The 140084-nt window shown below is 40.3% G+C and overlaps 1 long non-coding RNA gene across 5 annotated transcripts; it reads right to left on the reverse strand.

Annotated features, from left to right (window-relative positions):
• Positions 1-27866: 27866 nt before the first annotated feature.
• On the reverse strand, positions 27867-96743 carry LOC146766999 (uncharacterized). Of its 5 annotated transcripts, none has more exons than XR_014956392.1 (7): positions 95332-96743; positions 63820-64043; positions 61381-61425; positions 60617-60741; positions 59724-59768; positions 49228-49301; positions 27867-48456 (listed from the first exon to the last, which is right to left on the reverse strand). It is a non-coding gene; the product is annotated as an uncharacterized LOC146766999 (long non-coding RNA). The 5 variants fall into 5 exon arrangements; XR_014956393.1 differs by having other exon boundaries at positions 60617-61284; XR_014956395.1 differs by lacking the exon at positions 63820-64043.
• Between the last annotated feature and the right edge of the window lie 43341 nt (positions 96744-140084).

Genomic DNA, 140084 nt, shown 5'->3' on the forward strand with positions numbered 1-140084 from the left:
ACTTCTTCAAAGCTTCCAAAGTATCTGTGTTTTCTCCTACATGTTCTTTCATAGTTTGGAAGATCTCTTGGATTTGAAAATATATATTAAAAATGTTTCAGGGAAACATACAGCTTCATTTTGTGTATGGGAGACTTCTTAAATAAAAAACATCTTTTCACCTTAAAAAAATCTAGCACTTTGTGTACAGATCCTCCACATTCATTGCTATGCTTTTCTTTAGTCTTTTTGGGTTATATTGTAGTAGTGCAGAGATTTGCAAAAGCACATAATGATCCTACATTTGACCATTTCATTTCACTCCTTCACTGTAGCAGAGGCTCTGCAAGGCCTCCCTGGTGGTCACTCACCTAAGGTAAGAAATGTCTAGTCACAGTGATTGGACCAAAGAAGCCCCTCTTGCGCATTCAGACCCTTCTTATCTCTCTGTAAGGCTATAGGTCGTATTCTCCTCAACCCTGGCCACTGGACAATTTCCAACACCCATGCACCCTATATCAACCCCCATCTTTGTCCATTTCAGCAGAAGAGCTGTCACTGCCACCTTCACATTGCTCACATCCTATCTCCTGTTCAGAACCTATTTTCAGATGCAATCATCTACCACTATATGGATGATATCTTGGTCTGTGCATCATAAAAAAATTTACTTTGATAAAGCAGTTAAAGGGACAATTTAAACTATAGAAAAAGCAGGGTTCGAGATCCGTGAGGACAAAATACAATTCACCAACCCAAGGACTTATCTTGGATTCCAGATCTGGGAAAGGACCATTGTACCCCAGCAGCTCACTATTTGATATGACCCAAAAACCCTGAGAGACTTACACAGCCTGTGTGGATCCATCAGCTGGGTACATCCCCTGCTAGGAATTACAACAGAAGACCTTGCTCAACCTTCTCCATGGAATGAGGACCTAGACTCTCCATGCATGCTCACAACAGAAGCCCAAGATGCCATCACCAGTGTCCAAGAAGCCCTGTCTGCATGCCAAGCCCATGGCTTCGAGCCCAAGCTGTCTTTCCACTTTGTCATTCTCGGAAAAGCACCCCATTTTTATGGACTGATTTTCCAATGGGATCTTCAACTCCGAGACCCTCTATTGATACTGGAATGGATCACTACAAACAACCGACCTTCAAAGACAATTACCACCTTCCAGGGAATCATGGGACATTTAATTAAAAATCCCAGAACTCACCTCTGCTCCCTTGCTGGGTGTGAGTTCACAGGCATATACTTGCCACTGACCACTGGGGACCTGGAACATTTTCTCCAGGCCAATTAAAACCTCCAATTTGCCCCAGACAGCTATACAGGCCAAATTTCCATCCATATCCCAAAACACAAACTTTTTAATGCAGTCTTCAATCTGACCCCAAAATTAGTCCAAAGTAAAACACCTCTCAAAGCTCTAACAATTTTTATAGATGGCTTAGGGTCATCCCACAAGTCTGTAATGACTTGGAAGGAGCCTAAGACCCAAAATTGGGAATCTGACATCCAAATAGTAGAGGGATCTCCACAAATTGCACAGTTAGCAGCTGTTGTCAGAGCCTTTGAGAAATTCAGACAAATCCTTTACTTTGGTCACAGATTCTGTGTATGTTGCAGGTATAGCTATGAGAGCAGAACATGCTCTTCTCAAAGAGGTTTCCAATCCAAAATTACACCAATTGATTTCGGCACTAACACATTTAATCTCGCACTGAAAGAAACCTTACCATATAATGGATGTGAGGTCACACACTGATCTCCTAGGCTTCATCACAGAAGGGAACAGGAAAGCAGATGCATTGGCCATGGCAATAGAAACTGCTAACGTTCTTGACGTCTTTGCCCAGTCAAAGTTGTCACATGCATTTTACCAGCAAAATGTACCTGTCCTCATCAGAATGTTTAAGCTTTCAAAAGATCAAGCAAAAGCTATTGTCGCCACATGCCCAAACTGTCAAAATTACCAGATACCATCTATAGGGACAAGAGTCAATCCTTGAGGCCTGAACAGCTGCCAGCTGAGGCTGACCGATGTAACTCACTTCCCACATTTTGGAAGGTCAAAATATGTATATGTATCAGTCAACACGTTTTCAGGAGCAATATTTGCATCAGCTCATCCAGGAGAAACTACACAGCACACTTCCTCCTTGCATTTGCTACTCTGGGAGTAACAAATTTTGTTTTGGAAACAAATCAAAGCAGACAATGGACCTGCCTATACCTCTCGAAAGTTAAGAGAGTTCTTCAGTGAATGGGGAATAGAACTCAAAAAAGGCATACCAGCAAATTCCACAGGACAATCAATCATAGAAAGGACACATCAAACCCTCAAAAGAGTCCTCAACCAGCAGCAAAGAGAAAAATACTATCTCCAGCTGAAAGATTTTGCAAAGCTCTCCACATCATCAATTTCCCAAATTATACAATATCAGAGCCTGACCCCCTAATACTTTGCCTCTTTGCAAACACCACCCAAGCAAAGCTCACTGAGAAACCACCAGTGCTAGTGAAAGACCCAGAAACACATCAAATTTCTGGGCCTTTCCAATTGATTACTTGGGGTGGAGGGTATGCATGTGTTCTACTACCATCTGGTCCAAGATGGTACCCAGGAAAAAACATAAAACCATACCTAGGCAATGCAAACTTTACTCCCACAAACAGTGGAAAGAACTCCCCTGAGTCAAACACAAGACCTCCTCAAAATCAGACAAGTTCTGCCTGGAGATGAAGATGTTGACGAATGTCCACACATAGAAGAAAAGACTGTTCCATCACGCGACAGCAGACAAAACAGAAAGTGGAACAACATTCTCCTGTAGGCAGTCAAGCCATAAGCTAGACACAGCCTGAACACAAATTGTTCTCTGAATGACATGTTATTACCCTTTGTTTACCCTAAAAAACCCTATTGCTTTCCTTTCTTAACCCTTACCAAAAACCCCTAACCTTATACCCACTCCCCCATTCTTAGCTTGTATATAGGAAAAAAAAAAAGGGGGGGTGGGGAGAAAAGGAGGAAGGGAATAAGGGAGAAAACCCTCCCCTCTCAGCATAAAGATAACAAATTTTGCTTATATTCCCTATCAGAAGCCCCATCCTTGTCCAAAGATGAAAATTATCTCCATTGGTGCTGTCCTCACTGCTGTCTGGATGCTCTTCACCATACCAACATGCCTTTGGCTGGATTAGCCACAGCCTAGCCACAATGTTTGGGTAACCCTAGCAAAAACATTAAAACAGGATAACATGTGCTTATCCATGGGAAGCCTTGAAAACCCACTTTCCACATGTTTAGTAGGGATTCCATTTGTAGCAGATGACTGGCCCATCCATAACTCAGAGCTCCTCTGCACCACAGGTAAGAGAACCAGCATGGTAGATACTTGGGACAAGTGGACAGAAATGTTGCCCAATGCCCAAGAGGAACCCCAAGAACTGGACCTGTTGGGGTCCTCCAAGGCAACATACTGTGTCAAATTTTACTTTAGACATCCAAAGAACAATTGGCCAGAAACTGACCAGACAAAAAACACATACAGAAAAGACAGATCACCCATTAACAAAGCCTATAACTATCTGGATTGGTGCAATTACACCTCTCGGGTGATCTCTGTATCCTCTCTCCACCCCAAAGTCTTACCCAAGGGAACGTTTCTCATCTGTGGTGACAAGAGTATGGGCTGGGATCCCCTCCTCCCTTCAGGGAGGTCCCTGTAGCCTTGGAAAACTTTCTACCCTCACTCCAAATATTACCTTGTTACATAATTGGAAAAAAGAAAGGGAATTAAAACGCCACAAAAGATCCTACACAGAATTTGATTAAAATTGCAATCCGAAATTATACGATTGGAACAAACCAAAAAAGATTGCAGTCTCCATATTCCTACCCTGGGTAGCTGTAGTTAAAGCCCTTGGTGAAAGAAATCACTTAGGGTGCTGGCTCAGTAAGCAAGCCAACGCTACTTCTGCCAGCCTAAACGATCTTTTAAAGGAAGAAGAAACCACAAGACATGCATCACTCCAAAATTGAGCAGTGATCAACTTCCTACAGCTAGCCCATGGACATGGCTGTGAAGATTTTGAAGGGATGTGTTGTTTCAATCTCTCTTCATGCTCTGAATCCATCCATGCAAACATCCAGAAACTGAAGGAACTTGTGAAGGACTTAAAAGTAGAAAGCAACGCAGACTGGGTCAATGACCTTTTAAGTCAATGGGGATTAATGGGATGGGCTGCACCTTTGGTTAAGGGAATTTTGTGGATTTTCATTGTAATTGTCATTGTGTTAGCAATGTTCTCATGCCTTGTCCACTGTTTCAAAAGAACTATAGGGCACGCCTTTTTACTAAATACAGAAAGTGGAGTTGCAGCAGTCAGAGGCCCTGCAAGGCCTCCCTGGTGGTCACTCACCTAAGGTCAGAAATGCCTAGTCACTGTGACTGGACCAAAGAAGCCCCTCTTCCACATTCAGACCCTTCTTATCTCTCTGTAAGGCTATAGGTCATATTCTCCTCAACCCTGGCCACTGGACAATTTCCAACACCCCTGTACCCTATATCAACCCCCATCTCTGCCCATTTCAGCAGAAGAGCTGTCACTGCCACCTTCACAGGAGCTGAAATTAAAGGACACTGCTGTGGAACTACATACAGACTTCTCTCTCCATCTCCCTGCGTCTGCCTAAGGAACTGGTGAGCACAGAGCTGAAATCACTAAAAGCTGAATTTACCAGAGCTGAAATCACTCTAGAGGTGCTCGCTAAGTTGCCTGTGGCTGGAACTGGCCTGAGGGACTCAGATAGGCTGAGCCTGACAGCCCAGCAGTATCCGAACACCTGCAGCAGCAGCAGCCAGGGGTCAGACATCCCCTGAGCCCCAGGCTGCTTTACTTCACTTTTAAGAACTCCTTTGTGTCTGCTAATATTTAGCCTTTTTAAGTAGTTGTAGATTTTTCTAATTCTTCCTGTAAATGTTCATATTTCTTTACCCACTCATAAAGACTTCTAAAAGTGCTAAAAAAATATTGGCAATTGAAAGTTTATGCTATAAGCAGGATTTTCAACACATTTTATCTAGCATTCTCTTATTATCTGAAGTAGTCATTATATCTGCCAGAAATGTCTTGATGTCTCTGTAAAATAAATCAGTTTCAAATCATATTCTTTACTCCTTTTATAAGAAGCTAGAATTCAACTAGATATAAATGTATGCATTCACTTTTCTAAAACCTTCCAAACAACCCAACTTATCTTTAAAGTGTTTAAAAATGCATACTGGAATATGTATAAGAGCTTATATACTGTCATTCAGAAATGGAAAGTCCACTTTTTTCCTCATACTCACAAGAATATAATCATGGTCCTTAAATGAAGAAAAATAATTTAATGATAGTCCCAGCAACCTTTACATCAAGCAGTGCCTAGTCTTGAGCTGAGCTCCCAAATTAATTGCGAGAAAATGGCCCTTATTCTTAGCCTTGGTTGATTTGTCTTTGCAAATCATGTTACACCTGTATCATACAAAATCAACATTTCCATTTTTATTTTTAATGTCCTTTCTGCCTTCAAATGTTTTCCTCAGGTTTTTGTTTTCTTGTCAATTGGGTGTTTTCATTCCACTTAAGCACTTTAAATATTTTCACAGACTATGTATTTATTTATCTGAAGGTGAATTTTCTTCTAAGACTGCTTTGCTTTTCTGAATAGATAATTTTCTATGTTTTTCTATAAAGTAGAACAGTATTAATCTGGACAAGAGAATCAATTCCTTTACTACCATAGAAGTGTTGCTCATATAAAAGAGGCAATAAAGTTTGGTGTGGTGTCTAAGTGCATTCCACACTTCATTTAATAGACATCAGCTATGGGCGTAGAATTTAAGAGAGTGCTACTATGGTCTGAACTGAACCTGAAAGCCAGCTTCAAAGTGTTCAGCAAGCTAAACACAAGACCAATTTCAGGTTTCATTGACTGTCTTTATTGAAACCATCTTCCCTGCATAAAGTATATCATATGAAGATATCTATTTGGTTATTTACTGTCAATATATACCACAATAATTTCCCAGGTCAAAGCATTTTGAAAAGCCCTTTAAAAATCCCTCAGTGTACATTCTAACTGGCTTAGCAGAACCAAAATGGTCTAATCAAATGGCAGAATGTTCAACATGAATATTTTTACAGAATGCAGATTACACAAAATAGCATACACCCTCACAAAAGGCTCATGTGCCCTCAAACAATCTGGCTCTCTTACAGAAACACTTGGAAGACATGTAATTAGAACAAAAATAGATAGACATTGATGTTATAACTATCACTTCCTTCTAAAGTTCTCTGAAATTATCTTCCCACACACACCAATCCTAAAAAGTGTGAATAATGTATTCCATCAATTATTATCTGACTGTGAAAACACCCTTTTGCCTCAGCAGCAAGACAGATTCACCTCAGTAAAACCTGAGTACAGCCCCACAGGTGGTGCTTACTATCTACATGTCATGAACAGTGGTGGCATTGTATCATCATAAATCATTTTAGCCACATTACTATAGTAAAAAGTGAAGAGAAGATATTTTGTAATGCCTCAGCCTTATTTCCTGTTGTGTTTGTTGCCGCTTGATTGGAACAATTTGCTTCCAGCCTCAGAGAGATTTTACCCTCCAAATAATGTAAGTGGCACAAAATGAATACTACAGCAGAATTACATAAAAGTAGTCCTCGTGATATGACTGCTGGAAAGGGTTATCTTACTAGATTGGGCTTTTCTTACTTGCTATTTTTCATTAGTTACTTCAGAGTCTGTTCTCAAAATTTGTTTACTGTAGCCAATCTGTGAGCATCTCCCCTCCCAGAACAAGCCTTCAACTTTCAAGAGTTTAGGTTTATGATAACATGCATAACAGAAAATTCCAATGTAGGTAGATGCTGTAGATGTAAACCATTAATGTTTTACAGATCTGTCAGCACCAAATATTTAACAGCAATGCCTGTCAGATATTTTGTTTTAGGAATGCAATTAGTATTTGTAAAATGGTATTATATACAAACATGAAAATATTTCTCAAAAGCTTTTCTCAGTGGTGATGAATTACCAAACAGAACACTGCTTAAATACAGGAAGCAAGTTCAATTGCAAAATATGCCTGCAGCATAACTTTACAAGGTATTAATTTAAAATTAAAAAAAAATCCAGACACCTTCTAAAGTTTATGATTCAACCTCCTTCAACAAAAAGCCTGAAAAGAGAGCTGTCCCACTTCCTTAAGTCAGTTAAGAAAACTGGGGTTTCCATGCAGACAAGTCTTGATTTCAGCTATGATGACATATTACTTGCTATGGCACCACTGCACTTCTGGTAACAATTCAGGTCTCCTTGAAGTCCCTGTTGATGACTATGCTGCCAGGAAGGACCTAGGTACCCCTAACAGAGAAAGCCTGGAAAGAGCTCCCCTTCCTGAAGAGAGGACATACTAATTTCAAACAAAATATCCATATCACATTTCACATCACTAACTCTTCAGCATTCTCAGTGGATACACTTGCTTCTTACATTTTGTCAAACAAAAAAAAAAACGTTTTCTGTAATTTTTTTAACAGTCAAGTCAAATTAATTTATAGAGTTCTACACATCAATATTTTATGATAGAAACTGTTACACTTGTTGATTTGATAGGGTTTTTTGAAATATCATTAGGGTTTTTTAAATATCATTAGGTTTTTATTCAATATATATGAGAGAAGACTTCTGTGAATCAGGACTGAATATCAACTCCCCATCTGACCATCCCCAGAAATAAATATTCTGCTCTACAGTAAATGCTGCTCAGGTCTGGCCTGAGATCTACTGTGTGCAAATATCCAAGAGATGTTTGTACGTAAGCAAGGTCCAGCACATCCAGCTCTTTGCAAGATGAGTGCTTGTGTTAACATGACAATTCCTACAAGTCCTTGTAGGAATGGCACATTCAGAGATGATTTATTACAAAAGTTAAAAAACACACAGGTGTAGTCTCAGTGATCTCTACTTTGAGAGAATTTGAGCTCAAGTACTGGAAACAGTTCCCAAGACTGAATACTCTATTTTCTCTTCACCCTTTATTTTTTCCCCTCAACTATTTTCTTGCAGATTTTCAGAAGAGCAGCAAGAAGCTGCATCAGTTGAGACATATATCATTACAACCGTCTTGATTTTGTACTCTGAGTTTAATTTCTTCTGCTGCTTACCTTCTTTAAATGTATCAACAGAACTGTTTCTCATATATATTTATAGAGCAAAAGAAAATAATGGTGTAGCTCTCCACTGAATAAACTAAATAATACCAAGGAAAAAAATATAGATGGCAGATGAATTAGAGACTGTGAATCCCTTCACTCTAGCTGAATATTCACCTGATGAGTCACATTACTCCTTTCCAAGCAAAAACCCCACAATGGGACAACAGTAGACAAGGAGATCATGCAAACAGATTCTGCTCTTAGCAGACATTTCTCTCCACTGTCCTCTCTCTCTGTAATGGGAATGGAACAGCTGTGAATTTTAGATGATTTAGAAATTTGCAGTTTGAAAACTTTTTCCAACAAATAAGGTAAATTGTCTTTGCCCAAAAGAATAACAAGTAATTCATTTTAGGTTTTTTACGCACTTATTTAAATATTTGAAGTTCTGGTGTGCCACTCTTGTTCCTTCTTTCTCTGTTCTCCATTTCTCTATTAAGCCCTTATTTTTTCTCCTTTGGCATAACAAAATATGGAACAATATCAGCAATTCAATCATATTTTCTTAATTGAATATTATGACTTAATATTAAACTACTCATTTAAATAATTTACAGATTTTACATAATAGCAATAGATGATCTGAAGACAAAATCACAAATTTCATACTGAACTCAACTGTACAGTTCTCTTGAAGCTACAGGGTTTGGCAGATTTAACCTCAGGCTTCAAGGGAAGCAACATTTGCTTCAATATTTGCGGAAGACTTTGGTTCAGATCATCAATTTAATGCCTTATTTAAAACACTTATCTCTTGGTCTGTGCTCTGCTAGCATCTGCATTAAAACAGAAAATGACAAACAGCTCTCCACACACAGGAAAGTGCTGGAACATCATTTCTGAATTATTCCCAGTTAAACTAGGTGCATGTCACAGAAACTCCATATATTCTAGAATAAATTTTGGCAAATGTGTTGTTTGACATCATCCTGAATAACAGAGCTGAACTACAGGAGGAAAAAGTGAGGACATTTACTACATGAGGATATCATGTTGATTTAAAAACATAGTTTTATCACATCCTACACAGAAGAAAGCCTACCAGTGAATCCTGCCAGCTTCTGTAAATACCTCTGATTATGCAGGATTCTCATTTTATGTGTCATTCTACCCCTCAACCTGTTCTTGAGAAATGCTGTCACAATACTGCCTGTTGCTGTGAGAACCATCTATGGTATAAAGGACACTAATCCCTTCTGTCTGCCGTTTATTGTATCTGGATTTAAACCTTGAGTGGGGTCATTGTTTCAGAAAGGCATTCTTCCTACATATAACTGCTGCAGAACTTCAGGAAAGCTCCAGCTTAGGCTGGTGTCCCTGAGGGGCAGCCTTCAGCACCTCACTGTCCCTCTTCACCCCCAGGCTGCCACTGCAGGGCCTGAACAGAAGCTGTGATGCCCTTGGCTGAGCTGCCATCCCACAGGGAGACTGCTTTGGCCATTTGGTCTCTCTAGGTGCCAGAGAGATTGTTCAGCACTGGCTGAACATTTTGTCCTGGACTCTGTCACATGAGACATTTTTTAATGGCTCACACCTCTGCTATGGGGGTGTATCCTTCTTACGTCTTTCAAATTTAGAAAACTCCTTACTTTTGTCTTTAAAAATAAATTAGAAATAATAAAGAAAAACAAAGAAAACTTTTCTCCCCTTCTATTGCAGATACATACAGTTTGTTTTGGGTTTTTTTCTCAAACATTTTGAACAAAAGCTTCACATCAAATGGCCTTTCTCAAGTTCTGGGGAGTTTTACCTATTACGGAAAATCCAGGATTCAAAATTGCTTATCCAAGTGTTAACCAAATTCCCTGATCAACCTTTACTTTTCTCTCAGAATCATTCCTTCTTTTTTTTTTTTCTTATTTTTTCTATCAGAATTCCATTATTTTATCAAAGAGATGTGAAAACGAGGTCTTATAATCTCTCATGCCTTTACAGTAGAACTGCAGATGGCTCTGATTCAGCCCCTGCTAAAATAATAAAAGATAAATTTCAATATCCACATAACTCTACATGAGCAGAAAATGGTAGTTTCATTTGCTTCATCTACAAACCTGATGGTATAAATTCATATGCACACATAATTAGGTAATCCTTTTGGTTTACGTCTTTCCTAGCTCTTCATTGTTTCATCAATTTCATTGAAAACTGCTGGTAATCTCCATCAATGAAAACTGTGGGTATTTTATTATTATTATTTTCTGTCCAAGAGGCTTGTCCAAGAGATTATTTCTGTCCAAGAGATATGATGCGAATAATTTAAAAGACCTGTATAAACCAAATATATTGACATTAAAGTAAAATCAAGACCTTTTACTTGTGGATAGTAAGGTAAAGTATTAAATATTAGTTGATTTACTGAAAGGGTTAGCATTTATGACAGCCCAAATCAGCCAAGAGAATGAAAATAAATTGTATTATGGTGTTTGCGAGAAGAGCTGACAAATAAAAACACTTTTACATGATAGCTGTTTAAAAAAATAGATTAAAGAATATTTGGTTGATTAATCTCTGTAGCATTTTGGCTCTTGTTCTAGCAGACACAAGTCTTAGGGCAAACAGGGAAGGCTAGAATAAGGGAATGCACTTAGAGGATAGTGGACTCCTTTGGCCAGGCAAAGAAGCAAGCCCATACTGTGATTAAATTCTCTTAGCTTGGTGTTGCTCCTGCCATGATGGACAACAGTGAAAATTGACATTAAAAATACACTATTTTGCTTACTAAATGATATGCAGTTCTACATGCAACTCATAAGGAAGATTCTACACTTCTAGGCAGAAGTTTCTATTTAAATTCAGAATACTACACTTTATTTTATTATACCCAAGCCCTAAACTATCTATTGGCAGAGAACTTAATGGGATGTTATAAAAAGTAATCCAAATTGAACACATATGTATAATATATATATATGTAGCTACACAAAAAGTCCAGGTGTAAAATTCTGCCTCCCAGCTAATAGCAATGACACTCTTTAAAGGTTTTAATCCCAGGAAGATGTGAGATGTCTGCTGAGAGCTGGCATTCAGAGAGGGGTGGGTATGCACATGCCAATGGGGCCAGCTGCAGCTAAAGCATGTGATGGGGACAGAGAGGGATTCTAAGGGACAGTGATTCGTGGTACCACTCCTATCCCAGTCAGTACCTAATGGTGTAGGGAATTGTTTGCATTATGCTCTGAAGAGTCTGACTGAGCACCCCAGGCAGCTGACTGATTCATCACCCCTCTCTCCTGGGAATGAGGAGATAGGCAGCTGCACTGAAATCACTCAGGAGGCAAGGCAGAGGATGGCCTTTTACAAGCAGGTATGAGGACCATTCAGTCTCACTGTGGCTATTACACTAAGACTCTGAATTAGGATAATTAATTTGCATTAAATAATAAACTCACGGTATTTGCTCCTCCTCACAGCCCACTGATTTATAAGCTTTACTCACATGTTAGTTGAAGAAGGACTCTGAGTATAGGAGTAGAATGTGATGGTACTTACTGGGAGCTGCTCCCAGCAGGTACCAGTAGGAACACCAGATGTAGGCAGCAAAATCAGATCCATAGAAATAGGTGCTTTGTGCACCTATTTCTGGCCTGCCATACTGAGAATATTAACATAATTTTTTTCTTTCTGAAAAGTGAGAATATCAGCTCTTTTGGAGCTTTCTTTTGTCTTATCAATCCTATTACTCCAGGCCAGTGTCTTCTGATATGGATGCTTAAAAAATCTCATTCCAGTTCCGCAGAAGAATATAAACCTGCTGATGAAATTAAATATACTTAAGGATTCTGTATACTTGCTTTCTTCCCTGCTTAATCAATTATTTTTGTTGTTTTCCCCAGTGAGATCTCAATACAACGTATTTGAAAGTATTATTTTTGCTTTGATCATACCAGCTAAATGCATCTGTTTCTATGACTTGTTCAATGTCCTCCTTCCACTAAGATGTGTTGTAAAAAACTATTCTTTTTTGCTAGTGTTTCCTAAATCTCACTCTCTAGGTATTTAAGGGGGACCCACAATGAATGTAGCTTAAGTGCAAAAATCCTAGTGTACAAAACTGCCATGTTCCTGCTAGGTATGTCCTCAGAGTAAAACTCCTCCAGTGCAAAGCTCGTACGGCATCCCTACTTTATCCCTTCCAGATCTCTGGGCAGGAACAGCAAGTTCCATTGATCTATTTTCCAACTTTCTAAGTATCTAGTTCAAAATGCAATTTGTGAGCAAACTCCTCTATTTCAAGGATCTGTAGAACCACAGGGGTGGAAAATGCCGGTTCCCATTTTTTCTCAGTATTCTGCTACCATGGAAACCTAGAATTACTGAGTTATCAGCTATGTGTTGGGTAAACTTCCAACCAGTAGTTGTTTGTTTCTTCCAGCTCAGATTCTGTCACTGTTAAGCTGAACACTATTTGCTTTCTCTCTTTTCCGCTTTGGCAAAACATATAAAACCTTTCAGGCAGTTCATGGTTAATAAAACCCACCAGTAGTCACACACCAGACAAAAGCACATCTCCTACTCTTCTTGTATACCTAAACTCATTAAAAATTTTAGATTCATCAGGCCTAACCAGCTGTTACCAAGGGATGCCAGCAACCTTCTCCCACATCAACATTTGTCTGGGCACCTTCACAGTCTGTCAGTGCTAGTGCTGGGCTGCACAAGAATCCACAGCTCTCCTCTGACCAGGGAATAGGGCTCAAATATTGGAACACAGCACAGAGAATAGCAGGAGGCAAGGACAATCGCCCACAAGCAATGGTGTTTATAGGATTAACCTGAAATTTCCCTCATTTATCTTCTTTCCAACTTCAAACTACATCCACTGCATACTATGAGAGGCTTTAATTACTTTGTATAAGACAGGCTTTTGTTTGCTCTTTCTCTGGGGTGAAGAAGGGGAGGGAGAGTTATCTTTTTAGCAATACTGCTTATCTTAAAAATATATTAAACTACTAACTGTGAAAATTCTTGGAAAAAATGCATCAGGAAGGGAAGAAACACAAGGAAGGACAGCAGCAGAAAGAGAGAAGGGCATAATATTTGGTCCCTGGTTTTTCAAATGGCCATAGACTTGTCTGGGCCTTTCTGGGGAGAAAAAATTTGCTTGTAGATGGAAAAATTTTAAGTGTTAAGGATTTAGAAATTTTAAGGATTACTTTGCCTCCAAAACTGATCTAGATTTCATCAAGTTTTCAGATTTCCAGGAAGTACTTTGTCCTTCCATTAGATGCAAAAAAGATAAGCTATAGTGTTATCCCTGGAGCAAGATGGGGACATCATCTGTTTCTCCTTTTCTCCCATAAATACCCACTCATGGTAATTTCTAAATTCTGGAAAATTTTGTAGCAACAATGGTAAAGTATAAATTTATATGCATACATACATATTGTGTGTGGGTAGAGAGACCATGCAAGCATCTGATGTTCATCTCACAGCTGAAAACTAGAATACCATAAAATTAATATTATTAAGATATTTTTCTAGTGCACTATATCATGAGAAAGGAAAAAAAGCTCTGGTGGAAGGAGCCAGACACTAAAGCAGCCAGGAGAAGAGAAGAACAACTGTGCTCCTCCCTGTTCTGACAGCCCAATGATACAGTGCCAGGCTCTGGCGGCACATGGCCCAGGACTGCTTGAGGACAGATGCAGTATAGCATATCCCTTTCTGAAATTAAGGAAACTAAGGGAAAACGAAAGCAAAAGGAAATTAAGCTCAAATCAGTACTTCTTGACCTGCACTTTCACCACAGTGCTTGATCTTTGAAGTCCATAGAAAGAGCTCTACTGATTTCAAAATTATTTGAGTCAGAGCTTAAGGAGAAGGAAAAAATGTGTGGCATGGCACAGAGCTCACTGGCATCACAGCTGTAGGGGAATGCACAGAGCTTCTCCCAGAGCTACATGTTCATATCAAATGTTCTCCTTCTTTGAATTGTCCTTGAGACATTTTCTATCCAGCAGGACCCATGAAAATATTTAAAATATGTTTTAATTTATACATATTTGACACAGAACATAAATGTCTTTCCAGATGATTTGTGAGTCAAGTAGTGCTTTTCCTTTCCCTATCTGGAATAAAAGAATATTTCCCATTTTGCCTGGAAAAGTGTTCCTGCAAGAACATTTTTTTAACTCTGCATATTACTTGAAAATTTTGTGTCATCTTTCTTGTTTTATAAACAAAGTTATTATAATCAAAATTTCTTTCCTCTTTTAAGACTGTGCAACAACTATTCCCAATATATCCACAACTCATGTTCATTTCATTGTTTCATAGCTAGAAAGCATTTAATTTTTCCTTCTAATAGCAATTTACTGTGATATTAAGAAGTTCATCAAAATCTTTGCTACTAAAGTCATTATGAAGTTCCCAATATTTATGTGGCCTGATATAAAAAAAATTGTCACCAAAAAAAAAAAAAAAAAAATCTAATTCGAAGTATCTCTTAGTCCAGTTTTATGTTTATCATATGGTTAAAATAGTTCTCTGGAGTTTCATACATCATTCTGTCTAGAAAATAAGCCTGCAATATTCCCTTCATTCCCTCCCCAAGAATAACTGCACAACCTTTGTGAAATACACTGAAACAATAAATTATGCATAGGACCCAATAGGTATTCAAATAACCCAAGCCCTTCCATGAGCAAGGTTGTAAGAGTGTATGCATCTAGTTTGTGATGCTTTCAGAGGACTCCATGCTGCCTGTCCTGTCGCACAAAATACAGGCTCAAGGCCAAGAAACTATGAAGAAAATTTATAGGTTCAGGATGCATTTAAGTATCTGCAATGAAAGTTGTAGTAAGGCACTAAAATTTGTAACTTTCAGTCTGACAAAACAATTAGACATAGTTTTTACTGTTGTCAGAACCTCCTCCACTGCCTAATCTGAATACCATGTGAGAAACAAACCAAGTAGCAGAATTGTATACAACAAGATGTTCAATGGAACGAGAACAGAGCAAACAGTATGGCTCACTTGGCATTCCTGCATGGACTAACATCTGAAATGACAGATGGACAGGCAGCATGTGCTGTGGAAGGGTCCAGTAGGCTAAAGAAGAAATTAAAATGCCATATTTTACAAATGTGATGAACAAAAATGCTTGATCAAACCTGCTGGTATGTTCTGCTTACCAATGAAGTTGAAGTTTGGGCTAAGGGAAATCAAACACCTCCAAGGCTACCAGTGAAGCAAAAGATTACATTAAATGTACAGCCTGAAGTATATTTGATAGTATTTAACAAATTATGCAGTTAAATATCATTGCTAGTACCAAAATAAATGTAAATCACCTCATTAGGCTTTACATCAGTTATAAAAATTAAAATAAGCTTTTCTTACTTTCTGTCTAGGTGTCCTCCTGCTTGTACAGTTGTTGTATTTTGTTTATAGTGTTTTAGTTCTCATACTCTTTATACCTATGTTTGCCAAATTGTTCGTTCCCCCTCTGTATCATAATGATATTACCCTTCCCTGGTGCCTTGTCCATATCCTGACGTCTCATCCCAGTAATCTGGAAGCTTCCATCAAGGGTGTTGAGTAATTGGACAAGGGCCAGGGGTCCCTCCCTTAGCCTTCCCTGACACATTGTTCCCGTTCCTTGTCCTGAGAGCCACTCCTCAAGTTTTCCCCATTGGTTGTTAAATAATACCCTCCTCTTTCCACTCTCCCATTTATAAGTAGCTGCTGAGGCCCTCTTGGGGCTCTCGTTGGTTGGTTTTCCTTGGAAGCAATTGGGCTTGTAGGAGCTCCCAATAGACTTCTGGACGATAAACCCCTGATGAGTGTCAGCCTCCTTGCTTCAGTGTTCACTGTCCACTGTTCCTCCGAAGGCTCTCCTGGAACCATGCCATGGGAATGCCCTCTGCTGCTTGTTGTGCCCATCTAGCTGGGCCACTCAGACGAGCTCTGAGCGTGCAGAACAACAGCATGGGACCTGTGAACATCTTTGGACCCCATGGCGAAGATGGCTGGATGCTTTGGACGATTGGTCCTCTTGGATTTATCTCCTGGTGCTTTGGAGTTCCTGTCTCGCTGGCCAACAAGCTGCCCCAGTGGGAGCAGACCCTGTTTTATAGGGTGGCACTTCCAGGGAAGGGACTGGCAGCCTCTGCAGCACTCCAGAGGTCAGTCCCCCAGTGAAGATGCTAACCAAGTTTTCTGTTCTTGCCCTGGCTCTGGGATTTGTAAGTTGCCTTCCTTCTTCTCACTTCTCCTATTAGGGTGGGGGCTCTGGCAACTCTTTCCTTCTCCCCCTTCTCTTGTTGAGGTGGGGGGAATATTTTTCTCTAGCAAAAAGCCCTGCCCTGCTTCTTTTCTCCCTCTCCTTTGGTCGGTGGGGGTGGGCGAAAGCTTTCCTTTGGCAGGCTGCCAGGCTGCCAGTGTCAGGGGTTTGTTTTCCTTTGTTTTTGTTACTTTTCCTTGGTTAATGGGTGTTGCTGTGAGGCAGTTTTTAACATCTGAGACAGCATGGATGCAAAGCTGTCCGTCTCACAGAGGAGACTGTACAACCAAGTTGTGGGAGTCCTCTCGGGGGGGGGGCAAAAACAGTTCAAAAAGGGTGATGTTAAGCTGTTTGTTCGGTGGCTGTCCCTACAGTTCTCAGATATTTTGGCCCAAAAACTTTTAGAAGTGTCATTTTGGGACAGAGTAGGCAACGAGATCTTGAGACTGGGAGATCCATCCCTCTCAAATTCTTATTTATGGCCATGCAAATTAGAGACTTTAAAAAAAAACTTCTGTGGGTAAACTGCACCCCAGTCGCTCGCCGTTTCCCCATGTCCTAGTCCTCTTTCCTTGCCACCTTACCCTAAACCAGGGATTCTCAAGGGAGCAACCCACCAAATGGCACAGGGCTGCTATCACCTCCCTGGCTCCCTGCAGAATCCCTGAGAATCCCGCCTGAGCAGTCCTGGCCAGACTGCTTGGGATCATCCCTGTCCCCCAAATCTCCCAAATGTACAGCCCTGTTCCAAAAATCAACAGTTTGTTTTAATCTCCCTGATCCTGTTGATCCTCAAAATGTCTTCCCAGAAGTACAAGATGGCAGACACTGTGGCAGTTCCCGCCACTGTACTTCTCCTCATGATCTTTTTCCTTCTACTTCCCAAAACCCTTTTCTCCCTTCGACTAACCCCTTCTGGTCCCCTGACTTTCCTGCCAGTTCCTTTTCATCTCCCACAGTCTCTCCTACAACATCCTCGACCCTGCCTCCTGATCCCACCCCTCCAGGGAGATTCCCACCAAACCTCATTTATGCAGGTAGGGGGATTGGGTATCTGGGCAGAAACAGGTGGAGAAGATCCCATGGGAAGCACTCCAGCAAAGTGTTAAAAGAGCAGAAAAAGCATTTTTCAAGCTTAAACCAGATGGTCCCATTGATAATTATCTTTCCATTAAACAAGCCTCTTCTGAGTCTTTTGCAAGGTTTGTAGAATGGTTGTGCCAGGCCATCAACCTACAGGTACGCGATGAAGAAGTCCGTCGGGGAATCCTAACAGAGATGGCATGCCAACATGCCAATGAACAATGCAAACCAGCAATCCTCAGCCTGCCTCTCGACCCCACTCCAACCCTCCCAATGATGTTAGAAGTGCGTGAAAAGAAAGTGGCCATCCTGCCAAAAGACCAACAAGAGAGCTTTCAGGCCATCAAGAAGAATTGCTGCTGCTGACATCGCTGCCATTGAAACACCACCTTCTTTGTCAGCTGTACCACCTTGATGCTTTCTGGGACCACCTAAGGGGACAAAAAATGGACAGGCTTCTAAAGACCAACCCTGTCATCTGTGTATACAAAAAGGACATCAGATGCCCAGTTGTCCCTTAAGGGATGAATTTTCTAACTTTTGAAAGAAACACCTAAATTTGAAAGAGGCTCCTAAAGGAGAGAACTCAAAAAACTAAATGGGCAGCGCAATCCCTCCCTGCTCAAAGACATAAATGGGGTGGGTCATGTTCCATCTACGGGGGGAGAGGGAACTAGACCTGCCTGAGAACAAGGACATTTACTACCAAACTTGACAATACCTGATGAGACATCCATCACAGGTAGGGCAGTTGGGTTTCCATCCCAGTTGGGGTGCCACCCTGACTACCCCAAACCAATTCTAACTACTCATTCTTTTACTCAGCCTTTCAGGCTGGCCTTGACCAAAGCTTTATATCTCCAAGATTGTGACTGGCAATTTGTGGTGGTTGATACCCAAGTGCCAGGCACCTGGAGAAAAATCCACAGTAAGCACATCGTCCTTGGGGACACAAAATGTACACCTCTCGACATCACAATAGCTCCAGGTCTAGTGACGTTAGATCCAGAGAAGCTGGTTGTGTGGCTGCATTGTGCTCACTCTCCAGTGTACCTACTGCAGGGCCAAATCATCGCCCAGGCATTCCCGGTGCCTGAGCCACTGTGAGACTGAGAACAATTCTGGTGGCTTCAACAGAAGACCCTCCCCACGGTCTGTTGGGCTCAGGTGCTGGGAAAAGAAAAGCCCAAGATTTCATGTGGATTGCACTGGGGAGGTGAGTACAAACTTATGAACAGAATCTTAGATACGGGGGCATATATGATGAGCATTCCCTCTCTGGAGTGGCCATCACATTGGGAATTGCGAAATGCGGCTGGTCATGTTCAAGGCGTAGGGGGAATCCAATTAGTGAAACAATCAAAAAGAGTCGTTAAAATTGAGGGGCCAAATAGGCAATTGGCCTCAATACACCCATTCGTTTTAGACTACACAAAACCCTTGTGGGGGAGAGACCTGATGGCCCAATGAGGAGTCACAACTGATATCTCGACTCCCCAGGTTTTTTGGGCAGCGGTCACTGAGGAGCGCCCTACCCAAAACCGAACTGGAAGATACTAGATCCAGTGTGGGTAGAGCAGTGGCCACTAAGTAAACAGAAATTAAAGGCACTCGAGGAGCTCGTGGTGGAACAATTAGCCAAAGGGAATATCAAGGAAATGACATCTCCTTGAAACTCCCCTGTCTTTGTCATCAAAAAAACAGGCAAAGATGAGTGGTGGCTCCATCACAACCTCTGTGAAATTAATAAAGTCATAGAAGACATTGAGCCAGGGATGCCATCCCCAACGATGCTACCAAAAGACTGGAATCTGGCAGTGATAGATATTAAGAATTGTTTCTTTCAAATTCCCCTGCATCCTGATGATGCCCTGAGTTTTGCCTTCTCAGTTCCTTCCATCAGCCAAGAAGCCCCAAGGAAGAGGTACCATTGGAAAGTTCTCCCACAGGGAATGAACAACAGTCCAGGCACTGTGGGAGCACACGGGAGTGCCGTCTGCCACTTGTGCCCATCTAGCCAGGCCACTCAGACAAGCTCTGAGTGTGCACAACAGCATACAGTCAGGGCCATCAGGGACCTGTGTCACAGAGGCCTTTTTCCATATAATTTGTCTGTAAGTGTCCTGAACCTAAATGGATGCAATGAAAGACAAGGCACATGTGTTTTCAGAACATTGCCATGATTTCACATTCAAAATTATGATCACTATAAAATGACTGGAGCATTTGCAGCTCTGCAGGCCCACATGCTGTAGTCTGGTAAGAAATAGGCACAATAAAACCCCCAGAATTGATTATATTTCACCAGCAAGCTGGAACAAACACAGGTAAAGCCCTGCACGGGGGAAACAGGGAGACGCCTGGATAACCCTTATGCTCTTCACTTCTCCACATCTCTTATAGCATGCCTTTGGGCAAGATGTTTCATTATGTGTGGTGTAATTAATTTGTTTATAACATGGAGATAAAGACACTCTAGGCCCAGATTCCGATAATGTAATTTTCCCCTAAATTCCACTGTAAAATATTTTTCCTGATACACGTTTCTGCAGATCTGTGACTCTGGGATTCCTTAAAATCAGAGGGTTTTTGGCACATTGCAAAAGGCAGGCCTCAGAGACAGCAGGATGGTGATTTAGAGCTAAGCAGTAGCTATAAGATTTGTCAGCAGAAAAATTATACAAGAAGTAGAAGGAAAGGACAAATAGAACAATGGTCTGTGTATTAAAGCTTGAGTAGAATAACTTCCTAAGTTGCAGAAGCGTATATCTGGTGAGATATTAGGAAGTTCTAAGCTTAATAATGGAGCTCTGTGCATTGTATCTTAAGGCTTACAAGCAGGTATTGTATTCAAAATAAGCAAGCATTGTTTTAACCAAAGGCACGTGTATTTATAGTGATTGGATAGAACTACTGTCAAGATGCTTTTTCTTTGTGTGATTGGTCAAAAAACTTATAAAGTAAGTTGTTACATTAAGTTCTTGGTCTATTGCCTGGGATGTGAGCTGCTGGCATCTTCCCATTGTCCTAACAGTGTAATGAGACTGATGCTAAAAATAAACAGCTCGAGACACATTCCACAGCAGTCCCGTCCTGTTCGTGACTTCTACATAGCCCCCAGCTGGTGATATGTGACCATTCACAGATGCACAAAAACTGAAGTAGAAAATAGGTTATTTAAATTTAAGTCTTTAGTATCTTCGGTCAAGTCTTCAATTTATGGAAAACAAAAACACAATATAAGTTACCTGTTACTGTAAGTTCATATGACCAGAGTTAGAGTGCCAACCTCCCATGTCACCCCCTAAAGGACATAGCCCTTTTCCATCAGGATAGATAGGAAACAAAGGCACTTCATAAATATTTGCAACATTTGACCAATTCAATTGAAGAAATAATGAAAAATCAAGGAAAGATAAATTATTTTTTTCTTATAAACAATTCATTGTCCCTGTAAGGCAATTTGGAGAAACCAGGACCTTTGAAACTTGCATCGTGCAATAGGCATGTCAGAAACATTATATGACATTTTCTAAGTGAAGAACTTCAATTTCTAATTTAAAGTGTTATTTTAGAATCAGGCTTAGTTCATGCAATTAAAAAAATACTAAATGTTGAATAAAAATTTCTATTCAATCAAAAATCTTTATTTGCTAACTTCTTAGTATTTATGTTTTAGCATAGAAATAGAAACATTTTCAGGTCACGCAGTAGCAGATTCTGTAAAATGGTTTGGAAAGCCTTGCTTAGGAAGTATTTGAAAACTTGCAGAAAAAATTCTCTAACTGCACTGCAGAAAAAAAAACCAAACCAAAAGAAAACAAAACAAAACAAAAAAAAAAAAAAAAAAAAAAGGAGGCTGCATAACTCATATAACTATTACCAATGTATCTCAACATTTAGAAAATATTTAAGATTTTCTATTCCTAAGTCAATTTCCTGTTGGAGCTAACAGGACCATTTGCATACTTCTGAATAAATCTCTTCCTAAAGGCTTTTCCATGTCAAAGTACATGAAGTAAAGGATAATGAGAGAAAGCTGTTGAATAACTTGACAGTTATCAAAACTTCTCTGAAAAAATTACATTAACACTTTTACCTGTTAACACCCTTTTGGCATAAAAGTCTTTATTTAAAATAGTTCCTCCTCTGTAATGAATTTGACTTGTGATGATGATTGATTTCTCCTGTCTTTTGCATTTGTCCAGCCTTCCTCTGAAGCGGTGATAACCACTTACAAGGTCCTGGTCAGTCTGACACCAAGCTACTGGTAAGGAATAAGGAACACAGTCTTCCACAGTCTTCAGCAGTCAAAGCAGTCAGGTAAAACTACACATAAAATATGCTTTGCAGTAACAAAAATCAGTAGGAATTAGCTACCTATACCCTCAGTGATTCCAAGTAAGGTAAGGCACCAGTGTTAACTCCTTGCTAGTTTACTGGTCCCACTGTGATGTAGAATTAAATTCATTGTGGCTTGAATTAGGCAATTTCTGAAATGCGATACTGGGATTACCAATAACATGTTAACTGATCACTCTCTTTTACACCTCTGACATTTAAAGTGTAATTGTGATGTTGAAACAGTCACATGTATATTAAATAGAACACCTCCCACAGTATGTTTAATTTTCAGTTGCAATTCTCTATCTTAGCTACTATTTGGTGAGTTTAAACTGTCCCTGTCCAAAGTACCTATACAGCAAGTCCCATTTCCGCAGAATTCCATTGGTATGTTATACAAATATTATACAAATATTTATTTTGGAAACATTATTGATGTTAGTCAGTTCTTCAGAATATTGCATTCACAGCTGAGCATGTATGAAAACCTAAGCACACAGTAGCAGTGTGTGCTGTGAAAATAAGTCAGTAACAAAATTTGTTTTATCTTCACTGCTTCTAAGGCGAAAGGGAAAAAGCCATGGAAGAAGCACTACAGATGCACAGTTTGATAGGAAGTAACTCATCCCCATGTTCTTCAAGGAGTGACAGCCAAGCTGTCCCTCAGAGATTAACCTTTCATGAAGCTGTTTTAGCTTCAGCTCAGAGCATATACCCTCTTCTTACCCACCACTCCTACCCTGACTTAGTGACCTGCAGAATTTTGCAACCATATGTCCAAAAGCCACAAGCTCTCACCCTTCCTTCTGCCAAGGTGAAGTTGGATAAACATCACAGATTCTGATGCATTTAGGCAACATATGTTGGATGTGATAAGTCAGAGTAGTTCCCTCTACAGTCACATTGGCAGCACTCCCTTCCCATCTGACAAGTAAATGGCCATTAATTCAATTGTTACCCTGGTTTGGGGTAAGACTGGGATTATAAAATATGCTACATGCTCTCCTTTTATCTGTTACCACAAATAAATGCAATTAAGGAACATCGTTTTCCCACAGCAAAACAAGTCCTTCCTAAATTCATTCTTTCATTTTCCTGCAGTCACTGCTTCTTTGGTGAAGAAGAGCTTCTCACTGTACACAGCAACAAAAAAAGGTGTCAGAGGAAAAGATGAGTCCCTAGTGTATATGACAACAGAAAAAAATAATTTAATCTGAATCACACGCTCTCTGCTTAGCTTTACACACAGAAACAGAAGTGAAACCAAGAATTCTGGATGGGTTTAGCCAGAGAACTTACGATTGTTACTATAAATAGGTTTGGGGTAGGGGAAGTTGGATCTGCACTGCTCCAACATGCTCTCAGGATCACAAGCATAATCTCTACCAAGAAAAATCATTATCCCTACCAAGATTTGGGAGTAGAGCTCTGAGCCAGGTGACTTTAAGCAGGCTGCCCACCTACATCCTTGTGCAGGACCTGTTGCACCACCAGAGCCATGGCAGTGCCCCAGCCTTCTGTTCTCCATCCATCGGCCGCTGGCTGTGCTCCCACTTTCATGCCAGGACACAGAAGAACCTTTCAGTGTCTCCATAACAGACTACATGGTCTCCACCCAGCCAAAGACTGTGCACCACTTACTGAAACCACAGTGAGAAAAGGAAAAGGTAAAAAGGTGGAAAAGATTAAAGGAAAAAAGAAATAAATTTAAAAATGGAAACAGGCAAAGAGATAAGAGAAAATAGAAAAGGGGAAGCAGAAGGGAAAAGTCAAGGAAAAGTGAGAAATTGATAGAAAAAGAGAGGAAGGAAAAAAGAAAGGAAGCAAGAGAAATAGCAGTAAATAAAGGCCAGCATTCTTTTAAACACAGAGAACAAGAAGTTAACTCTGGAGATCAGAAGGGGGGACTAGAATGAAAAAGAAAAATTAAAAATGAAAATGCAGTTTATTTCTAGTAGCATATGTAAAACAAACACCATTTTTCATGCTCCTAAAAAGACAGATAAACTCATCCTCAGCAGCTGCTAGAATAAAAGAAGGGCGAATGGACAACAGGGTTACTACAGCCAATAGCATTTTTGCCAGTTGAGAAAGCATTTCATACTCAAACATGTATGGTCAGCAGAAGACAACCATTAACTTACTGCCTGCATGATTTTAATCTTTCATTTCAATATGCTGAATTATTAATGTCATCCTAGTCACTAGCTAAACTTTTTTTTTTAAAGTCTCCATATAATGTTAAGTTGTTACATAACCAAAAGCAATCAGGGCTCTGATGCAGTAGCCCCCTAAGGAGGCTTATGAAAACAGGGTACCTCAAGAGTAAAATAAACTTTTACCACAGGCAGATACTATTAAGCACCAGCAGCATTGCAGCTCCATTCCTGCAGGAAGACAAACAGCATAGGTCCTGTGGTTCCTCAAGGAAAAACAGTGCCCCGGGAAGTGTGAAAAGAGGGATGTGTGACACACACTGAGAACAGTGAGGAATTCAGTCTCCTCACAGAGGGCTGAGATGCAGATGGAGGCAGTTGTCTCTTCAGAGGAACCTTCCTTCAAAGTCTTGGGTTTGTACAGCAAAGCCAGGTCATGGCTGTGTGACAGCCGCAGCCCCAGGGACAGGCAGCACTGCAGCACCTGCAGCATGGCTCACTGTCCAGGAGGCATTGAACTGCACCTTCCACTGCCAGCCTGTGCTGTGACTGCAACACCTCCCTCTGATGCTGGAAGTAATCCCTGCTGACTTAGCAAATGCCTTTCACAGAACCACTCTTGTAAATTTGGCCAAAGGAGCTGGAGAAGCCTGTGCAGGGTCAGACGCTGATCAGGCAGTTGCAATTCATGATCTTTATCCATTACAGAATAAAGTGAGGTCTGTGGTTTAGGGAGCAAAGACACATGGCTGGGAAGAGAGAAAGCTTAAGGTGTATTCAGAGGATTACTGTTGCCATGTCAACACTTTAAAAAAAATTGTTCACCTCCAACACTGCTTAAAAGGTTTGAAAGCATTCACTGCTGAATAGGACTACCTCTTTGTTTGTTTGTTTTACAGATTAGCACAAGACAAACCAAATATATAAATTTCATTCCAGATGAAAAAATATTACATGCCTAGAGGGAAAGAATCAAATAAATGTGTTTACCTTAACTCTGCAGTTTGAAAAAGCAAACTTGAGAAGAATGATTAAAAGCACATGAAATGGGAAGTGTGCCCGTTAAATACCAACTTCTAATGGCAGTGATATGCATATGTAAATCTAATTATGCACATTTAAGGATTAGGTATATTATTAAAAATGCATGGATTTAAATTGCTCAATCAGTCCTTTTATTAAGGACTTTTTATTGTTCATCAATTTTTGTTCTGGTATTTGTTAATAAGAACTGACAAAACACCAGACCTTCCATGTCTAAAGCCATTGCTGCAGTGCTTCTACAGTAGAGCTGGATGAATACCCTAGTGCTCAGTTCCAGCATACAGCACACAGTCCACGACAAGGCTAAAGCTGCACAGAACAATATTTCTGAGAGTCTTAAGTGCAAGATATAATCTCACCAGATAGGATTTTCAAAAATTTTGCCTTTCTTTCTAAACTGGTGAGTGGATCTCACCATTAATTACAGCCCACTGTCCCACTGCCCAAGCTGAGAGCCCTGGGTGACAGCTGCTGATAGCAGCAGTGGGGCTTTGCCTGCACTGCATTCAACACTTCCCAAGCACTAGGCACACAGGTCACTTGCACCCACTGCCTTCCTGCCTCACAGGACAGCTCTTCTGCCACTTCAAGCAGCTGCCTCATGAAGAGCTCACCACTTCTGCCTCAGTTTCTGGAAAGACAACTGGGTTTCAGTGGACAGAGCAACTATTCCTCCAACCCAGTGCTGTTTGTCCCAGGGCCTAGTCCAGCTCCACTGCTGTGGACAGACTATAACATGCTTGTCTAATTTATTCTCAGTATTTTACTTCAGCACCCAGCCACTGATCCTTACAGCACTTTCCTCATAAGATCAAACCACCCTTTAATGTTTACTATTCCCTTCTCTGAAGACATTGATGCACAGGACAGTCCAGGCAGAGCAAAGAAGACACCCTATCATTTCAATCAATGCCCATTATTTTGCCTTACAGAAAAGAAGCCCAAAGTGTCTGGATTAGAATGTGCCCATTACTTCTCATTCCCAGCTACTGAACTGCAAGAGATCTGTGCCAAGAAATGTGAAAACAAACTGTTTCTTCCTCAACACCATGTCTCTCCATATTTAAAGGTATTTGGAAAAAAATGCTTTCCCTCCATTCTTTCTGTGACTTCTTCTTTTCATTTTCCAGAACAAGACATACTGCATTTCTCTAATGACAACACATCTTTCACATGCATGCAGACTCAGACAGCCAGTATATTTTTGTCGACTACTAGCAGCATTGTAAGCTTTTGCAGTTTTAAAGGAATACTGAGCATACTAAAGTGCATGGTAAAGCTCCAGTACAAGAGTTAGGAGATTACAAGAGAATTTGAATTTTACTAGAAATTACATGTGGAGAACATATACCTGCCAAAAGAAATATGCTTTAAACCAACAAGGGAAGCGGCAGGGAACATAGATGTGCTATTTATTGTATGTAAATTTTCAATTTGTAGGGCCTATTACCGTCAGTCAAGACTGGCTTTTGAACTCTCAGTATTTTCTGTTTGGCAATACTGAAAAAAGGCAAATTTTTCAAACTAAAAAAATATCTTGCATGAGACCAAGACTAGCACACATACTATAATGGGGGGGGGGGGGGGGGGACACGGTAGTGGAGGGCATATAACAGCAAGGTAAAAGCTGGATTGTGGGGGTTTTTTCATGCTTGGAAGGAAAAATCTGGTGCATCTTAATTCAATATAAAACCATTTTGCCTCTCTCAGAAGAGAAGGCTTAAGGGCAACCTTTTTGAAAGTTAAAAGAAAGAAGATTTCACAGACTGTTAAATTTTATCTTTTGAACATTTTTCCATAACACTACACCAGTACTACTGAAATTCTCAACTTGCTCTTTCACTGAATTAATTATTAGTCATATTTCAAGTATCCACACACAGTACTTTGAATCAAAGGTGCTCAATAGAGTTCCACAATCATGTACATGAACAATTTATCTTTTGCAGTCATATTCAAATTTATAGAAAGGTACTCATTCTTACTCTGTTATTTCCTACCAGAGCCCACATGGACACAGTAGAGGAAACCTGAAATAAACCTTATTGTTGACTATTTTTGACAGTTCATGCACAGATGCAGTTACCATACACATTTTTAAAGTGGGAGAAAATGGTAGCAAGATCACACACTAAAACTCTTGGTGTGGGGTTTTCTCTTCACACCACAGGGTGATTAAGAGAAATTGAGAAGAGACCAGAATCAAGACTGGAAACATGAAACACACAGGGTCCTAGTTTCTACTCAGGGACAAAGTTCCACATAAAACCAAGGTTTTACTTCTCAAACTTGAGGAACTCTAGCACTTGGAAACCCATGGAACAGCAAAAGAAAAACACTATGTGGAATGTGCACGCACAGCAATGAGACACAAATCCCTCCCCAGAAACTTGCACATCCTTTGAAGGGTTCCAGAACCTTTGGCTCAGAACTGGCTGTGGATAAAGGAACAGAGCAATGCCTGTAAGATTCCATTTCACACCGAGTCTAGTTCTAAGCCAAGGACAGGAAAGGCCTGTTTATATCTTTGTATTATCTTGAAGTCTTTGGAAATTTTTCTGGCAGAATGAACATGAGCATTTGCAAGTTTCCTCTCCTGATGTGGCTTCTACTCCTTTCCTGTGCCTATGCACAAGTGTCCATGCTGGATGACCTGCTGCTAAAGAGGGTCATGATGTCTTGTCCCATGAACACTGATAGCTACTGGGATAACAGTACTTGGGAGCAAAATGCCCTTTAAGATCCTCAGTTAAACAGGAATGCTACAGTTAAGGATTTTGTAAGATCATTATTTGGAAGTTTTAGTACTTGGTCTCCAACCATACTAGAGGATACCAAGAGTTTGGTTCTTTCTGGTCCTCCTCATAACCCAACTGTCCAGGAAAAATAAAATTACTGGAAATTACAGATGTCAGGTCAGGAGTGGAATTATTCTGACTAGGCTAGAAGGCCAGATCAGAAATAATGTGCTAGAGTTTATCAGCTGAAATCCCTGAAGTAAGAAAATACTCCAACAGCCTAGCTTAACTCACACTTTATTTTTAAAACACTGTATTCCCCATATTCCTTCCTGAATCATACAGAGGGCAGAATCTATCCTATAAATTACTGCAGCACCAAAGAAGCCAGTTCATATTGGCAGGACATATTATTTTTGCATATGAGCCTAGTGCTTGGTCCACTAAGTTTGAATCTTATACCTTCCAAAGACATATGGCTGCTGGAGGGCAGCCTTGGGTTTTGTTTGCTGCTATAGTCCCATTGCAAGATGGTCTACCTGAATCCAGGTGGTGGACGAGAACTTTACAGCTCTGCTTCCCCGTTCCTGTTGGTGATACTCAGGCCTCTCTGAGACGAAGCTTCCCCTTATCAGCAACAGAGATTTTGTTTGAAAAGGTGGGACAGTTTGTAGTGAGACAAAAAACAGGAATTTAGGTTTGCAGTTATATCTGAAACATTAAGTGTATTTAGTGGTACACAAGCAATCTTGATTGCAAAAAACACTGGTTGAGTGGAGAAAAATCTAGCACAGTTTTGCTGCAAACAGAGCTGTCAAAAAGAATTGGGTGTAAAGCATTTTAGGTGCCTCATGTAGCCCTTGCCCACAATGGCTCCAGAAAAAGTGAAAAATGTGTCCGTACTTGAGCGTCAGGGTTAGGGTCAGCACTGTCACATAGATGCCATTTCCTGCAGCTTCTCTTGCCTTTCTCCCTGACCTTGAGATCACTGCACAGCCACCATGTTGACATAGTTCTAATTCAAATTTTCACCCAAACTGATTACGATATTCTCAATTCACTGCCCTCGAATGCAGCTGAATTAAGACACCGGGGTAATAAATGGGCTACCATATTAACAGTGATGTATCTCCCTGTTCCACAGAGCCAACATCAGACTAATTTTCATGTGGAAGTCATACTGTCACTAGATTTCACTGCCATTAAGAACCAGTTAAACATTAATTAATAGGCATTTAAACTTACTAGGACATGTTTAGTGAAAAATTCTCCCTTGGCAGAATAGTAATTGGTTTTCTAAATTTCACATATCTCTTAAAAATTATTTTTTCTATCTGCATAGCCCATTGCTCCACCATTTTAATGTACAGTTCATTTGGTAATCATGTACAGACAGACAGACAACTAATCTACTAATCTATTTCTTCTGACACTTTGTTTTAAATTTTAATGTGATCTCTTCCTAAGAGAATGAAGAATTTAGCAGAAGGGGAAAAAAAGTAAATGAAAGCACTTATCATGCTTAAAAGAAATTGTTAATATTCAGAAGCTCACTGACATTCCAATAATAGTAGTAATTTTCAAGCCCTCTTTCCAGGAGTGAAAACATGATGGAAAATTTAAGTCTGTTGTTCCCTGCTTCATGCTAGTGTATCTCCTTAGTTTAAAAAAATCAGTGCAGGCTATTAATCATTTCACTCCATGTGCAAAGATGATGAATACCCTAAAAGATGAGCTGTAAACATCTGGGAAAAAAAAAAAAAAAAAAAACACAGAGATAGAGAGGAAGAAAAAAATAAAAAAATCAAACCCACCATAATTAGTAGACAGACATTTCAAACTGATATTTAAATTTTACACTGTCTCCCACCTTCTTTTTTTCACATCTCAGCCTCTTCACTTAGTTGAAACATGCAGCCACAAACAAGTATGATTATTTGTGTGCCATTACTGACCAGCCCAGGAGCAAAGGAAAGAAAGACAGGATTTTATTCAACAATCCAGAGCTCTTCCCTGTCTATTTTATCTTAGCTTTCTTTCCCCTTAGCTTTCATATACAAGATATAAAATTAAACAGAATCATAAAACACTGAATAAAGTCAGCTTCTTTTCGCCTTCTTGTAGACTCCTTTTTCCAGGCTCACTCACTCAACATACAAATGTGGCATGTCAGTACCTCTAGGTTTAGTGCAAAGCTGACCAGAGGTGGATGAGTGTGGCAGTAGCTCTCTGGTCACAGAGAGCTTCCCAAGCATCATTCTGGGAAAGTCTGTGAGAAGATCAGAAAAAAGAATGAGAAACAATTCTTAACTTGCTGCACCTGGTGTCGTGAACATGTGGAACATGTAAGGAGGTGTGTTACCAAAAAGGTGGTTTCTTAATTAGCCAATGGTGATAGTGTTTTAATTAAAGGACCAGTCAGGTCCACCTGTAGCAAATTAGGGTATAAAAAGCAATGGGTTTCTCAATAAAGAGACTTAGCCTTCTACGACTGTCTTGTGAGTTTATGTCACTTATTATCCAGTCCTGACCCCTTGCACTGACAGATGAGCAGTTTCAAAATCCAGGAGGAGAAATGCCATTCTGTACCATGCCAAAGTGTTAATCTCCATTACTTGTAAGCCCTGGGACACCAGGCTGATGCCCACAGCAGATCAGAGTACATCCTTAGTAAAGGCAGACTGTACCACCTCCACTGAGCACAGCTCAGTTATATAATTTTAGACCACAGTGATATTTTCATTACAAACATCACTGACTAAAGACTTTTTAAAATCCTGCTGGCCATCTGTCACTCTGTAAGTGCAGCTATAGAAACACTAACCTGAACCATGTGGGATTACATAATGTTATTTCACCTCAGAAGTTTTCACCACCAATTGAGACCAGACTCAGTGACTAATACTGCTGCTGATGGGACCATCAGAGAGCTCCCAACAATTTTTTTGCAAATGCTTTTATGAAAGAGCAATGTGTGCTTTTCAAATATTGTATTCTCTGAGACTGCACCAGGTTCAACAAGAAACCTTAAAATAACTGAATTTCTAGTACCGACCTTTACTCATTTTCAACAAAAAAACTATTTAATACCAATGGGAAGGAAAAGGCCACATCATTAAAAAGGTGACTTGCATATTCACAGAGGTCACACTGTGACTTCATCAGTGTAGCATCTTTAATGCTGCCTTTGCTTCACATATAAAACCATCAAATTGAAGCCTTCACATTTTAAACAATTACCTTCTGAGACTCAACTGTTTGGACTTTGAAACTTGAGCATTCTTTTAATTGTTGTTTGGGTTTTTGTATTGTAAGCTTTGTTTTAGAGATTTACTAGAGGTAGATATTTTGCAGGTAAAGAATCTCCTTGATCATTCCACATCAGCATCTGATTGATAACGGGCAAATTGATAAGGAAACCTCTTGAGATGTGTTTGCTCTCTCTTTTGCAAGGGCCCTGCAGAAGAATTGTAAACACAGGGTTTTAAAATTTATTTATACTAAAAGGTTGATATGTGGCAGGCACATTTTTCCCTCTCTCAGGACTTTTCATAGCGGTGCACAGAGAGAAAAAAGAGAAAACAATTTCTATTTCTGCTCCTTGTTTGTCCCATGTGGACTATGTTCGGAGAATTGTTTACCTGGGGTGATTGTTTGATTGGATTCTGGTGAGGATTGTTTGAGCCTGATGGCCAATCCAATCCAGCTGTGTCTGGACTCTCACTAAGAGTGTCATGAGTTGTGAGTTAGATTTGGTAGTTAGAAAAAGTAGATACGTAGTTTTAGTATCTCCTTTAAATAGTATATTAATGTATTATAGTTATAATAAAGAAATCATTCAGCCTTCTGAACTGAAGTCAGACATCATCATTTCTTCCCACTGGCTTCACCTGCATTTACAATACATAGTGAATGAATCTAAGATGCTGTCCCTTGAGCCAAAGAATCCAAAGTCACAGAATCATAGAATATCCTGAACTGGATGGCACCCATAAGGATCATCAAATTCCAACTCCTGGCCCAGCTTTCACAGCTGCAAGAGAGTCATGCAGGACCTAACGTGGGGACTAGCCACATGACCAGTCCCTACCCATTTAAGTGGTACTTAGCAGAGCAAGGTACCAGTAGTAGACCCTGCTTACAACAGGCCAGACAGCAAAACTGATTCACATTTTGACACTAAAATGCAGCTCATCTATTCTGTGACTGCAGTGGATAACCCAGGCATTTCACTTCCACTGCTGTAACTGTACTGCTGCACTACTGTAACAGTAACATAACAGCAATTCATTCTGAACACAGTCCTTTCCACAGGAATACAAAGATGCCTTAATTACACAGTGGTACAGCATTTGGATTCTAGTCTAATTCATGTCCTGTTCATGTAAAAGGAGAATACAGTCTTTTGAAAGCATTGTAATTATGTCTAGTAAAACTGCTACAACAAGAAAATCAAGTCATTATGAGTACAGGCTGGACTCTGGCTAGACACTCAGCAAGCACTGACCAGAACAGATTCACTGCCCTGCTGTATTTACAAAACAGCAGAGAAGATATTGTTAAATTCAAGTGAAGCTAATTCAGAATAGTTTGGAGGTTATATGCTATGCTGGTGCTATTGTCTAGGGGATAAAACTGTAATTGTAAAATTTATTTTTCTAATTTCAAATCATTAGGGTAAGATTGGAAGGATAGAATAAACATCCATGAAGCATCATCCATACCATGTATGACATTCCATAACTACTGTTAATGCTAACAAACTTACGGTATATGTATTCCAGGAAAAAAACATTACATGAATTGTATTATGGCATAATGCAAAATAAAGAGGGTCAGGGATGTTGCTGAAAAGTATTAAAGCTTCCTTGCAAGTACAAATCTATGGACCTACAGATCTTTCGTGTTTAGAATAGAGCCTAGATGTGATTCTTTTCTTCCTGAAAAGCACATGATAGGAATTAGCTAACAGTTACTCCTGAGTAAGAGAAGAGAAAGGGAGAAAGAAGGAGAAAGAAAAAGAGAAAGAGAGAGAAAGAAGTCAGAGTCTGGATACTTGAGTGAATGCTATGAGATCCTCTGATCCTCTCAAAGAGCTCACCTGATGCATTCAGAGAACAAACCACCCCCATTTCATTATATGTGTGGGTGCAAATGTTCATTCTTACTGCATGAGTCTCTGTGTATCCTGGCCCAAAAAGGACACTTCAGAGGCTTCCATCTTAGAGAACTGATTTTAAAGCACTCCCATAACAAAACCTTTACTGATTTTAGTGGTGTCCTGGCTTGTAAGATAAGCGTGTATTCTATTTGCCATCTGTTGGAGGTAGAGCTGGTATCTTCTTCTGTTAAGTTGGGCAGTGTTCTTATCTCTTCCAAGAACAATGTCTCCCTCTGGGGAGATCTCTTCTGTTAATGGACCATTGAATGTCTCACTGCATGACTGGTAAAGTTACATCATCCCATTGTGAGATGCTCCACCCAGAGGGAGGAGCCAAGCATCCTTACCTGCACAAAATCAGCATATTTTGGCACATCAGAATGGCCTCTTCACTGGATTCCCAGAGGAGCAGCTTCTTCCCCACTGGATCCTCAGAGGAAGACCAGACCCATCTACTCTATCACCAGACCTTCAGAGAAAACTACACACTTCTACAGATGACTGCTTCAGCAGCATTTCATCTTCCACTCCAGGAGGAGCAGCCATCATTTAACTGGACTATTACCAACACCCTGACTCCTCAGGGTGTCAAGTTTCTGACTTTATCAGTAGGTTTGTTTGTACTAATTACTTTTTTTTATTTTTTTTTTTTTCCTAGTAAAGAACTGTTATTCCCATTCCCATATCTTTGCCTGACAGCCTTTTAATTTTGAAATTGTCATAATTCAGAGGAAGGGGGTTTACCTTTTCCACTTCATGGGAGGCTCTTGCCTTCCTTCACAGACTCGTCTTTTCAAACTAGGACAAGTGGTTACACTTGGGTGGGTTTTTTAAACAGGAAAAAAAGGAGTGCTTTTTCTATATGTTTCCATAAACAAAGAAAATATCCTTTTGCTCTTGTTCTCTTCAGCTACTCAGAATGAGCTTGGTCAGGCCACAGGAATTAAAATAGACAGTATCTAGAGAGATGCTTTTTAGGAAAAGAAAAATAATGAACAAGCCAAAAATAAAGTGTCACATTCAAGGCTGAGGTTTATTTAAGCATGCAGACTTCTCTTTTAACATTTCAGTTCCTAAAGGCAAAAGGCACAAATTTCATTACTACAAATAGGAAAGGAGAGAGAGAAGGGGTGCTATCTGAGCCCTACAAGGATCCTGCCTGTCCAAATTCCTATTTGTTTGGGATACCACCAGTACCTCGTATGCTCCAGCAAGCCAGGGAAAGTGGCACTAGACCAGCTTCAAATAAATAGGACTCTGTAGGCCAAGCTTTCTGCATGGAAGAGAGCTCTCCATGGATATTCTGATAAAGGAAGCCTTCAGATCTAAAAATATTCATAGAAGGCAAAAACAAACTCAAATGAGAACAAAACCGATTAGCAGTTTTTGTATTCAATTTTAAACCATCCTTTAAACTGGAAGTGACATTTTGTCAGAAAGCCAGCTTTGCAATTTCTTTTATTTCATTTTTGTGACAAAACCCAGCATCATGTCTTTTACAGTTCTCCCTTATTTATTAATTCCATGAATGAAAGATTTTTCTAGTGGCTAACTTATCCTGACATTTTGGCCACCAATCCTGCCCTTTTTTATTCCTTTAGGGAATGGGTTTCCTTGCAAATTTAAATGGCAGGCCTGAAGAACACTTTAATGATGGCATTCTACATTCTTTCTTGAGGAGTTGATTTACCTGCTTTTTAAGAAAAAAACAGTGCTTCAATTAAGGAATTTAAATTATTCATAAAGAGAAAAAATTCCACGTCTTGGTCAAATGTTGTCTGCCCATTTCCTTAGATGATGCACATAAGCACAATAAAACAATACCGTTTTTTAAACCAGTTAGCATGAAGACGAGAAGATTTCCTTAGATGATGCACATAGGCACAATAAAACAGTACCATTTTTTAAACCAGTTAGCATGAAGATGAGAAGACTCACTAGTCACAGCAAATCTGGAGCAAGCACAATAAGAGTATTTACAGAACTTGGACAAAAGGTACTTGCTTAGCTTGAAACAATAGAAATCCACTTTCTATCACCCTAAGACAGAAAGAGACATCTTTCCATAGATCTCAGCAATCCAAGTTACTTTAATCACATCAAACTTTGTTTCTCATTTTAGCAATGTAAGTATGCCAAATACCTCACGGCAAAATGAAGAAATCATGTTGTCCATGAAGTCAATGACAACCCACACATTCAAGAGATCCAAGATCACCACCCTGGTTTATGATTCTAAATTGGATAATCAACTTTTCACATACTATTACTCCATAACAAGGCAGAATTTAATTCAAACACCTGCAGAGAGCAGCCAGCACTCTTCAGATCAACACACAAACCTACAACAGACAATTGTGGAACAGCCTCACCATATGCAAGTTCTTTAAAACCCAGCACTTTCATCAGCATTAAATAAGCTCTAGAATGAGTTTTTATCTATTCTCAAAAGTCACCGGAACTGATGCCAGAAAACTCAAGCATAAAACATTTTTTTGTGCAATAAAATTTATCACTTTCATTCTCAATTTAAAGTCAATGGACTGTCAGAGTCCTGTTTAAGAACACATTCCCTCCATGCTGGGCAAGAAAAAGACCACAGAGCTCCTGCCTGAGCAAATGTGGAGAACAGTCAAACTTGAATCCCAGAGCTGCAGGCACTGCCTATTGAACTCACCCTCAGAGGGGAATTCTGACAGTGCACCTGCATGCAGCTGGTTCATAATTGCTCTAAGCAGCATCTCAGCTCACCCATCTCCTACTCCCCTTTCCAAAGGGTGGGATTAGCTCTGGACCAGGTGTACATTGATGAAGTAGGGAAAGAGACCAAAGGACAAGGAGTGAGAGTTCTGGCACTAAGTTTTCATCAAAGTATTAGGCATTTTTTGTGCACTGATGCTTAAAATTTGTGCATCACGTAAAATCAAAGGATGAAAACAAAGTAAAAATGCAAAGTCCATAAGTAATCTGTGTCCTAAAGTAAATTATATGGCCACTAAAGAAAGAAGTCAAACTAAAAAGACGAAAACACACTGTAACAGTGGCCATTGGACTGAAATAGAAACATGTAACTTTTCACATCCACCCCTACAAGACATGCAAGCAAGCTCACAGCTTCCAGTTGTGTCTTTTGTACTTTATTTCTTTCATATTACCAGTTCAGAGAGAGCACTGAAGCAGTCTTAAACATGATTCTATGCAGTAACATAATTGAAGGATGCTGTATATGCATACTCCAGAAACCAAAGCCAAAAAAAGATCTTTTGGACTTCAGCCTTGACATGTTCCATTTACACTTGGCATCACAAAATAATGAATGTGTGTGTTAACAGCAATAGAAACAAGAGATGTCATTCCCTATAACCTCTGCTGGTGCGTGGTGGAAGGCTTAGGTGAGATCCTGGTGAATGCAGCACTAGTTTTAGACAAGTGACACCAGCCCAGCTTCTCTTCAAAAGTACTCAAAGATCCTCAGAATGCCACATTCCTTCAATAATAGTTCCTCCATGAATATATCTCTGTCACACTCAAAAGCCTTCCAAAACAGCACACGAGAAGAGCACAGATGACTCCAAGAACATGGGGCACCAAGAAACATGGCCAAGAAAAGACTAAGTTATACTATTTCAGACTTATTTTCATAGAATCATTTATGTTGGAAAAAAGCCTTTAGATTATTGAGTCCAACTGTAATCTACCATTAAACCACATACCTAAGCACCACATTTACATATCTTTTAAATTCCTCCAGGGATGGTGATTCCACTACTTTCCTGGGCAGCCTACTCCATTGCTTGACAATCCTTGTGGTGAAGAAATTTTTCCTAATATCCAATCTAAATCTCCACTGGTGCTGTTTTTTGTGACTTCATCTTCCTTTATATCTTAAAGCCGGAATCTCATGGTCCTATATATACAAAAAGCAGGAGCAAAACATTGATTTCACAAGTAGTGAAATTCAGAATTTGATGGTTAGCATCAATGCGAGGCTCAGCTTTCACTGATCTAGTTACATCTGTGACTCTTGACAGGAGGTTGCCACAGCCCTTTCACAGGAAGATCTGGTCACTTTTGACTTCAGGTGTACTTTTGCACTGCTACAGAATGCAGATCTAGCACCATCAGCTGTGGAGTGGGTATTTTAACTCCAGGTAGCTAAGTGAAAGATATGGTACCACATTTGTCACATCCTGGTTTTACACATACTACTACAGGAACCTTTGTACAGTAGGAAGAAGGCCAAAATCAACTGAATGTGAGATAAATATTCATTGAGAGCACAACTATGAAGTTTTCATAGGGATTAAGTCAGGAAATTAGAAAACAGCATATGAGAGAATATATTATTAAATTATGCATTTCTCCCAGTTTATGAATAATATAAATTGAAATTGATAAGCAAAGCTCTAGGTACCACCAGCATTATACAACAAAAAATAAACCAATTGTAAACTGCACAACCATTTTGTTAATGATGGTAAAGACATCTCCAACTCAATGCTTTAATTTTAATTTACCTATTGTGTAACCGGTAGGCGGAAAAAATATGATTAAATTACACCTCACATATACTCCTAGATGATGATGCATCAGCATGATTTAAATTATCAGAATCAAAAATTAACATTTAGTTTTCTATTATCAGAGCTTTGATGGCTTTAGATTAGTAAATGTCAGACATTGCAAGAGCATACACTAGTTACCATGGATATCTTTACTGGGCCCAGTCATCAAGTTGCTCCCTGTAACATGGATTGACCTCTCTTCCCATGCTTCTAAAGGTGCAGCCAGAAGTGGGTGAAAGTATGAAACTCCATATTAATCTTACATCAGGTGTCATTTTTTCTCCAGAGATTAACTGGCGCATAAGAAGATAATAAAAAATTAAGTCTTCCAATGTTATGTGAATTCAAAAAATGCTTCTAATAATCACTCTATCACCTGTAATTAAAAATTATTGAATATTTGCAGTCTTTATTCACCTGTTCTCATCCTAACCCTGTAGATATATGGTCAGATGACTTTCAATGGGCCCACAGGGCACATTTTGAACTGTAAGTGTGAAAGAAATGAGTAAGTGCTAATGGGATTTTCAAAACCATTTTCAAGTTTATTAAGTGGATAGTTATCCATTGCAGTCACAGAATAGATAAGAAGTTGTGTTGGAGTTACATCCAACTCCAAGATTCTGATAAAACTCACTTAGAAACTATCTGGAGTGTTAACTTCTTTAATTTATTAAAAGACACGCAAGAACAAATTTTATATGATACCTATGATATACTTAGCACGTGTATAAATTCCAGTGGAACCTACAAGAATCAAACTATGTATTACTGATTAATTACAAAAGCCAGTGAACTATGAGCCCAGGTCCAAGCTGGAAAGGTATCACATGAAAAACGCTTGTACATTTCTTCACTCTGCCATGGTATTTTAGGCACAACCAACAAAGGATGAGACAGCAGTGATTAAAAGACTTTCATCCTACTATGGCCAATTGATTTTAGGCGTTCCATTTTCACTTCTATGGTGTTAAAACACACTTTTTCAGATTTATCAATGATTCCATAATTGAGCTCAAAGTAGCTGTTTCATAAACACAGATTGTGACTCAAAGCAATGACAAAGACACCAGCTCCACCATTTCTGGCATTCACCACCTCCTCAGTTTGAAAGGTTTTCTGTAAGGTCCAGGCCTCTTCCTAAGCATTTATTTTGCTGCTATTGACAAAGGAAATATACAATAATGTTTTCAGAGAAGATTGTCATTTTAGAATTTAAACTGTTTGTCTTTAAAACACTTAAGACCAAAAACTCTATTGAATTATTAGCAAACTTCTGACTAACAAAAAACGTAGCCCCTAACTTAAGCCAAAGAGAGCATCAGCTTCAGATTAGAGCTCAGACTGCAAAAGGAACTATTCCTGCCTCTCAGTCCCTCTCTCTTGTTTTTTATTAGCAACATCATAAAGCTTTGCCTTCAGCCTGGATGCCTATGGTCTCTATTATTCTTAATTTCTTTAGTCACTGGAGCCACTTCAGAAACACTGCACTTGTCTGGATAGGGACTGAAGTGATGTAAGGAAAAAGGGGCCAATATGGGATTATATTAGAAAAGTACATAGTAAAGTAATTCTTCAATCTTTTCACATATCTTTTATGCTAGTCTGGCAGCCTCAAGCAGCTCCTGACCTCTTTAAAGTGACTCTGTGCTATTAGTCCATTGAAAATGAATCTCTACCAGACATCATTGATTGGGATCGATCATTTTCCTAGTTCCTCAGAATAAGCATGATGATGTTATGTGTAGTAGATATAATTCGTGCTGTTTCTAGTTTGATATATGTGATAATGAATATTTGTTGGAGTATACACATTTGTATTACGAGTCTCCCACACCCTCACAGGTGAAACCTGGTGTATATTAGAACCCGACTTACACGTAAAAGGATGTGGCTCGGCCAGGAGATGGGCCATGGCTGGAGAGATACAGGGACCCCAGGCGCTGATCATAGCGTGAAGGACCCGGGATGGATATCATGGATATCCTCGGGCAGATCCATGTGAATGCAGCTTTCCTGTAAACTTCATCAAGGGATTCAACAATTCTGGACACTGAATTGTTCTTCTTCATCACCAAAAAAAGAAAATATCATTAACCTATGGACTCTGAATGGAAGAAAAGACTGACTGCTGAAATCTTGGCCTCAGGCAGAATTTTCCCTATAAAAACCGCCTGTGCCAGGATGGAGGTGTGTGGGCATAGAGGAAAACCTCTGCTGAGGCTGACCTCTTTGTTGCACACCCAGGGCTGACCCTGGGCTCGGCTCTGTTCTTTCCTTGTGGCTGGCTGGATAGAATTTGATTGCAAAATAAGTATTTTATTTTTTCATTTTAATTTAGCTGGACAAATTTTCATTTATAACAATGATAACTGTATTCTTCATTACAGCACTTCAGCAGGAAATTTAAGTAATAACTGCAGCACACTTAAGGGTAAAACACTTGTAACTCCCACTTCCAAAAAAAGGGCAAACATATTGATCTATCTACAAAGGAAAAGGAGCTTCAGTTACGCAAACATTTTCAAAGATCACCTACCTGCCTTGTGACACAGTGACCAGTGGCAGCACAAGCCAGCCACAAGAGCTGAGCAATAGCAGAAAGTCAAAGCACTCAGAAAGCACAAGTGGCTTTGTAGATTTTTGTGATGGAAATATTTCCAATATCCACACAGGGAAGGAAAGAAAATTAAAACGCTAAAAATAGCAAAGAGAGAATTACTAGGGCCAAGACAACACCAGAAGGCTCAGGGAAGCTCTAAAATGCATCATAGAGGCAGCAAGAGTTTTCTTTGCAGCACTTGGTCTGTATGTTATGAACAAAACAGCCCGGCTGGGACACTTGGCTCTAACTAGGTGCTGACACTGAAATGTTAATTAGCTAATTGCTCCTGGGAATCACCTACCGCCCCACCCTCACTACCATTCGAGGACTGGGATGCAAAATAGTGAGACCAGTAGAATCATGGGAGAGGGTTTGGGGGATGAAAACACCCCTAAATGGAAGGCTGGGCACAGTGGAGGGGGCTGGATGGGTGAGCTGGTTGGGGAAAAGGGAACCACATCCCTGGTCTGTGTCTGACCTGTCACCAGAGCCTCCATAGGACTGGACTGGACTGGGCTATGGGAAGCAGGAACAAATAAGCAACTCTTCCTGGTGTTACCAGGAGGAAAGGAGAGGGATAGCTGCTGCTGGATCTCGGCAGCAGGCTCTGCACATCCCCCCAGCCTTCAGCTACCAGTGTGCCAGGAGGAAAGGAGAGAGGACAGTCTGCTGATCGTGACTGCAGATACAGACTGGACACCTCTTCACCTCTGGCTACCAGTGTGCCACAGAGACTCCAGGGACAGACTCTGCAGCCTTCTCACCCTTCAGCTACCAGGAAAGCCACAACAATGGGGGCAAGCTCCATGTTGAGCCCCCTGACAAGCTGACTTTTTAATAAAGAGCTGAATATTAATAAAGGCATAGACCCTGCTCATTTCACATGCACTACAGGGTTTAAGCAGTACAAGTCTCTTTATGGGATCTCTGCACTCATCTCCTCTGTGACATGGGTTAACAGTGTTCTGAAAACCAAACTGTACCACCATGGTAGCAGGGCCAGGGTGACCTCTGCAACACTTTTTCAGAGGCAGCAGTAAGACACTTATATACATGTTTTGTTCAGAAGAGCACCTGCAATATGCTTTGGCAGTATTCCAGAGCAACCACAACTACAAAGCTCTCCTTTTTCACTCCTAATAAACCAGAGGTAAGCACCACATAAGGGTCTTGCCAGTTTTCTTGGGCACTTGCAAATAAAGAAATTGTACACGTCTTCTTGTTGCACAAACACTAGTAAGTTTTTGACAGAGCTTCTAGCTCTCTAAGCAAGAAGAGCTCTTATCATCTGAAGCATGAGAAGGATGTCAGGATTCTGCTCATGACTAATGATTTCATGCTGTAGTGCTTCAGTGCTATACCTTGAGTTAAATAACTCCAGAAAATTAACTGAAGGATTACCTAAGCGAGAAGAGAGTGAAAATCTTCAGGACTGCATCCTGCACTTCTAGATGGATATCAATATCTGCCTCAGTATCTCCCTTCAGATTGTAACCTCCGGTAATATGAGGTGTGGACATGGGGGAGGGAGGGAGGGAGGGAGGGAAAGAAAAAAAATTAAGAGAAAAAAAGGAAGGAGAACCACCTGAAAAGTAACTGGGGAAATTACAAATCTGTCTTGTGCAGTAAAAAGCTCAGTATATAGAACTGATTGAAGATTTCAATACGAGGGAACAAGGGTCTCATTTCAGCTGCTGATCAGTTTAGATTCATAGCCACAATAGAAAAGACTATGTTCCATGGCTTCACCTTCTGCTTATTAAGAACAGTTCCTACTTATGAGACTTTTTTCCTTAAGATAGATTTATACTTAGTGATTTCTCACCTGATGAGCACTATTCAGATAAAATTCACAATCAGCCCTCATAATAGCTTTTACATATTAGTAGACTTTTATGTCAACAATCCCCACAGCTCACAAAACCTAATCTATCCAGGAAAACTTTTCAAAAGCATATGTCCTCAAAAACAAATCAAACAGAATAAAACTCCTAATGAAAAAAAATAGGAACAGGAAACTTTAAGGAAAGTTCAATAGTTCAGGCACACATAGTTTACAAGACTAGAAAGAAAGAACAGCAAGTGCTGGTATTGCCAGAATTCCAGCTTATCTGTAACTGTCCTAACTCACTGAAAAGCTAAGAGTTGCCTGTTTCTGATCCCGGAATGCCATCAAGATCTTACACTGAAGCATAGCATTACCAAAGACTGCCTGTGTCAGGATAGCTATATCCCATTTATCTTCTCTGCCATCATGAACTTGTTTGTGCAGATCCCAAAAGAAAATCTGGCAGAGAAACAGAAGCAGAATTAAAACAGCCAGAGGAATAAAATATCCACTTTCTTTTGGACAAAAGCAGGCAGTGAATAACTGCTGAATTTATAGGTAATAAAAGGATGTTTTGTGTGCATCCTCCTCCTTCATTCAAAAAACAAAGGATTAATTTCAGTTGCTCTTAAGCAAGAACACAAAATGTGCAAATGCAAAATCTGTGTAGTAAGAATCTATGCTGAAAAGTGTCAAAATGGACAGTATAGTATTTTCTTCAAACTCCATATGGTCAGCCTTTTGTATCAGACCCTCATCTGATTTAAATTGAAGCATTGGTGACACAGACATTAGGAGCATGGCAATACATATCTTCCCACATGCTCCTTTCCCAACACATATGGCTTGCTCACTTATATGGAGGAAGCAGGAGAAGGCAGAAGGCATGTGGTTTTGCCAACAGTTAATTATTGCAAAGAGAATTTTACGTTAATCTGTCATGTAGATGCCCATGTCCCCAAGAGTCGGGCTAATGAGGAGCATTGAAACAATGAGCAGGTAGACCAGGCTGCAAAGATAAAGGTGTCCAAGATAGACTTAAATCAGCAACACAAGGGAGAGTTGTTCCTAGCTTGATGAGGTCATGATGCCTGAAGTCCTCAGGACAGAGATGCCACCTATAGGTGGGCATGAGATCGAGGGGTGGATTTAACCATGGACAGTATTTCTCAGGTTATCTATGACTGTGAGACATGTGCTGAGATCAAGCAGGCCAGGTGGGTGAAGTCCCTAAGGTATGGTGGGCAGTGATCCAAATATAAGCTTGGGGAGGCCTGGAAGACTGACTACATCACACTGCCCCAGACATGCCAAGGCAAGCACTATGTGCTGACCATGGTGGAAGCCACCACTGGATGGCTGGAGACCTACCCCGTGCCTCACAGTACTGCTGGAACATCATCCTGGGTCTTGAAAATAGCAGCATCTGATCTTCATCATTCTTTTCTCTTTCTCTATTCAAATTTCTCATGGAACACCTACTTCAACATCTGCCTACGTTAACATGGACAACTTTGCTCCATATCTACAGTTTTGAACATTTTCATCTCCCCGTGCCTGCATGTGTTATAGGGAAAAAACACGTCTGATGTATCAATTACAGCTTTACAAGAGGATTTTAGCCTAAAATTAAAGACGTCTCCTCATCCCTCCCATCTGGGACTTGACTTCTTCACTGACTTTGGTGTTTTCATGTTGTTTCTTTATGTGTCTGCACTTTTGTCCTGTTCTCTCATTAGAGGGAGGATTGAAGCACTGAAAGAGTTAATATCTCACCCGGGGCCTGGTAGCAGGGGCAGGGTTTAATAGCAGCAAGGTGTTGCAATACCTGCCACAGCCCAGCCCAGTCCCAGCCCCACAGTGTCCCCTCCTCCCTGCCTGGCAGCCTAGGGGACACACCTCCTCTGGCCCTGTGACATGGGCCACCCCACCCAGCCCGTTACCTGTTTGCTGACCAGAAAAGAAAGAGAAAATTTGCAGGGTTGTTTTTTTTTTTTTCATTTTTTACATGAGTGTTCACAGAGGTGTATCAGATTTCTCAGTGGTTTAACAGATTGTCGTTTCTCAAAACTAATTACTGATTGGGAGGTTTTTTTGTCCAACATGGTGGAAACTGCTAGCAACTTCCCTTTGCATCACTTCCATGAGTGCCTCCCATGCAAAACCACCACACCTTGTTATACATATTAGTAAAGAACTGTTATTCCAATTCCCACATCTTTGCCTGAAAGGACCTTATTTCGAATTTACAATAATTTGGAGGGAGGGATGGGGTTTATATTCTCCATTCCAAGGGAGGCTTCTGCCTTCCTTAGCACAAAACTGTCTTTGAAACCAAGACACTCATTCAAAAAAGTAATACAATTTCAATTCTATTCTTCCCTTAATCTTGAGGAGAACATTTGAAAGGCATCCCATAAATAAAAAATAAATGCCATGCATAGTGGTTTTGGTTTGCTAATCTGAGATTTTTTGGCTAACACACTAATTTAATGCAGTGGTTTTGATGCTTTATAAAAGTTAATGTACTTACTAGAATTATTATTTTTTGTTGTGAGATAGGATTAGGAGAAGAGCAAAGCAGGCTTTTGACCAATCACAAAAAGCAAAAGCATATTGACAGTAGCTCTATCCAACCACTATAAGCACACTAACCTTTGGTTAAAACAATGCTTGCTAATTTCAAATACAATACCTGCTTGTAAGCCTTAAGATACAATGCACAGACCTCCATTATTAAGCTTAAAACTTCCTAATATCTCGCTAGATATACTTTTCTGTAGCTTAGGGAGTTATTCTAGCCAAGTGTTAATACACAGACCATTGTCCTATTTGTCCTTACTTTTCTACTTCTTATATAATTTTTCTGCTGACAAATCTTATAGCTACTGCTTAGCTCAAATCACAATTCTGCTGTCTTTGTCTTTTTCAGCTTTCCCAAAACCCTCTGATTTTAAAGATTCCCACACAGCAGTAAAACTTAACAGTGGGAAAAGAATTCTATGAGACTCAACAAGAGAGAACGATTTTGTATGAAGTAGCTGGATAAATCCATCTTTACATTTCATAGCAAGATAATGAATGAGGAACAAAGCACATTTGTCTGGGTTTCCCAGCATGGCAAACGTAGTTGTATTCCTGACAGCACTAAAAAATTATGAATTTCAAAATGAAATGCGTATTACTATCACATAACAGAGTGGATACCACAGCAGTGAAGACATTATCTCAATTACATTGAAATCACAGATTTTACTGATATCCTATTCAGTCTCATCCATAAGCTGAACACACAACAAAGTTTCTGAAAACCAAACAGCAATTCCACCTTGTCTCACTGTTCAGTAGTCGCGAACTAGGAGTTATGGGGCACTTTTGTTGCTTTTCCAATGAGCTGAGAAATGTCTAAAAAGGAACATGTCATGGTGCTTCACAAGAAGAGCAGGAAATTCTGATCTGAATCCCAGAAGAGAGCTGTCAGCTGTGGTGAAGGGCAATGAACATAAGCATTTCTGTGGCATAAAGTTCTTGGACCTGTTAGTGTAGAATGCTCCAGTGACAGAAAAATGCAAAGTTGCTTTGGACCTAGCAGTTATGCCCAAGAGTGGTACAACAATCCAATTAACTGTATTTAAAATATAACCAGACTAGACATTTGAAAAGTGAAGTCAAGTCTCATAGGACCCAGAAGGAAGGACTGTGCCAGCATTCATTAAATAACCTTTATATCTTTCAGCAGGTTAACAGCTACACCAGTACTGCTCACACCTCTTCCACCATTTGTGTTTCGAGGGCAAGAGCAGATTTTATTCCCCTTTACAAGGCAGTCACTTGCAGTCTCTGCAGTATTCCCTGTGAATATGTTTCTCCACTATCCCAACAGCAGAAAGGGCACTCAAATTTGGCTGGGGACAGATGCAAAAGCAGTTGCATTAACCTTCTCTTTTTATTATTTGATTGAATTCAGTGGCTCACAGAAAAACAGAGGAATTTATACGTTCCCTTTTGTTCAGAGGCTGTCTTTTCTGAGCCACAACACACATAGGGTAAGGTCAGTGGGGTAACCCAAAGCGAAAGTGAATGTAAAACAGGTTTTTTGTGAAGCTGTGTAACAACTTTGCATCCTCACCACAGCCAACACACCTGGCTAAAAAGTAGTTAAAGTAGTACAGTGATTCAGATGAGGGAAAATATATAAGTAGAGGGGTGGCAGATTCTTTTGTTCGATTACTCCAAATTTAGCTCTATCCAGACTTCCCCAGTGTTCTTTTGGGTTAAAGAAAAGGAAGCTTCACATCCTCAAACCTTTCTGTTTGGTAGCACTATGCTCTGGCTGGTGCTTCCACATTTCTTAGTTACTCTCAAGCCCCACAACAGTGCAGCAAAATACAGGACACTTGCAATGCAGATGTACCTACACGTCACACAGTCCCATTTGTTCTCGACACTGCAAGAAGACTTTTGCCACACTGGAGTTCCACATCAATATTAGACTGAGATTTGCTTTTCTACAGACAATTTATTTCACCAGATGTTGCTTCTGTGGCCTTGTACAATATGAGCAATGTCTACAGCAAATAAACCAGCAAGACTATGCATCACTGCACTGGGAGACAGACTCAGGACCCATGCAGTTATCCCTTAACTTTTCCCTACTGCCTTACCAGCACTAGAAAGCAGGTCTGGGTCAGTCTTTCCTTCCTGTTAAAAAGCACAGGATGACAATGTTTCTGCATTTACAAATGGATTGCAAACTTAAAGTAAAATGATGCTGTTTACTTCTGTGGCTCCAGACAGTTCCAGCAGACATGTGTTAAAGCTCTCAGCAATTGCTCTATGCTGCAATAAATAGCCATGAGAAACAAAAATTAAATTGTACAGGGATATCATCACGATGGACTGCCACAAAAGAGTATGTGCAAAAATCAAAATATTAGGAAGTTGTTCAACAAACCAAAACCAGACAGCACATCATTTTACATGATTAATAATGAGACTTGATATCAACACTATGATTGAAGAGAAGACTTTTTCCAAGACTTCTAATATTTTCACATACAACTATCCATAAATCTCTGTAGGATTCCACTCTATACTATGCAATCTGCTGCAGAAAACATGATTTTTGTAGTGTCTTGCTTTTAGTATTGCTGAAACCTGTGTTCTGTTCCACTGCTACATGTGAAGATCAAAACAAAGGTAACATTTACAGAAATAATAGAAGCATTGGTTTGTTGGCTGGTTTTCAGTAAGTTACAGATAATTTCTGTTGTCTCAATCTTATACCAAAAGATAAAGAAACTAATTAATAATTAATGTAATGAAGAATTAATTGACAAAAAGTAAAACAACAAACCAACCCCCACACCCTCTAATCCACCTGTCTGGCTTTGCAACATGATTGGGTGAGTTATGCAGGAAACAGTTCTGAATGAGTTCACTGATTTATTCTGGTCTTCAAAGAGAATTATAGTTCTAAAGAAATATGTGTATAAACAGGCTTCTTTCTAATTTCTAAAATACAAACCAGTCTGCCCAAGCACAAGAGCAATATGCAGGACACAGAAGAGTTCAACATTTTTAGGTGAAAATCAGACCTTTTTAATATTATAGATACTTGGTGTCTTTCACACTCCAGCAGTCCACAGACATTGCTCTTTTCTGGATATTCCATTAAGTTATTAAAGCTGCAACTTGCAGTCAGTGCAAAGGAAGTTCTAAAAAAGGAGGTTAGTGCAAGTACTGTGAAATATTGGTGTCCAGTTACTATTACCTGTGGCAGGTTCGGTGCTGGCCAATTGCCACTTCCTGCTGTGAGACAGGATTAGGAGAAAGGCAAAGCAGGCCCGAAACTTAAAAAGGATATAAAGAAAAATTTATTAACAGTAACTAAAAGAAAGAGTAATAAGAATCAGAACCAAACCTTCAGAACATTTATCCTCCCCCACAATCTTTTCTTTCCCATTGTCAATGTAAAATAGACAAAACCTAAAATTGCAATCAGTTTACCACCTCTAGAATAGTCTTTTTTCAGTTCACTTAGGGAGAGAAGTCCCTCTGCTAATGTTATGGAGACTTTTCCAGAAGAAAAAAAACAGTTATCATGTAGCTCTCTTATGAATAGCAGCCACCTGGGGAAATGAGCAATCATGAAGTCTCTCCCATTTTCTACAAACTTTTCCCACAGCTGTGTTTATGGACCATGTCAACTTAAGGGGTACTGTTTTAAAGATGAGCTGTTCAAAGGCAAAAGTTCTCATTATCCATCTTTAAAATCATCTTCATTTCTGGGAACAGAGATCTTCTTCTCTTCCTGGGGGCGCAGGACCATTCTTCTCTCCTTCACTGTTCAAACTTCTCATAGAACCACAGCTACTTTAACATCCTCTTACTTTGGCATGGAGGCCTTTGCTTGGAATCAAATTGAACCTGAAATAGAGATTTTTGGGATTCACTTAAGTTAACAAAATTAATTAAGCATTTATAGTCTAGCTTGTAGAGTTATGTGTTGAATTTTAACCTTTTACTTAAGAAACTTCTGCCATGGTACAAAAGGGCATAGGAAAATGCAAATTTCTGAAGCTTATTGCACAAAGAAAATTGCCTAGGGATGCAAAGAACCCAGATAAAGAAGCTTCCCTGTCTCCAAGCCTATCAAGACTGACAGATGTACTCAGATAAGCACTGAAAGGCCAAAAGCACGGGCAGAGAGAAAAAGTTCAAAAGTTCAATCATGAGGAAGACCAAAATCTTCAGCCTCAGAAGACCCCAAGAGACCCCTGTACAACCACCACAGCAAACCATGCGTGCCTAGAAGGTCATAGACCTATTTAGCATCAGAGGTGAGGACAAGCAGGGCCAAGGGTTGAATATGCACAGAAAAGTTGTGCAATGCACTGCATATAGAACACCTTTCAGAATAAAAGTGTGGGTCAGACTGAAGCTCGGGGCACAAGTTTTTGGAGAGATATCTCACTTGTGCCGGGCGCTGAAAATACATACCCACTTCATAACTACCCCAGCTTGTGGAGTTTATTTATTTATTCCACCTGTCACTTCAAACTTTTCATCGCCCCATGGCTTTCAGGTGTTACAGGGAAAAACAGACTCTCTCCATAGCTATTACAAGAGGATTTCAGCCCCAAGATTAAGGCATCTCTTCAGCACTCCCATCTGGGACCTGACTTCTTTTTCACTGACCTTGATGTCTTCATGTTGCTCCTTTATATGCTTGCAACTTGTTCCTCTCTCTCACTCAAGGGATGTTTGAAGTACTGAAAGAGTTAACATCTCATTACATTGATTTCAACTGAATTACATTGATTTGTGATATTATAAGAAAGAACAAAAGAGAAAAAGGAAGAGTATTGGTATTGAGATCCCTGACTTGGGAAGAATGAGCTCTGACTCCAATGATTTCAGAAAGTTAGTTACTTTATTAAACTATATTATACTATATTACACTAATAAGAATTATTACTAACTACTAACTAGAAAACTTGTGACTCTCTCTTTGAGTCATGATACATACATGGATTTAATTCATTAATGAATCTAAAATATTATTATTAGAATTTAATTAAGTAATTACATTGGGTAAACAATCTCTATACCACATTCCACATGGGTACAAACAGAGAGCAGTGAATGAGATAAGAATTGTTTTGATTCTCTTTTCTCTGCTTCTCTCACAGCTTCTCTCAGGAGAAATCCTGAGAAAGTTAAGTCTCTCTCTGTTCAGAGGATATGTGAATACCATAGAAGAGTTTTCATCTTGATTTTGCACCAAAGAACTCAATAGTATTTATGCCACTGACTGCAGTGAGTGCCAGATTCAACTCAGTACCCAAAGAACATAATTTTTAGAAGGTGAAGTAAATTCTATTGCAGCTCCCTGGGAGTAATGATGCAGATGGCCTGTTTCTGCTACATTTTTTTGCTGTCCTCTACTTGGTCTGAAAACATTAATAATGAAGGGTGAGTTTTAAAAAAGAAAAAAGTTATTTTGGAAATGTGTCTCCCATTGAGCACACGTAGAGTGGAAGTGCTGATGTGGTTCCTTTACCAGGCACTAAGGACTGTGTAGGACTTGATCCTGAAAAAACCACATGGTAGTTTTGCTTTTATTGCCTACTAGGATAGTAATTACATAAGTGAGAGTGTCTTGGCTAAGTGCCAGTGATGAACCCTAAAATCCATGTGGTGAAAAGTAGAAACTTTAGGTAATAGTGCCAGAAACAGTTACAAGGCTTGTTCTCAGATGTGACTGTGGCTGAAACAAGAGCCTACTCTTCATTTGGCTGCTTAGAATTAAACGGTTAAATCTTGAGCTATTTAGCATGTAGGAATATCAATTTTCCCCCAGTAAATAGAGGAAAAATGAGCATTTAAACATTTATTTTAAAAAATTAATTACTTGAATTCTTAACAATTTCCTGTGGTTAATGGTTCTTGCTTTTACCTCACACTGTTAATTTTGGAAGTCATCATTAATCCAAGAAAAGCATTGAGCTTTCATTATTACTGCTTAATTACATGTAAAAATAGACTGTCAATATTAATTTGCTTTACAACAGCCCAACTAAGTTACCTTAAATTCTCAGTACATTCTACAGCTGTCATTTTATGCCAGGTAATGATAAATAAATGTATTAATTTAAACAAACCTTTTTACTAGGGAGATAGGGAATCTGTATTTGAGCTCATGAACACTTGTATCTTACTACCTAACTCCTATTGTATTTTGTTTACCATATGTGAGGCCCCAAGGTAAAGCCATTGCAAGCTTTACCTTGACATTTCTATGTAAATTGCTTGAACTTACTTGTGGAAATCTTGTAAGACAGGTTCTGTCTTACAAAATTTAAAAATCAAGGTCATGAGAGTAAAGGTAGTCTTAAATATTTAAATTAGAGAAGTCTAATTTCTCAGACAAACAGGGAACTCTTTACATCTTTATACACTTGTTTGAAGTCTCCATTACCTCCTTAGACCTATTGCTTTCTACAAGCCTTCAGGGTAAACTCAGTGAAAGTGTCCTGGTTTTTTTAATCAGGAAAAAACATCTTTTCATTACTTTCCACAGCTAGTCACTGAACTACTAAGGGAAAAGATTTTCTAAATTATGAGAATAAAAGGCAGGTTTTGCATGTACTTGTCAGCTAAAGCATAGTAAATTTTGTTTGCATGTCATACCTGCAATAAGGTCTTCTTTTGCTCCTTCATCACTTTGAATAGGCAAGATGTGAAGCTTGAAATACTGAAATTCTCTATATTTAAAGAATTGTCCTGTCTAAATACATGAAGTGGAAACAGAAGGGGGAAACGGAACATACTCAACTGCATTGAGCTGGATTTCTTGTACAGTATCTGTAGCAAGGCTCCCATTAATGTTAAGCATGGGCACTCATGCCATGAAGGGAGAGCAGGAAGGCAATAAATCAAAGTCCTCACAACAGTCAGAACTGGCTTTTTTGCCATTTATATTTTTACACCATCTATGTTTTATATAATCTGAATCATAGAAAAATGTACTGAAAAAGACTTCTGGAGACTCCGTCACTGATTCAGTATCAAATAAGTTGACATCACCAGTTACTCATCTGCCATGCTCCTCAAACCCCTAACTCACACAACTTCCCCAGATAACCTTACACCCTTTTAAATCTACCACTGAAAAGAAGGCATTTTGGTATTTCCTAACTGAAACAAACTGAGCAGCACCACAAGTCCAATGGCTTTCCCCTCAGCCTAGCAGTAAGACAGCAAATTCTGTCTCCAACAACCACTTAAGTATTGATAAGCTGCCCCTCAGTCCCCTCCATCCCCTTCTCTTTAGCAGAAACCAACCCCATTTGTTTAATCTTCACAGGTCATGTTCTCAAAGATTCTTAGTATTTCCCAGCTGTCATTGCATTTGAACTATCTCTCAATATGTCAAGATTGATTTGTCACCCTTAGTGAAGGCTGTGAGACTGTCCTAGTGAGACATCATGAACATGCTCTCCAACAGATTGCTGCTTTGGGCATCAATCTTCCAAGAGAAGCAACTCAACTACATTCTCCTCAAAGCCAGGCAGTGTTTATACCCAAGTGACTGACACAACAACTCACTTTAACATACAATAATGTTATTAATTCATTATATGTTAATTCTTGCTTAGAGAATAATATAAGGTGAGGAATGCTACTGATGAAAGCCCTGCAGTGGAAGATGACAGATGCTCTGCAGATTACAGATTACTTGCTTTTTAATGAAAACATTCCACTTACTTCTTTGAGGTTACTTTCTTCAAATGGGGAGAAATTGCTTTTTCCTGCTATTGCTTTTTGTTCTCATATGAAGTACACTTTCCTCCCTCTCATTACTGAAAAGCACATTTAGTTGTATTTCCCCTTTAACTTCCTTCAGAGGATGAAAGACAACAACAGCAACCAGAAAGCAAATACTACATCAAACCAGAAACCAGCCAATTTAATTCAGTTGAAGAACACAGGAGATTTGAAGTGAACAATTTTTGTGACACGGGGAATAATGAAAAGTTGACAACATGAAATGGAATTCTTTTACCATTACAAGCAAATGACAAGTTTTTGGGTCACATCCTATGATTTAGATTGACATTTAGAGCCAGAACCCCAAATCTTTGTCACTGAGGAAGGGTATACTTCACCTTCAACTAAGTTTGCTAGCAGAAAAAAACAACATGATAATAAAGCATTATTTGGCAAGATCTCTAAACCAAATCCCACCAACTCTTTTTCACTGTATAACTTCTAAATTGTTGATGTATTACAGTAAAATTCAAGATCTAAGTGTTTTCACAAGATCAAATTTTAATAAAAATAACACATGACAAGTGAGTAATTTCTTAAGTTACAGTATATAAAGCAAAGAGCCCCAAGGGAAAGCCAAAAGCATTCTAAAATCATACTGATGTATTAGTATTTTATGAGGAAAAGTGAGAGAGAGATTTCCCTCTCTTCTTTAAGCTTACTTATTTATCATAACAAAATAACAAGCACCAAATTGACTTTTATTGTAAAGACAAAAAATTAGGTTACATTCACACATCAGAGTGTCAGTGGACTAGTTTTTTGTATTTCTCTCCTGCATCTACAAGCTGGATGCTCCTTTCTTTTCTTTCTCTATCCCTATCCTGCACCTTTCAATTCTCTAAGCCTTACCACTCTTCTAAAGAAGGTATTTATCAGTTCTCAGAGCCACAGAATTTTGCCTATTTAAATTGCAGAATTTCTCTCTCAAATGATTCTAAAATAGCTAGTTCTTTCTCCTGATTAAAATCCTTGACCTCTAATAACAATGTTTTGGCCAGTCAAATAGTGACAAGAGCTAGAGATTGTGAATACAATTTAAAAGACAAATAAGAGAGTTAGCAGAGGGAGTTTTGAACTCATCTTTGTTACAAGGAACTTGATGATGCATATAATTACTGTCAGGGGCATATGTCCCTTTGCTGAATCACTGCCATCCAGTGCTCCACTCCTGTTTGCTCCATCAGTCTGCTACCCTCTGTTGGACCCCAACCCCAGCTGTCAGAGGGCACACTGCTCCCAGCAGAGGTACCAGGCTGCAGAACCACAACTGGCAAGCTGGGGAGGGGGAGCCACGCTATAATTTAAATCCCTAACAAAGTATATTCCTGCTTACAATCATCTACTTTCAAGTCTTCTATATACATCTTAAAAGCCACAGCAGATTTACACATTGCTGTCAACCCAGTTGTTCCTGTTCCATTTCAATACAGCATTTTTTCATGCTGCCACTAAGATACTGCTGTTAGACAGTCTCAAGCACGAGGGCAGAGCTAGCTTTCTCCATTAGGTCAACAATGACCATACCCAGCAGAAGCAAGGGACTTCTTATAAAATAGGGAATGCTGGACAGGACAAACACAGATCAAGCCAATATGGTTAATCACGCCTTCTCCTTTATTGTTTATAAGATGGCCGTTTATATACACTTCAATATAGTTTACAAATTGTGAGCACACTCTCATTGGCAAGCAAACATTGTTGGTCTTTGTCTTAAGGTGTTACTAATTCACACCCAGAAAGCTCATTACACTGTGTTCACCTTAACATAATTTCTAACTATGCCACAAACTAATTTCTTACTGTGTCAGAGGCTTCAAAGGCCTTGCCGAGGACCTTATCTGAGAACTAGACTGGGGGTAGCTCAACTTTCACTCTAAATATAAATTGTGTCCTGTCTCTCTCAGAAATCCTGCAACACCCAGCTTCCTCAAGGCTCTGTCCCTTCACAGATCTCTAGGCACAAATCCCAGTGTTATTATTATTTACTTTATGCTCCAGTCATGGTAATAAATTATTCTCCCTCTCAACCAGCAGCTGCCTGCAAAGGACTAAATACCTCTTCATGTTTTTTTTTAACTGAAATAAATCAGCTAAGTGGTAAAAAAAAACAACCTCTGTGCATGCCTAAAAGGAAGATGGAAGACCTCAAGTGGCAAAGTAACACATACATTTGCAGAGGCAGGAGGGACACCCAACCAAAAAAAAAAACCTTGTTTCACTGTCCAGTACTCCTCAGTAACTGCTTCGCTCCCTGAAGACCACAGGAAAAAACGGAAAGAAAAAGATAATACAGCCTGATTTTTCATACCATTTTTTCTGTCATTTACTTCCTGAGATTGGACACTTTCTCCAGATCCTTTCAGCATTACTATGTAAAGTACAAGAACTTTCACTGATTCAAGTGATGCAAAACAAAGAACCAAACAGTCAGTCATGGTAGGCCTTCTGCCTTCCAAACCAAGGAAGCAGGAAAACCAGAGAGGCAAAAAATCTTTTTTTTTCCCACTAGAGTGGTTCATTTTACTACCCTGGTCATCTTCAGGGAAGATCTTTCCATCTCAATCCTTTCCACATTGCAGGCAATACAGCAGAAAGTAAGAGCCCAAAGTGAAAGCATTTGTGATAGTATTCTGCAGAAAAAAAATAGCTTTTTTGACACTATGCTCTAAGCTTGCCTGAAGAGCAGCAGGACCTCATAAGCTACATGTGTCTCCAGAGAGGTCAGCCTGACCTTGCATACAAGTGCTCATGATGCTGTCTCTGCACAACCCAGACCAGCAGAGCCATAGTCTCCCCACCCTGGCACAGTTCTGGGCAACACCACCTTCACCCTCCTGGAGCTTCCTTTATTCTCCCTGTTAGGTACATCACAATCCTTTAGATAAAGCTAAATGCCACCTACCAAAAAGATGCTGTAAGTTGTAGAATTCTTAACTCTCCCTTCCAATGAAACTTCTTTCATTTTCATCGCAGATTTAAGAAAATATAACACTTACAACACTAGTTTTTGACATTTTGGGCAAATTATTTTCATAATGCTGCTTACAAAACAGATCAAAAGTATATGCTCAGTTTTGATCCTAACAACATAAACCTCATTATACTAAATAATTTCCTCCTGAAATATTTCAATATAAATGAAACTGTCAAAATCTTCCATTATGCACATAAAGGGAACTATGTTATTTACAAAAATAAAGTAAAAAAAATAGTAAAATGAAATCTACAGAGATGTGGGAAAGAGAAATGAACATCTACTACAAGACTGGGAAATACCTAAATGGCAAAGGGTCAGGAAAAAACTCTTCAGGTTATATTGTGAGCATTTCTAATATCTTTGTGACTTAGTAAATGATGGGGACTGCTATCAATAGATGTCCATATGTGTTTTTATTGTTTGGCTCACTAACAGCCTATTTCAATTTTCACAAACTTGTTAAGGAACAACAACAAAAACAAAACCAAAACAACAACAACAAAAAACCCGAAGGAAAAACCCACAAAACAACAAAAAAAAAACCACCTGCCTAAAAAAAGTATGCATATCAACTACATAGGATGAGTCTACTAAACAGTGCTCTATACTTTAACTTCAAAAAACACAGACTTTAAACCTTCTGAATTGCATACGCACAGAAGTACTACTCCTTTCTTTCATGTTTCAATAAAGAAACCTCAAGGAAACATATGCTAAGTTAAGCACATGCTGGGACATGATTCATGACTTTGTGTTTCTTCTTAGAATTGCTTTAAAATATTCATGCCATATAATCATAAAACATCTTGAATTTTAAAGAAGTTGAAAGGAAAAACACCTGATCCTAAAGGGTAAGTTCCCCTTTTCCAAGTACAAGCCTGGATCCATGGGGGTCTGTATTCTTTTGCTAGGTCCAGTGGTCTTAGGCTGATATGACTGCAATAGTTACACTGAACAAAACTCACAGTGTGTTCTGATCTCTTTGCTCCCTTTTTAATCTTACCTAAAATAATGTACTTATTTCAGGGGTCAAAACAAGACTTCGAATTTTTGACTCAAAACATTTTCCAAATTTCAGCCTATAATTTTTCACAAATCTTCCAGAACCCTTTACAAAAAGCAATGCAATGATCATCTATGCTTCTGGATCTATTTTACACTGGTAATAATCAGGATTATAAAATATTGTCATTGTAATCTCTGATACAGCTAGAATGTACACAGACAAATGGTCTGAAGACCATTCTGCAAATCCCAAAGTAATTTATTGATTTATACCTTGAATTCTTCTATTGCTTCACTTCCTCAGGACTCTTCTCAAACTCCATGGCCCACTAATATTTGTCTTATGTTGCAACTTTTATTCTTGCTCATCTCTTACTAAACAGGACTGAAAGCAGGAGGATCAGAACATCTCCATCATCAGCAGTGGCGCTTAAACCAGTGAAAATTATTTACTTCTGTAAGAATTTACTTCTGTATTTTTCTGAGTCTCCCCCATCGAAAATTGTGGGAGAATAGATTGATATAAATAGGAATGGGGCTGCTGGCTGGCTGAACCTTATTCCTAATGGGGTGCAGCTGTGTAAAACAGGTGACCACTGTTAAAGGAAAAGGAGCACGGAATGCTGATTTGTAGTGACCAATCACAAAAGGGTAAAAGTGCACACAGGTGTTTTGCATAAGGGAAAAGGGTATAAAAGGTTGTACTGCGGAATAATAAAATGCTGATGCTTGAAACCATCTATGGTGTTAGTCATGTGTCTTCTGTCACAAGATGTTTTCTCATAGTTTTCAATAGCAACCATTTAGGACAGTATATTCACACATCTGCCTAGTCTCTGATTTTTGGTTGCCCACTAATACCAATAAAGCGTCAATACATAAATCTTTATGGAAAAAGCCATAAGGATTAAAAGCAGGTGCTGTATTTTGCACATTGTTGGACTATTCCAAAAGAGTGCATTAAGTTGCATTCTTTTACCAATTACATCATAGAATTTTGAATTTTATGATTAGTTTCTGGTAAACATTTGCCTTCTGTGTTATTCTTTAGACTAAGAGGCATTTCCATACCACCTATCCTTGTCAAGGGCAACTCTTCCATAGTCTGACCCACAGAGCTCCACAAAGCAGCAGTTAATTGCAGGGTCTCATTAGAACTGAGGAAGACGCAGACCTGAGCATGAAAATGGTTTCAGTTAGAATCCTTCTAGCTGTGTGACAGGAGAGGCACAGAGTTTCCAACACAAAAGTTAAAATGGCAACTTGTGACCCAACTACAGCAGTCATGATTTGTAACCTTGGGCTAATTTTTCTACAACTCATTCTGCATTATGGGAAGACCAGTCCTGTTTGGAGCATCCCTCTTTGCACTGCACCACTGTATGGTGGAAAAGATATCACTACAGAAAGATACACCTCCTTGAGGTAATTACACACAACTTCTGACCAGCTTACATTCCTCAGGCCTTCCCTTTTATCTCAGAGGATATGTAGGCAGCAGTGTTGAGTCAACAGGGCTCTGAGTGAACTCGCCTAGCCAGCAGGTAATGTCAGGTAATCATTGAGACACAACTGTTCCTGCAGTGTTGTCAAAACCACAGCTGGATTATATTAAAATGCATTTTAAAAAATCAGTGGATGTGAGCAGGTTTTAGAGCTAACATATACACTAACAATTCCCCTGGTATGCCTCTCTGCCTGGAAAGGCAGTGCAAAAATACACAGGAGAAAACATTACTCTTTGTTTACAAAAGAAAACTGTGAGAACCCCGGGCTTGCTCTGGGGTCTCATCTGGTGGTAAAATTTCTCCTCCAACCCGTGCTTCAAAAGAAAAACTGTGCAGGCTCTTGCTGTTCAGTCTCAAGGCAGTTTATTGTTAGTTATCTAACAGATTGTCTTCTTGGGCTTCAGCTGTTTGGTCAGTGGCCTGGGCAGAGGCACACACACACCCTGACATCCTCTCTATCTGTGTCTTCTTCTTCTCTCCCCCTGCCCAGGGCTGCTGCTATCTTTTATATGATATATTACGTATTATATGTTTATAGTTTTCCCCCAATACCTACTACCTATATTACAAAGTGCTCTTCTACTCTAAACCAATCTGTGAGTGCCAACATCACCAAGAACATGGAGGTAAGGAAGAAGAAGGAGGAAGAACAGGATCAGCCCACTTTCCTCCATCTTAGAACTTCTGACCCCCATGTACAAAGTAAAAACCCCCCTGTACATGTGCTAAAACCCCCCTGTACAATACTAAAAAATTTCCCCTCTGTTTTGTAACTACTTTTACTATACTATCTAAACTTTTGCGACTGCTTGTTCCACCTCCAAAGTTGGTAACTCATTCCATGGCTCAAACTCAAAATCACAGCTGTTTCCAGCTGCCTGCCAGGGTCTAAAATGCTTCTGACCAAGGCCTGGAACCTCTAAAAATGTCTGAGAGACATTTTGAGTTCCAACAGAAAACCATAATCTTTTTTGGTTTTAATCAAATTAAACACATAAATAAAAATAAAAACCCTTGAGACAGAGCAAAGTTTACATTATAATAGCTAAATTTAAAAATTTAAGAAAAATACACAAAAAGAGAGAGAGGCTTGATAATGCAAAGTTACAAGCCTTCCATCCTTGCACTGACAAACCATTTCTGTCTCTTCTTGGTCTTTAAATTCATGAGTATTCCTCACAGTTCCCTGCAGAACTAGGCAAATGCTTAGAGGTATGTATGTGCTTAAAGTGCTGTGCTGGGTAGGAACTGTAGCACTTTGAACTCTGAAGAATCAAAGATTATGCTTAAATCTTCTGTGTCTGATTTTATACAAAATTGCTAGTGTTTACCTGAATGTCTTATTCTTCTCTCATTCCAAAATGCATATAGTTATATTTAAGACTAAATTTTTGCTCTTTTATATCACAATTAGAGACTTCATGATAAAGGAGAAAGAGCCTTCTATAGGGCTTGGAAGTGCACATATCTGGACCTGATTTCTAGTATTAAAAGCTAAGAACCTTTTTCCACTGATACAATTAGTGCACAGTCCCTCTATGATTTTAGTTTTCTAGCAGAAGATTTTTATAAAGAAGGAATAAAAATTATTCCATTTCTAAACATGAGATAGGATCAACTCATATGCTAATTCCTTTTCCCACTTTCACTTTGTTTCATTCTATACTGATGCTGAAGCTGTAGTGTGCCCACTTAATTTCCACAGAAGTCATCCATGTAAAAAGAAATGGAAATAGATGTTTTCCTCTGCACAGCGAGGATGGATCAGATGGTTGTTTGATAGCTACACAGCTGAAGCACACTTTCATCTCAGAAAAAAGTATTCCATAGGCAACAGAACTACTGATGGCAGAACTCTAGTTACTTACCAGTGAACAGAGACAAGCCATATTCAAGCGAGGAAAAAGGCACATCTGATAAGGGAATCCGTCAATAAATCACGTGAACAAAAATGAGCAAAGAAATCAACAAAGTTGTTATTACTCTGACATTGCTCTTGTATTGTCTGTACATACTCACTTCCCATGCATTGTTTTCTATTGAAACCTTAAGTCTCCACTAATTGCTGAGGTAGGGAGATTTAGAAAGAATTCATGTTATTTTACCTTAATATCAAATAAACATGCAAGTAAGAAAAAAGCGAGCTTATGACCATGCTATCAGCCTCCAACACAAATTCCTTTGTGTTGCAAAACGCAGGAATGGGGGCTTTTGGGGTGGTTTTATATATGTGGACTTAACAACAAACAACTAGTTAACTTGTTTCATAGAAGAAGCTCTCAATTCTTTCAAATACATTCTGTAAGGATACACTTACAAGACTAAAAAAACCCAAGAAAGTAAAATGCAAATGTAGGTCAGTTTGAGCCTTCAGGTGTTTAATGGGTAAAAAAATATTTACACAGAAAAACAAATTCACTCTATGCTCTTTTCAGCATCCTGAGGAATGAACAGCAATGCAGACAAACTGTGTTTATTTAAACACAGTTAAAAAGGCAAAGTTGTCACATTTTTGCCTGGGGGTGGGGAAAATAAATTTACTGAAAGTAGGTCAAGGTGGTGCCAAAATCCACTCTTAAGCACAATGTCTGAATAAGAGTTTGATCAAAAGGCCCAGATGTGTGAAGCTGGCCAAAGCATCATGCAAATTTCCATAAACTACATGTACACTTAGAAAGGATGCCAAGATTAACCTGTACAGATATCTGAAAACACTAAAGGACTGAAAATATTTAAAGCGTTTAAAGCCTGTTTTACTTACAGTATTACCCAATGTTTTAATTCCCAAGCCAAACAGCTGTTCACAATGTCTCTGTAGCCTGTTTTCCATGAACAGTTCCTGCAGAGCCAAAGATTCTTCATTCTTTGATGGGATTACAAGTTTGGCTGATAAAGACAAAAGCAGAAATGCTCAAATTTTTTTAAGGTTTTTATGGCCCTAAGTATGGATTTAATTTAATGGATTAAAAACAGACTAATTTATTTAAGTAACATAAGAATAAAATAAATACTAAAAATATTTGTTAGACATCATGACACAAGAGGAGTCAGTCCCACTGATTATACAGTACTTCCAGTTTGGAGGTAAATATTGCATCCCCACAAATAAAATTAAAAGCAAACAGAGTAAAAGCCATAAACAACAAAGAGGAGAGGGTAGTCAATCAGAATGCACCATATGGTTGATAAACTGAGCTTATACAAAAGCCCCCAAAAGCTGTAATGCATCCCAATGCAAAGTTATAAAGCTATGAATTACAAAATGGGGGCCCTTGCCTTGCACAGCAGCAACTCTAATATCAGCACAGTGTAATCCTTGACTGCACAGCAGAGAAGCAGCGAGATCAGGAAGTGCTTCTGCTGACCTCTGAAGCACTGCTGAAACCCATAACAAATACTGCACATAGAACTTCAGATGTTTTAAGGACACTGAAAAATTGAGAAAGAATAGGTTTTTTAATCATATCAAAAGACAAAGAATAGACTAAAAAAGCTGCCTTGGTTAAATTTTTAAGGAGAAAATACCTGTAATCATGGTTCTTAAATCCTGCAGAGTAAGTCTAACAAGACCTAATGACAAAAAAAAAAAAAAAAAAAAAAAAAGTAAGACAAATTGAAATTAGACAAAGCTTTTAATAGTAAGAATTACATACTGCTGAAATAAGAAAAGATATAACATGTTTCCTGTTTCTAATATCTTCAAATTATTGGATGCCTTTCTGTTAAGGATGAAAGATCACTAGGTGAAACCATGCCCTGTATTCCAAGGAGGCTGGAAAATTGATCTATAGACCTTGACATGAGAAGCAATTCCAGCAGTTTACAGCCAGTAACATCAGCTTTCTTGTTTATGTCATCTCTACAATTGTGGGCAATTGTAGGCAATTAGAAAAACTGTGGGCAGTTGTGGGCAATTAGAAAAACTCACACAAAATTGGGGTTTGAACTAAATAAAAATCTTTTCTGTCTCCTTAACTCCACTGTAACAGTTTCTCAATGGTCTTCAAACCACCAATCCACAGCACAGAATAGTTATATTCTGATAGATGATAGATTAGATAGATAGATAGATAGATAGATAGATAGATAGATAGATAGAAGTACATTCAGCTTCTTCAAACTGAGCATTGCAGATGAAGTCTAAAATTGAAAATTCAGAATGTGTAGAACAGGTGAAGTCTATGACAAAAATAATAATCATATTATTTACTACAATATACTCAGACTTATACCACAAAGGGGTCTCCTGTATCTGGTCCCAGGAGATGTTCTCCAGGCAGCTCGTTCCCCAGCCCGGTGTGCAGGCACGGAGGCGCTGCCCCAGATCTGCACTGAGCTCCCCTGGCTGGCGCTGCACACAGGGGCTCGCAGCTCCTGCAGCGACGGCTGCGGCGTGGGCGACACAGCAGCAGCACAGAACCAGGAACCAAGGCACAGGAATGGAGGGGGCACTTGTTGGCATCCCAGGGAAGTTTTATTCCCCAGAGGATTCAGGGACAAATGACGATAATTGGGGGCAGAAAGCTGCTATTAAGGAGAGGCAGGAATAAGGGCAGGACACAACATTTTACCAATAGGAAGGCATTGGGGAGGAGTGCAGGGTAAGAGTTATCCAACAGAAGCCAGCAAGGGGAAGGAGCAAACCCTGCACCCCAATCTTGCTTCAAGGAGGGGATGAAGGACAGGGAACATTCCAGAAGGGAACAAAGGAGATACAAGGAGATTGACAGGTGTATGGTGGGAGAATCTTGGGGTAAACAACTCAGGACTGAACCATAGAGAAGCCAACTGGGGTACATAGAATGAACCATTACAAACTTATAACAAGGAATATTTAAAACCTGCTACAGAAGAATACACTGCAAAACTACCACAGTCTCCCAGTGCTCAATTTTCTTTAATTATAAACAATGTCCACTTTTGCATACTCCCACTCCAGATATTCCCTTTTATGATAGCCAAGACCAAAACTATCTCAATTCAGTCAATCATCACAGAATTCTTATTTTTCTGCCTTGGTTTTTCTCCACAAATGCACACCAGTAAGCCAGACCTAATATTAATAACAACCTGGTAACAGAACTTGACTTGGGAGCTTATTGTAAAGAAGAAATGCCTCTTTTCATCACAGCATTTGCAACATCTACTGTATAAAAGAATGTTCAATTGTATGATTATGGCTGTCATGATTTAAAAGGATTTCTTTTACCTCCTGGAGGTATCCACCAGGTTAGGTAAATCCAGAGAGAAAAATTACTTTGACACAAAGAAACAGTGTCTGACTAAGGAGCTGTTCTGAAAATCTCATCTGACTTCAGATTATACTCCCCAGCTATTAGACAAGACTATATGTCTGAGAGTAAAGACGAGTTTATTTCCTGCCTGGTTTTCAGCTCACATTATTTATTGAGATTCTGCAAGGAACGACTGCATTTCAGACTTCTCCAGGGGAGATGGAAGAAGCAGGTGCCACCCAGAGCAAGTGCACTACCAGAAAATAACATTAAAGTATTCCCCAGGGAGCAGCAGTGCACCATCTTCCCTCATCCCACTGGGAGTTTTTCCATCTCTTCCTCTTGGAAAATGGTAGGGAGGCAGCACTTGCACTGCAAGAGCATTCAGATTTCACAGATGTTTACAAACAAAATTTTATTCCAGGCAAGGAATAGCAAGTTCCATTGTCCAAACAGGTGGGTTATTCTTTAATACTGCCCAGAAGAGTAAATGTAGCTTTAGTATACAGCCTTTCAAATACTTGTGAGGCAAATTAACCAAGCAACCAGGCACCATTAGGTTTTGCACCTGTTTGGGAAAAGCCTTCAAGGGCAGTCCAAGTAAAGGCACTGTGGTTGACATGGCACTTGGTTTTTTTGGGAGTATTCAAGATACCCATGTTCATCTCCCACACACCACAAGCAAGTTTGACTCTCCCATGACAATGCTACACCCAGCACCATTCCTTACCTGACATTTTCTTCACTCATTTGTTTTCTGTTCATTGTGTTTCTTCTTATGCTATTATCCCTTCCTATCTTCTTCTTGACTTCCAACAGCCTCCTGATCATGTGCTTTTCCTCTTTCTCTGCAGTCTTACTTCTTGAAGCACCATACTTTACTCTCTCTGCTCTTCTCAGTGATTTCCTCCTCTTTGCCCATTCAAAGGGTTTTCATACTGCTGGATCAGAGGTCTTAACAAAATAAGGATGCATAAACTTTTGTTTGTGATTAAAATTTGGATTAGAACATGCACCAATGATACAGCACCTCCATTCAACTAAGAGTCTGTTTATCTTCATAGATCAAGAATCACAAGATCTATTTGTAAAAACCAGTATTTCCAAACCATTGTTCAGTGCTTTTTCTAAAGCTGTGTTTAATTTGGAATATTATATTCTCAATGGCTTTACTTTCCATTCTTTTGCAAATGATATCATTATTTTACTATTATGAGGTGATCCTCTGGAAATCCTCTTGATTCTCCAGTAATTTGTGAAATTAAGCCCAAGCCAGTTAGAAAAAAAAAAACAGAAAAAACTTTAGAGTACTTCTTTTCCCTTAGAGCATTCAGTAGCTCAGATGACTACTATTTTTGGTGGAAGCTTTTGGCAGAGATAGACCTCAAAGTACAAGAAGTAGAGCCACCAACACAGCCCTCCCTATGAAGCTTCATGATTTCCCAAGATCAGTCACTCCAGGTCACTGCTTTCCTGTGGCTGTTCCTCAAGGGCTACCTTCTTCTTGCAGATATGGTGTGTCAGAGAGCAGCACAGAGCTGCCTCTTGCTGTTCTTGTCGTCTCTTGGCTGTCACCAGTTTCCTGTTCTCAGATGGGGGAAGCACTGTTTCCCTGTCACTATGTCCAGGTCACAGGGGCAGCACTGTTTTCCTGTCACTATGTCCAGGTCACAGCCTGCAGGACACGCTGTTTCAACCCTCAAGTTTGAAACCAGCACCTCATCTACCTCCAGGAAATGGCCTCTGCCCATGAGGCTCATCAGGCAGACACATGAGGAGCCTTGGGGAAATGGCTGCTTAAGGCAAATGGCCACAATGTGCAGGGAGCCCCAGAAAACATCTGCCTCAGGTCAGTGGTCACCCCACAATGAGCCCCAGGCCAGCTCTGGGCTCATTGCCCTGTGCAATCTCTCCACAGCTGCTTTGTGCACTGGGATTTATTTGGGGCAAAAGTTTGACAGGGTTCCTCATGCACTGGCTCTCCATCACATTGCCAACTAAGGGCACAGCACATTTTCTTGCCTTCTTCACAACTACCTTGATGCATCCATCCCCAGTGAGGTTGTGGCAAACCACCCCTGTCTGGGAACTGCACCCAGGAAGTTTGCAGTATGAAATTAGAAATAGAGAAATAAATCGTGCAGGTGCACGCTGTTCCTAGAGACTAAGCCCATTGCTGATGCAATCATGGAGGACAACCCACATCTGAAAGGAGAAGGGGGCTGTGCTGCAGATTCTCACACCACTCAGTAGAACTCACCATGGGCAGCACATCTACTGGGCTGGAGGACTGGGGGAAGGAGGGGAAATCACATTCCCTTCTAAGGTCATTTTAGTTAACACTGCTGTGACCATAATTTTTCTCATGAAAACAATGTCTGCATATTAAAGCTTTGCCAGGGAAATATCTAAGTTCTCTACTTAAAGGCAATCTTTTTTTTTTGGTTGTTGTTGTTCATTCCATCAGTCCTTATTAAATAATTAATAACAAAGACCAAAATCTTTCACATGTATACATTTCCTTCTACTTTTAAAAGAGCAGCTCTATCTGATGCCTGCCACAAAGGCCCAAGTGAAACACAGTACTGATGTACAATTTACATTTAAGTTTTGAGCTAAAGGGCAATTCTTATTCCTTGAGTATAACTCAGAGATTCCACCCAAATTGCTTTTAAGGGACTTTCCACCCCAGTGACCAGCTCCTGCAAAGCTGTGGGCATCTCAGCTGCCCTCAGCCCCCTGGTGTAAGGCACAGCTGGCTCCTGAGGATTCACCATCCTGCACTTTCACACCTTTGGCAGCTCTGCATATCTACCCAGGCCTTAAGCCCCTCTCCCAGTCTTCTGCATGCCCCCAGCATGGCATCAAGTCAGCAAACCAAGGCTATGTGCTTCTCCAAGATCCTGCTACAGCCCTTAGGCAGCTTTCATCAGCTTCTCATGCCGCCTGTCCCAGGCCTTTTCTGTCACTTCACCTCCCTCTCTACCTTAGCAGCTCCCCAGAGCCTGCTGCCATGGCAAGCTCCTATCACAGACTCTCCTCATCACCAGGAACTGGCCCTCTGCAAGCTTCTTTCTCTGGCCAGGAATAAGCCCTCCTGGGTGGTGTCCCCAGACAGCCCTGGCTCCTGGGAAGGACACCTCACTGGCCCCCTGCACTCAACTTGGTGTCTGCACTGCTGCGAGCACAGCATGAGCACCTCAAACATCATGGCAAACAGCTGCTAACCTATGCTTACAGACCAGCCCAAAATGTGGTCAAGAGTTTTGGATACATCAGTGAAAAGAAATCAGAATTGCTTTGGTTCCCCAGTTTGCCAGTGCTCAGCTATTAACATTCAGTGCTCTACTTAATATAGTAACACTGAATTAACTTAAAATGGGTTGTTCTACCCCAGTTAAGCAGAACAGATTTCCAAAAGGAAAAGGAAATGCTAACTGGGATATGCCATTGAAAATCTTTCCCTTAAATCTTCATTCTGGCTTCATATGCATTTGATGTTGCTGGTTATTACAAATATTTTGTAAAAAATGTTTGTACTTAAATTCAGTTACAGAAGTTAATATGAAGGAATAAACCTACATTTTTCAGCCTAAGCATAAATACTATTCTTTCATTTCTTAATTAAAATGTCACAGAATTGAAGAAAGTGTTATTCTCGAGAAAATAATGCTAATGCTATGCTCCAAGAAGAATGATATATAATGCAATAGGAAAGATGGTGAGAAGTAATTAATGTATTCATTACAATTCACTCGTGGGTGCTTTTTTTAAACCAATATAGTATCTAATGGGCACAATAACTGGAATATGAGCAAAAAGCCATTTTCACATCAAATACACTTTACAGTAATGCTTTTGAAATTAAAGTATCATTCTTAATCCATTTTCACAGGCCTTTACCTTAATGCAACAAAATTAAAGTGACCTCAGGGACATTTTCTCCTCTCCATCAGAAAATATAGGCAAGCTACATGAACTCCAAAATATGTAGATTTTGCTATTAAAAGGGACTGTCTCAGTGAGAGCAGGGAGGCACTTTACAGCTACTGAAGCATAACTATATATTTACTTTTCAAACAGTTAATTTGCTCCACTGTGATTGGTGCTGCAACCATGGTTTACAAAAGCATACTACAATTATTCAAGGTAGTTCAATTTTCAAAACTCTATCTGCTAATTAGCTGATAGTGATTGACTCAATCCAAACAAAACACTCGCTGTACAAATTTCATTATTTTTGCTCTTAATTACTTCACACTTAAGTACAAATTTCTTATCACTGAGCAGGTCACTTGAACTTACCTATAAGTGATCACCTTTTCCAGTTAGAAAAATAACATTAGGTTTTCATTCTCTTATATAGAGTGAAGCATAATAATTTCCAGTATGACATAATAAGAAAGAAATATAATAGGCATTTAAATGGGAGACACTGTCAAGAGGAAGTAGTTTTTAAAATTTTCATCCAACAATGGTCATTGAAAAGCAATGTTATAGTCTATCATGCAGGAAAGAACCCAAATCTCTTTGCTTTTCTTCAATTAAAATTACAAATTTCAGTCATACAAAAGAACACATGAGTTTGTCAAGCTATTTCAATAGTAGAAAAAAAGCCTATAGGAAAAATAGAATGTAGAAATAAAAATCAAAAGTATTATCAATAATTTCAAAAATATACTTCAGTTTTTGCTTTATATGAACACATGGTCACAATGACATAACTCCTGCAAAATGGAAATAAAGAACATTTTATCAAAAGGTTATGTATTTTCTCCTATCTTAATTAGAAGAAAAACCAAAAGCAGCTGTTACAGATTGAACCCTTTTCAAGGCATTTGTTATCTGCTGAAAAAAATCTTATTCAAAAACTGTACTTAAAAGACATGCATTTTTAATCTTTAAAGAAAACCTTAATACTTTTTTTTTCTTTTCTTTTGATATGACTGTCCTTTGAAAGGACTGAAGCTGAGCTCAGGAATTTCATATTCTTATCAACTATCTAGAAATAATTAAGCAATCGTTGCGATCCAAGAGCTTCCTGGGAAAAAGGAACTGGTTTGTGAGCTCTGATTAAGGAAGCATGTGCTGTTTACATCCCTAACTCTTCCAGAATTGTTATAAACCTTTTACTTAAACAAATTACCCTTGATAACCAAACCTGAATTGCCAATCTGCTCCTCTGAAAAACTGAATTACAAAGCCCTACACAGGTACTGCAGTAGGGCAGAAAGGAGAGGAGGGCACCAAGATCATGGCATGTGTCAGGAGAATGTTCAAGTGTACAGGCTCACCCCATTTTTGCTTTTGGGAGAAGACCACCCCCCAAGTATTTGATGAAACAATTTCCCTCTGGCCTCATAGGAAGTACAATTGTGTCCTGCTTCTCACACTTGGGTTTTGGATACTAAGAATAAAGAATGTATTCAGCCTTGTTGGCAATCACAGCAGAGGTGATAATGGATGAATTAACATGGACAAAGACTACGCTCCCCTGTTTAGGCTTTAAAAACCAATATGCTCTCAGTGAGCAATGCCATCTCTACACCTTTGTCTATGTGCTTGTCCACCATTTGTTACACTGAAATTAGCCAGTTGAGATGAGCCATGGCAGAAAAGGAGGCCTTAAAATATGCTTCAGGTTGATGTTTGGTTAATATTCCAACAAAGGTTATCAAACAGGTCGGGTGATTTTAATGGACAAAGTGTTTTCATCGTGATAAGCAGTATGATGGACACTATGTCATTGTGTCAATATGATTTTCTGTGTCACTGTCTCTGTCAGTTACAGAGAAAAAATCATTCTCTTGCCACCCTGGATAATGTTGAAGACATCCTTATGTAGTGTTACTGTCATGGGATAAGTGATAAATTTTGTATATGGCACAACATCATGCTGATTTTGGGGAGGGCACTGGGAGGTGAAATGAATACCTTCTTCTCAAGAATGTCAATCTAACTGAAGTCTTGGAAGCAGATACTGCTTCAAAACAAAAAGGACAAGAGACAGGTTATCTGGGTGCTTGCCGTGGATAACAACTGAACAGAGACTTCACAGTTGGAAAAAGCAACCATAAGAGATCCCAAAAAACCTATTTTTTGGGCTAACAGAATTGATTTTAAAATGCTTTGTTTCAAGGCTGTGAAACAAAATTCTCTAACCATTGGAAAGAAGAAAGAAGCCATCACTAGCTAAGCCTTAATACCAAGTACTGATGTTAAAATCAGTAAGAGCAAATACACTGTTGGATCAGTTTCCTCTGGATATGCTATATTTTCCAGATTTTCCTAGTCCAAGGGCTTGACACAGCTTCTCAAATCAGCACAATACTCTATCTTTTTCTTGACTAGTGAAGATCAGTTGTATTTTGCACACACTGAACCATGACAAATGTTCTGCAGTCATGTAAAATGCAATTAATTAGCAATGCCATGACACAAAATAGAAAACAAACACAAACAACTCTATAAAGAGGTTTATCTTGACATATGAATGTGCACTTACATGTACACATCTTTCCCCCAAATATCAATAAACAGTAAGTCCCGACTATATTTTATAAGAATGTTTGTTCTTTGATTTGATTCTAGTTCCAAGATCATTTCTCACACACACAAATAGCTATCATTATGACTTAGCAGTAAATCAGCCTGGCCCTTCTAGTATTTTTAGGCAACTTTACAGATTCTGTGCTGAAAAGTAAAACATATCATCATAGAGAAGCTGCTGACAGATGACACGAATGCAGGTGCTGATACCTGGTTTTGGCACAGACGAGAACATGAATGTAAATAATCCTAATATCTGCTTGCCTCAGGTACTGCCTGTGATTGACAGCTGTAACAGAAACCCGAAAGTCAGCTTTGAATGTGACTCTTGGTCAGGCTGAGATTTTACTGGCAGTATGGGACTGGAATACAGAGCTGTAAAATTTAATAGTGCATTGATTATACAACTTGATAATGCACATCCAAAGAATAAGGCTGGAAGAAAAAATTATCTTAGAAAGAACAGGAACCAAAGACAGGATATCACAGAATGACAGCTTTAGAAAGTATGTAAAACTTGCTTGAGAGTTAGGCTTGAATTTAGCTTCTGACATTAGCAGGAGCTTCTGGCATCATTTGATACTCTATTCTGTGCTATTGAACATGTAATTGCTGTGTGTATGATGCCAGATATCCCTTAAGAGCTTTGTCTGAAATGTGTCACTCATACAACCAATTTTCATAAAGGCACTTCATATTGAGCTGTGCAAACAGACCCATGAATGCATTATCATTGGCAAAAGGTCTTTTTTTTTTTCTTTATTTTATTCCCTGTGCTACATCTGCAAGAGCAGAACAACCACTGTAACAACATCAGGACTTGTTCTACATCTAGGTCTTAATATCAGAAAAAATATATTTGATTCCTTTTACCCCTGCTACAAACAAAAATATTTTACCCCTTGCTCAGGAGATGCCCAGATTATCTGTGGCACAGAGCCCTTTGAACAAAACAGCAATTTTAAAATCACCTTCTCAAAACACTTATCAGCTGTGATTTTGTCATGTAAAGCATAAAACAACACACATCCGGAGCTTGAAAATCCAACATCTGATTGCTCACTGAACAACAGCATTATAGTTCACGGCAGAAGAAAAGGTGTTGGTTCATGATACACCCACAAGACAGTGGTTGTAAAAGACTGAGTAAAGGAACTGAAGCTCTAACAAAACATATAAAAAATATAAATTTTATATCAAATAAGAGAAATCTTTCTGCTTCTTCCTTTATAAGAATATTTTCTTTCCATTAGGAGAAAAAAAATGTCCCCCAAAAAAAAACAAAGCAAAAAAAAAATTTTAAAAACCCAACAACAACAAAATACACAAAAGAACAAACAAAAACAAAAACAAAACAAAAAAAAACACCAAAAAGAAAAAAAAAAAAAAACAAGCAAACAGTTTGAAAGCAAAAGGTTTCCAATGGACCTGTAAGATTTAAAGAAGTTTGTATGATCTGAGCTTTGTGCTCCTCTATTGCAGTCCTCTACAGTACTGGAAGAATTTCATTTTTCTAGTTCTTGGCTAATTGGGAGCAGAAGTGGAAAAAAAAGTAGAATTAAGATCTTCTGTCAACAATTTGCATGTCTCCTCTGCCATATTTGTGTAAGAGCACAGAAAACAGAGTGAGAAAAGGATAGTGGGTTGCTCATTTCTTTGGAGAATGCTGTCTGAGAAAGAGCTGTCATCTCCATGATGGAGGGGTGATTATATCAGCTTTTATTTCTCTGAACAGTACTTCTCTTAAACAAGATTTTGTAGCACACATTAATTTTTTTTCTCAATTTACCAAAATTCAGGATTTCAGGATCCTGAAAGTTGTCTTAATGAGGAGAAGGATAGCATGAATTGAGGTAAGTAATTTTTGGTAGAAGACACGTTTACTTAACAGGAGGCACGAAGTTCAGTTTCCACAGTCACAGGACCCATCACTTATAGTGATCATTACTCACAGCCTTGCTCAGCCCACAAACAGCACAGAATTTTTCTTCAGTAGTACAAACCCAATGACTTCTCTGTCTAGTTTTTGGTCCCTATCATGCTCCAGATCCATGATCTACCTTGCTCTTCTCACGTTATTTCAGTCCAACACCTCCCTTCCTCTTAAACTTGCTATCATGAAAATAACAGCTCTTTTACTGCATGACTAAAGCCTGGCACATCCTTTCATTTAGGGTGGGGCTTTTTGTCACTTGCTATAGAGTGTCCCATGCCTATATTTTACACCAGTTGGTTTTGCCTATCTTGTAAGTTTAAAATTTTAATAGCTATCATATGAGATCGAACAGTTCAAATTGTGTCCTGGAGCAAATTTTCAGTGTTTCAGCAGGAACAGCCATCCCACAGATAAAAGACCTCAAGTGAGCAAGACTTCAGACAGAATATAGAAAAGCCTATCAGAGCACCACAAGAACAGCCATTCTGGAAAGGATGACACTAACACAGAGTTATATTCATGTTGTGGTTTGACATGGAAGAAGAATCTTTTTGGAAGGAAGAGGTCAATTTGGATATTGACCAATTGAGGCTGGACATGCCTCTGAGAACACAGAGAGGTTAAAAGCAGAATTCCCAGCAGAACTCGCTCTCTTTGATTCTGGTCAGCTGCAGTGCAGCCTCTCCCCTGCCCGGCGATGAGCTGGGTCGGGAGGGGAAGGTCCACAGCCTGACTGAGGTAGGCCCAATGGTGGAGGGGGCTGAAACCCCCTGCAGATGGAAGGGTGGAGAAGATCTGGGATGTCTCCGTTCCCTCCTAGAGTCTCTCTCTTGAGAGAGAAAGAGACAGTGGCTATTTGTCAGCAGTATGCTGTGGGGAAGGAGAAGGGGAGGATGGCGCGCAAGGCTGCAAGGTGCCCAGCCCATGGGAGTCGGAGAATCCGGGCATTGAGCCATCCTGGGAGTCAGGACTTTTAACCCTTCCTGAGAAATGAAAGCTTTGTGAAATTTTACCCCTCCTTAGTATGAAAGAGAGGAAGAGAGACAGCCTGGACCCTGGGATGCTAGAAGGAGAAATTCTAGGTGGGAGGAGATGATGGGGTGGCTTTTGGCTGGACTTTTTCTTGGTAGCCACAGACTGAACCAATGTTTCTCCTCCTAGAGAGACTGTATTTTAGGAGGATGCCAGTGAGCCAAAGAGACCTGCTTCAGCATCTGGGAAAAGACAGAAGTGAAGCGAACAGACAAAAGTTGGGGAGGTTTGTGGTGGTGCCCCCTGTCTTCAGAGAAGAAGAAGAAAAGAAGATCTCTGTTCTTGGACCCTTGGCCCCATGGGGAAATGGGGGCAACTGCGGTCCCAAAAATGAAAAAATTGAACTGATGTTTTTTCCCTCTTGGCAGAGCATCCTTGAAAGAAAAATCCTAAGAGCAGTCTGTCCATCCATGCATTGGTGGTGAGAGCACTGTGCATGGAAAGGAGAAGGGTCACACTGGCAGATTTTCTCCAGATTTTCCATGTGTGACATGGAAACACAGGATGTGGCATCTGTGTTTCCTGGGGGCCTGTGGCACGGGAGGGACTCCTCTTCCCTCGATGGACTGAGTATTGATTATCTGGAGGGTGAGAACCTGATTAGGGTCCAGGTTGTGTCTCACTGTGGTTTGTTGGAGTTGGGTGGTGGGAGAAGGAATGTTTTGAAAGGTTTTAATTTTGAATTTTGTGTGTGTTTTTTCTTTTTTTTCTTTTTTTTTTTTTTCTTTTATAGTAGTATAGTAGTAGTAGCTTAATAAGGTTTTTAAGCTTGGGCCTGCTTTGCTCTGTTCTCAATCACATTTCACAGCATTCAATTGAGAGGCTGCATTTTCATGGGGGCGCTGGCATTGTGCCAGTGGTGACAATTCACACAGGGATTTCTGTTTTATCTTTTTATACTTACTTTTTCTTTACCTTTTATCCAAAAGACGGTGAAAAAGCCCCACTAATTTACATGGGGATAAGAACAGTCATAGAAAAGTGAAGTCAAATTGGTAGTGAAGACACCTTACTTTTCAGTCCTGTATATTAACAGAGGGGTTGGATAAATTTCAATTCTCATTCCTAAAAAATATCTGGTCAGTCTTCTCCTCAACACCTGCAGAGGTGTCCAGAACCCTTCCATTTTACATCATCACTAAACTCCAATGTGAATTTCTTTCTCCTACATGGAACCAATGTGTTACTGTTTTGTCTCAATTATAAAAGCAGAATAAATAGCTGCCAACTTCTGTACAGAACGTTGCAAAACAAGAGACTCGTTTCCTGTCTATTTTCTTTATATTAGAACCACTTCTTTCAATTTTCATTCTGTGCTTTCTAAAGTCTCCCTTGAGCTACCTACAACATATCCATATCCTTATTAAACAATGAAATACATGTTTTTGCAAAAATACAAATTCTGCTTTTGTCCACTCCAGTATCTTTCCCTGCCATTCACACTCCTGGGCAATAACTCCTCTCCATTTTCCACCCCCTTATCTTCCTTACATATGGGACTTTGAAAAGTTGAACCTGGTCCTCTTTGTTTAGCCTTTTCCATCAAATTAACAAGGTCCTTTTGCATTCTAGTTCTGTCTTCCATCATCCTTACAGCTTAACAGTGTGATGTCCTTTGTACATTTGACCAATTTAACCCCTACTCCATTACCTGAGTTCTTAATGAAAAAAACTGAATAGAAACCAGCTTGTTCAGCCTCACTTTAAATGCACTCTTACTCTGGCAGTGAAATACAAATTTTGAATGGTCTCCACTTCACTGAGTGCAGTGTTTTCAGGCTGTACATAATTTCCTGTGTAGTATATAAAGATACCATGAAAAAAAAAGTTAAAAGCTTAATAGAAGTCAAATTAAGAATTCCCCACATGTACTGTGTCTATTATTCTGCCCAAGAAAGAAATTGAATTAATTCAAAATTACTTGTTTTTCAGAAACCCTTAGGGATTTCTTAAACATTTTATCATCTTCAGCATTTATTAAATTGACGATTTAATACTTTGTCCCAGAACCTTTCCTGGGGCCAAATCTGGACTAACTGCTCCTGAAATTTCTCCAGATTTCTTCATTTTTCCACCTGACATCTTTAGGTGATTACTTCATTAAACTCACCCTAACACACCCTACTAATAACCCTATTCTACAACAAAGATAAATATAACAGTCTCAGAAAACAATCTGCAAATAAATAAAAATACTATTAATTTGAGTGACCCCAAGTGATCATGGCTCATCCAGTGAAATTGCCACAAATCAGGAACAACTGGGACTGCTTATTTTAATAAGAACATGAATTGGAGGGGACATGTGAAAGGATACATGTGAGGGCACAGCATAAAGAAGCTAAGCCAAATGCTCCAGTTAACCCTCCAGTGATGCAGAACAAGGAAGCAACAAAACTGAAATAAACGGTTTTAATTATAAACCCCCCATGTTCTTCATATTTTTAAAAGGCAGTACATGGATTCATGTAAGCATTGCCAACAGTCAATAGTGAGGGAAAATGCCTAGCAGACAGGATTAGACAATTCTGTAGATAAGAGCCAGAAGCAAATGCTGTCCTCTCCACAGAGGATCAGCAATGCACCTGTTTGCCTTCTTGAGTCTAAACTGAGAGCACTGATACAGGAAACTGCTGCAACAATTAATTTCATGGTCTCAGCACTGCTCTTGATGCCCAAGTACTGATTGTGCCCACCACTAGCTCACTGTTACAGCAGTCCTACACTTGTGCTTCTGGCTGGCTACATTCTTCTTCCCCTCTCCTCCTGTTTTCCAATGGTTTCTTGCCTATTTTGCAGGTGTACAGCGCCTGACCAAACTTCCTCATTCTGTATCTGGTTTGGTATTTACCTTTTCCTGTGTTCATTTCCCCAGTTCACTTGGCCACCCCTTTCAAAATTATCTTCTTAAATGAAATTAATCCTTCCTTTAGGTGAAGGACGCATCTGGCCAGGGACCACAGATCAACTACCATACTGCTCACCTCCCTCTTACTCCACAGTATCCCACTTTTGTTTTGTTTGAATAAACCCAACCAACTTAATGGCCTTGTGTTTTAACATCTGTGCAAAGTCTACCTCAGCCCAGATTTTGACTGGATTCCACTAACAGTATGTCCCTTGCCCACTGAGACATTTACAGCACACTGTTCAAAGCTTACTCTGACAGCAGAATGATTAATTTTAAAAGCCTGAAGGCTTTTTATAGTATCTTAAAGGATAATATTAGGACTTCATAAACTTAGAGGTTTTATGAAACAAATGTCACTTGTTTGAGGTAAGGGGATTTCTACCCCTACAAACACTTCAGGGCTTGATTATAGGCAAAGAGAAAACAAGGCAAATATTACAAAGGAATTTTCCATGCCCAAATGAGATGCCTCATGCCTGACTTTTTGAACCAGCTAGTGCAATACTGTGGTTATTGGTTCAAAGCACATCTACTTGATGTGCAGCTGCAAGTCAGCACTTCTGCAAATTAGGCCCCACAGTCCATAACAATGAATCACAGAAAAGCTGCACACTGACAAAGTAAGAATACACTGAACAAAGGCACTGAGCAAATCCAGCTCTCCAGCACACCATCCAGGCAAGCCTTCATTGTGAAGGTGTTTTTTCGTGTCCTGCAATCTCCAACCATACACAACCCAGATCATGGGTACATTCAGCGTGCCTGTGCCTTTCTTTTGATTGCACTTCAATCCTCAACTTTTTTTCATTATCTGCCCCAAGAAAGAGCTTGCAACATATGGCCCACATTCATTCATCCCACTTTGATGCTTCCCTCCAGTTTGCAGTTGAGTAGTCAAAGGCCATTTTCTAACCACAGAAACAGAGGGCTGCATCAAAATTTGCAGAAGTTCTCAGAGCTTGGCTTTGCATATTTAATGTCTTTTGCAAGTCTGTGGTCATACATGCCTAAAATATAGCAGAATGAATAAACAATCATGTTTGTCACTTTTTATTTATTGCCTTAATAAGAGCAACAGGAAGAATAGTGCACAGCCCATGCCTTCCCTTCCACCTTTTTTCTTTGCATTTGCACATCCCCAGATTACAGAGCCTGCAACCTAATAAAAAGAAGACAGAGCACAAGACTGCCATGGAGCAGCACAGCCTCTGCAGGTAGGACCAAAATTCAGATGTCTGCTCTTCATACTTCTCTTGAGCCATGACAATTCTTTTCTTCTCCCTTTCTCTCCAAACCAGAGTAAGCTATAGCATTTTACCTCCAAGTTTCCTCCTCTACTAAATTTACCACACTATCCATTTCCTCCAGCTCACTGCTGCAGATTTCCAAATCAGCTATTGAGTGGAGAGTCCGGAACACCTCTAGGTCACATAGAAAAGAAAGTGCCACTTGTATAGTGCTGCTATGTTCAGTGATACCTGCATGGAAACTATTTACCTGTATGGAAAATACTCTTCACAATCACTACAACAAAATCTTTTCTATTACTGTAAAATCCTAAACCAACAGGGAGAAAGAAAAAAGAGAATTATTTTAAAAGGCAGGAGGAATTAATAGCAGAAGGGTTGGGGGGGGGGGGGGAAAGACTTAAACTTGTGTAGCTCACATTTTACACCAAATCTGCTAGTGAAAAAAAAAAAAAAAAACAAAAAAAAAAAACACCAAACAACCAAACTGCACTGTGACAGTGCAGAGTGCAAAGTGCAAAGACTCGTTACTAAGATTGTACATTGATGGGACTTTCACAAGGGAGATGCAATAGGCAATTTGGGCTTTGGCTGGAGCTAAATGCATGCATCAGTGATCAGCGATTCAGATTATTTTGTCCAATAAGCATCTCTGTGTTTCTGCCAAAAAGAGACACTGCCGTTTGTGTTTATTGTGCTGTTTTCAGTACATTGACTTAACATCAATGTATTGCAAACAGTATATTTAGAGATTTGCAGAGTGATGTGATTTATTCTTTTCAGTGCCCCAATTCTAGCTAGAAAGACATTTGTAGGAGCAAATGGCTTTTCAAAAAAATACCATGGATTGGTTTAAGTGAAGGTTTTAGTTATTCCAAGTCAAATTACTTTGCTAGAGAGATGGGGATTTCTCTGCTTGGCTGCCAGAGTGTGTGCCCTTGAAAGATCAGCATTTGCTGAAATAATGTGCAACCTTAGCTCACTGCATCCAGCTCAGAGTTTGTGGTATACTGCAGTCTAGCCAGGGCCTCACACTCCCAGCAGGTGCAGAGGATCCAGTCTCCATAAAGGTCATGCTCACCATGCCCTTGCTGAGCAATTCAACCTGTCCTAGACTCGTGCTGTTCACTATGGCCCTGCAATATTCCTCCCTGTGAGCAAGTCTTCCTGGTGAAATTCAGCTGATCTCAGAAAATCTCTTTTGTCACCAAAGCTCACTGATAAACCCAGTGATGATTTTTCTCCAAGAAGCTGACCTGCTAAAGATTTTAGTGGTAAATGGTATTGCCTGATTAACACTGTCCTTAAAATGCTAATTAAAAGGGCTGCTTATGTTGGGAAAGCAAAAAAAAATACATATACACCTATACACTACTGCAGAACTACTAGTGTTGGATGATGAGCACCTGTCCTCTATTTAGATTTTGTGGAAAAAAATGGGACAAACTTTTTTAGCAAGCAAGAAAGATCTCCCTGTCAAGATTGCAATAATTGGCAAGTCACTGAAATTATCCCAATGCAAGTAATAATCTCTCATCCAGTGATCTGAAGGATCTCATGAACGGTCTTCTTTAGATGAGAAACCAAGGAGCCTGAGCTGGGCAGTCTATCTGAAGTGACATGGTAACTTCAGCCTAGAGCTGAACACCCAGGAGGCAGATTTACTTGGAAGTTTATTGTGCCTTCTCTATGCTTTGCTCTTGAATATAGCATTTAGTTAGAAAAAGGGTATTTACTGCTCACTGGAAGGATGCATGATTTCTCAGCAACTTGCATCACTGCATGTTTTTATTGTTTCAGTTGTGCAATTCACAGAAGTCAATGCTTTTTGTAAGTCAATAAAAAAGCTGTCACCCTTACAGGAAGAACCCCAGCATTTGTCAAATCTATTAGAAAATAGATTCTGTCATTTGCCACACTTTCCATCATGCGTAGCTCTAAACACCAGCAACTGGATTGAGATTGCCTTTTCAAAGCTCACAAGGGACTTCTACTGCTGTCAGATCAAAGTAAGACTTAAAAACTACTTCTCAAAGCAAAAGATATTGGAGGGCTAGCATCTGGTGACAAATATTGAAGGAATAACAAAATCCTTTGTATTGTGGTGCTTCTTGACCTGAGTGTTTATTAATGTTCATCTTTCCTTGTAACTCAAAAGCACAACTTTGTGGTTCTGATGCACCCTTATGGAAACCCTTATAAAATGCTACTGCTTCTCCACATCAGAAAAATCAGCTTGTTAAATGTTAGTGTGGAAGTTTTCAACTACTATACTGCATTGTTTCCTTGCTCTCCCTACTCAAACTTAACTAGCAAATCTCTTCCAGCTCCACAAAAGAACTGACATGTCTTGCAGGAATTAAACTATAACACCTAATTTGTTCTTCATTTTCTATTTAAAAGCTCTGACTTCTGTCATGGACTCTATGCACAAGTTGGAAATTACTTCCATTTCAGTGCAACTTCAAAATGTGAGTTAAGGGACCCTGGTCCACCATATGTGCTGGGATTTTCCTGTTGCTAACAATTCCAGGTTTTCCCTGAATCTTTTCCAGATCCAGAGTGCTGTAAGAAAAACCAAAAGTGATACTTTCTGGCTGCCCTTATTCAGGCAAAATCCTAATTCATTTAGGAGGGGTTTCTGCAAAATCATATATTTGGCATCCACAAAGTAAATAAATCTGCTCCCTTGCTTGTAGTTACCCTATGCACATTTGGACATTTGCATGTGGTTTCCAATGTACAAGGACTGAACTAATGGGACAAAGGCTCTGAGGAACCACAGGACTGCAGGGACAGTCCCTTGGGGAGCCTGCCCTCTTCCCAGTGGGAGGCTTGCTACCTGGATACAGGCTGAGCAGACATTTCCACCCTCCTAGACTCCAATGACTGCATTTAGAAGACAAAGCTAAATCAGATCTTCTCAAGCCAGCTAATAGGATTGCTGTGATCCAACAGTTTTGAAGTCCCTCCTGTTCTGTCAATATCTTACTGGGAATAATTGATCAAAGTAATACCCTAGATCAAAACACAATTCATTCCTTTGTATAATATAGGCACGTAGTGAAAGCTTCCATTATCTCTGTGTTCCTACATCAATATTAGTCAGAATTTTATACTGCAGCACTTCAGTTCTGACTAGTGCACTGCAAACTGACTCTCTTAATGGGCTGCAATATTGCTGCTTTCAAGGTTTCCAATTTGCATGGGAACAAAATTTGTATTTTATCAGTATGTTAGAAATAATATTTCTCTATCAATCTATTCAGTGATACAGTCACAGACTCCAGTCTGTTACAGATGCAAGTATTACTATACTTAAAAAACAAACAAAACAAAAAAAAAAACCCAAAAAAAAAAAAAAAACCCAAACATTAATCAAAACTGTTTGGAATTCACACCTGTTCTATGTTGATGGCTATCAGTCATACAGCATCATCAGATCATAAAGCATCTCCCAAAGTAATCTACCAGCTGGAACATTCTTTGAAGCAGCTAATTCTAAATACGTTACATAAAGTACTTTGGGACATAAAACTTACATTGCAACCAGAACCTCATTCAAGAAAATAATATTTCCTCCCCTCAGGAACTGAGAAGAGTAGACAGGTATCAGGAGAAACCAACATAACCTGCATTTTAAAACCTTGTTACATGTAATTTCGGGCAACATGTTCCACAAATATCTGCAGGTCTATGTAATTTATGCCCCCAAATTAATCCCACTGTTTTGAAAAGATGATCCTGTGGCACCAGAGCCCTCTTTCTGGCCAGTTTTAATACTGAGTTTGCAGGGGGGTTCACTATAAACCTAAACCCTTGTGCAAATTTTTGTAAAAACAATTTCTCACACTGTGGAATCAGGTGTGTGGTTTGGGGCACCAGCATCATAGACTGGGGTCTCTGGATGCCCTTACGCCCCCAGTCTGGATATGTGTGGGATATCTCAATTCAGAAATAATTCTGGATGCTATACTGGGTGGTCCATGGAGATTCCTTCCAACTCAGCTTATTTTGCAATTCAGCTCCTTAATTGTGTAGCAATAGAAGGAAGCCTTTTTCAACACACTTAAAGAACCTTCATAATAAAGGAGTTGAATTATTTTAAATAATTTTTGAGCAATTCATTATGAGCTAGTAAATAAGCTTAAAAACCCAACCACATTGGCCATTGTCAGGAAATTTGTCAACACAAAGAAATAAATGAATCAAAAATTATCCCATATGAATTATCTAGGTAGCCCAGGTAAATATATAACCTCTTTCCAATTTAAAAGAAATTCTGCCCAGTTCTTTCACTTAAAATGCCAGTGATTGCATGTGCAATAAATATTAAACGGTTCATAAATTAAATAGCATTATTCTTCTTGACATTTTGCAAGGCCCCACAGAAAAGGTACAGGCACTTTGTTGAGCAAGCTCTGATAGAAGAAAAATATGCCTTTGCTTTTGCTTTTGAAAGTGCCTGGTGGAATTTATAGGGTACTGTGGTGGTGTGTTTTTTCTGTTACAGGTTCATACAGGTTTGTCCCAGTTTCCACCATATATGTTTGGTTTACCCCAGAGTTGTACCCTCCCATTTCCTTGTCCATCTCCCCAAAGATCAACCCTCTATTATGGATTCTTCCCTGCCAGTCAGTGAAACCCTGCCCTCCTCCCTTGTCTGTCACTGTAGCCCCACCTGTATTCCTAGAACCTTCCATGTATATTCTGTATTCCTTGAAACCCCATTGGTATGTTTAAATGATTCTCTGCCCCTTTTACTCCTCATTGGGCAAAGTAATCTAATCCCTGCTTTATGCTCCTCTCCAGGTGTCCTGCAACTGGTTGAAGTTTGTGTCCTCCCCCCTATATATAAGTTGTTGCAAGCCTGTATTCTTTGTCATTTGTCCCTGGCTCCTCTCAAGAAATAAACCTTTGGGGAGCCTGCAAGGAGTGGTGACCCCTCTCATTCTTTCACCTCGGATTCTCAGCACAGGTTGGAAACATGAGCCACAAAGAGCAGCTTTGCTGCTACAGGACACCAAGCAGCTCTGCTCACACTGCTACCCAGACCAGCCTCCAGGTGGATAGGGGGTGGCCACTCTTGGCACGGCCCAGGAGATAGAGCTAGCCAGAGGATATCTCCAAGCAGCCACCTTGTCAGTGTATAGCCACAGAAAGCAATTAAGGCAACATTTTACAGAAAGCTACTATATGCCCCAAATAACAGCAATGAAAGGGAAGTGTGATTTGTGAAAACAGTTCTACTTATAGAACTACATGTATAAAATGTAGATACTTTCAGCCTAAACAATTATTATAGGAGTAATTTATGGGATAGAGATAACCCAGAATCATCTCAAGTAAGCTGCATTGTCCATATTATAGGAGTACATCACAACCAAGGCTTCATTTTTGGGTGATTAAAGCCAGGCAAGCTGTCCCCTCAAATGCCACTTCCTAGGAAACATCAGCACAGACACAAGCCAGGCCAGGGTGACACCTGGCACACTGGCAATACTACTTGGGGGAATTTCAATGCTAGCCTAGGAGGCACCCAGTGGAGCTCCCCTGCTGAGGTTACAGGGAATTTTGCCCACCCCAGGCAAGAAACATATGAAAAGGTGAAGCAGGAAGGTGAGAAAGACTGGTACCAGATTCATAGCCTCATTGGGCAGGCCTGGGTCTTAAAATTGCAGAATGACTGTGGATAGAGGGGAATAAAATGTCAGTGAAGACATGCAAAAAAGAGTGATGAAGTGCTTAAATTAACAAGACAATAAATTAGTATCAGTAGCAGCATTCTAAACAAGTAAGAGGGGAGTGTGAGTGTCCCCCTGTGTAATTCCAAGCAAGATGAAACCTGAGACAACTGTAATTGTGCAGACACAGAAATGCTGCTACACAGAATGTAGCAGCAAAGTATGGCTGTCCTTGAATTAGTAAGTGAGCATGAGAGACACAGTGAAACAACAGTCACATTTGTAGTCTGGACCATGGCAAAGACACTGAGTGGTCTTGTCTTCAGTGCCTGGAGGAAAAAAAGGGAAAGAAAGTGACCTTTAGCAAGGAAATGGCAAAGGACTGAATTTTGTTAAGTGATTACCACAGAGCTGTCCAAAATGCTACAATCTTACCTTGCATCTACTAAGTGTGCAAAATACCCTGAGTCTGGCTACATATATGAGATTTCCAGAGATAACAGGAAAAAAATTTATATGTAGTTAGATCTCTAGCAAAGGTGTGTCGTTGATGAAGGTATTTCAGTTTAGAAATAAGGATGAACTGGAAAGAATCTACATTAAGACACCAGAAAGCAAGTCACTAAGCTTTAAGGTGTGTTATGGTTTGATGCTGGTGCAATGCCAGTGTCCCTATGAAAATACTCTTTTTTTCAAATGATTGCTGTGAGATGTGATTAGGAATAGAGCAGAGTAGGTTTGAGCTTAAAAACAAAGGAGAAAACTTTAATATCTTACAACTACAATAAAAGGAACACACAGAGAATTTAGGATTAAAACTTTCTAAAACATTCCTCCTCTCCCCATTTAATTTCTACTAAAACACAGTGAGACACAATTCTGGATTCCTGATTAAGTTACTACTTTTCCGATAATTCTTAGTTTATCAAGGGAGAGAGGAGTCTGTCTTGTGCTATAGATCTTCAGGAAACACAGTTGTAACTTCTTGAATTTCCATGTCACACATGGCACCGTTCTGAGAAAATTTGCTATGGTGACACTTTTTTTCTATGTTACAGTGTTCTCACTACTGTGTATGGACTAAGACTGCTCACAGGGCTCTGTTAAGGGTGCTTTATTAAGGATTAAAAGAACAACAGTTTAGTTTCTTATTTTCAGGACAATAGTCACACCTATTTCCTCCTCCCCTGGGGTTGAGAGTCTCAAGAACAGAGATCATCTTCTTCTTGAAGACAGAGGGTACCACCACACCCTCCTCATCGCTGTAGCAGTTGGGTCTAACTATTGTATCCCCTTAAAAATATAGTTTCTGTTGCAGGAGAAATTAGTTCAATCTATAGCTATACAAGAAAAGTTCAGTCAAAAGCTACTTTATTATCTCTTCTCACTTAAGATTCTTTCCCCATTTTTTCCTGACATCTCAGGCCTCAGGCTGTCTGTATTCTCTTTCAGATGAAGGAAGATTAATGTTTCACAAAGCTTTTATTAGCTAAGAAGGGGTTAAAAAGTCTTAGACTCCCAGGACAACTAGAATCTTGGCTGCCCAGAACGCCAACTCCCACGGCTGGGTACCTTCCCCCATATTTATCTTTCTCCTCTGCCGGTGCACTGATGGCACAGTCTCTGTGTCTCTCTCTTTCTTTCCTTCTGTCGGGGGAAGAGCAAAGATATCTCAGATTTCTCCATCCTTCTGTCTACAAGAGCTGACCCAGTTCAAGTCTCTTCACACTCCAGGCCCACCTCTCCCAGGCCACATGGCTTCCCCTCCTGCACCCAACCTGTGGCTGGGCAGGGGAGAGTCTGCACTCTACACGGACCCAAACTAAAAGAGGATTCCCCTGGGAGTTCTCTGCTTTTAACCCCTGTGTTCTCAGAGGCGTGTCTAATGCCTTCAGTGATCACTCTACATGCTAATATCTAAACTTAACCACTAATTATTTTGACCCCAGCTTCTTCATAAAATTCACTTCCATGTCAAACCATGATGAGGTGAAAGATGACAAGATGGAGTGAGGGAAATTGACTGAAGGCTGGCTGGTTTATTTTAAGGTATAGGAGATGATAGTGAGATCACACTTTCTGTGCCGTATCCTGAAAAATTATACTTGTTAAGAAAATAGCTAGGGAAGGAATTGCTAATGGAGGACCCTGAGGGACTGGGGAGCATATAAAACATGCTGAAGTGAGTTTTTTAGTAACTCAAAAAATAAACGTAGAGTTACTAAAGTAAAAAGGATGGACGTTTCTGATGGTGTACGTAGGCTGAATCTTAGAAACTCAGTCAAGGAAAATGCTCTTTTCTGCAACTGTCTTTTGCCAGGAAGGACCAAGCCAGGTCCCTGGGGAAGGACCAAGTCACTAGCAAATAAGTTTGATGCAGACAGTATAAGCTGTCCATTTCTTATTTGAGATGGGACCTGAACTGGTCAAGAAGACTGCGGTTTCAGTTAATATAGAGTAAGACAGACAGTGAGATACTGCTCTTTTCTCTTTCTCTACTGTACATCCAATAGAGGATGGCATGTGTTTTTTGTGTCACAAATTTGATTCACTACAGGCAAGCTGAGCTGGGCATCAGCACACTTGGGAATGTGTAAGGAAAAACATTTTCTCACTTTGGGGAAACTGAAGGGGCATTAGGTGCAGAAAATAGACAAAGACAGAGAACAGGCACAGGTATAGGGATGAAGGACACTTCATATCTAAACTGAACTCTCAGCCACATACTGAGCACTACCAGATACTTACGGAGAAAATGTATTTTTCCAAATAGCTGAAAAATTTTAGGTTGCTCTGGGCATTGGAGTTCAAGTCCTCATCCTTTCCTGGAGGTTAATGAGAGGGTCTTGGCTGAGAAGGTATCTGTGGAGATGCTAAGGAACAGAAAGGTCCTGTGCAGATAGTAATGCAAAACTAAAGGATATTCACACCTTCCATTTTTAGAAAGCTACTTCTTTCTGCTCACCTAACTCCTTTGTAGCATTTCAGAAATATGGAAGACTGGAAAAGATAGTGTCAGATCTGATAAAGGAAAGTATTAAGTGGCCTTTAATGTCTGTTATTTTGACTTTTAGCTTCAGGTTCCCCACAGTAAGTGTCAGAGCTCACTTGGGGACTCTGGTTCTGTAGTTTTACCATGACCCCAGACTGGGGCTCCACTACTGCTACTTTGGCATTTATTCTTCTATATATAGAATATTTCCTTTTGAATTCTCTACCTGGATCAAAACAGTCAGATATTCAGCATTCAAAGAATTCCTGTCATTTTTTTACAATCGGCAGAAAATAGAATCTCTAAGTTGAAAGTAAAGAACATAGAAGTGCACAATGCCTGCTTGCTACAGCCTCAACAACTATCTGGCACTGAATTGTTGAAATGTGACAATAATCAGTAATTTATAGAGCAACAAAGACAAAACAGTAGGAGGTTGCACTTTCATGATCAACAAGCCAATAAAACAAAAGTAGGGAAGAATATGATTTGAAGTAAAACAAACCAAGCAACAGAGATATTTCTGCTTCCTGCAGGAAATAAAATATGCTGTGTCAGCTAGGAAAAAAAAAACACTCCAGCAATGCTGCACATCTTGAAAGAAAGACAGTGGTAAGGGAAGGCATCTGCCACAGTTCCAGCATGTTTGATGTGGAGTTTGTCCAATATGGAGACAGGAGCTGTTCCTCCAAAACAGCCTTGTAAGCAGGTAGGGCAGAGCTTGAGGCTGGACTAGAAAGAAACAAAACTCCAACCACTTATTTGTAAAACTTGTCCTGGGGTGACTTTATGATGCTGAATTGTATCACCATTCATCTGTTTAGCCCAGAAATAAGTTTTGCACCTTTAAGAGTAGTTTCAAGAGCAAAGGTGAGGGAAGAGAAAAAGTACACAGTTTGTTTTCAGAAACTACACTTGCTCCCCTGCATCCCTCTCCTGGACAATGTTGTCTGCAGCACGGGCAGACAGCAGGAGAGAGCTTTCCTTTACTTTTAGTTAGTTTTTAGCTAGCTGAGGCAGAGAATTTTCCTGGAGTGTGGAAAATTATTTTTCTTGGAATTGTTTCAACCTGCTCGGGACTGAACACCCAGAAGAACACTGGCAGCCCTCACCTGTGGCCAACTGGGCCGGGCGTGGGCTGCAGCATTTCCAGCTCCAGAGGGACTGATAAGAGACTGAGGGAGCTGAGCCACAGCCCTCAGAGGGGACTTTCTGAGTTTGTCATCACTTCGGGCCAGCAAGAGGTTTTGTTGTTTAATATTGTTCAATTTTTGTGCTGGTGAATGCTTTGACTGTTAAATAACAGGCTTTTTCCACTTTCCTCTAAGGAAATCTTTTCCCAAACCAGTTGGGGGAGGGGCCACTTGAATCTGCTTTCTAGAGGAGCCTCTTTGGAGGTTTTCTCCCGAATTTGCCCTAAACCAGGACAAATACATTTTATTTTTTGCATTTGAGAAACAAAACTCCAACCACTCATTTGTAAATCTACAAGAGTTACTTTCTTGTATCACAGCACCATATTTCCAAGCACTGAAAAAGCAAATAATTAAGTTTTCCTAATGTATCCATGTTGCCCCAGTAATTTCACTGTCTTTTCCTCTACACATGCCCTACAAAGGATTTTTACAAGTAGAAATGTTTCCATCCAGCCTAGGGAGTAGGCTATTGAGTTCAGGGTGTTTGACTAATACAAAAAGCCTTTCCACAAAGGAAAGATTTCAACAACAGTCCGTAAAACTTTAGCACAAAGAAAAAACAGATTAATATAGCAAACTCCTTGGGGTTTCTTGTAGGCAGCTTAAGAGAGCTTGAGGCACATGGCCGGTTCTTCCACATCAGCTGGAAAGATGCCTATTTCTCACAGCCAAGGAATAATAAAATATCAGAGAACAGCAAGCTGGTGACATAAATGGAAATACACTCCCCATACTAAAGTGATATCAGCTTTTATTTTAAAGCCTAAAGCATAGGGAGCCCACAGGTAGAGTAGGAGCATTCCCAGTCAATGATAAGCAAGGATGCTGCAGAGCCAGCGCTGGATCTTCTTGAGCAGGGATGTTCCTGATGTTCCAAGTTGAGCAGCACGATCTCACTGACTCGGATGCCCCCTTTTATACTGCTTTTTGGTCCTTTTGATTGGTTTCTGTTAGGATCCTTCATTTGCATGAAGGTTAAGGTGCTGATTGGCCTTTACAGTTCTGTCCAGGCTGGCTCATTTTTGCTTGGGGGGATTGTGGTAGATAGGGACAAGCAAATGGAAGATTTCGGAATGTAACAGAAAGCAAGACCCTTCCCCCCTCATCCTGTGATATGTAATCCATCACCGCTGAGGCATGTAACCCCTCCTAACTCAACCCAGTAGTTTTCCACTCCTTACTAATCCTAGAGACCCTACCTTCTTCCTTTGACGTAGCAAAGCCCCCCTTGACTATTTAATCTCACGAGATAAGATAATAAACGCCATTTGACCATCCACCACGTTGGTGTCTGTGCATGTCTGTGGCCCGAGTAGCCCGGGCGAGGCCGGGCTGCCGTGCTGTCCCTTGAAACCAGGTCACCTTGCCTTCTCATCTGAAGGCAACAGGGGATGCACTTTACTCAGGTGTAATACAGCAAGTTGAGTACCATATTTCTTATAACTATCCTTTTAACCCGTTTTAACAGTACATTATTAACTATTTTACAATGGTTTCTAACCTATTTTTGACAGCTGGCATCTTAAACTGCCCTGCCTTTCCTACAGCTAGGACCTTACCACTCTGCACATGAAATGGACTGACCAAACTATCAAAGGGCTCACCAGACTAATCTCTATCTAGCCAGTGACTTGTAGGCAGCTGGAAACAAATAAAAAAACAAATAATGAAATCATAAATTTCCTGACACTATGAGAAAAGTAGATATTATTTGCATAGTAATTACCCTGGTTCAATTACAGTATGAATAGTCTTCAAAGGAAAGTTGGTCTCCTTCCTCTGAGGGCAAAAATTAGTAAGAAACTATGATTACTTTCCCTACTTATTTCCATGAGAATTGAAATATTTACTGTAGGGGATGAAAAAGATAGTACCTATTGTGAAAACAATACATTTATTTTCAAGATATATAGAAAATTCTACAAACTACACCTCTAAAACCTTCTGTTCATTGCCCCTTATGTTCAATATTTTTTGTCCAAAAGCAGTGCTTCTTCTTAGTCCAACCGCTCTCCAGTCACATTTTATATGTCAGGCATGTTAGTATAAATCTGAAGTCATTCTGCTGAGGTCCATGTTCTAGAAAGTGGCCTTGATTAGTTTTCCATACATTCTTAGACTCTCAGATGACACTGAGAGTCCCCATTTACACAGTGAAAATAAATCCCTAATACCATAACACTATGCATTTTGAAACCTGCAGATGACTTTCCCCAAGAAATTGCACAAATAAATCACTTGAAATCAATAACAGTGTAGGAAAATTATACAGCTCCAGACAATGTGCAGTCAGCCAACGCACACTATATTCCTTTGCCTTTATCACACCTGACAAGCCTATGGTTAGGGACTGCCTGTTCATCAGGAACAGGGCAGAATTTATAGAAATACCTCTTGAAAGAAAGCATTCCAGATTGAGTGCCAAATCTCCATGTCAGCTCCAGACATGTAATAATTTGTGCTCTATCTTCCCATAAAGCAACCTTTTCTTACGAGAGTATTCAAAGGGCTTTTGAAGCTGAGTGTAAATGCTTCAGCAAGAGTACTTCTACTAAAATGACACAGTGCAACTATGAGGACGACAAGCACAGGTAATTCAGGACATGGCAAAGTATGCAGAAGTTGCCTCTTGCCTCTAAATCACCATGTTAAAAATTGTTTAGGTCAACTCTGTGGCTGTCTAGCAAAATTCACTGCTGAAATCATCCAGTTTCTAATTCAGAGGAGTCAGATTCTGAACACAAGCATGTTGACATGTATTGAGAAAATATTAACGTCAGTGACAGTAGTGTGAGATTTTATTGAACCCTGGGTACAAGAAATCACTGTCAGTGGCACAAGCCCACAATTTTTACTATTGCTGCCAGCTGTGGAACTAAAAACTGAGCAGCTCAGCAGAGAGGCCAAGGACTACACTGCACTTTCATAGTCATTGCAGCAATACCTCCCCAGTGTTGTCTATACACCACAGAGGACACACACTGGAGTGTGCATTATAGTTGCAACCTTGGCCAGCTGTATCTTTCCCAACAGGTTATGCCAAAGTGCATCTCTGCTGTTTAGGATGTTTTGTTCTTGCATCTTTCATAGCATGTAGGAAGGTCTACCCTGCCTTCACATGCCCATGCTGCCATGCGTGAAGACCTTCCAAATCTGGGTCTTTCCACAATTTCAAAAAGGAAAAAGGGCTTTTACCTGGCAACACTACATGTTGGAACAAAAATGGGATTTGCCCTTTTGCAATGTCAGCAGCACTGGCAAGGAGGAATGGAAACTCGGGTTCACCAGCTTTGCACCATACCCCATAAGGGCTTTCTTTGGCAAGTCTTTTCCTGTGATGCTCTGATGATGAGCAGCAAGCTGCGCTTCATCGAATTTGAACAGGAGGTGTCAAGAGAAGAATAAATATTCATGTTTTGGGTCAAATACTGAGAAGTCACCATACTAGAAGCAATTCAGGGGAATACTTTAGCCTGCCAATTAAGGAAATTACATACTAGGCAAACCACAGGATCATTTAAAAAGATTCAAACCCAAACTATTTGCAGACATACTGCAGAGAAGGTTGGATAGTATTTGCAGGCAGCACTAGGAACAGTACCTGCAGCTGTTACCCTGGGAGCAGAGGGAAAGAAGAACCCTGCAGCATGCAGCATGGCTCCCTCCATACCTACCACTCTGGTCCTTCTGACCAGCTGCCCCAAAGACTGTATCTTTATGGCTACTGACAGCAAAGCAGGAAGTATTTGCCTCAGAACCTGAGCTCAGAATGATGCATGAAAAACATCCACAGAAAATCACCTTATACCGCTGGAACTGGAATCAATAACTTATCAATGCTACAAGGAAGAAGGGGGACGTTCCCAATTCTCTGTGATCTGGTGGTTCTGATTACTATCCAGGGCTATTCTGTAGCAGTCAATATTTTTGCAAACTCAATGTTATTCACGCACAAGTACAATATGGCTTGAGACTAGCTGAGGAGAAAGGGAGATAGCAGAGCAAAACCTGTGCCTGGACAGTCCTGGGATTTGAAGATGTTCAGAAGCCCCTCCACCAGGTGACAATTTCTTTTTCCCTGAAAAAGGATGGGTGTCACACAGACATCATGAACTGTGCTCCCAAGGGGAAGGGTTGCTAACATCACTGGTAAGTGATGAGAGACTAGAAAACTTTTAAGTCCTACCTCATGTGTTGGAAGTTGTTATTTTAGCTTTCTAATGTGTTGTTCCATTTCCATAAGAATTACATGAGGTCTGCTTTGAAAGAAACTTTCTGGCATGCTTTAAAAGCACAAAACTCAGAAATAATTGTTTTTTAAAGGACTTAATAGTGCCTGAAAACTGTTCTATTTACAGTCTAAAGGAAAAATACAAATAACTTACCAACCCTTAAATCACATGTCATTTGATGCACCAGTACCAAGTTAAAAATTAATAATCCCATGCCTAAAGGAACCATCTCTCTTTCACTTTATGTTGATGGTGATTTATGTGAGTTGTATGTATTCATCCAGATGAGAAGAGTGTAACATTTGCAATTGCATGGGAAAATAACCCCTATTTTTATAGTTGTCTTGAATTCTCATATTGTTACACAGACAAATTTGTTCTGTATTCCTGAGCCATGTTGCATTATGCCAGGGGATGAAGGTACATCCCTGCTTCACTAAACTGTGGAGGAGCAGACTTAGTGGGATGAAAAAAGAAAAAAAGATAATTGATTCATCTGGATTTGTGGGTGAGCTCCAGGTCATTTTGATAACTCACTTGTACAGTATACTGCTTCAGTGTGTAAAAAAAGAAATTAAATCAGAGTATTGCATCCACCACAGTTAAAACCCATGTAACCACCCTGTACCAGGTAAGGAACTATAATTTCCCTCTTAATACTGATGGAAAAATGAGGCACGGGGCTACTGCAGCCCCCCATGCACCTATTTGTGTGTCACTGTCATTGAAGTTCTTTGCACATTTGGGCCTAAATTGCTTTACAAGGTCACAGTGGGCACCATGGGTTGCTGCTGTCCTGCTGTCTGTTCTCAGACACTACCTCTTCTATCCTCCATGAGCTTATAGACAAGGAAATGGATTTTAAGGCAAATATGAGACATTCTGACACCTGCATTCATGCAAGGGGCCTCTTCTCCCTTCAGCTGAAGCAGTTAAAAGGAATTTACCTGCCTAGTGATACCAAGTTCTGCTAAGCCATGATCTTTTTTTTGGCATTTGAAGTTTGTGACGATTGGACTCAATTTAATACAAGTATTTCTAAGCACAGATATATGGCATTTCTTTCAAAGTAATTTTCTTCTATTATTATTTGAGTAATTTCTTATGTATATGACTAAGTCTGTGTCAGCACAAGACTAAACCTTACCATGAAAGGACTGTACCAGAATTAGGTCTTTCATATCAAATTCATCTTTGACAGGAGCAAATAAATGAGAAATGATAGCTCAACATGAAACTAAGCACACCTGTCAGCTGCTGTTTTTCAAATAAGCCATCTAGTACACTCACTCTTGGAAAGGCAGAGATAGTGTCAGAGAAATCATGTGTATCCCAAGGAGTTGGGTTTGAACACAAAAAGAAAAAAAATTAATGCGGTAATGTGATTTTTCCTATATTTGGGGAAATTTCTGCAACCAGACTACACAGAAGACAACTCAAACCATTGAAAATTATTAACATAATAAAAATGGAGAGCATATATGATGCTTTCAGTTAAAAATAAAATTTTGTAATTACATTGCTGCTCCCAGCACATAACAGCTCCAGTCTCACCAAGAGGGTTTTTCCTTGCTTCCCACTGACCCAAACATGGCTACTCAGATGAATTTATCTATTTATTCCAAATTTGTATGAACTTAGGATATATATAAAAAACAAACAAAAAAGTGAACACAGAAACCCATCTATTATCTGTAGGATCACAGAATCAGATCAGAGCTCAAGAGTGTCCCACAGCAGCGCATCTCTGTCCCCAGGTTCCCCCAGAGCCACTCCCAGTAAGAGTACTGCATTAAATGTCATGGCTTCTGAGAGAGGTGCCAGTGGTGGAGCAGAGAAGATAGTGGTTTTTCTTTTTAATAGTTTGCTCCTGTTTTCCCCCTATGTTGTTGGTTTAGCCTAAGTTATACCCTCCTACCCAGTTGCCTGTCATACCCAAAGACCTGCCTCTTGTTCTGTACTCTTCCCCTGCCAAACTGTCAATCTTCCCTTGAAACAACCTCCTGCTCAGAATATCCCCTTGGAAATCCCCTAAAGTTCACCACCCCATTAGTCCATGTGACCCAGTTTCCCCCCTGCCCTCCACTACTTGATGCTCTTGTGAACCCTACCTTTTTCTCCTCTCCAAGATACTTCCTCCATTTTTAAGGTGCACTCCTGTGTCTTTCTTCTTTTGCTCTCAAGTTCCCCATGGTAAGAAACCTTCTTTTACCCTATGCAAAAGACCACCCCCTCGTCCTTGCCTCCTCAGAGCACAGACTGACAGCCAAAAAGGCCATAGAGTAATTGCTCTAGCCACACCTCAGGTCATTCTGAACCTGGAGCATGACCCACTCCCAGTGCTGGCCAGGGTGGAAGAGCCAGAGCAGCTCCGGCCCATGCCATGTCAGTCACCTGTGCCTGGCTGCAGGCTTCCCTCTTGTTATAGGTAAAAATGATCAAGCTGAATTTAATAACTAATAAAAACAGATTTTTATTTTGCGACCGAGATTTGGTCCAAGATAGCCACAATCAAAAAAAACAGTGCCAAGCCCAGGATCGGTACTGGGTGAAACACAGGTCCAACCTCTACAGCATAGGGTCTCCTATGCTCACACTAACCGTCCCATGAGAGTGATTTTTATACAGTTTATTCTGCCCAGGGCAGAGTCCCTTTTTCTTCCTTTCATAATTTCACATATTCATGTGGAGTCCTTTCTCTGCAATGAACTGAACAAAACCATGTCTGGGAGTGATGTACATCCATGATTGAGTTCCTGAAACCCCTGGTATCTCTCCGATGGCTCTGGCTATCTCAGATATTTATTGCATATTCATTGTCCAGGTGTTCCCCTGATAATCTTGAGGAACTACCCATCTCCAAGCTGCAAATGAGGTTCTCCTTCCTCTTGTCCATGGTGGTTTCGACACTGTGATGCAATCCCCGACACTGACTTGCACACTTAAAATCTTTTATAAGAATGTTTCTCACCAGCAGAATATATATAAGATATACAAATCATAGTTATCCCATATACACATAACACTCTGTTCCAGGCACCTCACCATGTACAACGTGTACATATAGAAACACATGGTGTGAAAAGGAAAACCCTGCATAAAAACAGAGTTGATGGGTGGATAGAGCTTTACAACGGGCCATGAAAGCAAAAAAAGAAAAAAGTCAGGACTGTACTCAGAAATGCTCTTTTGTCAAGTTAATTCTTATCTGTCAAATCAGTCAACTGCAAACACAGTTACAGATCTCTACAATAAAATATTAATGGTTCTTGTATACTGCTTCCACAATGTACTGTAGTAAAAAATGAATGCTGCTCACACATGTCCACTTTTTCCCTTTTATTACTGCTGAAACTTACATCTGAAAAAGCCCGTTTACTGTAGGATTTTTTTTTCCAGCTGTATTTTTCCTTCAACCTTAGAGGATAATTAAAATTCCTTGCACAGGAAAATGGTAAAGAAAGTTTGGGTATATATTTTAAATGTAGCAAACTAATGGAATTTTTGGACTGTAATATATCATCCCTCTTCTCAGAAAGGAGTAAATGGACAAAATCTGAAATATACATTTCCATTTACAAGTCTCATACCTTCACTCGGACCTTGTCTATCCACATCTCTGGTACCTTGGTATTGTAAATACAGTATTAGCTTTTTTAAGACATCACACAACAATCCAATAATCTCATTAACTGCAAATACTGTAGGAATGCAGAAACCTGCTGACACACATCAAACTATTGCAGCCTTCACCAGGACCAATTGTCAATAATAAGCAGCCAAACATTGTTCAATCTGATTTACTTTATCACTTGATTTTACAGTTTCTGTTTAGTACTGAACTGACAGAAGGGAAACAAATTTTTTTGAATTCTGTGAAGACCACTGTGAGAAACAACTGCTCATTTTATTAATTCAAAAGGTTTATTAAACCTTAACAAAAATACAACAAAAGGACTAAATAAGGAAAAGCAGGCCTGGAAGCTGCCCTCATAGCTGTCTACCACAGCTATGGCTGGCCAGCTATGGCTGGCTCATCTTCAAGATGGATGTTCAATCTTTCATACTCTTTTATACTCTTGGGGGGTTGCATCAGCCAACCCTGGCCCCTCCCAAAGTCTGTCAGTCAGGTCTTCTTTTTCTTTGCTGTTTACTGGTGGAGATTGCTTTCTTGTAACTGGATTTTGGAGGGTCAGGTGTTGTCGTGCCACACCCTCACAGCAACAAGCCTTTCCATTCCCAGCTGCCCCATGCAAGGAGCAGATGTGCTTGCCTTCTTTCTATGTATCCTAGACAACCCAGGGTGTCTGACAGCAACCATATTGGGAAGGGGAAGGGGAACTATGGGGAGAACAGAGGACATTTAAACTACAATAACATAACTATACATCAGTAACTTCACAATAGTTATTTCTTAATTGCAACAGCCAGTCATCTAATTATCCATCTATAACACCACTTACCTCAACACACTGAAGCTTTGTTTTTGCACCTAATCTTTGGGTTATCTCATCTTTCTCATGGGCTTCTGACATTCACATTTGTTCTGAGGAGCTGCAGTTTACCCTGCTGCAAACAGGAAGATCATGACTGGGTATTTGTATTACCCAATAGTCTTTCAGTTTACTTTTCTTCTTCTTTCCACATAACACCAGCACAAACCACTGCTTGTGCTTTCCATCTCCTCCTCATTATTTCACCCTGTATCTACTGAGACAACTACAAATTGTACTTCCTGGTAGATACAAACCCAGTTCTCCTAATTCAGCTTTGAGTTCAGGTAAATCCCAGCCCTCTATTCAACCCAGCAGGAGTAAAATGGCCAGGCTTATGTTATGCCTTATAACCCCTGTCCTACTTTGCAAGAAAACCTACTAGTCTTGCACAACAGATATTACTTAACTTTTTTTACTCTAGGAACTTCTTTTGACTAAACAAGGATGAACTAGCTTCTATTCTCCAGTTTTCACAATTGGTATAAATGGAAAAGAGCATAAAAATTAAGGATTATGGAGTGTGGGTGCATTTATTTTCAGAAAATTGCATAGATAGAATTGAACTTTCCTCTTCTAACAGACATTCTGCATATCCCCTTTAAGTTTAATTTTCTGCTGTACTTCCCAGATAAACATTCAGTACTTCTTGGTTTTAGCTCACAAAATCAATACATATCAGAAAATTGTTACCCCTTAAATGCTAATTTATACATTTTCTTTCTTCAGTAATTTCAGGCTAGAGCAGGTACGCCTCACATGGGTTGGTGTTTGGGGGCTTCACAAGGATGAAATCTTTACAATGGACTTGTGTTAGTCTTTACTATTGACCCTCATGTTTTTGTGGCAGTGGAAAGGCTTCCACTTCAGGGCCAGTCTTCAGAAAACTTGAGCTGATCTGCAGCAGCAGGAGTTGAGCGTGCCAGCTGACTCTTAGTTTTGGTTTGTAAGGAGACTCCTTTTCGGCACCGTCAGCATCACAGCAGCCATCAGCCCAAGGGCAGCTGCAGACCTGATGGGGCTGGCATTAGTGCTGGCTCAGCTCCATAAAGCTAGTGCCAAGAAGGCAGCTGGAAGCTGTGAAGTTTAGTCAGAAATTTTGATAGAAGTTGCCAGAAAGATAACTAAAAGCTGTTTCGGTTTTTCTTACGCCAGGGACTCAGAAGTTGCACATACAGAAAGATTAGGAGTGAGGTCAGCAATTCAGGGAGTTGGAGAATTTGACAATAAACCAGTTGAGTTATTATGATTTCAATGGTAACTCCATCTGAGGCTGTTATAAATTAAAATTTATTCAGCCAAATTAAAATAAAAATAGTTTTATTAGCGTGAAATTATCTCTAGCCAGCCACGAAAAAAAAACAGTGCCAAGCCCAGGGATCAACCCTGGGTGTGCAACAAAGAGGTCAGCCTCAGCAGAGGTTTTCCTCTATGCCCACACACCTCCATCCTGCCACAAGCAGTTTTTATAGGGAAAATTCCACGAGGTCAAGATTTCACAGTCAGTCTTTTCTTCCATTCAGAGTCCATAGGTTAATAAGATTTTCTTTTCTGGTGATGAGGAAGAACAATTCAGTGTCATTCACATGTATCTGCCGGAGGATTTCCATTATATCCATCTCTGGTTGTTTATGCGATGATCAGTGCCTGGACGCCCTGTCTGTCCCGTCCCCATATCTCTCCAGCCATGGCCCATCTCCTGGCTGAACCACACCCTCTTACTTGTAAATCAGTTTCCAATATACACCAGGTCTCACCTGTGAGGGTGGGAGGGCTTCTAATACAAACGGGCATAATCTAACAAGTATCCAATATTACATATTTCATACAAGGAATGGCACTAATTATGTTTACTACACATAACAAGGCTATGACCACTTCCTAGGTCATCTCAACTGTTCAGGATGTCTAGACTGGAAGATCTTGTTTAGAAGTAGTTGTTAACTCTTTTGGAGAAGATTTCTACAGCAAGACAGCAAACTTTGTGCTACAGTATTAACAAATCTTACATAAAAATCCAATTAGAGAAATAAATGCACAACACTGCACTTCTACAGGTTTCACCACTCCACTGCCTACAGTGCTGCACATCCCAGACTTCCCACAAGCTGTTTCAGGTGCAGCAAACCCCACATACCCCTTCTGCAGCAACTCAGCATTTATTTTTGACCACAAAACAATGACATTGCTCTTGAAGATATCCAGCTCTCCAGAAGCACTTAAAAAACAGCCACACTACTAACAAACAAAAAACCCTCCACACTTCCAAAATCACTCACAGTTGCTCCCATTTGCAACCCGGCCTTTCTCGTCATCTAGCTAGAGCACGTCTTGACAGGTATAATCCATTTAACTACGAAATATGGGGACATGCTTCCAGTTTTTCCTCCTCACAGAAAAGCTTACTCATTTAACTGTCTTCACAGCATATCCTTCTGACAACATAACCATACAGAAGGAGCAGAAAATGCAGGAATTAATTAAAACATAGGCAGAAATAACTTTTTAGAAACAAATGCTTTAATTTGTTCCAGAAATTTCACATGTTATCATTCAGTTACTGCTTGACAGCCTGCTCACCTCCTCCTCTACGCCAGTGTGAGCAGCAGTTGGGGTACAGATCTCAGAGGTACTGCACACCAGGCTGCTTTGGAGCTGTCATTCCTGATTAAAATCTGCATGTGTATCCCACTCCTGCAAGGCTGGATCTCTCTCCAGGACTGCCATCAGTCTGCATAAAACCTCTCCATAGAACAAAAAGAAATAAAATTAAATGCTGCAGCTCTTTTAATTCATCTGGCTCAGCAATTAATATTGAAATATAAAATGGTTGTTATCACGTAACAGGTCAGCTCTCGGTTGTCACATAAGGTGAGCTCTCTGTCCCAAGCCAATGAGTTGGAATCTTACAAAGCCAGGCATATATTTGCAATTGCTGCCATGCAATAGTTTGCACTGTTATGAACAAGATTTAAGGGTTACACTTTGCATCCATTACCTATTTAAATTACTCTTCCAGTGTGTGGCTATTAAATACTACAAGAGGCAGATGAATGTCTGTACAAAACTACAATAGGAAAAGTAAGATTAAAATGAACATTGTTCTAACAAAATTTTTATAGAAAATAGGTAGCACACTGACTTCAGTGATGTTTCACCCTTCTCTGCCAATCCTGAAATTGGATGACATTTACTGGTGTAACAAACTTGTTACACCAGTAAATAAAAATTTCCATCTTTAATATTGTCCCATTTGAATTTTGATTTATAAGGCCTAAATTTTGAACATGAAAGCATTCTTGAGAAAATCCTACTAATTAGTCCCTCTGACGTAAACAGCAACAGCAAAATAAAAAGGCATCACCAAGCTACTTTTGATAACTTTTTTCCCTTGACAAGTGTCCTGAAAACCAGATGTTCTTCTGTGATTATTTTCAAATCTTTCTTCCATCTTTCAAACTTAAGAAGAAAGAGATTCAACATCTTGAGCATGACTCCAAGTGCCATGCAGAATTATTTCCCTGGGGAGTAAGGACTTATGTTATATGTATAGATATAATTCACACCATTTCAAATATGATATATGTGATACTGAATATTTGTTGGAGCATATACATTTGTATTAGGAGTCCCCCCAACCCTTGAAGGCGAAACCTGGTGTATGTTGAAACCAAATTTACAAGTAAAAGGATGTGGCTCTTCTGGAGATAGGCCATATGGGGGATCCCAGGCGCTGATCATCACGCTGAACAACCCGAGATACGTATCATGGAAATCCTCCGGAGAGATACCGCCAGTGCAGGGTTCCAAAAATTTCATCAAGGGATTCAACAACTATGGACATCGAATTGTTTTACCTTGTCTTCAAGAAAAGAAATCTCATCAAACTATGGGACTCTGAATAGAAGATAGGACTGTTTGCTGAAATCCTGATCTCAGGCAGAACTTTCCCTATGAAAACCGCTTGTACCAGAATGGTGGTGTGGGCATAGAGAGCCTCCCCTGAGGCTGTCTTCTCTGTTGCACACCCGGTGCCGACCCCGGGCTTGGCACTGTTCTTTCCTTTTGGCTGGCTAGATAAAATTTGATTGCAAAATAAATATTTTATTTTTTCATTTTAATTTGGCTGGACAAATATTCATTTATAACAACAATGACCAGGACATGGTCATCTTTCCATAGACTACTTCTAAAGCTGAGTTCTTAGACAAGTCCCATCATTCTGACACTGCAGCAGAGTACAGTTCATTATGCACTTGAGAGCCTAGCATCACGAAAACTTCCTGAGAAACTCTGAAGAAAAAAAACTTCTATTTTGATTTTAAAAGACACCACTGTCAGGTTCAATTAACAATGTCTCATTATTCCTTTTAGACTTGGTAATTTAAAGTCCCTGACATAACTGCAAACCAGTCTACAATTATCCCATATAATTATAAGAGAACTATAATTCTCTTCTTTTGCTTCTTGGAGGGAAACATGCAGCTGTAGCTGTGCACTTCCTCCCTAGCATGACACCACATTTCTTGTTGCAACTCTGGGGAGTCATTTGGCAGCAGAGGAGTGGCCAGCCCATAGAGGACAAGGCCAGCTCTCCCTGCCAAGAGACATTGGAAGGACATTGTGCTGCCATGGTCAGCCCCACACACATGAGGAAGAAAAACAACCCAAAACCACAGTACTATTTGGGGTTCCCCTGAAGACAGGCAGGAGGTTCAAAATGATGCACAGTTAATTGTGCAAGAGTGTGTGTACAAGGGGTCAGCATACACAAGAGGATGACTGTCCCTTGCTACAAGCCCTGAGTACAGATGTCCTTCATAGGAATGGGGTGGGGGGGAAAGAGCCATCAGTCAAGTTCATCCCTCTGTGAATCGTTTTAAACTGTGCCTCTGATCCCTCCTATGTACCTGAACTGCCCTGGATTTCCACAGCATCTCTCCACACCCTTCCTTGGCCTCCTTCCAGCCAGGTTCCCCAGCTTTTGCAGGGATGGCAGCAAGTGCCACAGGACCACCTTCTGATTTCCAAAGCAATAATCCCCATAAAATGCAATGGCTTCCAGAGTAGGGTAGGGAGGAAGCAAACAAAAAAACCAAAAACTTTTCAGCATAAGCAACTGGAAAAAGATCCCGTGAATCACCAAATCTTCTCAGCCTCCCATAGTCAGTTCTCCTAAACTACTCTAAGAAAAGCCCCAAAGAAAAGCAAAGCAAAAGAAAAATAGAGGGAAAAAATCCCATCAAACAGTGAACAAATATTCTCATATTCGGCTTTTAATGAGACAGTCAGACACTAAATGATAGTAATTTCCTTTCTCAGTAAATAAATGAAGTTGCCGATTTCTTCCTGACCATGGATTCTTGCAGCATGAGCGTTACTATAAAAATCTCACAGCATCCTGTAGTAGTCTGACCATTTAAAGATTTTATTTCCCATAATGTGCTTCAGGCAGGTTTAAGAGGCTGTCTGAAGCCCCCTCATTCTCCATTTGCCTTCCGATTGCCATGAGGAGGAACCCGTTCCCCCACTGCAGTTCCAGCTTGGAGTAGACGACAGTGCAGGTGCAGCCACTGTACCATCACGCTAGCTGTTCTGAACAAGGCCTGACTTGGCAAGGACTTGGCAAGGAATTGGCAAAGACCTGGCATGGACCCAGCACAGGGCAGCCTACTGCAATTCCTGCTTCACTCTCCATCCTTGAGTCAAACAAACTGTTGGGGTGACTCTGGTGGTCTCTCACTGAAGACCCCTCATCTGCATTATTACCACTGTGATAGATGGAGATCGAGAACCCTCTTCCCAAGGACTGAGACTGAGACCCCTACCACAGGGAGTGATGGAAATGGTGGTGTGACCACTAATGACATGACCTGTTCTCCTCCAGTAACTCTAATGGACTTATTCTTCATTGTGTTCATCCTGCCTTGGTGGTTTCAGTGGACTCACCTGTTCCCCTGCAGCAATTTCAATAGATTCTCACTGTCCTGCATGTTCCCCCCTTTTTCCTTGGTGGACTATAACTGGACCCCTGGGTTGACCAGAACTTCAGGGACTCTCCCTGACATAATAAGACAGATCCCCATCGTCTGGACCAGCAAGGATCTCGCCTGTGTTGGTAGCTATCCCCATGCTTGTCTTTCTCTCTCTCTCTATCCTTTTATCTCCTTTCTGACCCAACTATCACATTTATTGTTTTGGCCCCTAATAAAGGTGCATTTGTTGTGATTAACTGATAGTGCCCTGTTTGTTTGCCTTTTTGCACTTTTGGGATCGGTTAATGAACCATCACAACACCCCACAACAAGTGGATTGTATCAGCAGGGCCCACTGATAATCCCCTAATGAGGCAAATACCAGAGATATCCAAGGAAGCAGATTCCCCCTAAGTTACTGGGAGGCCAGGGCTCACTCTGGTTTGGTGAGAGTCCATGGTAAATATTGTTAAATGCTTCTCCTCTAGGTACCTCTGTTCCTGATCTCATGGTTGCTGCAGTCCCAAGAATTCTTCACACAGCAGGGCTCACAACCTGTGGCCTTGCTGCAGCCTTGTCCTGGGATTTGCAGGAGCACCCCAGATAAACACTTGTGTGCACATGCCATCCTCAGGCCCTGGGTCCACTGTATCCCCAAACACTCTCGGGTGCTGGGGAAAAAGATGTTTTGAAATAATTTCAGCCAGTCTCGCATGAAGGAAACAGTCTAGGAAATGGCAAAAGTATTGATGTCAGTACCATCAGGCACAGGAAATGGGTACATAGATATATACATAGATATTGTAATCTTCAGCTTTTCCAAAAAGAAATTAAATAAATACTAAAAAAAAAAAAAATCTTAAAAAACAACCAATTAGCTGAGGGGTGAACTTTCAACTCCTCCAATTTGATAGTATCACCTAAAAATAGCCCACAACTATCATACTCTAATGACCATCATAACATAAACTTGTATTTATTTTACAGCCTCCCAGAACTAAGTTCCAATCAGATAATTCAGAAATGCAAGCTAAAAATAGATAGAACTTCATCTTTTTTTCTGGAACAAGTGCAATCATTTCAACTACTGCTAATAATATGTCATTGCCAGGTAGCTGTCCTCACAAGCTACCTGACACCTAGTCTACCATCATTAGCTTATATTCAGCTACAAATTAGATACAACAGCATTTAAAGCTGTATACAGCTCTTCCAGCTGGATTTTAAAAAAGCATGAATGAAAAGCAAATATGCATTTGCTTTGCTTATCTATCAAGTCTGTCTCACAGTTCAAGGTCTACAAAGGTTGCTGGTGGAGATTTTTAAATTTCTACAGTCTTCTCAGAGTTTAAGTTAACAAGGAAAGATAGATTTGAGTTACCGACACTGCAAGACACCACTGTAATATGGCCCCAAAAGTCACGCCATTTAAATCAGTGATGTTCCTATTTACAGAAGCACATCACTGATCTTCAACCAAGTCATGCAGGAGAAAATTGCATTCGTTATCTCTGGTACTGCTGCTTCTCAGTAATCCATTACTGCATTGCAGCAGGTCCAAATCCCCTTCTCAAAGGCATTTCTTCCATCAACTCTTTGGAGGAGTGGCAGAAGGGGCAGAAAGCAACACACCTCCAAGCCACCAAGGCTCCTCTAGTCACTATGAAGTAAACTCACTGACTTTGGGAGATCAGTGAGACAGTACAGCAGTGCTATCATTCTCACAGCAGGAAAGCCTTTTTGGCTCTCTTGAAAAATTCAGCCAGACCTACCTAAAGTTAAAAACAACACTGTGGAGACACTATTCCCTGAAAATCATGGATATCTGCAGAGGCAAAACTTCTATCTACCCACCTGCACAGGGATGCACCTGGGACAGAGCATATGCCAGAATTTTGCATCTCAGACAGAGACAGAAGAAACCCCTTCCCTGCCTGCTACTATGTCCAGCCCAATGACAAAGGCAATCAAGAGCCAGAAAACATCTCAAAATCTGGATCATCTCTGATAACCACAAAGTAACTTTACTAACACCCTAGGACCAACAAGTTGTGGGCTCTTTCAGCACCTAGGCAGTTTGGTGGAACTTCATAACCCTGAGCCTTCACCTCCAATTCAAATATCTGTTTAAACACAGCAAATATACTTAAGTGCTGTTACTACTTGGCAGGTAAACATGCAGTAACTTTAGAAAAGAGGCAACCCACAACCTGCAGGAAATAGGCACCATTTCTGATGTCTTGTATATTTTATACTTAATATATTAATCATAAGCCTACAGTATGTGTATGATTTGAGTTGCAACTTTGTTTCTTCTCACAGCTGTGTCTGGGAAAACAATCTCTCCTAGAATCTGTTTTTCTGTCAGTGGACAATTGGAGAGGTATTGCTGGGGGGGCAATTTTTCTCTTCCATCATCTTGAATTCTAGTTTAATGCAGTTTTTTATACCTAACCTCTTGTTTCCAGTTCTTATACCTACCTGTATTTGCACTGTACCCGGTCAATACCAAAGCCCAAACATCACATACTTGCAGTCTTGGCAAGTTTTGTGGGTTCTGACAAACATGTAGCTGAATTTCTCACTAATCTTTCAATAGAACCCTAACACTCAGCACCTCTAAAAGAACTTTTACCCTTTAATACCTCTGTGCCATGCACGCATCAACTCACAACTCCACAAAGCACAAATCTTTCCGTTTCCAGGAAGTACATGCTAATTTTATACCACATTCGAGAAAAGAAAATCTGTTCAGTAGCAGAGACAAAACAGAGAATAACATGCCAGATGACAGGATTAATTTAGAGTTTATGGCATATCACTGATTGCACCCAAATTAAAATCTCAGTGAAAACAAAGAAATATGGCAACTGTGTCATCAAAACAATGTCCTTACTAAGTCCTTAAACCTCAAAAATTAATTTTGGGAAATATATTGTTTTTTCCTCCCTGTAAATGTTGCCTTCTTTCCTCATTTTCCCCTTTATCATGAGATCACTAGCCTAAGAGATGCTTATACTCTGACATCCTCAGACTCACTAGATTTCCCGAGGAGCAGTGGTATTGGTACTAAATGCCACAATGCCAGTAAAGTTGTAAGAATCAGCAAAACCAGTTAGAACTGCAGATACCTTAAATAACCTTTTCCCAGCACGGTGAACTCCCTTCCACACAGAGAATGCACCAAGGCTAGTGCAGAAGCTTTCACACTTCTCTCAATCACAGGAGCCTGTTTTACAGGAGAGTGGTGGGACAATGATGCTCCCTAGAGGTGTTTCCAGGTCTCGTGAATTCACTGCGATGCTGCAGTCCTGTATTTGCTTTAAATTCAGATTTCTTAGGCCACAGGCATAAAAGACAATCTCAGCTTAATTTAAAACTAGATATATCTCTGGAACCTCTGATCCATAAGGAGCTTGGAAACACTGGCAATGCACGCTTGACAGTTCAGAAAGCATATTGAAAAAAACATGTATTACTGTGTAGTTTTTTCTTGTTTGCAGTTCTTTTCTAAGAACTTCTGTACATTTGCAAAGGTTTAAAGCCAAAGTATTATACAGAACAGAATTTCTTTCTGTAGCACCAGACCAAAATAAAGAACATGAGGAAATGCTAAGACCCTGCATTTTACTCAGTGTGCTGGCAGAGAGCTCTGTTCCAAACCAATCCTTTCTTTAAAGTCAATCAGTCCAGGGAATTAAAATCTCAGTGAAGATCTATTCTTACAGCATGATTTTGCTTCCAAGATGCCCTAGCTAAGCTAATCCTAGGCACCACTCCATACTTCAATAAGCTCTTGGCTGCTACCTGTTGTGCCCAATGGATGTCCTGATTCCTAAGGGACTTGCACACACACCTGCAGCAAAGAGACTGTCTCAGTTCATGTCATACTCATTTACCTTGACAGCTACAGCTTCAGCCCAAGGTAATAGGTCCTCAAGGCTGATACTTCATGGAAGAAAAGTTCCTTGGCATGTCTTTATTCTGGAGAAAAGCATTTTTGGTTGGGTTTTTGCTTCCACATTTTCCAAATGCTAATGCCCTCTGCTTAAAGCTGTTGTTTTTATTACCATGTTGTTCTTTGCACCAATCCAAATTCTGCAGCTCAGAATTGCTGGGATGAGCCCAGCTGCTGGTGGTCAGCCCTAGAGATGACAGGGACACACAGCCCAGGTTCATATGGGCTCATACCTCCTGTACAAACAATGTGTTCCACTCTGCTGCCTTCTTCTTAAACTGCTTTAAGTTTAAACAGCTGTAAGATGCTTTCAGCCATCAAATAATAGAGGCTGTGAGCTCCTTGCCAGCAGCCACAGAAAGAGCTTGTGCCTACTACTTGAAGTCAAATTTCTATCTTCAGAAGGGGTTCCCCAACTTGCTCTGCTGCATCCTTTCCAAATAGCTGTAAATTGAGATTACTGTAAGACACGTAAAGTTTTCAAGTAACAAAGTGAGCTCTGCTGCTCTGACATTCACTCTAAGAGCCATACAGGAACACCTAAAGCAGCTTACCCCGGGCCAGCTCAAGCTCACTCCCAAACCAGGAAGCACCAGAGAAACTTTTATTGTTGACTTCCTCAGGACACAGAAGTGCACATTATTTTTCTAGTCATTACAAGTTAAAAAATCAACAGTTGCCTGATTTCTTGCTGTTTGAAGGGATGACTGGAGAACCATGTGTGCCCTTATACCTGTGTTCTAATAAATGTTTTTTATGTGAACAACCAAATACAGCAGCAGAGTTTAAGAGCACTCAGTTCTAAGGTGTACAGACAGCACAGGGATCTGATCATCTGTTAAAGAGTCTCTTATACTCCCATCTAGGCCACAAAATGGCCTTAAAGTGGCCTAAAAGGTGCACTTGAGTTCAAACCTGATCTGGATGGACAGACTTTATGATTGGAGCAGATACCTCACAAGTTACTCAAAACCTTCCTGTAACAGCAGTGCTGAGCACACACATCAAAAACATCATGAGTGTTATGAACAAAAGGGCCTTCCTGGTTCCCGTGGGGACACTGCTGGCTTGAGCTAAGTACTGATATTGAAATGTTAATTAGCTAATTGCTCCTGGGAATCACCTATACCCCCCACCCACACTACCATTCTAGAACTGGGATGGTAAATCGAGGTACCAGTGGAATCATGGGAGGCGGTTTTGGGGATGAAAACACCCCTAAATGGAAGGCTGGGCACAGTGAAGGGGGCTGGATGGGTGCACTGGTTGGGGAAAAGGGAACCACATCCCTGGTCTGTATTTGACCTGTCACCAGAGCCTCCATAGGACTGGACTGGGCTATGGGAAGCAGGAACAAATAAGCAGCTCTTCCTGGTGTTACCAGGAGGAAAGGAGAGGGGACAGCTGCTGCTGGACTTCAGCAACAGACCCTGGCTCATCCCCTCACCCTTCAGCTACCAGTGTGCCAGGAGGAAAGGAGAGAGGACGATCTGCTGATCGGGACTGCAGATACAGACTGGACACCTCTTCACCTCCAGCTACCAGTGTGCCACAGAGACTCCAGGGACAGACTCTGCCACCTTCTCACCCTTCAGCTACCAGGAAAGCTACAACACCCCCCTGCCAAGCTGACTTTTTAATAAAGAGCTGAACACTAATAAAGGCATAGACCCTGTTCATTTCAATTAGGAGCAGCCACACGCAATCTGGGCTGCTTAGACCAAAGCATCAGACTATCATAGAATCTGACAATTTTGGATGGCTGACCAGGAACCTTGCTTTAACTGGGAACAGCCCGCAAAATCAAAAATGTTTCTTGAAACAGCCTACCTTTAGAATTTCCTAGCTTTCTTATTGTGAATGTGCAGTATCAGTATATGTTTAAATACACCATATATATGTATTCAAATGCACCATATATAATGTGCAGCTATCAGATCACTTTAATTGTATCCTCTGTAATCCACAGTAAAAGCAACAAGGATTGAGGAGGTTTTGAAAAAAATGCATTGTTCTATTATGCTACCAAAAATCCCACAAACAGTACAAACCCCAAAATACAACTTATTCCAAATATTCATTGCAAATCCTTGTCTGATTGCCTGTTGTCTGCATGATCATACAAGCAGAGCAGTAAGGAGGAAAAGAGAGCTGCCACTGAAATGAGAGAGGGTTTGCCAGGTCATCCTTTACTCATTCATAATACCATTTGTTGATTTTTCAATTAACAGCTCTTGCCACTGCCATATTGAGGTTTTTAACCTTTTTCCCCTAAGGACTTTTCCAAGCAACCATGGATGTTTTGTTGTGTGTGCCCAGAGTTACAACCATCAACAACGCAGCTATGCCCTGTGACCAGCTGAAAGGATTTAAGTTTGAACAGTGAAACCTTGCAGGCTCTTTCCTCTAAGTATTTATAGTTCTCTAACTCATTCTCTGTTACATGTGTATATGATAATGCATGCAAATAAAATTGTCATATATTTTATAGTTACATACTGTAAAGATATACTCTTATAAGAAGTTTTTAAAACACAGGAGCCAGTGACAAGGATTGCAACACAATGTGGAAACCACCTGGACAAGAGTGGGAGGACTTCACTTAAAAGCAAATGAACATGGCCAGCCTGCAGATGGATCACCCATCAAGGTGGTCCCACTCTGACGATAAATACGATAAATACTCAATAAATATTTGAGATTGAGATAGCCAGAGCCACCAGGGAGATGCATCTCAATACTGAATGCTAATGCTATCATGGGTGTTCATCGCTCTCCAGACATGTATTGTTCAGCCTGCCACAGAGAAAAGAACTCCACATGAATACATGCAGTCTGAAAATGAAGAAAAGGGATTCTGACTTGGGCAAGAAAAATTGTATAAAAATCAATCAGATAGGACAGTCAGTGTAAAGCATAGAGGACCCTCTGCTGCAGCAGTCAAATCTGTGTCTCACCCAGTGCCAATCCTGGGCTTGGCACTGATTTTTTTTTTGATAGTGGCTGCTTTTTTGTTGTTGTTGTGGTTTTGGTTTTTTGGGTTTTTTGTTTTGTTTTGTTTTGTTATTGTCTAAATTTATATTTGGTACATTTAATACATTTTCTTAAATTAATAAATTGGAGCCTTTAATTTATAACATTCTCCATGCTACAGCCATCAGGGGAAGCAGTGCCTGATAATCCTCCTCTACTTTCTCAGCTGGTTTAACTAAGTGAATTATGAGGATATAGTGGTGGTTCCTTTCTGGTCCTAACAGAGAGGTATCAAAGCCCCACATAGCCTCTAGTCTGACGATCTGGTCTGCTCTCTGGAAGCCCTTCTGCAGCAGGGACCCAGCAGCACAGACAGACACAGACTGCTGACTGAGAAATGAGGCTGTTTCTTCCCTGTGAATTCATACTGGTCTTTATTTTGCTTCCTGAAACCTGGCAAACTCCATCTCCTGTGTCACAGCTGACATCTGCAGGTACCCAAGCTCCTCACTGGGGAACAGCTTCTCCCCCAAAAGGAAAAGGGGACATGTCTGGCAGAAAGGCTTTTCCTCCCTTTCCATCTCACTCACTATTTTCCTAACTCCCATCTGTTAATCCCTCCTCCCTCCTGCCCTCTCTGCTTTCTCCATATGCTTGCTCTTCTAACATCTATATTCTTCCTTACATTCACATATGCCCATCTGCTGATGTCATGAAGCTGCAGTCTAAGCTTTCAGCTACCACCAAGCATCAGAAAGAAATGCAATCCCTAATCTTTCCTTAAATCTCACCCTCCTTCAAAAGCAGCAAGCAAACCACTTCTGCCTCTTCATACTTCACTGGGACACCACTACTTCACACAAAACCACCTGAAAGACTAAAAGCCCCTAAATTAAAATTCCCTTCCATCCTCAGAGACTCCTTCAAGCAGTTCCTCCCCAGGGCTGGCACCCAGTCAGGAGCAGTGTTTCAGCACAGATTTCACTGGCAGCCTCAAAAGCCTCTGAAAACTGTCCCACACCTGAGGCCAAACAGAATGGGATGCTCAGAAATCCAGCTTTCATATCCTGTCTACCCCCTGAACCATTCCTTGATTAAACATAAATCTCTTTCTCCCTGTATCAGCATATTAAAGCCTCACCACTCTGTCCCCTCCTTAAGCAGAGCATTGTTTAAATTATCTACCTACCTCTGGAAGTAAGGCAATATTTACAAAGACACACATACCACACTACCTTTTATCATCTTGTCAGCAAGCTCCGTGTGAAAACAGCAGAACACGATGTCACTGTCGAGGCAGGACAAGAGTGAGAAGACTGACCAGAAGGCTGCATGAGCGTAAAACTTCGATTTATTCAAAATACACTGCTCTTTTATACAGAGCTTCGTGAGGACCAACTCCATTGGTCCTGAAGTGAAAACAACCCACAGCATTGGTGCAGAGTGCTTGACACACAGTGATAGAACTTAACTATAAACAATGTGAAAAGCAAGAGAGATAAAGAATTATTTACATTCTTCTCCAGCTCTTTCCCAGGATTTTTGCCTGGCTAGAAACTCAGTTTCTTTCTTTGACTGAATCTGAGTCCCACAACACAATTCTGTTAGAGAGAAGAGCTGATTGCCACAGTCCAAAATGTTTTTCAATTAACTTCCCTCCCTACCACAAAACCCTCCTAAATGAAACATATAGACTCCAAAGGAAAAGCAGGTGCCCTAGTATATCATAAAAGCAAACAGGCTCTAAATGCTGGCTATGCTTCATTTCTAACCATCCCTCTTCATAACCAGACACATTGTCTGTGTTTTCATTACACAACCAGCCTCCCCCTCCCCAGCAAGTGTTTAAGCATGAGACAGTTCTACAAACCTGCACTGACAACTATTATAATTTTCTACCAAGCACTTTGTGACAGCTCTTCTCATAATGAATACCTCAGATGGGTACCTCAGATGGGTACCTCAGAAACATGGTGGAGAGCAATTAATCTCAGTTATATCAGTTTATGTATAGGAATGCCTTTGCTCATCTTCTGGCTTTGAACTACATCAAGAGCAAAGAGTTCTGGAGTAAGAATTGGCAAAGAACAAGAATGAGCAGTTTGAAGTGCCTGGTTTTGTACCCAAAATACCAAATAACTTGTGTTTTCATTTCCTCTGCCTATTGCCTACAGACCCATTGCTTTATAGTAACAGAGTTGTTAGTTATTTTTATCAATACATATTTTTCAGGCTGGAATTGTCTAAGCTACCAAAAAAATTTTAACTCCATGTCCTGGCTTGTAAGATAAGCATGTATTCTATTTGCCATCTGTTGGAGGTGGGGCAGTTTTCTTATCTCTTCCAAGAACAATGTCTCCCTCTGGGGAGATCTCTTCTGTTAATGGGCCATTGAATGACTCACTGCATGACTGGTAAAGTTCCATCATCCCATTGTGAGATGCTCCACCCAGAGGGAGGAGCCAAGCATCCTTACCTGCATAAAATCAGCACTTTCTGAGACACTGGCAGCCACTTCGCTGGATTCCCAGAGGAGCAGCTTCTTCCCCACTGGATCCCCAGAGGAAGACCAGGCCCAACTACTCCATCACCAGACCTTCAGAGAAAACTACACACTTCTACAGATGACCGCTTCAGCAGCATTTCATCTGCCACTCCTGGACTATTACCAACACCCTGACTCCTCAGGGTGTCAGGTTTCTGACTCCATCACTAGTTTTGTTTGTACTAATTACATTTTTATTATTACTATTATTTTTATTTAGTTATTTTCCTAGTAAAGAACTGTTATTCCCATTCCCATATCTTTGCCTGAGAGTCTTTTTAAAAATTGTGGTAATTCGGAGGGAAGGGGTTTACCTTTTCCATTTCACAGGAGGCTTTTGCCTTCCTTCACAGACTCCTATCTTTTCAAACCAAGACACTCCAAAAACAAAGTTGTGATCTTTGATTACAAAGAATTTTAATATTGAATACTCATATTGAATATGAATACTACAATAAAGATGACTATTCAATAGAGGCAGTGTAAAACCATGCTCAGTAGTAGCTCTGCTCTCCTACCTTACTCTTTTGCATAATACATGACTTTCTTTTGATAGCAAGACAAGGCTCTGTGTGGGCACTGAGACAAACCTGACACAGCTAGTGAGAGCTAGAAAAATCATTACCTAATCTAGCACAACAGAAGGCAATATTCTCTTCCTCCTCCATTATCTTAACAATGCAAGGCAAGAGTCACACAAGGCAAGAATCATGCTGAGCACAACCACCAAGCAAACAGGATATCAGCAATGCACTCTCTCTACCATGTCCCTCAGAGGATCTCACAGATAAGCAATTCTGCTCACCCACATTGGGGATCCATCAGGCTATAAAAATGAAACAGTGAAAACAACCGCAGCAGAAAAGGTTCCACAAATTAGCACAGGAAAGGGAGACCCACACAGCATCAACACCACTCTTTTTAAGAGAAACACATCAGCCATTTTAACTAGGTGCCTTGCCACTGTACTGGGCAAAAGTGCCAAAGCTTGGGGAAAACTCCATAGTGGAAAAAAAAGTATAAATTAAATAGAAAAATATATACATATGCTTCCTTAAAACTTCTTTGTAATGCAGTTCCTGGGACTTAGCAGCCATTTGGTGAGACATAGACAAGCCAAAACAGAGGGATAAAATGAGCAGAAGCAAGCATGGTACCATGAAGATTTGAATTAAAACACAAAAGGTACCCTATTAAAGAGTTAAAGGAAACAACATTTTAAAGTACGTCAAGTTTGGCAACTGCAGTTTTTTTACATTATCATAACAGTAGTGCATCCATATCTGCATCCTCCAGAAAGCTTAGTTCCTCCATGGACAGTGCTCACAAACTTCAGGAAAGCCATACAAGTAGCAGAGCTAACTTCCATCCTCCTGGCAAAACATTCACCAAGAGTGTTGGATTCCCATCAAATCTCAAGTCCAGCACAATTAAATGAGCTCCTCATGACAGAAGGCTGACCAAGCACAGGCTTGTCAGAATTCAGTACCTCTTACTTCACAGCCCTGCCCTTTCAAGTCACTGCAGCCACAGCTGCCAGGAAAACACTAGAGAAAAGTGTCTTCATGCATGCACTACAGGTGGGTGAGTCATGCATAGCCTGAACTAACACTGAGAAAGCTTTAAATAACACGGTACAAAGCCATACTATAGCCAGACCCATACACTGTGTTTTCACCCAGAAACTTCATCTCTGCCTTTTTTGTGAGCAGGAGCTGGGGGAAGCTCAGCCTTCCAGACAGCTCTCCAGCAATGCCAGGATCTGCCAGCTAGACCCTGACCCCTGCACCCACATCCACTATGTCCCCTCTAACAATGCAGCACAGGGGCACAGCAGCTCACTCACAGCCTGTCATCAGCGTAGCTGCTATGACAGGCCTATGCAAGTTTAATATTAAAGCCTAGAATAAAGCCTGCATAACTAAACATTGATCTGCTCTCCCTCTCTGCATGTGCCTCTAAATTTGTGTGAAAGACATTAATCCAGTGTCTACCTCAGGACAGAGGTCCTACAGACATGATGTGGACCTAGTTCCCCATGGAAGAGTCTGTCCATCTTTAGAAATGCATGCAGAACTTTTAAAATTAAAAGCCAAGGTGACAGGCCAGGATCATTTTCCTTTTTGTCATGGAACACAGAAGAGAAACAAAGGGACAACAGGATTAGCTTCCAGGCTGACACAGGAAAGGGGAGAGGATTGCTAGGCTTTGCTACTGCAATGCCCATAATCTTCAACTGTGGGTGTCTGGATGAAACAGCACACCCAGAACAAGCATCAGAATATAATGCCAAGCACGAGCTATTTTTCTAAACTTATTGCAACCTATTACTCCCAGTGGGCATCACTGAACCCACTTTTTTGTCAAACAGTAATTTAAAAAGTGTAATGCTCAAGCAATGAAAGCAGTTTTTTATTATTAAGTATTCTTGAGAAACAAGAGGATGCTTCTTGACAAGGAAAGAGATTCTGAGACCTGTAATTCAGATACTGGGCTACTGCCAGTCAGCATGCTGTCTTCATGGCACACTGCCCCTCCTTGAGTAAGACTCAATGGGAATATCAGGGTGAGTCCCCTGGAAAAGCAAAACAGACAGTGGTCTTGGAATATATCTCATAGCACCATCAAAATTCAACTGGTCACAAAAGACAGTCTGTAAAATACTGGGGTGAGCATATACAGTTTTGTATAGGTAGGGCTGAGACAGAAGCTGACTCTAATCCAAAGGAGAATCAGCTTTGGTTTGTCCTTTGGGACAGAAATTACACCAGTGACAAAGCAGTTCTAGGGTTCCTGGTAAAAGGGAAGAAGAAATTATAGTCCACTATAAGTGGTGTGGGGAAAACAGTCTAAAAGTAATAATAATGTTAAAACCTCTATGATAGTTCTGTTGCCCAGACAAAATGTTTGCTTTTGTGTCCATGCTATAAAAGCATTCCAAAAGGAACACACTTGCACAGGATCCATGCTGAGAAGACACTTGATGGAGCAAAATTAATAAACTCTCTCTCTTTTACATATGGATGCTCAGGGGAGACAAAACCAAGCAAATCTCCATAGCGAAATCAGATGACAAGGACAGAGGCAGGGAATCACATGTGGCAATACTGACACCTGGACAAATTCTACTCTGGAAAAGAGTTGTCCCAAAGCTGCCAGTTTGCCAATATCCATCCACAGAGGAGCACTGCCACCCCATTGCAGCAAACCCCTGGCCTCAGCTCAAATTAAAAGCAGCAGTGGTTTCTCCATCTACCCAAATTGCCCAGGTTTCACACTCGTCCATGGGCACAAGCAACGCCATACTGGGACTAAAGGGGCCCCCAGCTGCAGTTCTCTGTGATGGGAAGAGAATTTTTGCTCATGCTAACGTTATGTGTAGTAGATATAATTCGCGCCATTTCTTGTATGACATATGTAATATTGAATATTTGTTGGAGTATACATGTTTGTATTAGGAGTCCCCCCCACCCTCACAGGCAAAACTGGTGTATGTTGAAACCCAATTTACATGTAAAAGGATGTGGCTTGGCCAGGAGATGGGCCATGGCTGGAGAGATACAGGGACCCCAGGCGCTGATCATAGCGTGAAGGACCCGAGATGGATATCATGAATATCCTCGGGCAGATCCATGTGAATGCAGGTTCCCCATGTGAATGCAGCGTTCCTGTAAATTTCATCAAGGGATTCAACAACTCCGGACACTGAATTGTTCTTCCTAATCACCAAAAAAAGAAAATATCATTAACCTATGGACTCTGAATGGAAGAATAGACTGACTGCTGAAATCTTGGTCTCAGGCAGAATTTTTCCTATAAAAACCGCTTGTGCCAGGATGGGTGTGGGCATGGGGGAAAACCTCTGCTGAGGCTGACCTCTTTGTTGCACACCCAGGGCCGACCCCGGGCTCGGCTCTGTTCTTTCCTTGTGGCTGGCTAGATAGAATTTGATTGTAAAATAAATATTTTATTTTTTCATTTTAATTTGGCTGGACAAATTTTCATTTATAACAAACTAAGAAGGGGATGGAGCAGCCACTAGACAGGGCAGGAATGCAGGGTTTCTATGGAACTTCAACAGGAAATGCCTGCAATACCACTGGGGGGAAATTGCTTCATTGTATGAGATGTAACTTGGAAATAATCTCTTTATGTAAATTGTATAAAACCATCCCGCAGAATGCATGAAAATATCCAAGTGCTAAAATTAATTACTTCCATAGTGAAGCAATATGCAGACTAAAATAGACTCCACAACTTGGTGTAGTTATGAAGTGGGTGTGTATGTCAGCACCTGAAACAAGTGAGATAGCTGTCTGAAAACTTGTGCCCTGAGCCTTGGTCTGACCCACACCTTTATTCACAAAGGTGTTGCATGTGCAGTACATTGCACAACTTTTCCATGGATATTCAACCCCTGGCCCTGCCTATCCTCACCTCTCATGCTAAATATGTCCATGCCCTTCTGGGCATGCTTGGTTTGCCGTGGTGGTCCCGCAGAGGTCTCTTGGTGGTCTTGAGGCTGAAGATTGTGGTTTTCCTCATGACTGAACTTTTGAACTTTTCTCCTTTTCCTGTGCTTTTGGTCCTTTGATGCTTATTTGAGTATGTCTGTCAGTCTTGATGGGCTTGGAGACAGAGGAGCCCCTTTATCTGTGTTCTTTGCACTTCTTGGTATCGTTCTTTATGCAAGAAGCTTTAGAAATTTGCATTTTCCTATGCCCTTTTGTACCATGGCAGAGGTTTCTTAAGTAAAAGGTTAAAATTCAACACATAATTTTGCAAGCTAAATTTTAAATGTTTAATTCATTTTGTTGACTCAAGTGAACTACAAAAATCTCTATTTCAATGGGAGGCAACAAGAAGATAAATAGCCAAGATGAATATTTTGAGTTCCAATTTGTACCTTGTGCTACCATAAGTTATTTTCTTATCTAAATATCAAACTTGTATTTAAGTTAATCAGGGTTTAACAGTCACCTCACAATTGAAAAATAGAGGGGGAATCCTAATTTTGCTGCAAGCACTGACTATTCTGTATTTTCAAAACTATAACTGGAGGATTGCTTTTTCCCCCTTAGTTATCACAGAAGAAAATTGCATTGGGTTTTTTTCTTTCCAAGGCACTTCAACTGAAAATTTCACTAGGACATATTAGAATGTCTTTTGTCTTAATTAAGTCTTTTACTTTCCTTGTATGAATAAATACTGAGATCATGGCAAGTACTTGAGGGTCTGTTCAGCATAATATTTGTAAATGTTGTTTTTGCCTTTTGTTTAGGGCCTGTTAAAGGTCAGCGAGAAACACCTAATCTGACTTGTAATTACTCCAGTAAACATGGCTGAATAGATAAATGCTGGCACATTTAAGTATATAACTGTTGGTGGTCCAGTTTGTTTTCTTTTTACTCATGGCATTTTTTCACATTGACTTGCTAGGAAGGGCTGGTGGCTGGCTACTTGAGACAACAGAAAGATGAGGGGACGGGGCTGGGGCAGCTGCTGGTTCTCTCTTGCTCTCACCTTTGGGAGGAGGATGGTTGGAGCCATGGAGAAGGGAATTTGTTGCTGCCGCCAGAGCCCAGCCCAGAGCTGTTTCTTCTGCCATGAGGTGAGCTTTTGCTTGTAAGAGCAGCCACTGAACTGGGACCTTATTAGCACCTGTCTCACTAAAGAGGACCCTATTTCCATCTACTCAGGTGCTGGGATCTTGGGCATACTCCTACCCTGCCCTGCTGAGAGCCCGTCTGCCACTGCTCTGCCCCTGCTGCTTCTTTGGCGCTGCTCTGAGCTTTTTGCTGCTCTGTAGTCCCACACCCCCTGCCTGCTGAGACATCCCATGGCTCCAGCCATGGCTCCGTAGTCTCCAGCACATCTCGTCCACTAGCCTGGTGTTTTTGCTCATTCCTGCCATTCCAGCTTGGTGCTCCTCGGAGTCCTGTTGGGGCACAGGGATCAGCTGCACCAGGGTTTGTGGAGCAAAGCCTCTCCTCCATCCCTTCCCATCTTGGCTGAGCCACCATTACTCCATGCTCCCAGGTATCACGACACAGCCCCCCTGCAGCCACGGTGGAATCATCACACCTGCTGTGCCCACCAAGAGTCACCAGTGTCCCCTGCTAGCTTTGCCCAGAACTGCACCAAAGGGGAAGTTCTTGCAGCTGAGAAGGCTGTCAACTGGGTTTGTGGTTCTGTTTTTTGTTAACGCCATAGTTGTTGTTTGTTTGCCTTGTTATACATACTAGTAAAGAACTGTTATGCCTATTCTGATATCTTTGCCTGAGAGCCCCCTTCATTTCAAAATCATAATAATTTGGAGGGAGAGGGTTTAAATATTTTTTCATTCCAAGGGAGGCTCCTGCCTTCCCTAGCAGACACCTGTCTTTAAAACCTAGACAAAACCATTAAATGCACTACTTCCTGTTCCTAATGCACCAGATAACAAAACAAAGCAGAAATACTGAACTTTTCCAGTGATGATTTATAAGACAAGATGAAATGGAGTTTGCACATCTTTCAATAGGCTAAGGAGCACTTTTTTCCTCCACAAAATGCTCTGATTACTTCTTCTTGTTCTTCTTCAGGAAATGCAGAATAAAAGAGCTGTTGTGCATGAATAAGCAAATAACCTATGGTGCAACAGGCCAGTCTATAATGTAGTATGCCTTCTATGTCAGCTTCAAGGCCCCACCTGAATTTCAGCAGCCATCTGTTATATTGATCGGATTACCTGGTGACAGTGAAATCCAAAGGATGTGTACTGCAGAAGCTTTGATGGGTGAAGAAAGCCAGGCAAACCAGGGAAGTAACCAGCATCACATCCAGACAGTGTCACAAGGACCAGAGAGCACAGCCTTGCCCAAGGACAGGGTCACCCTTTCCTGGGGGGGTACAGCATTAAATCAATAAATTTACTTTCATGGGTGACAGATAAGGAGGAACATCAGTTTATGTGTGCAGAAAGCATAATGAGGCTGCAGACAGTTTTCCCCAGTGCCACAGGGGAGCTGGACAAGAAGTGAGAGCCACCACCAAAACGAAAGGGAAGCCATAGCTCCTGCTTATGGGAAAAGCAGCCCTGAGCAAGACTCTCAGCCACCTCCCTCCTCACCTGCTCAGACACAGCCCCCTTCAGCTGAATGAGCTGCCCAGCATCTCGGCCAGTCCACAATCAAAACTCATGTGCAGGCTTCTTCACATTCTGCACACACGGAGTCTGGTTTTCCCATATCCCACCCAAAACCTCCATTATGTCCTGCTGTACCTGGGGTGCCTTTCTGCAAGGTCCTACAGGACTGAAACACCAAAGCCTAGGCCAACAATGACTGGGCTTTGGTGGTCCAGTCCATGTAATCCATGTTACATGTTATGTAACCCATAGTTACATGTCTCATCCAAACTTCTGTGTGTTATTTCCTCAGCAGGAGGGCAATGGAACATAATTTATATACTTCAAAATAAATCTGGTAAAAAGCAAGCAAACCTAACTACCTCTGTTATGTTTTTTGGTATCTTTGTCTGTAATCAAAATACAATTTTTCAGCAGCATTTGCATTTCTCCTGTGAGAATGGAGTATAAAAGCAATCCAAAGCTCTAACTAAAGGAACCACAGGTTTCTCAATAAAAACATAAACCACACAGGTACTTAATACAATATTTAATACAAGTCAGGATAAAGAATGTACTCTAAAAAATAACCACCATATATATCACCCCACACATCAATATTAAGTGAAATGAAATAACAAAATAAAATCAATTTTTTTCCAACCACAATTCTCGTCACAGTACAGCCTAAGAAAATTGCCAGAGAGTATTTGACTAACACATTAATTTCATTGAGCCTACTTAAGACTGCTACAAGACTGTTAATACAACACAAGAGCCACATGCCAGGATAGAAATAACTAAATCAGATCAAGACTGATAATTTGTAAGAAATTAAAATCTCCCGTCAGTCTAGGAAAGAACACAGTTCTTCTCCCCATGAATGTATCACATACACAAAGTAGGCACAGCAGAACCAGAGGAGCATTAACTTTGACTTTAAACACCCACTTTCAGTGCTCTCATTTGTGTAGGTGTGATACCACCACTCTGTTTGCTCAGTACAGCTGCAGTGACCCTGCACACCCTGATGGGCTGTGAGATGGCCAAACTACAGCAAAGGCCACCAGATCTTGGTGCCAGCCCTCAAACTCTGCCAACAGACCTACATTTGCTACACAGCCACCTTAAATTTGGTTTGTAACTTCCTAGACCATTTTCCCACAGCTCCTCAGAGAGCCTCTGGAAAGCTCCATCCCAACATGCCTGCACTACATAGGTCCTGCTCACTGTAATGAACAAAGTTCCCAATGCCCCCAGGTTTGCTGGGGGGTCTTCCTTGTTCCCATGGCAACACTGGGACAGTGGCTACTTGAGCTAAGTACTGATATTGAAATGTTAATTAGCTAATTGCTCTGTTTGTTTTCTCTAAACTACCTGGAGATCACCTTCTCACCCCCCACCCACTGCCATTCTAGGACTAAGATGCAAATAGGGGAACCTGTAGAACCATGGGAGTGTGTTTTGGGGGATAAACACACCCCTAAATGGAAAACTAAACACAGTGGAGGGAGCTGGACAGGTGCATTGGCTGAGGAAAAGGGAAACACATCCCCTGATCGATGTTTGACCTGTCACCATAACCACCAGAAGACTAGACTGCAGTGGGCTGTGGGAAGCAGGAACAAAGAGGCAGATCTTCCTGGTGTTACCACCAAGAAAAGAGAGGGGACAGCTGCTGCTGGGACTTCAGCGACAGATTCTGCATGCCTCCTCCCCGTTTAGCTACCTGGAAAAAGCTACAACAGCAAGGGAGAGCTCTGTGTCAAGCCCCCTGCCCAGCTGATCTTTTTAATAAAGAGCTGAACATTAATAAAGGCATAAGCCCTGTTCATTTCACTCACCACTGCTGAGACCACATGGAGCAGAGGGGCTCACATTGATCTGCTTCCTCATCCAGCCTCCCATCACCTCAGGCACCCACTGCAGGGAGACTTCATATGCCAGTGGCACCTCCCCTTTCCTCTCTTTTCTAGCTAAGTTGCACAGACAGGATGCTTTATAAATACACACCTTGCTTACTACAGGCAAGACACACTTACTACAGGCAAGAAGTTTTTCCAAAAGGCTGCATGTGGCCAGCACATCTCCATGTATGACTTGGACCAGCAGTCAACACTGTAATAAAAAAAAGAGCCTTCCTGGTTCCCATGGCAATACTAGGATGACTGCTGAATACTGATACTGAAATTTTAATTAGCTAATTGCTCTGTTTTCTCTAAACTACCTGGAGATCACCTGCCTCCCCACCCACACTGCCATTCTAGGACTAAGATGCAAATAGAGGAACCTGTGGAACCATGGGAGTGTGTTTTGGGGGATAAAGACACCCCTAAATGGAGAACTAAACACAGTAGAGGGAGCTGGACAGATGCCCTGGCTGAGGAAAAGGGAGACACATCCCCTGATTGACATTTGACCTGTCACCATCACCTACAGAAGAATAGATTGGAGTGGGCTGTGGGAAGCAGGAACAAAGAGGAAAATTTTTCTGGTATTACCACGAGAAAAGGAAAGGGGACAGCTGCTGCTTGGGACTTCAGTGACAGACTCTGCACACCTCCTCCCACTTCGACTACCTGGAAAAAGCTACAACAGTGGGTGCAAGCTCTGTGTCGGGCCCCCTGCCCAGCTGATCTTTTTAATAAAGAGATGAACATTAATTAAGGCATAAGCCCTGTTAATTTCAAATACCAAGTGCTTGGTCTTGAGGAAAATACTTGCATTAACTGATGGTCTGGAACTGGAATTGTGCAATTTCCTATACCATTACCAAACCTGACAATTATTGTCCCCCATCAAGCATTATTAAAAGATATTTGCTTAGTCTCTCTTCAGTTGTCTGTGCACTACATCCAACTCGTATTTTGTGGTAAGTTTGCACATGCCAAATGTGATATTTACAGATTATTTAAGTTTATACATATCCCTAAGAGCTGAATGAATTAATACTTTGATTAACTTAACCATTTACTCATATGCAATTATTTTCTAAAATTAATGCATTATTTAAATTTATGCAATAACATAGCTTCTGGGGTATTTCTTCTCTGTATTTATTATAAGCTCTGAAGATCAAACAATCATCATTTAAAGTGTGTGGCTTTTATTATAATTGTCAAGGTAAATTACAGGGCACTCTTTTTCTCCCTGGATTTGACAAGTATGCTCCTCCCTCTGGGTGGAGCATCTCACAATGTCATGATGTAACTTTATCAGTCATGCAGTGAGTCATCCAATGGCATGTTCCTGCACACAAGTCAGGTTTGGCACTTAGGGCAGGCATTTGCTCTCAGCAGACAAAATAAAATTCAGACAAATGTTTGTGAAAAGGGAATAGGAAGGGCTCATGTCTGCAGCTTGAGTTAATTATGTTTAAATTGTGATTGAATATGTGTATAGAATACCTTTTTCCCTTCTGAGTCCCCTCCCTGGGATCCTCCCCAACAGCAGCATACTGACAGTAAAGCACTATATGCACCCTCCGAGAGTTACCATTACACAGGAACAGTTATAAAAATGTATCTTGTTCTTTGCTTAATTTATAAGGTGTTCTCTTTTCTACATGCCCTAAATAATCACTTAATAGGTAATACAGTTGTACATCATAGTACATGCTGGTATTTCCCACTGGGAGACTGGGATGTGCTCTCCGAGAGCACTGGCTCCTGTACAGAGATTCCCTGATGCTCCTGCTCCAACCAGGAGTGATATGTGGCTTGTAATCAGCATTCAGCACCAAGAGGGATAAACAACATCCGACTGCTTTCTGCCAACACTGTGTCTCAAAACAGAGTCACAATCCAAACTATTTGTTGTCTTCCTAGTGTACATCTGAAAAACTACCAACAAAACCAATTAGCCCTTGAGAAGTATTTAATTCCCAGCAATACATCTAAGTACTTTGCTATTGCTTTTTGATTGGAAAACATGCTACCAAGAACATTTACTGCAAATTTTGAACTGACCCTGCCTCATCAGCATGAGTCTTTCTGGGAATTTCATTTATTATGGTACAACTTTATCACTAACAGCAATTGGTATTTTTTAAACACTGATTTGTCTGTACTAATTCTCATCTCATGATTTAAAAATAGCAACCTTAGATGTTTAGGGAAGTTCTCCCATATTAATCATAAGACAGAATAACCCAATTTAAAATATACTCATTCACATAACATATCCTGCCAGCTGATCCCAGCATACACAGAGCACGCTGGCATGTGTCTGTCTATACAATCAGCTGTCTGAATCAAAAAAGCCCAACTTTATTTCAGTGCTCTGTTTCTCAAGTTCCCTATGCTGTGCAATAAACCTAAATACAGTCTTAATTCTGACTGAACCAGACAAATAAATGCACATCCTAAAGGACAAAGCACTTGATGACAGGTAACAAAGTCAAAAATACATACAGCATGGAGGATAACAGTCTGATCATTATTTCTTTGCTAATTGTTGAAATTAAGTCTTCTCAGTGACTAGAAACCCATCTGAGACTGCTAAAATGCCCTGTATTTAAGCTCACTCAGATATGTTCAAGGTCTTTCTGTGTAACACATAGGACTTCAAAGTGCTACAGTTAACTCAGAGCAATTGACCCACTGCTTAAATTAAAATAGAAGCAATTTTAATTGTGGGAAATGTAAGTAATACACCACATAAGTTACTTACTCGGAGCACAGTAAAACAAAGCATAGTTTAGTGAACATTTATAGAGCACTGCAAATGCTGTGAAATAAACACCAGAAGCCCCTCCACTCCAGGGAAAAGCAATGCAGGGCATTCCAAAGGGAGCAAGAAGTGTCATTATACTTACTCAAAACACTGCACCTGAAAAGAACTGACAATTCCTTGAAAACATTGTGTTGCCTTTAAGAGAATGCTCTTACAGAGATTCCAGTTTTTGACATATGCCAAGTTACTGTAGAGAACAGCAGTTTAAAACATTTTTTTTTTCTGTAAAACTTAGCCCCTACTGCCACCTGCAGTTTCCACAAAATACACTCCCTGGTTTAGTGTTCCCATTTTCAACCACATCCAGCCACACACGGCAACAGTGGATACCATGGAAAGGCCCTTTTTGCTTCTTTACCCTGGACTTTATTATCAGCTAATTAGGCTGCTACATTTCTCTGTGGCGGGTAGACCATGGCTAGCTGCCAAATGCCTGCCCACCCACTCTCTAAATCACCCTCCGCAGCAAAATAGGTGAGAAAACATGGTGAAAAATTGGATAGGTGAAGATACAAACAGGGAGATCTCCTACCAATTGCCATCTCAACACAACAGATATGTCTTGGTTTGAAAAGACAAGAGTCTGTGAAGGACGGCAAGAGCTTCCTGTGAAATGGAAAAGATAAACCCCCTCCCTCCGAATTACCACAATTTCAAAATTAAAAGGCTCTCAGGCAAAGATATGGGAATAGGAATAACAGTTCTTTACTAGGAAGAAAAACTAAATTTAAAAAAATGTAGTTAGCACAAACAAAACTACTGATAGAGTCAGAAACCTGACACCCTGAGGAGTCAGGGTGTTGGTAATAGTCCAGTTAAATGGTGGCTGTTCTTCCTGGAGTGGCAGATTAAATGCTGCTGAAGCGGTCATCTGTAGAAGTGTGTAGTTTTCTCTGAAGGTCTGGTGATGGAGTAGATGGGTCTGGTCTTCCTCTGCGAATCCAGAGGGAAGAAGCTGCTCCTCTGGGAATCCAGTGAAGAGGCCGTTCTGATGTGCCAAAAAATGCTGATTTTGTGCAGGTAGGAATGCTTGGCTCCTCCCTCTGGGTGGAGCATCTCACAATGGGATGATGTAACTTTATCAGTCATGCAGTGAGTCATTCAATGGCCATTAACAGACGAGATCTCCCCGAGGGAGACATTGTTCTTGGAAGAGACAAGAACACTGCCCAACTTAACAGAAGAAACCTGCCCCAGCTCCAACAGATGGCAAATAGAATACATGCTTATCTTACAAGCCAGAACAAGAACAACTTGATGAAAATTAATGCTATTTCTTGCCAATTAAATGAGGTTGGGGTAGTAAGAAACAAAAATAAATTACTCTCTTATCCTGTTTTCCCCAACTCATCCTCTCTCCTTTACTCCCAACTCTTGTGCCTCTCCTGGCAGTGCTCCCTCCTCCTCCTCACCTCTGTGCCCCTGAGGCACCCCAGGCATAGCTGAGGGGCTGGGTGAAGTTCAAGCCACTGGGTTGCTGGAACTGGCCGTACCCAGCTTGGAGCAGCCCCAGCCTCTCCCCAGCCATGTGGCTGCCCCTGGCACCTCATGCCACCTAAAGGCAAAATAAGGTCTAAAGCACATGCATGCTGTCTCCATCTGCTCTCTTGGGCTTGTGACCCAGTCCCATTATCTTCCAAATAATTATGAAAAAGCACCACTCGCATGGATCGGTGACACAATCTCCTTTGGGACATAAAAGGCAAAAACACCCTCTGGCTCGGTTCAGAAGAGGATGAGGCCAAACTGCCATCAGCTCACTCCTGCTCAGATTCACTGCCTGCAACTGTCAGGTGCCTTTATTTTATATATTTTTCTCCCATTTCTTCTCTCTCTGCTCAAACCTACCTGTTTACAATCACAATGGAACAAAAGCCTTCTCAAGGTGTTTTTTATTAACCACATACTGGTAGCAGAGAACAGGTCTTCACAAATATGTTCACACATAAACACCCATTTTATGATCACTTACCTTCTGTTCTTAACTCATTTTCTTTGTTTTACTTTTACTCAGCCCTTAATCCTCAGTCATTAAATGGCTTCACTGGAGTTTCTTCAATGTTTCATGCATTTTTCTTCCCTGAATGTACTTTCTTTTTCCTTTCCCTCCACTGTTCTAGTAGGCTTTGAGCAAACATGAACTTTAGCTTGCTCCACCACTAAGCTGGTCCTAGAAACCTGAAGGCAAAGATCCCACCCAGAAAAGAGCAGTGAGCACCAGTATACTCACCTCAGCACCAAAGCTTGATAAAATCAAACAGCAGCTTCCCTGGGAGGGAAAGGGGACTGCATATTGTAAACAAGCAAGATTAAAAAAAAACAGTCAAGCTGTCACACATATTATCCAATAGACAAAGCCACAAACATGGAACAGAGAAGAAACCAAGGCAAGGCAGAGCAGGGGTTTCCTTCTCAAAGCAGTAAACCAGAGTTCAAAGCTGAAGCCTCTTTTGAAACTTTCCTTTTTCTCTCTATTCCATTGCACAATCCTTTCACAATTTTTCACTGCATTTAATGCAATTAGGGTATAGTGCAAAGCAGACCAAATCCACACTTTGGAAGATTTATTAATTATAACTCCAAATAACTGTGGCCTGCTTGTGAAGGTGGCAGCTGCATCCCCTCTGCTACAGAGGGGAGGCAGTGCTGCCAGCACAGCTGGGCTGCTATCCCAACAAGATAGGACCAGCAGCTCAGGGGGAATATAGAGTTCAGACAGGAAGATCCCTTCCATCTGGAGCAATTTATTCCAGACTAGATAAACAGGCTCCTTGGATGGATTTTCAAAATTCATGGAGAAAAATTGTGGCTGTCTGAGAAGTTTGTTTGTCTGTGGGGTTTTTAGCAAAAGAAAACCTTCCAAATGAAAACCATCTAATCCTGCTGCACGCACTGATGCATGTGTATTAGCATAAATGGAAAATATCAATGTTGTTAACACTGACAACTTATAAACTACCAGAATGAAAACAGCCATTCTTACATCTCAATGGGGTAATATAAAGGGTCACGGCTTGTGGGAATCCAGGGCTTCCCTCTGGCTGCCCTGGCAGGTCTGGGACCCTGGCAGGGGTCAGGAACCCCCTGGACAGAGCCCCCAGAGACACTGTCTGTGATCTCTGTCCATGGAAAAGAGTTTTCAATCTTACAGGATGAATTACCAGCTCTGAGTGTTTCATATGAGTAATAATTAAGTGTGGCACAGGTGCAAAAGTAGAATTTTAGGATTCTAGATTAGGGGTCCAAAGGGGACAAGATGGAGGAAATTGGGTGTGCCTTGTCCTTTTTCTCCTTCTTCATGCCCTCCATGTCTCACTGTGGTGTTGGCATTTTTCTGTTGGTTCAGGCTGGGGACACACTGTCCAACGTAGGTGACAGATATTGGCACGTTATTGTAAATCCAGCCCAGGGAGTTTCTGGTATTTAATGTTTGTAACATCCCACTGAGGGCAGAGCCCCACACGCTGCCCTGCAGGACAGAGCTGGGCAGGGCAGCAGAACACGTGAGAGATCAACAGAATAAACAACCTGGAAACCAGCACAGACCAATTATGGCTTCTGCTTTGGCAATGGGCCAGAAAGGCAGAGACTTTCTACGATCTCGGAATCATCAATACCTCAGATTCCAACAATGGCTCACACAAGGGCTGGGGAGAAGCCCTCATCCACATTATTGACCTAAGCAGAGAAGCAGAAGTCAGCAGGCTTTTTTCTGAAAGCCAGCAAAATCTCCCCTCAGCTGTCCCAATGCCACAGGTCAGCCTTCTCGCTGCTTAGTCCTGCTTTGATGTGTTCAGATGTGGGCTACAGCACTGGAAGAGGTCTGGAGGCCAAAAGGTCTTTTACATCCCTGTTCATTGGTCATGGACAAAGTTTCAGTGATAGAGTACTTGGGTAATAGGGATTCGGAGTTGTTTCTCTTGCACTTCCATTAAAAATCTATGCATTTTAGTGGTTTTGAACAAAGCCTTCAAGCTATAGTTTCATATTAATAAGCGCAAAAAGAAAACCCACCTTTCTGCCTTTTAGCTGTGTTTTCCCCAAATTTATTCAAATTACCTTAAGCTTTCCTGTAACAATGCAATATGAAGAGATTATCAACCTCTCTGCAGTAGCCTAAAGACACATGAATACATTACCTAATGGGCTGTTCACAACCTACAATGGTCAATTAAATACAGAGAAAACAATATCCCAGTCATAGTATACCACCCCATCAAGACATAGGCAAACAAGTTCATCCCAGTTTGCTTCTAGCCCTGCCATTTTCTTAAATGCCAGAAAAGCCAGGTGAATTTTTTCCCAAGCCCCTCTGAACCAAAACTCTAAAATTGTTTAGGCCACAAGTTGATTAATTTTCAAGAGCCCTTAAGTAAAAAACAGATACTTAGTCAATATTGTTTATCTCTTTTAAACTTGTTAGAGACAAATATGAAAATTATCTTAAAGGCTCATGACAAAACTTTATTGTCATTCTCTCTTATTTCATTGTAGTTTATTGCTTACAAAAGACAAAGTAGAAAAAGATTCAACTTTTAAATGCCATTTCCAGACCCTCAGAACAGAAACTATTCTTCCACTGACAACTAGGAACAAACAACAGGAGCTCAGCATAGCCAGGGGCAAGAGCAAAGCCTGCTCCACCTAAGGACCACCTCAAGATTATCTACAAGATGGGATAAAAGGCCTTTTCTCCCCAAACAAGAGATCTTGTCAGGCTTACACTGACCCGGCACTGCCACACTGCTCCTCAGGACTGTATTTGATGGCCCAGGTTAATTGTCCTTAACAGGACAGGAAAACTCAATGCAAAATTGCACCTCAATGCAGGACAAGAAAATTAAAAACAGGTCACTTTACACAGTGCACTCCTAGTTCATTAAAATCTCTGATAGCTATAAATCTATTACAATTTTAATACTGCTTTTTAGTAGTGCTTTCTGGTACTACATGTCTGAAAAAGCAGGAGTAGCATAGTGGGTGCTGCTACCTATTATGTTTCCAACAAGCATCTCCTATGGAGAAGCCAGTTGGATTAACATTCAGGCAACGCAGTCAGATAAGAAATGGGAGGGACTTCATGATTGCAAATTTTCCAGGCAGCTGTTATTTGTAGACATTAAAACAACAAGAGAACTGTTCTCATGTAGAGAAGACTCCATAAATTAACCAGAAGGATTTCTCTCCCTAAGTAAACTAAAGAAAGACTATTCTAAAACTGATAAACTGACTGAATTGTTTCATATGTTGTAAAAGAAAAAAAAAAAGTTGTAGGGGAGGGGAGAAGTGTTCTAAAGGCTTTATTCTGATTCTTTTTATTTTCTTTTAGCTACTGTTAATAAAGTTTTTTTTATACCCTTTTAAAGTTGTAAGCCTATGTTACCTTTCTCCTAATCCCTTCTCACAGTAAGAAATGAATAGGTACATACTAGTGGGTGCACTGGCTTTTGGCTAGCACTAGGCCCACAAAATTAATTCGTGTATTAGCTGAGAAATCTCAAAGAACCACCAGCTTTTGCCAATCCGCACAAGACTTACCCCATTAGCTTAAAACACAGCAAGCTGACACTATTTATGTATTAATGTATAAGGCAGTTCCTTACTAAGACCAGACTTGACAAATCTTACAAAACATTTTAAATACCACATCTATCTTGCATGCTGCATACCATAAAGCCACTATGTGTAATTATATATAATTGGTTGCATGTTTGTAAACTCAATAGCTTAATCATGTTTAATTAACCACACTGTGATAGGAACATTTGATAGTTAAATATCTTGTTAAACTGATGAACACCTGGAACACACATTAGTCTCATTACCAATAAATTAACTTTAACTAAAATCTGTCAATAGTAATTATTTTCCTTCCTTCTTGGTAGACCACTAGGATTAATGATAATAAATATCCAACTCAGATCCTTGACAATTGGTTAAGACCACAACTGCAGGAGCCCTCCTGCTAACACTTTTACTTTTCTCTGATACATTCTTCAGCAGAGATGACTAACTGTTGCATAAGTCACTGTTTTCCCTTTGTTTTTTATTTCCAAACCAAATTGTTACCTGTGTTTGGTCATGTTTTTTTTTTTTTTTGGGGGGGGGGGGGGGCGGGTGTAAGAGATGGTCCAAAGTTCCCCTCATTTTTGCCTCATGATCTTCGCAATGGCAGACACTAAGATCCTGAAGGCCCCAATAGTTACAGTGTGCTTGGGCTATGATTTCCCCATTCCCAGTGACCCCTGTGACTGGAATCAGATAATTGTGGTCCCCTCGTTCCTGTTCTAATGGGGTTGGCAGAGATCCAGAAAGCCCTCCCTGTCCAGAGCCTAGATAAGGCCATGTCCCTTCCTGTTCTCTCTCTCTTTTCCTCCCCATCTCATGGATTAAACAAGCTTGGAGAACCACATTGGCGAATTGGAGCCTCTTTGTATCTTTGCTCATCTCCTGTTTCGCCTTCCCTCAAGGCCTCAAATATTTGGGCTAGCCTGGTGATTCAGGGGGCTGAGAGGGTTAGGCACACCACCCAATTGGAGTTCTGGTCTAGTTGAGGGGGATGCTCACCTAGTGGTTGTTTGCAGGTGTGTTTGCTGTGTCCCCACACTGCACAGCTTCTGGCAGGGCCTGGCAAGGAGCAGCTTGATCTATACACTTGCACCTGCTTCACAATACCCAAACCCATGAATTTTCACACCTCTTGGCCAAATGAACTTTCTGGGGTAACTTTGGTGGTCTCCCTCAGAACATCCCTCATCTGCCTCACAACCACTGTGACAGACAGAGATCAAAGCTCCCTCCCAAGGACTGAGACCCCTATAAACCTAACACAGGGGTGCTGGTCTGACTGAAGCAGGATGTTTGTCAAGTGGCGCCTGTAGATGTGTTTGGTAGACCAAGAAAACAATGGGTCCTGCTCACTGCTGACATTTACTTGCCCTGCTGTGGAACATAGACTGTACCAATTTTTCAATAGACTCATTTCTCCATTGCCTTTACCTGTTCCCCCAACTTGGCAGAGGACTATGAATGATCCCTAAGTTAACCAAGACTTTGGTGAATCCCCATAGATGATGGCTGGACCATCAAGGATTTCATCTCTCCATTTTGTAGCTGTATACCCCCTGCTCTTTTTCTTTTTCTCTCTATCCTTTATCTTCTTTATGATCTCTCTGTCAAATTTTCTGTGGGTACTCAATAAAGGTGAATTTGTTGTGATTAAACTGATGGTCCCCCACTGTTTGCCTTTTGCACTTTTGGGATCGATAAACAAACCATCACAACTCCCTTGTCTGTGACAGGGGGTTGGTTTGGTTTGTTTGAATTGTTTAACTTTGTTGGTTTTTTTGTTCTGTTTTGTTTTGTTTTCATTTTCTTGGTTTTCATTTGTTTGTTTTTAGGGTTTTTTGTTGGTTTGTTTTTTTGTTTGGGTTGGGGTTTTTTTGGGGAGGTGGTGGGGGGGAGAGCACAGGGGAGTGCCCTGGTAGTTCTTAAGAACTACCAGGTCTAATTTACCGAGTTATCTCCAGGTGATGTGCAGGGAGAAAGGATCATTCCCTCACTTTGACTCCTCACAGGAGCCATGGCTCCTGGTTTATCAGCAAAAGTGAAAAGTGCACACATGCTGAGGGACTAACTTCATACAGGCACCATGCACATCTGCTTACCTTTATCAAGGCTCACAGACAGATATAATAGTGAGAGGCCTTGGAAAAGTGACCACTCAGAAAAATAACTGGCATGCTTTCAGAACATGATAAACCAGCCAATAAAAAACACATAGCATTAACTGCAGGGTGAATCTGTAGGTCAAGCACTGTCGTTATTCCCAATCTTGACGTCTGCTGTGGAACCAAGAGGTAACCAATCTAAAAGGATAAAAAATAAAATTAACACAATACAATTAAAGACTGCTGAACTGTTGTACCATAGCCTTGAAATCATGGGATCAGGCAGCCTTAAAAAAGGACTAGGCATCTGTACAAACAGTGCTGTTGTAAGGCTTTTTAAAAATTGTTTGAAACAGATGTCACAACTCTGGAGCTGCAGCAGAAGGCTGGGAGAGGGAGCTAAGTGTAACATCACTGCTGCTGGGCTCCTTGCAGTAACATTCAGAGATAGCTCTCACTGAATATTTACACCAGCACTTACAAACCTGACCAGTCACAAGATACAGAATGGTAAAAAGAAAGAGCAATTTCTTTCAACCTGGATATATATGGAGCACCTTCACTTTGTGTACACAGATTCCAATTTCCTTAGGTGACCTAGAAATAGAAACTGCACTCCCTTTCTTTTCCTTCACACATTGGTATGCAGGAATGAGAATTCAATCAGGCCCTACATCACTATGCATGGGATAGTAGTGAATAAAAAGCGCAGGGTAGTAGAAAATTAGGTGAGTGAGGCTGTGACAAAGACATGAGCTGTTGCAAATGCAGAATCCCTTTGAGTTTTAAAAAAACCTGCATACTCATCAGTTTTTCCCAGAGTTTTTCAATATAAGTAAGTACAGCCGGCCTTTTTTTTTTTCCTTTTTTTAATAACTTTAGATTTGCAGCTGAAACATAAAATCCAGAAGGCAGAAGAATATTTTCAAATGCTGAAGGACCTCAAATCAGTTTTAAAACAGATTAGGAAAGAAAGGCAGTTTTACAACCAAGCTCTAAAACATTGAAGACATTGTTCTAACACAGAAAGAGATGAACAGGGCAGATGCAACATTACAATCAAATTTCCACACACAAATAAAGCATGGGGGAAAAGCAAGAAGTTATACTTAAGGATGGAGACTATGACCTAATATGTGTAATTAAGCCATGTGAATCAATTCAGCTTCTTTTGTTCATTTTACAGAGAAAATTAAAGCAATAGGTAATGGTTCCTACAGTGAGTGAAGAATTTATTAGGCCATTTCCCCTCCTGCCCAGCAATGTGCTTTGTCTTCATTAAACCCAGGGGAAGAAGTGGCTCTACATGAATTTCCAATTCTAAAAAGTGAAAGCTTTTAGGCAAAATACATACTCTAAAAAGCTGTTATCTGACAAAAAATGCTACCTCTTCTGTTTTTCTGTAACAGACAGTTACTAATGACACACAGTTGTTTTTTAACTTTAGCACATTTTAAAATTCAATGCGCTGATGACATTATTAGATATATTTTCAGTTGAAGTAAAGCTGAAAATAATTTCCTTATTTCCAAACTGGAAAAATACTTTTTTTTTTCCCCCCCAGATAGCATCATTTTATACAGCAATACCATAGTGCAGCAAGGATATCTAAAGTAAAATGCTAAATAAGGTGTTAATTTAAATGGAAATCTTAAGAAGCAAAAATGAAAGTCGATGTTTCTGTCTGTGTTTTGGGTTTATTTGTATCTTGGAGATGAAGTACCAAACCAGCTTCCATACTGGCCTAGACTCATAAAAATAGCTCCTGGTACCATGAGTCATGCCAGGGCTGCTGGGAAGATCATTAACTTCTTTAAGGACACAGAGCTTTCTGGTCATCAATCCACCAAATTCACGAAGTCATCCCAGACAAAAATTCATTAATTCCAGGTCAAATAAAGCAGAAATAAGGATGTTCAACATACAAATTATATTTGTTTCCCATTTTTCATATATTGTCAACTAAAAGGAGGAGGGGAAATGCACTGATGCACTGTAGGAGGGAGAAATACACTCCTGCTACATAATGGTACCTTTACGATCCTTCTATTACAGAGTCTTGTCTCTGCTTTGGGAATACAACTTTATATAATTCTATTTCCTATTAAACTTTATTTCCTGTAATAAAAAAATTGAAGTCTACAATAACAAAACTTGGTCTTAACCGTATCCCTGCTGACCCAATTATACCTTTGAAGAGGTGTAACAGTTACTATGGTTATAAATGTTAATGCAATAGAAGACATTAATATTAGTCAGGAGAAAAATATCCCAAACTCAGTTCTAATCCTCATGAAGCAAGAAATGATCAGCAGATAAAACTTTGCTGTACATTCTGGATGTTCATCATCCAGCTGTACTGCTGGAAGTAAAAGAAATGTACATGTGTAAGAAAACAGGAAAGTCTGGCACTGCAGAAAATTTTTGGGAGCCATGAGAGAAAGCAGATTACACACAGTCTCAGAACAGGAAAGGCATCCTGTTTCTTCAAAGCCTGGAAACATTGAAGAAGCTAACAAACTGTCAGGCTGACAGGTTTATTACAGGCCTGCAACCCAGTTGTGTGCAAAGGACTGAACAGAGATTCTCAAGCTAAGTATGTAAGTGCTGTCTTAACTCTGCAATAAACAGATTCATGTTGCTCTCATCTTGTGAGTCCCAATTTCATGTGCTACACATGTGCCACCCACCTGTATGTCAACATCACCCAAACATTGTTCTGATCACCAACTGGTCATCACTTCTTGAGGTCCTGATCAGGCTCCTGTTAGAGCACATGTGGGCACAGCAGAGATTCCGGTGAGGCAGCCAGGCTCAGCAAGCTGCATATAAAAATGCATACATACTTCCATAGGTACTTCTTCAATTGCAGAACTATTCTTTAACTATGGAGCTTCTCAAAATACAAATGCCTTACAGTAACCTTTTTCTATCAGTACATGAAAGGGCCAGAATCAAAACAATACATGTATTCTTCAAAAACACCTGGGTAAACATCCTGGAAACAGGAAAACACAGATGCTGTTTTTTATTAAATAAAATTGTGCTGGCCATCAAAAAACTTGTAACCTTTGTGATGTGTTGGGAAGGTTGGATAAATATAATTATTCATAAATAATACAGCCAGGATGAGAACAGTCCTCTCTGCTAGCCGGATAATGCCCTTGCCTATGGATGGGTCCAGGGGTCAAGTGGACTGTTCCATCTCACCCCCCAAAATGTACAGTTCACCCCACATCTGTATCCCTCCCCTAAAACATAAAGTGCCTGTGACCCCATTGGTCCAAGCCTTGTTCCAGCCCACCTTGAAGCTCCCTGATACGGGTTCTGAGGGGCTGGACGCTCTCTTGGATCTTCCCCCTCTCAGGACCTCCACCCTCTCCTAGAGCATCCTTTTGTCTCTCCCCTCCCCCTTCCTCTCAAGCCTTGCCACGTGCTGCGTCTGGCAGCTCAAAGCAGGACCTTTTCTCCATCCCTAATAACCCTTGTACCACAAGAGCAGCCTTCAAAGATCTCTCATCTCCATTCATCTACACCATCCTGGAGCCGACAGCGCTCCCTACAGTGATGCATCTACTCCAACATAACTACATTAACTGTTAGTCAATCACTCTTCACCTCACAAGAAGAATTTCCAAATGATTACGTGAGATATGTTAGACTACGCATCACTACATATATTATAAAATATATAATTCATGTTCGATTATTTCTCATTCCAAATGTACATCCAGAACTTAATAACCTTTCTCTTAAAGGTTACTAATTGTCTTTTTTAAATGCACCTCTTCAAATCCTGACAGTTTTTCCAATATAATATTATTAACTCCTACTCAGGTTTCTTATGCTAGGCATAGTAAGGTCAACAACCCATACAAATCTTTGGTCTCTTCATAGTGTGAGGCATATGCTGTAATTCTGAGGCAGAAAACCTGTAAAGAAAATCACCATATATAGGGCACTCTTCCTTTTCACAATTCCAGCTTGACAGAATATATAAGGAATCTAAATTTTAAATTATACACATCACTTCACTTACAACATTGTAACTTTATCTGAAGCTAGAAATTACATTTTGTAAAATAAATTAATACTTCAAGAAACTGTAGAGAAGTCCCAACCTCTGAAGTATGCTTTTGTTAAGTCATTAAATTAATGCATAGATTTGTCAGCTTTTTTCACAAGTTTTGATCAACTTATTTAATCTTTTCCATTTGTCTCCACATAAAAACTGTTGAGCATTATACAAACAGCATTATAGATGAGTCTTCAAACATTTCACTTATCTGGGGCAAGGCTCTACCCTTCAACTTCTCAATGCAGTCTTCATTTTCCAGACAGGCCTTATAGTCAAGTATTTTCTTCTAACTGGTTTGCCTGTCAGACAGAAGGGAAATAATTACTGAAAAATGTTTTACATGTCATATTTTTCTTGTCCTATTTTATAGCCTAATATTAAATGTAAAAACCAGAATTCATAGATTCTTTAAGAAATTAGAAGTTGAAATTAGAAGTATTTGAAGAAACTCGGGGTTTATTTTCCATTTCAGCTGAATGCAGCATTACTCTGTACTAGGTATAAAAAGAGAGCAGCATAGTGTGTGTAATATGATTAAACTGATTAATATGATTAAACTAATTAACAGCTAATTAACAAGATAGCATATCAAGAAAAACATAAGAAAACCACATATTCTTTTATTTCTACACTAAGCCTGCTTAATTCTAAGCTAAAAGTTCCTTACTTATAGAAATCCTCTCCCTGTTCCTCCCTTTTAAAATTAATTCTTCTGGGAAACTATTCCCAAACCTACAGGATGTACTTTACATTTTCTATTCTATTACTTTTTGAATCAAACAAAATTTTATTTCCCCACTTCACAATATTAATTTAGTGCGTATAAAAAAACCACTTTAAATGGCTTAAACCCAGGAGACTGATGAAGAATAAAAGACTTCTTTTTACTATATTAATAGTAAATAGTAAAAGACTTCTTTTACTATATTACTAGTAGATTATGTTCTACTATAAACAAGATGAAAAGGCACAATCCAATATAAGAGAAATATGCCAAATTGTTTTACTGAAAAAGCACAGGAATGTTGCTGGATATATTCTCCTTGATTATTTCAGACTTTTACTTAAAGAAACAGAATAGTATTTATTTGTATATAATTTAATGTCTACAGGTGATTGCTGTTAGCCTTTCTGTCCTAAAGAGCCAAGGAATAAATTTTATCTCCATTAAACACAGGAATAACATGGCTTTGGAAACTTACTGCATATGCTCTGCCTCTTCATTTTTGAGTACTTGGTATCTGTGACTTGGCAGGTCTTCAGTGCTGTCAGTGATCAGCTTATTTAATGTTTCTGGCAGAAGGAGAGTCAGGAGTCCCACTGACAGTCCAGGTTTCAAATGGTACAGAAGGACTAAGACTTCTAAAAATCAAAATACATAGTAAAAGCATGGCATTCTTTCCTGCTCTTAAAATATACAAACTGTAGTCAAAAGCAAAATACTACAACTTGTCACTCCAGCAGTTTGTGCCTTTTCCCATATACTGGTAGAGCAAAGAAACCCAAAAAATATCATTACACAGAAACACCTTCATATGACGTTTTTTACATGTCTAAGAGAATTCAGATACAGAGTAAACCTTAGCAGTACCAAATGCATTATATGACAACCATTTCACTAACACAGAAATGAAAACACAACACAAAATACTGGACTGCTATTTAGAAAACCAATAAAATACTATATATTTTTTTTAATTCATGTTCATTAAATCTGAAATGAGTGAACATTAACTTATAGAACCAACTTTTTAAAAAGGAATATAGGCATATGTTGTACCAAAAAATCAACAAAGTGCTTTTGAGAGAAATTTAAAGAATCTGAGTTAAATTAAAAACTCAAAAATAATCTTACCACATATGGTACAAATGGAGCCAAAATGCCCCCAGATCTGCAAGACATGGAGCAGACACCCAACCCAGCATTTCTGTTTTGAATAAAAGATTAAAGATTTGTACTTTCAGAATACACAGCTGTATCATGCATGAACATGTGGTGGCACTGTCAGAGTCAATTTATAAACTATCAGTAATCTTTAATCTAAATAAAGTTTTGAAGACAAGAAGGGTGATCAGGAGCAGCTCAGCTCAAGGTGGCTGTTCTCGCTATGTCTCTTGGTTTCTTCCTCTTATTCATCATCCTCCTCAATCTCACCACTGAGCTGAGCTGCTCCTGCTGACCCTTCTCGTCCTCCTCCTCCTCCAAGGAAGGAAGACAGTGACAGGGTTAAAGAAGACAAGCAAAGCAGAGACATGGGTTACCAGTATCACATACCTGCACATTCCTCCCTAATGGCTCTTTGCACAGGTGAAGGGAAAGAAGATGATGGAAGGAGCTGATGAGAAGCCAGTCACTGGTGCTTCCTCACACTGAGGCAATATTTACTCAAACCCCACAAGACAAGGCCAAGCACCTCCCCAGTCAACAAATCCCTGAATAATGAGACACCAATCTACGTGTGAAAAATTCCTTTGGATGCATCTTTCCCACAACCCTCAAGTCTGTCCATACCCAGAAGTTTGCTAGCATTTTTTTCCTGCTGATGGGGAATAGGTCTAAAGGTAGTCCTAAATGCAAATTGTGTCATTTCAATTCCAGTGCAAAATGAAAGCAGTTTCTAGAAGACCTTATATGATAGTTTTAATTCAGAATTCAACAGAATTTGGATTATACAGAATGATGTGGTATGCAAGAGGAAACCCACACAAATAGCTTAGTAATTTATGGATATAAGCAAAAAAAAAAAAAAGCTGTACTAGGCAGTCCAATGGCCAGACTCTTATTTCCCTCATCACATACAAGGATATCACCATTTTGCAACCATTTTCTCATTTAAAATAAAAGTTCTTATAGCAGTATTACTGCTATATTATTACATTTTTGTGATACATATTGATACATATTACTGGTATATGAGTACATTTTTTTCCCAAAGATAACCTTACTCTTTGTCCAAAATGCAACATGAGTGAAGTTTTCTATTTTTAACCTTCTTTTACCCCACAGGTATTTTAATGAAACATCAAAAAGGAAAAAAGACTAAAGCACAAACACTCACCAACCCACAGCACTGCTCCATCTCTAGCCTGAGATGTATTTGTCATTGCTGCATGAACCAGCTAAATTAAAATATGCGCCTAACAGTCTTCACGCCTCAAGTAATAATTAGATTTAAATAAAGAGCAGTAGGACTAAAGGCTTATCTTTTCTGCAAAACATCCACCTGGGAAAAAAAATAGTTATTGCACTTCCTCGGCTTTTGAAGGTAAATGCCTCATCCCATGACATGCCAGTTACACCAGGAGCATGACAAAGCTTTGCAGAGACCACCAGATGATGCTATTGCTTTACTTTAAATTTAACACCCATCACCACTTCTGCAGAACCTGTATTTGTACTTTAAACTGCCGGAGAGGTATTAAATTATGACATCAGAAAATGTTCATATGATTTAACGTAATAATTTCCCAAATTATTAAACATGACTGGTCTAAAAGGTCTGCTAATTATTTTAACTACATTTATTCTTCCATATTCTCCATTGGTAGTCCGTGAATTAGACATACAAAATACATTTTTTGCCACAATGTTATTGCAGATTCTCAAAAGAAGCAACACTTTACTTGATTTTTTTAAAAAATCCATCCTAATTGCAAACACTTTGTTTCAAACACACTGAAACAGTATCATAATTCTAGCTAGGTACAAGCTGTCATCATTGGCACAAAACACCAATAAGAATTAAGAAGACAGTGGAACATGATAAGAGAGGGGGGGGGGAAAGCAGAAACCAGTAAATTAAAATATTGTCAGATTTAACTTTTCTGATTAATAACTCCAGAAAATCAAAGGGGATGGGAATACAAAACAATAAAAGGAAATACAGCTGCTTAGATGAACAAAAATAAACAAAAGCAATGAAGTTTTTAAGGAAACAAATATTTGAACGGTGAGAATATAAACAAGCTCCCACATGCAATGGCAGTCAGTGTGCTTGGGACTTGCATGTTCAACCTAAACCTGTGCCAGGAATTACAAGCTCAGTATCCAGAAACTAAGCCTCCAAACACCTGGGATGCCCTGGGAAACCACTTCTGTATAATTTTCCCACCTTCCCTGATGCCAATCATTTATCCCTGTTCATGTCCATATTCAGTTTGAGCTATCCCTCTATTCCAGAATGTTCCTCATTCTTTATGCTTTTATTGGTTCCCGATTCTTAGCCACCCCTTCCCCATATTCCTATCGGTTCTCACCCTGCCGCTCATCCCCTGTATCTGTCCATTATTGGTTGGTTTGCACCCCGAACCCTCCGTTCCCATTGCAGTTATAGACCTTACCCTGCGCTCTGGATGGGCGTGCTCAGAGCTCGCTCCCTTCTGTGGGAATCCAGAGCTTCCCTCTGGCTGCCCTGGGACCCTGGCAGGGGTCAGGAACCCCCCTGGACAGAGCCCCCAGAGACACTCTCTGTGATCTCTGTGTCCATGGAAAAGAGTTTTCAATCTTACAGGATGAATTACCAGCTCTGAGTGTTTCATATGAGTAATAATTAAGTGTGGCACAGGTGCAAAAGTAGAATTTTAGGATTCTAGATTAGGGGTTCAAAGGGGACAAGATGGAGGAAATTGGGTGTGCCTTGTCCTTTTTCTCCTTCTTCATGCCCTCCATGTCTCACTGTGGTGTTGGCATTTTTCTGTTGGCTCAGGCTGGGGACACACTGTCCAACGTAGGTGACAGATATTGGCACGTTCTTGTAAATGCAGCCCAGGGAGTTTCTGGTATTTAATGTTTGTCACATCCCACTGAGGGCAGAGCCCCACACGCTGCCCTGCAGGACAGAGCTGGGCAGGGCAGCAGAACATGTGAGAGATAAACAGAATAAACAACCTGGAAATAGCACAGACAAATTATGACTTCCTCTTTGGTAATGGGGCAGAAAGACAGAGACTTTCTACAATCTCAGAATCATCAATACCACAGATTCCAACAGCACTCGATGAAAATGATGAGGCACTTTCTCTCAATTCAAACCCTCCATACAGCACCATAAAGGTTTTTCTCCTTCCATTTAAACATTAAAATGATGGAAAACAGTGATGGCCTGCCTACTGAGGCAACCAAAATAATGAAAACTGTGTTTTCCTTCAGCTGAGATGCTTCAAATCATAAGTGCATGGAGATCCTCCCCAGTTCAAACACAATTACAGAAAAGCTTTCCCCTCTCCATTTAAATCCATTTTCTCCTTTTTGGGGGGCACTGGGGAAGCACTGGGGGCACTTCCCCCTCCTCACTGCTCACACCTGGGGCTGCTGCACCTTGCAGAGTGCTGAGGAGTTCCCTCCCAGCTCCCTGCCAGTGTCCCTCTTCCTGGCAAGCAGCGGGAGGGATGCTGAGAGCACCGGGCAGGAACTGGGAGCACTGTTCCTTCCCAGAGCTCCTGATATCCCTCCCAGTGCTCCTTCTTGTCCACTGCCGGTGCTCCCACTCTCCCTCCCAGCTCCCTCCTGGCATTCCCTGTGCTCCCAGTTCCCTCCCAGTGTTCCAGGATCTCTTCCAGTGCTCCCAGCGGCAAAGCACTGGGGGCACTGCGTGGTCTGCTCCTGAAGAGGCGAGACTTGAGCTGCTGGGAGGGAAACCCCGACTTGGGAAAAGCATTTCCTGGAGAGGAAGGTGTCTCCCC

The sequence above is a fragment of the Lonchura striata genome, chromosome 6 (assembly GCF_050655825.1).
Source record: "Lonchura striata isolate lonStrDom1 chromosome 6, ASM5065582v1, whole genome shotgun sequence".
Taxonomy (NCBI): domain Eukaryota; kingdom Metazoa; phylum Chordata; class Aves; order Passeriformes; family Estrildidae; genus Lonchura; species Lonchura striata.